A 121896-nucleotide genomic window follows, 5' to 3' on the forward strand; every position below is an offset into this window, starting at 1 on the left:
GGGATCAAGACCATTCCCAAGAAAAAGGAATGCAAAAAGGCAAAATGGTTGTCTGAGGAGGCCTTACAAATAGCTGTGAAAAGAAGAGAAGTGAATGGCAAAGGAGAAAAGGAAAGATATACCTATTTGAATGCAGAGTTCCAAAGAATAGCAAGAAGAGATAAGAAAGCCTTCCTCAGCGATCAATGCAAAGAAATAGAGGAAAACAACAGAATGGGAAAGACTAGAAATTTCTTCAAGAAAATGAGAGATACCAAGGGAACATTTCATGCAAAGATGGGCACAATAAAGGACAGAAATGGTATGGACCTAACAGAAGCAGAAGATATTAAGAGGTGGCAAGAATACACAGAAGAGCTAGATCTTCACGACCCAGATAATCACAATGGTGTGACCACTCATGTAGAGCCAGACATCCTGAAATGTGAAGTCCAGTGGGCCTTAGGAAGCATCACTACGAACAAAGCTAGTGAAGGTGATGGAATTCCACTTGAACTATTTCAAATCCTAAAAGATGATGCTGTGAAAGTGCTGCACTCAACATACCAGCAAATTTGGAAAACTCAGCAGTGGCCTCAGGACTAGAAAAGGTCAGTTTTCATTCCAGTCCCAAAGAAAGGCAATGCCAAAGAATGCTCAAAGTACCTCACAGTTGCACTCATCTCACAAGCTAGTAAAGAATTGATCAAAATTCTCCAAGCCAGGCTTCAACAACATGTGAACTGTGAACTTCCAGATGTCCAAGCTGAATTTAGAAAAGGCAGAGGAACCAGAGATCAAATTGCCAAAATCTGTTGGATCATCAAAAAAGCTAGAGAGTTCCAGAAAAACATCTACTTCTGTTTTATTGACTATGCCAAAGCCTTTGACTGTATGGATCACAACAAACTGTGGAAAATTCTGAACGAGATGGGAATAACAGACCACCTGACCTGCCTCCTGAGAAATCTGTATACAGGTCATGAAGCAACAATTAGAACTGGACATGGAACAACAGACTGGTTCCAAATCAGGAAAGAAGTACGTTGCTTATTTAACTTAAATGCAGAGTACATCATGAGAAATGCTGGGCTGGATGAAGCACAAGCTGGAATCAAGATTGCCAGGAGAAATATCAATAACCTCAGATATGCAGATGACACCACCCTTATGGCAGAAAGCAAAGAAGAACTAAAGAGCCTCTTGATGAAAGTGAAAAAGGAGAGTCAAAAACTTGGCTTAAAACTCAACATTCAGAAAACTAAGATCATGGCATCTGGTCCCATCACTTTGTGGCAAATAGATGGGGAAACTATGGAAACAATTACAGACTTTATTTTGTGGGGGGGGGGGTCCAAAATCACTGCAGATGGTGACTGCAGCATGAAATTAAGAGACACTTGCTACTTGGAAGAAAAGTTATGACAACCTAGACAGCATATTAACAAGCAGAGACATTTCTTTGCTAACAAAAGTCCTTCTAGTCTAAGTTATGGTTTTTCCAGTAGTCATGTATAGATGTGAGAGTTGCACTATAAAGAAAGCTGAGCACTGAAGAATTGATGCTTTTGAACTGTGGTGTTGGAGAAGACTCTTGAGAGTCCCTTGGACTGCAAGGAGATCCAACCAGTCCATTCTGAAGGAGATCAGCCCTGGGATTTCTTTGGAAGGAATGATGCTAAAGCTGAAACTGCAGTACTTTGACCACCTCATGCAAAGAGTTGACTCATTGGAAAAGACTCTGATGCTGGGAGGGATTGGGGGCAGGAGGAGAAGGGGAAGACAGAGGATGAGATGGCTGGATGGCATCACTGACTCGATGGATGTGAGTCTGAGTGAACTCTGGGAGTTGGTGATGGACAGGGAGGCCTGGCGTGCTGCGATTCATGGGGTCGCAAAGAGTCGGACAGGACTGAGCGACTGAACTGATCTGATCAGTTCCCCCACCCGCCGAGCGCAGGTCCAATCCTACTAACACTCCTGTTTTCCCCCCTAGTTTCTTCTTCTTACCGAGTTTTTGTGGTTCTATACATTCTTTTCCTCTGGCCAGGCATTCCTGTCTGCTCTCAGCTGGTGTTGTGCATGCACTTCTGTGTCTGAAAGTGTATCCCTGATGTTTCTGTGGAGAGAGACGTACTCCATGTCCACTTAATCCTCTGCCATCCTGTTCTCGAGTTGTATTTTCTTAGTTTAAACAGATGAGTAGATAAGACTGCTTAACATAAAGTTTATTGACACAGTGATATTTCATAGAAAACCATTCCCTAAGTGGTTGGTGAACACTAAGTTGCTGATGAATCGTTAACTCACATAAACCTCCACTGGCTACGATGGACTAGCATGTCCCCCATCCAGTACTAACTAGGAAAGTTGGATAAAGATTTTATTTTTAAAATTATTTATTTAAGGTTTTTTTTTTATTTTCTAATGTGGGACATTTAAAAAATTCTTTATTGAATTTGTTACAATATTGCTTCTGTTTTCTGTTTTGTTTTTTTGGCCATGAGGCATGTAGAATTTTATCTCCCCAACCAGGGATTGAACCTCACTCCCTACATTGGAAGGCAAAGTCTTAACCACTGGACTACCAGGGAAGCCCCAAGCATTTTAAAAAGGCATTTAGTTGAAGGTATGTATTTAAAGCATTTATTTATACAAAAACATTTGTTTGAAGTGGGTTACACCCCAGGAATAAAGACAGACTGACAGTAAACAGGATTTGAATCAGCTCAATCCTGGGATAATTTAGAGTAATTGGCCTTACCCTGTCAGTCAAAATCAAAAGTAAATTGCCTCTGGAGGAAGATACCTTGCATGCATGTGTGCTCAGTCATGTTGGACTCTTTGTGACCCCGTGGACTGTATGCCCTGAGGCTTCTCAGTCCATGGGATTTTCCAGGCAGGAATACTGGAGTGGGTTGCCATCTCCTTCTCCAGCGAATCTTTCTGACCCAGGGATCAAAACCGGGTCTCCTGCATTGGCAGGTGGATTCTTTACCGCTGTGCCACCTGGGAAGCCCAAAGATGTCCTACAGAGCTTTAAAGTATCTCTACACTTTTTCATGCATACTGACTAGTACATAATAAAGGAGTACTTGGCAAGACCAAATAATTGAAAAATCTGTGAGAAAAACTCATAGACAATGGAAAGAGAGCACCAGGAGATCCGGACACTGAAGTTATCTGACAAGGATGTGATATATATATTTTTAAAACCTGATGAATATATTCAAGAAAATAAATGGCAAAATAGAGAATTTCATCAAAGGGTTGGAACCTATGAGAAAGGATCACATGAAATTGTAAACCCCAAAAATATGAGTATAATAACTGGGAGTCAGGGCCAGATTCCTATCTTGTGCTAATTTATGGATTTTCTCTAGTAGAAAGTAGGATGTGAATCTCAGCTCCAAAGTGAATTTGAGATATTCAGTTTAGGGACTATGTGGAAACAAATAAAAACACCCAACTCACAACCAAAGTTCTTTTCATTAAAGTGTCAGCAAGTCTTCAAAGCTGATGTCTCCTGTTTCATATAAATGAAAAGAAAATCAGATGACACGAAGCCAGGAAAATAAACAACATGTTTATAATTAGAAGCTCTTCTAGAGATCTGGTCACGTCTCTGTGTGACACGAGCTAGTCTAAGCTTTTCATGAGGCATCAGGAGGCAAAAAAAGAAAAAAAAAATCCTCTCTTCAAGGAAAATATTGTGTATGTGTAAGAAGGGTACCCACATGATCAGGCCACCCTACTACGCAACTGTGCTGCCATGGGTCTCCTGGGGTGCCAGGGAGGAAGGCTGGGAACATTTGCCCTGCTCCCTTCTCCCAGTTCGCAAAAGTATATCCCTTTCTATTTAGCTAATAAGAGACTCATTTAGGATTATCAAGATATCTATTTTTTTCCCTTTGTCCCAGTAAGGGTAAGCCTATTATATTATTTATGCACTTATTCTTGTTTACTTAAATTAGGTTTTATGCAATTCGATCATCTCAAAGCAAAGATTTAGATCAGAACCAAAGTCAGCTGATCCTTTTTACCGACTTGAGCTGGCTGGTAGGATGGAAGGAGGGGCAGTGGTGCCATTGGTATTGTCACAATGTCTAGTTTTAGAACAAAGAGACAGACAAGAATGCTAACTGGCATAAGGTGGCATACTTAGACTACTGAGGAATTTGACAGTGGAGAGAAGATATGTGAAGGGGAAAAATGTGTATTTTTATCAGGGGCCCTACCTCCATAGCTGGAACTCTGCAGTGGATAGACTACCTGCTGTGCTGTGCTTAGCCGCTCAGGTGTGTCTGATACTTTGCGACGCCATGGACTGCAGCCCACCAGGCTCCTCTGTCCATGGGGATTCTCCAGGCAAGAACTGGAGTGGGTTGCCATGACCTCCTTCAGGGGATCTTCCCAACCCAGGGGTCGAACCCAGGTCTTCCGCATTGTAGGCAGATTCTTTACTGACTGAGCCAGCAGGGAAGCTCAAGAAACTGGAGTGGGTAGCTATTCCTTCTCCAGGGGTTATTCCTGACCCAGGAATCAAACTGGGGTCTCCTGCATTGCAGGCAGATTCTTTACCAGCTGATCTACCACGGAAGCCCGGATAGACCATACCTCCTAAAATTCACTTGGGAAAGTACAAGACACAATCCCAAGGACATTGTTCAGACAATCAGCATAGAATGGAGAAAGAGGTTACTACAGGCTGGAGTAATCCAAGAAGACTTCCTGGAGGAGGTAGTATTTGGTCTTAAGTTTCGAGTAGAGTTGACCAAGAGGACAGGAAAAGGAATAGCATCCCAAACAAGAGGCACGGAAAAACCAAAGCCATAGAAGTGGAAGAGTTCAAGACATTTTCAATGGAAACTAAGAAAAATGACCTGACTGAAGCAGAGATGTTGGTGGATATAGTTTATTAAATGCATTTGACAGTTTAAATAAAAAAGAGAGGTGCATTCTTATGACATGATTCTTTCTCAGACACTTGTTTTTTAACTAAAAGTAGTGATAATATCAGAAGCACAAGGATAAACGTAAGTCACAGAAAAGATTGGTTTGGGTGCAAACATAATAAGAATTAAACACATATCCAGGGGATTGATGAAAAGCCCCCAGCCCAGATGAACCTGCCAGGCACTTTCTCTAGGCTTATACCCTAGCAGGTGAAAACTTACCAGGACCTTTCACCCCATAGAGCAGCAGCTGCCCAGTAATCTTTATATGTTTCTCTAGTCAGTTTATGGTGTTATTCTCCACATTAGTTCACTCTTTTTCATGCTTGTCAAAGCTTCAGTGAATTCCCACTTTTAAGATAGACCTCTGAAAAGGGCTTTTAGAAGTGAGGCTATTGATGAATCCCAGTCACTACCGGGAGTTTGAAATGAGGGTCCCCTAGTAGCATCATTTTCTAGGATTTCGCTTGTCTTCTTCGCTGAATTTCTCCCTCCACACTTTACACATACTGACTCTTGGGCTTTCTCTCTTCCCACCTGTACTTTCCCACAGCCAAGTGCTGCTAAACTGGCTCTCTGAAAAAAATAAAGCCTGGATTTGTATTGTTTGTTGACTTCTGTGATATAAAGATTCCTGCCACATCTGATTTCAAGCTACCACCAGCTTGAAATATTTGACAGCCACCGAGAACCTGGGAATCCCGTCTGGCTCTCTGGATCTCCTGCATCGCACCAAGCTCCCTTCTCATTCCTCAGACCACTCTTCTCAGGGGCCTTGACTCTCTGGACTTTGTAGGGGTTTTGTGCCTGATAATAGAGTTACAGCAACTAGGATCAGCTGACTGAAGCATTCTGAACTTACTGACTTAGACCTGTAGGAGGCCAAACCACATCTTCTACTGCTCCAAGGGGTGAGGGCTCACCTTTTATCTCTCAAGAAGTTCAATATTCTTGCAGGACCAGGGAAGCATTAAATAATAAGAAGCATTAAAAAGCCACATCCCTCTTCCAGGAAATGATCATTTCTTAGCATTCTGGACCTAGTTCTTTTCAACAATGACAAGAGGCAAGGACTCTTAATCCCTTATGCACTCTCTTTCAGTGCTTGTTAAACTTCAGTGTGCATACAATTACTGGAGGGTCTTGTTAAAATGTAGATCCTAATTCAGGAGTGGGGAGGGTGCTGAGAGTTTGCATGTTAAATAAGCTCTGTGTGTGTGTTTGTTAGTCACTCAGTTGTGTCCAACTCTTTGTGACCCCATGGACTGTAGCTCTCCAAGCTCCTCTGTCCATGGGATTCTCCAGGCAAGAATACAGGAGGGGGTTGCCACTTCCTTCTCCAGAGGATCTTTCTGACCCAGGGATTGAACCCAGGTTTCCTGCATTGCTGGCAGATTCTTTACCATCTGAGCCACCAAGGCAGCCCAATAAGCTCTCCAGACCACCTTTGAGTAGCATCAGACCCCATGACCTCTAAGGTCCTATCCAGCTCTGGCTGGAGAACTTTGCTTGGCCTGTTGTGTAGGACTTTTCATTGACACTCAGCAGGTTTAAGAACTCTAGTGAGGTCTGCCAACCCTTCAACTCTGTGACCCCACTGCCCTCATCTTTTGTCACATTTTGGCTCAATTCTTGATGAGTACGTCCCATCCTGGCAAAGCCCACATCCTCTGCTCCTCACACGGTCACCTTCAAAGCATTTCTCCGGCCCACCCCTTCTTTCCCACCAACTCACCTCCATTCCAGCTCACAGTTGCTGCCCTGATTGACCCTCCCTGGCTCCAGATCCTTGTTCCAGTTTTAGCAGGGCCCCTAGCACATGTGTATTTTTAATTGGGTCTATTCACACAGTGTCATTTTTCCATTTGTGTCCTCATGTCCATAATATCTATTTACATCCTCTGTTCAGTCTTTAAGAACAGAAGTCATGACTTTTCTCCCTTTTGTCCTCTGCCCAAATACAGGTATGGAGTTCCATACAGGTTGTCCCAGGAAGACAACACAAATAAGCATCAACCAGTGTCTTCTGTTTTACTTTTGACCGCACAGCACAGCATGCAGTATCTTAGTTCCCCAACAAAGGACTGAACCTGTGCTCCCTGCAGTGGAAGTGCGTAGTCTTAACCACTGGCCCACCAGTAAAGTCCCTCAACCAGTGTCTTCTAGTGTCTCATCTCCCCATTCCTAAGTCCATTCTTGACTGACTCTCCTTTTTCTATGCTGCAGACATGAACTTCTTCCTTGGCAGTGTGGGATCACTGAGCAAGCCAGGGACTTGGGGTCACGGAGAACCACTTCCTTCCTGCTTCAGTTTGTGAAGCAGCTTTGTGTGAACAGTCCAGAATTGGGGTGAGAAGGTCCTGCCTGAGTTCAGGTCCCACTTGCACCTCTGATTAGGTGTGTATGACCAGGCAGGTGATTTTGTCTCTCCCCAATGGTTTTTTGTAAAATGGGCATTTTGTAAAATGCCAAACTCAAGTGGTTGTGACTGTTTGAAAAAATTATTCACAGAACATACTTAACACTGTGTCTAGCATACAGTGAAAAAATCTGTGAGCTTAAGCTCTCTCAGTCTTAGCTCCTTGTGAGCAAAATAAGAATGATAGGACCATTGTCCAGGGTGTTTGGGAGGATAAAATGAAGCAGTGTGTGTGGAGGGCACACCACCCACAGGTGGCCCCCTTGCTTCTTCTTTTCTGCTATGTGGGCAGACTCCTGAGGTCAGTCTTGATCTTGGTGTTTTCCTCTCCTCCCCCGGCTCCCATTCTCTCAGGCTTCCTTCCTTCTGTCTTTTCCCTTGATAAGTATTCATTGACTAGAGTGACAAGGTGAGTGGAATAATTTTTTAATTTAACTTTTATTGGAGTTTAGTTGCTTTATAATGTGGTGTCAGTTTCAACTGTACAATAAAAATGAATCAGACATACATATACTGAGTGGAAGAATATTGGTTTCTTTTAAAGGAGTGTAATGGGGAAAAATCATGAGCCCATAGGTGGTGGTGGTCATTTAGTCGCTAAATCGCGTCCGATACTTTTGGGACCCCATGGACTGTAGCCTGCCAATCTCCTCTGTCCATGAGATTCTCCAGGCAAGAATACTGGAGTAGGTTGCTCTTTTCTTCTCCAGGGATATTCCCGACCCAGGGATCAAACCCAAGTCTCCTTAGCAGGAGGATTCTTTGCCACTGAGCCACCAGGGAGGCCTGAGCCCATAGGTAGATAGGGATAAAATACAAAATAATGACTAATTCTACCTTAGCTCTTTATTCAGTCATTGCAAACCAAGTTCTGTGGGAAATGTCTCACTAATAAGACGTAATCCTTCTATCTAGATGCTTATAGCTCTACCTATATGAGTGAAAAAAACTCCACTTTACTTAGAATACAAAATTTGAAGGTGAAAAATTCACCTTCAAACAGAAATTCTATCACCTAAAAGTCAATGAGCCCAACTTAAGATTCCTAGCTGATTAAAATCAGTCTTTTTCTCTCCTGTTTCAATTTTTACTTTGATTATTGCTTAAAAGGAGAGACTACTAGTGAATTTTGTGCTGGTTTCTCTCATCTTACAGTAAATCCCAGAGGATATATTTTAAAGGGGAGGGTGGAGAATTAGAATATAGAAATGTTAACCCACTGGAAAAGAAGAAAACAATGAAACAAGTCCTTTGGAGAAGTGAGAGGAAAAATGGAAATTACAATCTTATTAGATTCTCAACCCTGTCTGCAAAGTAGAAACACTTGGGGAAATTTTTTTAAATTATTAAAATCCAGGTCTCATCCTAGACTGGTTAAATTAGAATTTCTGGGCATTAGTAGTTTTATAACTTCCTCCTCGTGATTCCAGTGTGCACCCTGGTTGGAGACACGCTCTTTTAGCTAATCAACAGTGAACACCACCTGTTAAGTAAAGGGAGATGAGTCCAGCTTCATCTGAAAGCATGCCTTTTCTCTTGTTCTGACCTCCAACCGAGGCCCTCTTTCATTCCTCCAAATGCATCAAACCTTCACAAAGGCTTTCTGCCTAGAAGGATCTTACTCCCTCTCCTTGTTCTTCCATCCCATTTGAGTTCATTCCCAGGGTTCTGCTCAATGATTTCTCAAGGAGGCCTTGGCTAACCTAGATTATAGTACCCTATACTTCTCCTTGGCATACATAGTAAGTAAAATATTGTGTAATTAACTGTTTTATTTTTATGCCTTGCTAGAGCAGGAGTTCGCAAAGTGTATGCTGTGGACTGATAGCATCACCTGGTAACTTGGTAGGAATGCAAATCATCCAGCCCCACTCCAGACCTACTGAGTCAGAAACTCTGTGGGTGGGGCCCAGAATTTCAGGTTTTAACCAGCCCCCAGGGTGATTCTGAAGTTTGAGAGCCAATGGAGAGAGTCTTAACTCCTTGAGGGGCAAGGATCACATCTGCTGTTTTTTTGTTTTGTTTTGTTGACTGCTCAGTGTCTGCATCAGTGCCCTGTGGCACGTATGACTTAAACACTTGTTGGATGAGTGTAATGCTCAAGAATCTGAGGTGAAGTCTGTACTTTGAGGTAGGGAGCATGTTCATTTAGGTTAAACTCTCTACTACATAGATCCACATGCCTTGTGGGAACTTATTCATCATGCTGTTGGCAAGGACCAGCTCACTTAGCACCTTCCATGGCCTTATTAAGGATATTGGTCTTTATCTTAAGAGAAATTGAAAGGTATCAAAAGGATTTAAACAGTGAAATGATAGACTTAGAGGCAGGAACAGGATACTATAGCTTCAAAGAAGGATGCTTCTTACAAAAGACAGCAACAGAGGTGACAGGTGGGAAAAGAGGACTTGGAGGAGCGTGAGAGGAGGGCTAGGGGCCCTTCTGATGAGCTGGTGGCCAAAGACCTCAGAGAGGAGCCAGAGGAGGTGGAAGGATGAGGTGTTTGAATGAGAGTTTTTTTTTTTCCTCACTGTGCAGCATGTGAAACTTACCTGATAAGGGACTAAAACCATGCCCCTGCAGTGGAAGCGCGGTCTTAACCACTGGACCGCCAGGGAAGTCCTGAATCAGAGGTCTGAGGGAACTGGGGATCTGGTGGGTGCTCTGGAGGCACAGGAATACTCTGGAAAGGAGGCAAGGAGAGAGGGTGTGTGCTCGGAGGAACAACATGAACAGTCCAGGCAACAGCCTGCTGCAGTCAGCTCGGCCCTGGGTTAAAGGAGACCCATGGCTTGTGATGTTGCCTGGAAGGCAGCTGCCATTTCACATAAAGTTGTCTGGGGCCCATTTAATTTCTAATCGTGAGCAATTTTGAGTAACTCAGCATCAAGCAGGACCTTATGTCCTTGTTCTATTAATAGTGCCTGGCTTCTGGCAGAGAACCTTATTTTCCAGATCTAGCACCATTTTTTCATCCTGGTAAGTTTCTGGATAAGGTTGTATCTTCTTCTCAGTCCTCCCTTCATTCATCTGCCTACAAGGGACCTGGTAGTACTCTAGAACCTAGGGCTTAAATCTTCCTCTGGAATCCTAGTCTTGTGTCTGAGTTCCCTCTTTCTACAGCCAGATTTCCTTGATGACAACTGTCAGGCAAGTGACACCCAGCATCACCTCAAGGGGAAGAGTCCCAGTCCACCAGGAGTGGCAGCCCTCAGATGTCAATCCACTCCTTGGTTCAAGGTCACCAAGAAGGATACAATGCACACAGGCACGGGATGGAAAAACATTTCACTCAAACAGAGATGAGACAGAGCAACATCAACTTCAGCGGTGGGTGTTGGTTCCCCCACAGCCAGTGGGTCTCACCCTGCAGCTGATGCAGGGTGATGGTCCGCACACATCCCTCTTGTACTGCAAGAGAGGGACCCGGTTCCCTCCTCCTCAGTAATGGATATAGTAGTGGGGCCAGCTGAGTGCCATATGACACACAGGCTTACACAGAACAGAAGGAGTACACTTGAGTCTAGAACAGGAAAAGATATTTAAACACAAGGCAATAAACCCAGCACAGGACATAAGGGCTCTTTATTTTCTTAAGGTTTCCAGGGCCAAGGCCCATTCTTATGTAGCAGAGCAGGAACTGAAAGACTGCATTTCTCAACAACGATCTCATAGAATCTTGAGATTCTTAGCATTAAAGGAAGTCTTTGGAGTCCTTACATGTGTTTCCCATCCATGCTATTTACCCATAGTCTGCTGTGTAGAATTTGGTTTGCCAGATGTGAGGATGCTTCCTTAGCTGTCCCAACTCCTAAGCCATGTCCAAGTGAACCCACCTCATATTTCCTTATTTTTTATGGCTGACTAGTATTCCTTTGTATACGTATACACCATTTCTTCTTGGTCTGTTCATGCACTGATAGACACTTCGGTAATTTCCATGTCTCGGTTACCAGCCATTCTTGGGTCTGATTCAAATAGTTACTAAGCCAAAACTCTGACACGTCAGAGAATGAGTATGTAAACAGACAACAGTAAAGTAAGACAGTATATATGACCATAAAACTCTGACCCACAGGTCTGTAGCAGCCAATCCAGGAAGCCAAACCTCAACCCCTGTAGCAACGAGCCTAGAATGGTTAAGAACTTGGATAATGACTGCCAGGTTTCCTATGTTTAATCCCTGCTTCCAATGCAGGACCAATCAGAGAAAGTCAAATATGCTCCCCAAACCAGTCCTGGGATATGCCCTGCTTCTAGTCAGCCTCCCTCCAGCTTCCTCAGGTCAACGGTCTTCAGTCAGGCCTTCTCCTTTCTGGATTATGAAACTTTTCCACTGCCTATCTGTTTTTGAGTCTGCTAAACACCAGTGAAGGTGGTGAGTCCCTTACTATAGACAGCTCTGAAAAAATAGCTACCGATCTCATTTGGGAGTTCTTTATATATTTCACACATCCATGGACAATAAATTAACTTGGAATTATCTCCTAGGTATCACGGACTTGGTGAAATAAAACTCATAATTAAGACACGTTGAAAATAATCTGAGGGGCATAGAATTGCATTTTTATGATTTTCTCAGTTTTACTGAGCTATAATTGATGTAAATATTTAATTAGTTTAAGGTACAACATAATTATTTAATTTTGTGAAATAATATTCAAGTTTATTTATATCCATCACCTCACATAGTTACAACATTTTTTCTTGTGATGAGAACTTTTAAGATCTGTTCTCTTAGCAATGTTCAAATGTATAATACAGAGTATTGTTAACTATAGTTGTATACAGTAGTATAGTTAAATACTGTATATTTCTAAGTAGTTTACATGCTGTATATCAATAGAAATTAATTATCATATAACTTGAAATTTATATCTTTTTATCACCTTCCCCCAATTTACCAACCCCCTGCCCCTTATCTCTGGTAATGACCGTTCTGTTTTCTGCTTCTATGAATTCATTTTCTCTTGGCTTTCATGTATAAATGATACCATGCATCATTTGTCTTTGTCTGGCACATTTCACTTAGCATAATACCCTCAAGGCACACCCATGTTGTTGCATATAGCAGGATTTCTGTATTTTTTATGGCTGAATAGTACTCCATATATGTATACACCACATCTTCTCGGTCCATTCATCCATTTCCATGTCTTGGTTATTGTAAATAATGCTGCCATGAACATGGGGGTGCAGATAGTTCTTCAAGATAGTGATTGTGATTTTGTTTCCTTCATATGTATTCCCAGAAGTGGAATTGATGGGTCATACAGTCATTCTATTTTTAATTTTTTGAGGAAACTCCATAATGTTTTCCATAGCCGCTATTCAAATTTACATTTCCACCAATGGTACACAAGGATTTCCTTTCCTCCACGTCTTTGCCAAAACTATTTCTTGTCTTTCTGATGACAGTTATCTTATCAGTTCTGAGATGATATCTCATTGTAGTTTTGATCTGCATTTCCTTGATGATTGGTGATGTTGAGTACCTTTACATACCTGTTGGCCATTTGTATGTCTTCTTTGGAAAATGTCTATTCAGTTCCTCTGCCCATTTTAAAATCAGATTTTTATTTTGCTATTACATTGTATAGAACTGTATCTTTAAACTGTATTTAAATTATATAGAAATCTTAAATTATATGGTCATGGATAGCCATAAGCAGAGGATACTTGGCTAGGCAAAAAAGAAGAGAAAGATATGCTGTTTCTACAGGATATGCTACAGACCATCAAGCCAGAATAAAGATAAAGGTAATGTTTTTCATGAAATGGACTATAAAACTGTCAAAAGAGAAAATTCTAGTAAAAGATGTGACTATGAAATGTTTGCTAAAAATCTAATTCTCTCCAAAACAGAGAATCAGATGCATTTCTGACTTGCTTTAATATTTCAGGAATAAAACAAAACCACAGACCCAAAAGATTATGTGGAAGTAGAGGAAGAATCAAAGCTAACAATCTAACCAGAAAGTTTTCAAAATATGGGAGGAACGGAATGAATTGAATTGAATTGAATATGAACTGGAGAATGCACAGCTTGGCACGCAACAGACTAGGAAAGATGGCTGGACCTTTATTCTCTTCAGCATTACAGCTAAAAGTCCCCACATTTACCTATAAAGCAATGAGGTCTGAAGTTATGTTATTTTAGCATATGGTCTTATTTCTGATGTGCTAATATTGGTAGATACTTTGGGCAGTTAGCACTAAAATTGAAATAAGAAAAGCCACCACCTAGACTCTACTACAGTTATATTTTCCACTTGGAGTTAGTGTTTTCATTTTAATTAACTTTTTATTTTTTATTTTAAATTTTATTTTATTTTTCAACTTTACAATATTGTATTAGTTTTGCCAAATATCGAAATGAATCCACCACAGGTATACATGTGTTCCCCATCCTGAACCCTCCTCCCTCCTCCCTCCCCATACCATCCCTCTGAGTCATCCCAGTGCATCAGCCCCAAGCAATACTTCATTCATTAATTAACTTTTTAATACTTCATTTTAATTAACTTTTATTTTCTATTGTTCTATTATTACTTTACGGAATCAACTTAGAAAGTTTGTATTAAAAACAATATTGCTCATGATTCCAACAGCTCAGTAGTCAGTCCTTCCTAACTAGAGTGAAAGAAATGAATCTCAAGATAAGGGGCCAAGTTTTAGGTCTTCCAAATGCACTTCTTAGCTTGCATGCATTCCAGAATTTTCAACTATATCTACATTTGAATGTAACAGCCAATAGTGTGAAGAGAAGATATTGAGAAAGAGCATCTCAGATCATATCTGCATCAAGCAAAGTATTAGCTTTCAGTTCAGTTCAGTTCAGTTCAGTCGCTCAGTCGTGTCCAACTCTTTGCGACCCCATGAATTGCAGCACACCAGGCCTCCCTGTCCATCACCAACTCCCGGAGTTCACTCAGACTCACGTCCATCGAGTCAGTGATGCCATCCAGCCATCTCATCCTCTGTCGTCCCCTTCTCCTCCTGCCCTCAATCCCTCCCAGCAGCAGAGTCTTTTCCAATGAGTCAACTCTTCACAGAAGTGGCCAAAGTACTGGAGTTTCAGCTTTAGCATCATTCCTTCCAAAGAAATCCCAGGGCTGATCTCCTTCAGAATGGACTGGTTGGATCTCCTTGCAGTCCAAGGGACTCTCAAGAGTCTTCTCCAACACCACAGTTCAAAAGCATCAATTCTTCGGTGCTCAGCTTTCTTCACAGTCCAACTCTCATATCCATACATGACCACTGGAAAAACCATAGCCTTGACTAGACAGACCTTTGTTGGCAAAGTAATGTCTCTGCTTTTGAATATGCTATCTAGGTTGGTATTAGCATTGCAGACTGATTATTTTTCATTGAAAGATTGAAAGTATTCTTTTTTGACAGGTAGATATAATTCACTAAATAAATATTTACAATCATTAAATAAACACTTGCCAGACACTGTGCTTGCTACTATCAAACAGGCCAAAATGTGGAAGATTTATTCTCCAAGTTTCTTAAGTTTTAAAGTTTTAAAATGTATTTCCTTATTTCTACCTATCAATGTTTCTCCTGGTGGCATCCAGTCTATATATCTTCAGTTCAATTCAGTTCAGTCACTCAGTTGTGTCTGACTCTGCAACCCCATGAATTGCAGCATGCCAGGCCTCCCTGTCCATCACCAACTCCCGGAGTTCACTCAGACTCACGTCCATCGAGTCAGTGATGCCATCCAGCCATCTCATCCTCTGTCGTCCCCTTCTCCTCCTGCCCCCAATCCCTCCCAGCAGCAGAGTCTTTTCCAATGAGTCAACTCTTTGCATGAGGTGGTCAAAGTACTGGAGTTTCAGCTTTAGCATCATTCCTTCCAAAGAAATCCCAGGGCTGATCTCCTTCAGAATGGACTGGTTGGATCTCTTTGCAGTCCAAGGGACTCTCAAGAGTTTTCTCCAACACCACAGTTCAAAAGCATCAATTCGGGTTCAGGAGGGGGAGCACATGTATACCTGTGATGGATTCATTTTGATGTTTGGCAAAACTAATACAATTACGTAAAGTTTAAAAATAAAAAAATAAAAAAAAGCATCAATTCTTCGGCGCTCAGCCTTCTTCACAGTCCAACTCTCACATCCATACATGACCACAGGAAAAACCATAGCCTTGACTAGACAGACCTTTGTTGGCAAAGTAATGTCTCTGCTTTTGAATATGCTATCTAGGTTGGTCATAATTTTCCTTCCAAGGCGTAAGTGTCTTTTAATTTCGTGGCTGCAGTCACCATCTGCAGTGAATGCCATAAAAATGGTTACACATTTGTTCATTTAACCTAACTTCTTTGAAGAAATGTTGGTCAAACCAATTTTCCTTTAATTAAAATAAATATTTTTCAAATGTGGTATTTTGGGGGGCTTGAGTTATCTGAAAAGTATATTCAAAGTGTCCCCAGAAAGTACAACCTAACAAACAGAAAATGTTGATTCTGTGAAGTTCCCTACTGGTTTAGCAGGTATGAGCATCTGCATGCTGAGGAAATGCATGTTCGGATGCTACCCCTTCCACCAAAATTCTCAGTTCTCCATGGGTGCGTACAATATTCCCATGACTAGGAGGCTATTGACTGTAAGTGCACCATCAGTTCAACAACAGATGTTTGGGAAAAAAGAAGTCACTCTATAAAATGTATCAGATCAGGTCAGATCAGATCAGTCGCTCAGTCGTGTCCAACTCATCGTTATAAATGTTAAAGTAGAGAGAAAGGTACATCTTAGAATCTAGGTAATATATAACGTCGTTTTTTAAAGATTTTTTTATGTGGACATTTTTCATAGTCTTTATTGAATTTGTTACAATATTGCTTCTCTTTTGTATTTTTGGTATTTTGGCCATGAGGCGTGTGGGATTTTAGTTCCCTAACCAGGAATCAAGGCTGCATCCCCTGCTGGAAGGCGGAGTCTCAACCACTAGACTGCCAGAGAAGTCCCTTAATGTTTTTATAAGGACATACGTATATAATGTGTATTTTTTTCTCATAAGCATTTATTTTCAATATATAAAAACATATCTCTCAAACACACACACCATCATCATTATCTATGTGGGAAAACCTCCAACATCACAGTAAATCTATTTCAACCTCACGTCCTGATTAACACATGCCATCAGGAGAAGCACACTTCTCACATACGTGAGGCAGTTTTCACAGGTCGGGTGCCATTCTCCCTTCTTTAGATATTACAGTGAAAATGAGAATTTCAGTGTGATGATATCATGCTTAGCTTAAATTTACTGCAGTCAGGAAATTCCCAAATTAGATGAATAACTTCTAAACATCACATGTGAACATGGCTAAGTATAAACAGCAGTGGTGATCCCAACATTGATTTTCATTGTGTTCAGAGACATTTAAATCATATCACAAAGGGAAATAGATTATTTTTTATCTTGATTTTTATAATTCCAATTATTTAGGACCAATCACTTTCTAAAACTCAATAAAGAGGTTAGATGTGACATTTGTGGGGGAGGTTAAACATGGCTCCTAACCACAGGAGAAAACTATAAGGTAAATGAGAAAAGATAAACAAGAATAGAAGATGACATAGCCATCTGTCAGCTCCCAAAGGACCTCTTGGCTTTCATGATGGTGTTTTCTGTTTCCTTTTTCGATGTTTTATCCAGTAGCATGCTGCTTGGTGAGAGACATTCAGGTACAGGACTGAGAGCGATGCTACTGATAATAGGTAACTGCCTTTAGGTATTCCTGACATATAACCTGGCTTGTCCACTAGCAGATTTTGAACAATGGTTTTAAAGCATATGTTTTAATCCAATATAAGAATCTCAAAGCTATTAAAGAGAAGATAGACTTCTCTACATACGTGTATGAGTACATGTGTATATATACACACACAGAAAGAAATGTGTATATATTTATACATTTCAAAGGCAAGGCAAAATGTACTGCAAAGTTATTACAGAATGTGAAGGCTTCTGGTTTTAGCAGATAGTGAACCAGGATAATCTTTAGCCTAGGACAAACAACTAGAAATGCTGAGTAAAAAAATATTTTTATAAGTGTGTAGAAGTCTCTATAAAAAGAAACTCTCCAGATACTAGAAAGGAAGAGGGATTTGAGACCCTGCGAGGTAAGAATATGTTCCGATGAAAGGGCTATTCCAGAAAGTGCTATCCACGATAATAACCTAACGGCTTAGACAATTTTTTTTTTCTTTTAGGTTGACTTAAAATTCTATAAATTTTACCTTAGCATTGCAAACCTGATGTGCACATATCGAAGTGTGTAGCTTGATGAATTTAAAATATGTATACACCATGTGACCAACACCCCTCGTCAAGATGCAAAAGTTTTCTTAGGTCCCCTTCCAGTCGATCTCTATACTCACAAGCAATTATTGTTCTGATTCCTCTCACCATAGATTTCTGTGACCATGTTTTTGAATTTTATATAAATTGAATTATTTATGTATTCTTTTATGTAAGGCTTCTTTCAACAATGGGATAGGGAGATCTCGCTATCTACAAATAACTGTGCCCCAAAAGGTCATTTATCTCTGACAAAACAAGTAATGATGATGACAAGGGGGATTTTTTGAGAATTTCAACCCACACTCTAGTGTATTGTAAAGAGAATACAGAGGATTCTGGTATCAATATCATGAAGAAGCTGCTGGTAACCCTTAACCAGTGTGGATGGGGAATGTCATCTGTTTGGTCCCATCTTTATGGTGCAAATTATTTCTGTCACACAGGTATGGATGTGTGTGTGGAGTCTCACTTTTTCTTCAAGGATCATAGTTTCCAAATTTGGTCCTCGCAGGATGCACTTATTTACAGACTGTCTTCCAGCACTGAGTCGTTATTATTTTCTTAAGCTGAGTAGTTCTACAGTGTCACGTTTCTAACATGGGTTTGCGTGCATATGTGCACGCTGTCGTGTTTGACTCTGCGACCCCATGGACTGTGGCCTGCCAGACTCCTCTGTCCACGGGATTCTCCAGGCAAGAATACTGGAGTGGGTTGCCATTTCCTTCTCCAGGGGACCTTCCTGACCTAGGGATCAAACCCGCATCTCCTGCATTGGCTGGCAGATTCTTGACCACTGAGCCAACTGGAAAGCCCACAACATAGGCATGATGGGTCTTCAATTTCTCTGGAGCTGGGGACAAGGCAGGTTTCACCTGTTTTCCCGGGACAAAGATATGGGAAGGCCTTCATATCTAGTTTCCTCATAGAAGTCTCTTTCTGTTTGAAGAAACTTTTGTGTAACACCTTGATGCTTCCTCCAGTCAATAATCGATATCACAGAACTTCTATTTAATTTAGCTCTAAAATTGAATGGATTACATACACTGCAAGCAATTTGGGGTAGTGAGGGGCTGTGAAAAGGACGCTTGACTGGTTTCCTCTCACTGTAAGCTGGTGGTGACGATAGTGGTTGAGAAATATTATGGCATTTCTTTGGCTCTTCAGGTATGGGAATGAGTGGTTTTTTGTTTTTGTTTTTTTTTTTTTTTTAATACCTGGGGAGAAGCTAAGACACCCAGATGTAAATTCCACCAGTTCAAGATTTTGTAAGTATATCACTACATGCCACTGAGTGAGCATTTAGAGCTTTCTAGGTAATGATTTAGGGGGTTCCCAGATGGTGCTAGTGGTAAAGGACCCACCCGCCAATGCAAGAGATGTTAAGAGACTCAGGTTGGATCCCTGGGTTGGGAAAATCCCCTGGAGGAAGGCATGGCAACCCACTCCAGTATTCTTGCCTGGAGAATCCCATGGACAGAGGAGCCTGTTAGGCTACAGTCCGTGGGGTGCAAAGAGTCAGACACGACTGAAGCGACTGAGCACAGCACACACCGCAGGTAACAGTTGATGCTGACCCTGAGCAACTATAAAGCTGCAGCATGGCCAGCATCCTTCCAGAGCTCCAAACACACGGGCACATGAGCAGAAAACTGTTCCTGTTGAGTTGTTAAACGGGGCTGTGCTACCCTCTCAGGCTTGAAAAAAAATTCAGGCGACATCATCCTAGCAAAGTTCTGGCCACATGCTGAACACCTTAGCTGATGCGCTTTCTCCCAGCTCCTCTCCCCATGCGGACATCTCTGTATGCATGTGGACCACTTTCCCCCCAGTGGTCAAATGTTTGATGATTTAGTTTGTCTGTGATGGCAAAGGCCTTCTTTGTTTAAAGCTCTAGGCAGGGTTTAGCCAGAGTGGCTCATGGCTGGAATGGCCCTGAGGTCTTCTCAGAGCGTGGCTGCTGGGGTTAGGTGTGCACTTTGCATTGCTTCCATCTAAATGCTGTTGCACAGCTCATCTATCACAGCAAAGGAAGGAGGAAGAAAACATTTTGAAGGGGCAAGGTGGGAGTGGGAGGTAAAGGAGGTAAGCGATGCTCTGTGCCCTGAGCAGGAATGCAGGAGAGGACGCTCCAGTGGAGGTGAAAACGAGCCAGTGAGGACAGCCACTGGAATGGGTCTGGGGAGCGCAGTGAGGTGTTCAAGATCTCAGACACTGGGAGGTCATGGCACATGTTGATGAGGAGGAGCAGAAAGGGACCCAGGGAAGAGCCTGGGCTGTGAGCCAGAACAGAAGAGAAGTCTTTGAGCTGCCGTCCCTGACCACGCGCCACCTGGGCAGGACACAGCTTCTGCACTGATGTCCCAGGGCGCCACCCCGCCTCTGCCCTTGGCTGGGCAGTGGCAGCTGAATGGTGAGTCAGCACCCAGCAGTCATTCATCCTTTATTGAAGCCAAGTCTCTAGTCATTTCTGAAAAAAGAAAAATGATTGAGGAGGAGCTGATTTTTTCCCTTCAGAACGGATGTGAGCGAACCCGTTATGTGTTTTACTAATAAAAGCAGTCCCATCTTCAGAGCAGTGTGACATTCGGGAATGAATGCTCCTTGAACACATCCTGCCCATCAGTGATGCTTCTGCCCATGGTGCCAAGGGAAAGGTAGCGTGTGACCAGCAGCAACCCGCGAGGCTCTGTCCGTGGATCACCACCACCAGAAATTCACTCCAGAAAGCCAAGTAGCACTTACACTCATTTGAGAGGCCAGAGTGAGGCTGCTTGGCTTCCCTGGTAGCTCAGCTGGCTAAGAATCTGCCTGAAATATAGGAGACCCCAGTTTGATTTCTAGGTCGGGATGATCCCCTGGAGAAGGGATACACTACCCACTCCAGTATTCTTGGGCTTCCCTCGTGGCTCAGATGGTAGAGAATCTGCAATGTGGGAGACCTGGATTCAATCCCTGGGTTGGAAAGATCCCCTGGAGAAAAGAATGACTCCCTCTCCAGCATTCTTGCCTGGAGAATCCCCATGGACAGAGGAGCCTGGTGGGCTACAGTCCATGGGGTCACAAAGAGTCAGACACGACTGAGCGACTAAGCACAAGCACAGCCCAGCACAGAGTCTGCTCGCTTACTACACTTATTTCAGGAGCAGATGAAAATGGACTCTGTGCCCTCTTTGCCTCAGTTGGCCCCTCTCAACACTCCACCTTGTTTCCTGGTGGCATGAACACACACCTGCCACTCTCTCCCGCTTCCCAAAACCTGGGTCCACCCATCTGGGTAGCACCTCCACGCCTGAACCAGTCACAGGTACAGACCTGTACTCAAATTGTTATTGTTTTTCAGTCACTCAGTCGTATCCGACTCTTTGCGAACCCATGGACTGTAGCACGTCAGTCTTCCCTGTCCACACCAACTGCCAGAGCTCACTCAAACTCATGTCCCTTGAGTCAGTGATGCCATCCAACCATCTCATCCTCTGTTGCCCCCTGTACTCAAATTGTTGTTCAGTTGCTCAGTCATGTCTGATTCTTTACGACCCCATGGACTGCAGCCTGCCAGGCTGCACTCAAATATTCTAGTTCAGTAGTGGCTCTTCCACTACTGGCCGTGTAAACCTTGAATGGGAATCTTAATTTTGTTAGGCTTCGATGTCCTCATCTATAAAATAGGAAATCTATTACCCTAGGGTCGTTGTGAGAATCAAATGTAACCATCTGTGTAAAACACATACCACAGTATCTGAAGTATAAATGCTTAATTAACACCATCAACATCATCACTGCCATTGTCTCAGGTCTTTCCCCAACTCCGATTATGCCTTCTCTGTGTCAGAGCCAGACAACAGCCACAGCATCTCATAGGCCACCCGCTGACACTGTTCTGCTAAACCAAGGTATCACAGAGAAGGATTTGGACACTGTCAGGACTAAGAAGGAACCTTCTTGACTGGATCTTTGCAAATATTTAAAACCATGCAAAGCAGGTTTGGATGTATTAATACATGTTTGTCATACTATTGGTCTGTCTGATGGAAGGATGCTGCTACACAGTAAGAGTGCTCTAAACATTTTTAGCCAAACAAATGATTCCTGGAAAATTTTTTGTCTAGCAAACCAAGGCATATATTCCTTCTTTATATCAGGAGGCTTCTAACCCGCTTGAAACAGGAAAGCCACTCTGGAATCCAATCTAATGTGGGAGAGAAGATCCATAAGCTAGTAACTGTAGCATCAGGTGGTAACCCCACCATTCAGGGGTGTCAGCGGTCCCCAACATTTTTGGGACCAGGGACTGGTTTTGTGGTAGACAAGTTTTTCCATGGACCAGAGAGGGTGGGTGGCAATGGTTTGGGGATGATTCAAATATATACATTCATGGTGCACTTTATTTCTATTAGTATTACATTGTGATATATAATGAAATAATTATACAACTCACCGTAATGCAGAATCAGTGGGAGCCCTAAGCTTGTTTTCCTGGTTCAGATCCTGGCTCCACCACTTACTGGCTGTGAAAACCTTGAATGGGTTTCATAATTTCTTGCATGGGTTGCTTGTTTCCCTGAACCTGGACAGTCCCATCTGAATGGGATGGGAGACAGTGACACCCAAAGTGTGGGGAGCAGCTGTAAACACAGATGAAGCTTCACTCGCTTGCCCACCGTTCGCCTCCTGGGGTGCATCCCAGTTCTAATAGGCCATGGACCAGTAGATAATCATCATGGTGATGACAGCTAGCATTTGCAGAGTTTCTGCTGTGTCCGGCATTAAATTATTCAATCCCGTATCTCAAAATACTTGATTCTTATAACAACTCTTCAAGGAAGGTATTTCTACCCCAATTACACAGATGAGAAAACTAAAGCCATGTGATTCAGGGTTACCCAGTGAGCAAGCAGCAGAGCTCCTTTGGAGAGCTCTAATTTAGGTCCACTTGGCTCCAAAACGCACCACCTCATCTGTCTTAAACACTTCAGCCACGTCCTGGGTCAGGACCTTCCACTACTGTTCTGTCTGCAGTATTCTTCCTCTAGATATAAAATGTCTCTCTGCCTCACCTCCTTCCAGTGTTTTCTCAGTGGGGCTTTTCTTTACCATCATGAATGACTAGGAGACAGGGAGAGAGTGGATGTCACAAAACAGGGGTGAGAGTGTGGAAGCTCATGAGTCATTTGCATGTGAGTCTGAGGGGCCAACGAAATGTGAGCCACGTAGACAGGGATGAATATCCCTGAAGTGGGGCAGACTGTTGCCAAGAGGCCTGGCCCTGGGCAGCATTTGGAAACAGGTGAACTGCTCTCTAGCTCCAGGTACCAAAGGTCCTCAGGTGCTGCCCTGTACTGTGGTTAGTAACTCAGTCATGTAGGACTCTTTGCGATCCCATGGACTGCAGCCCACCAGGCTCCTCAGTCCGTGGGGATTCTCTAGGCAAGAATACTGGAGTGGGTTGCCATGCCCTCCTCCAGCCTCAGGTGCCCTACATATCTTTGAATCTTCTCTCAGGAAATCTTTCCTAATAAATGCATTGAGTCCTGAAACACTAATATGTGCAATGCTTTAGCCAACCCAAGCACTTTTTGTCTTAATATGGGAACAAGGTCCTAAGCCATAAAACTGAATCTCTAATGGTGGATTTTTAATGTGTCAAATGACAAATCTGGTGAGTGACACACTCCCTTACTCCTCCTGCCCCCAATACTTCACAGGTGGCTTTCTGATCGCCTTATGAGGTGACCAAAGCAATTTTTGAAAGACATTCAGCAAAGGACGGACAGAAAAATTCTTTGTGACTAAGTCCCCATTACTCAGAAAATATAAGTGGATCAAACGTCCCATCCCCCTCACCCTCTGAGCATGTTGGTAATCACGACGTTACTGTATAATGTGAAAATTTCCAAATAGAACTAAACTCAGGTCTATAAATATACATGATTAAGGCTTCAAATATAGCCCTGCTTTATTTTCATGGGGGCTATTTCTGTGTGGTGATTGCCTGGCTGATTCGCAATTTCAGAATACAAATGGCTTTTCTCTATATCTAATGGGAAACTTGGCAGGGTGCTGCACACCCAGGCCCTCTCTGAGAAAAAGTCTGTTAAACAGTGCTAAGTGCTCTTCTTCGGAATTACATAAGCAGAGCTGACAAAAGGCAGCAGTACAACTACAGATCCTGCCGGGATCAAACAGTGACTGTTTGGTTTCTCTTCTGGTCCCAGAGGAATATGGACTCTTCTTGTAATAACTAATGAAATGATCAAGAGTTTGTATCCCTATGATAATTTGCAACATTTTTCTTTATTTATGTTTCTTTTTGGCTGGGCTGGGTCTTCCTTGCTGTGTGGGTTTCTTCTTGTGGTGGCTTCTCTTGTTGCCGAGCACAGGCTCTAGGTGCGCGGGCTTCAGTAGTTGTAGCTTGCAGGCTCTGGAGCACAGGCTCAGGAGCTGTGATGCCCAGGCTTAGCTGCTTTGCGGCATGTGGGATCTTCCTGGACTAGGGATTAGACCCATGTCCCCTGCATTGGCAGGCGGATTCTTTACCATTGAGCTACCAGGGAAGCCCCTCCCTGCTGCTGCTGCTGCTAAGTCGCTTCAGTCGTGTCCAACTCTGTGCGACCCCATAGACCGGGTCCCACCAGGGATCCCCCATCCCTGGGATTCTCCAGGCAAGAATACTGGAGTGGGTTGCCATTTCCTTCTCCAATGCATGAAAGTGAAAAGTGAAAGTGAAGTCGCTCAGTCGTGTCTGACTCTTAGAGACCCCATGGACTGCAGCCTACCAGGCTCCTCCATCCATGGGATTTTCTAGGCAAGAGTACTGGAGTGGGGTGCCATTGCCTTCTCCGAAGCCCCTCCCTATGATACTTTAAATGCACTATGGTACAAACTAGGAATAAATTGCAATGGAGAGTTCTCTGACACTTGATTCACAAGAAACTAAAAAATGCTTAAATAAAAATGATGTAAATAAATTCATAACCATGGTGACTGAACCAAAGAGGACCTGCCTGAAGCAAATTCTGTGGCTGTTATAAGCAAAACATTATCACCTCCAGTTAATAAGAAAAGTAGATTTGTGACGCATCATGATCGCAACATCATAAAGCAACATTTCCAATGTCATCGCAGGCAATGTAACCCACCTACAGGCCAGGCTTCTGTAGCTAAATATAATGAAATGGTTATACTTTGAAGCAGTTTAGAGAAAGATAGACTTTGGAGTCAAAGTTCAAATCCTAGTTCTCTCACTTATACATTTGATTACTTTGGACAAATAAGGCTTAGAATTTTCTCATCTGTACAGCAGGGGTTTTAAAGTAATACCTAAGTCTCACGGTCACCGAGACGATTAAACGAGAGAAGGCAGGTAAAAGCACAGTATTTGACAAATAGTGTAGTCAGTAATGGCACCCCACTCCAGTACTCTTGCCTGGAAAATCCCATGGATGGAAGAGCCTGGAAGGCTGCAGTCCATGGGGTCGCTGAGGGTCAGACACGACTGAGCGACTTCACTTTCACTTTTCACTTTCATGCATTGGAGAAGGAGATGGCAACCCACTCCAGTGTTCTTGCCTGGAGAATCCCAGGGACAGGGGAGCCTGGTGGGCTGCCATCTATGGGGTCGCACAGAGTCGGACACGACTGAAGTGACTTAGCAGTAGTCAGTAAACATCTTTTGTCTCTCATCGATTCTGAGCTGCCTTCTCCTGACTCCATAGTCCTTCTTTCTGGAGGACCTTAGGACATTCTTTCCTGCCAGCCCTTTTTAGGGATACAGTTAGGCCAGGTACAGCATTAGAATCCAAAGCTTGTGTGAAGGAAACACTTCTAGAGGAGCTGCTCCTTAAAATAGGGGTTTAAAAAAGGTGGGGAAAGAAAGTTAGGACCAAAAATTTAAACCCATACCAGACACAGAGTTAGTATGAAGCTAATGAAAGTTGTTTCAAGACTCATGTATGACCTCTTCTAAAACCTTATACTTTATTTTGTGATCATAATTTTGAATCCTTTTTCTTAAACATGGCTCTTAAATTTGTATACACTTTGGGCCCACTGAAACCTGGAACTGCCTGTGTCTAATGAACATGCTCTGAGCCCATCTGATAGCAGGGGTGACCTGAAGCTGCAGATCACGGGGCTAGTTTGTGATGCATGCCTTCCTTTCACCTTTTCCCAGTGAGTCCCAGGATTGGTTAGAGGTCAGGGTTAAGGCTTGTTCCTTGGAAGAAAAGCTATGACAAACCTAGATAGCCTACTAAAAAGCAGACATTATCTTTGCCGACAAAGGTCAGTATAGTCAAAGCTATGGTTTTGTCAGTAGTCATGTATGGATGAGAGTTGGACCATAAAGAAGGCTGAGCACTGAAGAACTGAGGCTTTTGAACTGTGGTGTTGGAGAAGACTTTTGAGAGTGCCTTGGACTACAAGAAGATCAAACCAGTCAATCTTTAAGGAAATCAGTCCTGAATATTCATTGGAAGGACTGATGCTGAAGCTCCAATAGTTTGGCACTCTGATGCAAAGAGCTAATTCATTAGAAAAGACCCTGATCCTGGGAAAGATTGAAGCAGGAGGAGAAAGGGGTGACAGAAGATGAGATGGTTGGATGGCATCACTGTGAGTTTGAGCAAGCTCCAGGAGACGGTGATGGACAGGGAAGCCTGGTGTGCTACAGTCCACTGGGTTGCAAAGAGTTGGACACAACTGAGCAACTGAACAACAGGGTTAAAGCTAGGTTGAGACATTCCTTAATGAAAAGAAGAGCCAACCAGTCGTTTCAGGAACGTGGCCTATTCTGATCAAGCTGAGAATTAATGGTAATTCTGCAGAGACTTACGAGTTCAGTAAGGGAAATGAGACGTTATGAAATAGGTACACTAAGGCATTTAATCAGTGTTGTTCAAAGGTGGTCCAGTCCAGCTCTGATGGGATGGGCTGACCAACACTCATCAAGAACAACTGAAAAAGCTAGAAAAAAATAGAGGGGAAAAAAAAAATGCTTGAGGTACTAGAAACCTGCTGACATAGCCAGGACTTGAGAGAAAGGTACTTACTGAAGTGATTTCCAAGTTTCTGCACATTGCTCTGTGCCTAGGGATATGCAGTGAATGGGTAGTCTCTCCAAATTCTTAGGTTGAAATTCTAACTTGCACTGTGATGGTTATTTGGACGTGTGGCCTTTGGGAAATAATTAAATTATGAGGGTGGATCCTTTATGGATGGGATTTTTGTTGTTGTTTAGTTGCTTAGTCATGTTTGACTCTTGTGACTCCATGGATTGTAGCCTGCCAGGCTCCTCTGTCCATGGGATTTTCCAGGCAAGAAGACTGGAGTGGGTTGCCATTTCCTTTTCTAGGGGAACTTCCCGACCCAGGGATCGAACCTTTTTCCTGCAGTGGCAGACAGATTCTTGACCACTGAGCTACCTGGGAAACCCATGGATGGGATTACTGCCCTTTTAAAGGGGACCCCAGAGAATATTCTTACCCTCTTTCCAACATGTGAGGTCAGAGAAAAGATAGTCCTTTACAAACCAGGAAGTAGGCTCTCACCGACCTGAATCTGCCAGCTTCATCTTAGACTCCTCAGACTCAAGAACTGAGAACTGTTTGTTGCTTATGCCACCCAGTTTATGGTATTTTTGTTAAAGCAATCCAAATGGAAAAAGACATGGCATTCGGCAATTCTCAGTGCAGGGCAAACGGCTGAGAAGTCGGCAGTAATGTGATGGGGGTGGGAAGATAAAAATTGAAGTTTGAAGCTGCCCAGGTAATGGACATGCAGAATCAAGATCCCAGAGAAGTGGGGTGCAAAAGTGTGACCCCAACATCAACATGAGTGTTCTTCAAGTTATTTACTGATTAAGGTGTGTAGGCAAGAGGCTTAGAGCCAAATAGAAAGTGGGTGGAAAAGCAAAGCGGAATTTTTTGACCATTTCATAATGCTACGGAGACCAATACTGAATTCAGAACCTACCCAAAAGTACTGGTCCCCCAGAAAATCTCAGACTCCCAGCTGGAACCTCTACATGGCTATATCCTAGGAATGAGAGTAAGAGCTGACTTTCCCGAAGACGGCACACCAGTATGGGAGAGGTGTGGCCCTTCTGGATGGAGGCAATCTGCCTCCAGGCGGCCTGTGAGAGGAGAGGGGGAATCCTTTCTACAGGAAGAAAGCATCATCCAAGGCCTGTGGGATGTTTTACACAGTGTCAGACCATAAGAGAATGTATTCTTAACAAATTAATAGCAAGGGAAAAATTAAATAATAAAAAATACTTTATATACCCAAGGAAGGCAAGAAAGATGAAAAGTGAACTAAAAACACAGGAGAGTAAAATGGTTAAAATAAACCCCAATATACCATCAATTATAGAAAATTAAATAATTACATAGTTGCTTACAAAAGAAAAAACCAAAGACACAGATTGAGAAGGAGGATGGTTTTTAAAACGATATGGAGTGGAAAATCTAACCTGAGGTAAACTGGTGTTATTAATATGAGAAGGTAGCCTTTAGGGCAAGAAGCATTATTAAAGAAGGGCATGTTCTTATGATAAAACAGGGTTGATCAAGAAGGTATAAGATTTTTGACTGTTGTTGTTCAGTCATTCAGTCGTGTCTGACTCTGTGACCACACAGACTGCAGCACACCAGGTTCCTTCGTCCTCCACAGCTTTCCCTCCAAGGGGCAAGCATCTTTTTGCCCTTTCAAACTGTTCCCTGGATTCTTACAGCTATAATACTGGAGTGGGTTGTCGCTTCCTCTTCCAGTGGACCACATTTTGTCAGAACTCTTCACTGTGACCCATCCATCTTGGGTGGCCCTGAATGGCAAGGCTTCATTTGAGTTACGCAAGCCCCTTTGCCATGACAAGGCTGTGATCCACGAAGGGGACAATACATCAAGGAACAGCTGAAAGAATACAAGGAGAAATAAATAAGCTCAGAGTATCCCAGCCTGCTCTCAGGGGGTGTGTCAAGAATGCCAGGCTGCACTTCACTCAGGCCATTTCCCAAGAGGGTTGTGTGCAGCAAAAACACTCTGAGGGATGAGGACGTGTCTCCCTCTGGGACTACGAACAGGTTTGCTTTCTGCTTACTGTAGAAGTAGGGGGTTCCCCACTGTTCCTCTCCTATAACATGACCTGTGACTACGCAGGCACCCTTCGGGGCCTCCGGTCACCACTGTGGGACTTGGAGAGCAAGAGGATCTGATGCAAACAAACATGTCCATGTTGCTTGCTATTCTGTGCAAGATGCAGTCTTTGGCTTCTCACCCAGAACTTTTGTGTCTTCCACTTATTGTTTATAAATAGGTACAATCAAATCCTAAACCCAGCAATATATTGCTTACAACAGGAAACCCTAAATATAAAGGACCTAGAAAGTTTGAGTAAGAGAATGGAAAAAAATGCCATATAAAATGCAAACAAATGAAAGCTGGTATAACTATAATAAATGTTAGACAAGGTAGTCTTGAAGGCAAGAAGTATATTTAAAGAGAAAAATTTCTAAATAATTAAAAATCCACCCATCAAGAAGGTATGATAATTCTGTTTGTACGCTTTTAATAACAGGGTCTTAAAATACACAAAGCAAAACTTGAGAACTCAAAGAAGAAATAAACAAGTCTATAACACACTCAGATTTTTTTTTTAAACACACCTCTCAGTAACTGATAAAACAAGCAGACAAAAAAAAAAAAAAAAAAAAGTGAGAATATAAGGATGCAAACAAAACAATTAACAAACTTGACCTAAGGGAACCTAACTACTACAAAATGCACAATCTTTTCAAGGACATATGAAACATGTACCATAAAAGTCCTGACAATTTCAAGGGATTATTATCATACAACGTAGTTCTCTGAGCATGGTGGAACAAAGCTAGCAATAACAGAAAGATAAGAAAGATGCCCAAATGCTTAGAAATTAAGAGACTCACTTCTTAAAAGGTGTTGTTTTTTTTTTTTTTTAATTGAGGTGAAATTCATGTAACATAAAGTTAACCATCTTAAGGGGAACAATTAAGTAGTATTTAGTGCATTTACAATGTTGTGCAACTACCGTATCTATTAAGCTCCAAAACATTTTCAAAGAATATGAAAAAATGTGTTTAAAAAAGTCCCAGTGGAAATTAGAAAATATCTTGAAATGGATGTTAATGGAAACATATGGGATGTGTGCAATACAGCTAGAGCTGAGCTAAAAAATTGATAATAATCACTTTTGCCCACAAAAATTTGAAAATTCAGCTTAAATGGACAAATACCCATGGAAAAACAACTAACCAAAACCAACACACAACAAGAAGCAGAATAGTCCTATACCATTAAATAAATTAATCTGAAATTTAAAACCTTCTCATAAAGAAATCTCCAGGCTGAGGTGACATCACTGGTAAAATGTTCCAAATGCTAAAAAAAAAAATGACACCACTTTTACAAAATCACTTCCAGTGAAAGAAACAGAAAATTCAACTGAATTTATGAGGTCAAAGTAATCTTGATAATCTGATAAACTAATATCATCATCATCATAATTATAGAACCACCTCACATAAACACAGATGCAAGAATCCTAATAAAAGCATTAGTACACTTGATATAGCAATTATTTTTTAAATATTAGGAATATGTTCAGTTCAGTCGCTCAGTCATGTCTGACTCTTTGCATTCTCATGGACTGCAGCATGCTGGGCTTCCCTGTCCTTCACTGTCTCCCGGAGCTTGCTCAAACTCATGTCCATCGGGTCAGAGATGCCATCCAACCATCTCATCCTCTGTTCCTTTCTTGTCCCCTTCTCCTCTTGCCTTCAATCTTTCCCAGCATCAGGGTCTTTTCCATTGAGTCAGTTCTTCCCATTAGGAGGCCAAAGTATAGGAATATGAGGTCGCTTTAATATTTGAAAATCCAATCAATGTAAGAACCTCTGCTTTTGCTCATAGTAACTCATCATCTCACTATAATCAACTAGGAAACTGGACAAAATATACAAAGCAACTATTTTCAGACATTGAACAACAGGCAACAAAGATCTGTGATCTCTGAAGGAAATAAAATAAAGTGAGCTCTGTGATTGCCTTGGCTTTTTGCCAAAACAGGAACTTCCCAAACAGCAGCACACAGAAGGAGAACCTGAGTAGAAGCCCAGCAGCCTCAGTGACTTTAGGAACTGTAACCTGAGGAGGCTGAGCTGGGTGGACTTTGGGGGCAGAGTCTACGAAAGGAGAGAATTATGCGTAGAAAGAAGTCCAGAAGTTTGAACAGGGGTTCCCTCGAGTCTTTGGCTGAATACTCATCTGTACATATACAGGGTGAAACTCCATGAAGTCAATCAAAGAATCTGGGCACTATAAGCTAAATATTTCCCAGAGCTCACACGAAAATCAAGGTTTAAATTTCTACCAGCTCTAGTACAGACACCTCAGTTGAACACCTGGGGCAGTGACCACAGAAAGGTCACAATTTAGTGACAGACCTAAAAGTAGTCTATACCTGTGTGCTCTGCTGTGTTGCTCTGTCGTGTCTGACTCTTTGTGACCCGATGGACTGTACCCGCCAGGCTCCTCTGTCCTTGGAATTCTCTAGGCAAGAACACTGGAGTGGGTTGCCATGCCCTCCTCCAAGGAATCGTCCCAACCCAGGGATCATACATGAGTCTTCTGCATTGCAGGCAGATTCTTTACCGTTTGAGCCATCAGGGAAGCCCTACTATACTTGCGTAACAAAGTTTAAAAACAAATACAAAAAAGATCAACCTAGGGACCTTCCTGATGGACCAGTGGTTAAGACTCCACACTTCCACTGCTGGGGGTGAGGGTTCGATCCTTAGTCAAGTAACTAAGATCCTGCAGGACATGTATTGTGCCCCACCCCCCAAAACCAAACCAAAACAAAAAACACAAAAATCAACCTAATACCCACAATTAACTGCCTGCTAAAACAGACTTCAACAGTCTTTACAGGAAGACAATAAAATCTAAACATTAAAACACATAGCACTTGTAATTTCTAGTTTTCAACTAAAGTTATTAGGCACCTGAAGAATAATTTTGGCCCATGACCTGAAGAAAAAAAAAATCAATAGAAAAATAAACCAGTGCAATTCACCACATTAATCCAATAAAGGAGAAAAAGCATATAATCATGTTGATGGATACAGAAAAAGTATTTGTGAGATTTCAACAAAGTATTTGTGAGATTTCAACATCTATTCATGTTAAAAAGAAAAACACTTGACAAACTAGGGATAGAAGGAAACTCTTAAAATCTGGGTGTTACAAAGACCTATGGCAAACACTATACTTAATGGTTAAATACTGAAAGCTTTGTTTCTAAGACTGGGAGGAGACACAGATACTCACTTTGATTGCCTCCATTTAACAGTGTACTGGAAGTCTTCAATAGGTCAATAAGGCACAGAGATTAAAAGGGAAATAAGAAGTACAATGATTGAAGAAGAAATAAAACTACCATTATTTATATAGGCGACTTGATTATATATGTAGATAATTCAAAATAATCTACAAACTATAAGAAATAAGTGAATTCAGCAAGATTGTTACATATCACACAAGAAATAAACTGTATTTCTATATACCAGTAACAAACAATGACAAAACATAATGATTAAACATAGATTTTAAAGCACCATTTATAGTATAAAAAATCAAATATAAATAAATTTAACAAAAGATGGCCAGAACCTTAATCTAGAAAACTTACAAAACATTACTGAGATTAAAGAAGGCTTAAGTAAACGGAAAGAGATGACTCATTCCTAGATGATAAAGATGTCAGCTTTCCTCCAAATTGGTCTATAAAATCAATGCAATCCCAATAAAAATTCAAGCAAGTTTTTTTTTTTTTTTAATAGAATTGACAAGATGATTCTAAAGTGTATACAGAGATTAAGAGTGGTCAATAGCCTAAAAAAATTTTTTTTATTGGTGTATTATTGCTTTACAAAGTTGTGTTACTTTCTGCTGTACAGCTAAGTGAATCAGCCATATATATATATCCCTTCTTTTATGGATTTTCAATTGGGAGACTGGAATCGACATAAATATATATACTATCTATAAAACAGATAACTAAAGAGTGGCCAATATCTTGAAGAATATAGCTAAGGGAGAATACACAACCAGACGTCAAGATTTAATATAGAGCTGCAGTAATTAAACCAGTGAAATGCTGGCACCAGAAAAGAAAAATAGACCAATGAAACTATTTCAGAAACAGACCCACACATACACAATTATTTGATTTGTGACAAAGGCTATAGAACAGTGCACTGAAGATACTACTTTTTTATGGATCCTACTTTTTAACAATTGAAGGTTTGTGGCAACCTGGCGTCCATTAGTGTCACTTCTCCAACAGCATTTGCTCACTTTGTGTCTCTGTGCTACATTTTAGTAATTGTTATAATACTTCATACTGTTTTCATTATTGTTATATTTATTATGGTGATCTGTGATCCTGCATGTTATTACTACAAAAAGATTATGACTCGCTAAATGTTAAGATGATGGTTAGAGATTTTTTTTGTAATATTAAACGAAGGTGTGTACATCTTTTTAGACATAATGCTATTTAGCATACTTAATAGACTACATTTTAGTGTAAACAACTTTTATATGTACTAGGGAGCTGAAATATTGTGACTCATTTTATTGTAATATTCAATTTATTGTAGTGGTCTGGAAGACACACAGAGTATCTCTGAGGTATGCCTATAATAGTAATTCAAAGTGCAGGTCTTGGTACATTCTAACTTTTCCCTTACCATTTACTACAGTCTTTCAAAATTGCTATTTAACCTCTTTTGGCTTTGCTTAAAAATAAAAAATAGCTTTAGGATAATTAACTAGCATTTTGACAATTAAACATTACTTACTACAGTCCCTTCACATTATATGTTTCTCATACTCTTTTCAATCCAAAAGAAATATTAATTTGGCTTTCACCCTTAAGTATAAACACTGTAAACATCAAAGCGTATCTTTTTTTATAGACCTCTTATTCTCTATCCTGATTCTGGCAACCTAGTCTTCTCTTTGGTATTCTAAGCCTGGGAGGAATTCTTTTTTTTTTTTTCTGGCCACACTGCACAGCTTGTGGGATCTCAGCTCCCTGACCCGGCATTGAACTCTGGGACCGTGGCAGTGAAAATGTGGAGTCTTACCCCCTGGACCACCAGGGAATTCCCGCGAGAGGAACTCTTTGGTAGGTTTGCCTTACTCATCTGTGAGGTGAGGGATCTGCCTGCTTATCAGATGGTGGTTCTCGTCCCAGTTAAACTAACCATCGTGTCCGAGGCAAACCAGCCAATGCCTCGGTGCTTCTCCTCTATGAACTATGGCATTGTTGCCTGTCACACAGGAGAGACTCAGTCTAGGAATAGTCAAGAATTAGACCGTTTCAAAGATATCTTCCAACAGTTTATTATGTATAACTTAATTCACTTCTGTGACAAGCAGTCAACCAGCAAAGTAAAATGTAAATTAACCTCGTCTATTCTTGTTCCACTACTGTTCCTGGGGAAGTCTGGGGTTAGAAGAAACCAGCACTGGGAAGTGCTGCTAGAAGCAGAGGGGTGATAGAAACACAGTCATACAGAACCACGTTCATCGTGAACAGCTGAACTAAAAGCCAGAAGAAAACTCCCCTCAAAGTGAATGAATGCCTGGAGAAGAAAAAGATAACATTTTATATGACCACCTTCTATCAGGAACTCTTGACTTTTTTAAAAAACAGGTTGATAAAATCAGTTTCTCAAAATAGCTATTCATATTAAACCAGGCATCTCCCAAGGAGAAACAGCTACCATTGAAGTTCTTGCCCTTAGATTTACTGTGAGATGAGGTCTCAGGTGAATGTACCAAGTTAAGTCAAAGATGGAGAGAAAGAGAGAAGTGGGCAGTCATCTCTGGAGATCAACTAAGAGAGAATTCAACATGTCTGATGCAAGGTAAGTTTTGGGGTCTTCTCTCTTACATTTTTCTGAAAGGAAATTTTTTTCATGTTTTATATTTGTCTAAATTTTCTTCTATTATTTCTGGTGCACCCCGTTGCCCATGTTAAATCCTCTCCCTTTTTGAAACAAACTTTTAAAGAAAACACACATTTAGAGAACTGAGAAAACAACACACATTGGAAATACATAGACTGTTCTTTTACTGCAGAGTAAAAAAAATGAGAAAAAGTTGGTGTGAAATCTTGGAGCCTAAAATTAAAATGTAAACAGAAAATGCTCAGTGACCTTTTCTTCGAAGGCTCACATGAACAAATGTCATGGTACACTGATCAAATTTTTACTCATTTGCATTTTCAGGATGTTGCTATTAATACCACATGACACTCAACAAATTACACTATGACATTTTGTACAAATCACTTCACCTCTAGATTCTTCTGCTGTTACTTGAGCCTCTGATTACTTGTGGAAAAACAATGTATTAAAGTCTTATTTTTGTAGGGGAGAGAAAACTTTTCCTCTGCCTTCTTAGGTCTGTAACTGGGGCCTATGAATTAAGTTGATAAAAGACAAATTGATAGGAGAAACGGCATATAAATTTAATTGATGTTTTTTAACTTTACTTCCATGGAGTTGCACAGAAAAGAAGTAAAAATTCCACCCAGACTATTAGGCTTCTAAGCTTATATACTATTTTAACAAAAGATAATAAATTATGGAAAAGTAAATAAGGCAAAAAAAGGAGTTTGAGTTTTTAGGGGTTGTAAATTGTGGGAAAGTAAATATATGGGGAAATTAATGGAAGATAAGGGTGAGTTATTTTAGTAAGGTTTATGCAGACTCATTTCAGCATCATCTCTGTGTGTAGTAATAAGGGGTGTTTTCTTCCTAGTTCAGGAGAGAGGGGACATCTTTACAAAGGGAAATTCATGCCCTGCTTTCGGGCAGAAGCAAAAGGACTGAGAAAACTTCCTGTATCTGCGTCTTCTCAACTGCCTTCAGCTCAAAATATTCCTTTTGCCAAAGCAGCATTTTTGGGGCTTGTATATTCTTACCCCCCTAATTTTCTAAGGGGGAATCAAAGTTCATTTGCTAATGTAAAAATATCAAACCTCAGAACCAGTTCCCTGGAATGTCTTAATTTAAAGAAGAAAAAGAAAGAGTTCCAATGTCAAATAAGTTTGAGAAATGCTAGATTAAATAAAGTTAACTTGATTTTTTTCCAGCAGTAAATAACCTTTCATTAACTAACAATGCACTATTAGTCTACAAATGGGGAATAATAATTAATTATGTTCCTCAAACTTATTTGACCATGGAACGTGTTTTTTTCCAAGTATTCTTTCAGATGAATGGTTTTTGTAACATATGTTGAGAAATACTGGGATCAGCCATCTTTATATGTAAGTGTAAAAGTTTAAGTAGGCAGTGATGTTAAATGGAAACAAAAAGGCAGAGCCAGCAATAAAGCTGTCAGTCTGCACAGCAACTGTGCTGCATTCTGAGTCATGCTCCAGAAGGCTGAGCTGGGGTTTGTCTCTATGAAGGAAGACAAGAATGTCCAAAGCTTTTGGATACTTCTGAATTAGAACCCTTTCTTGGGCACTGAAGAGTAGCAATGGATAAAGAAAAAACAGTCTCACATGCTCATTTCCATTACTGGCTCAGTACAGCTCCAGTTGTTATCATTCTTAAACATCTATTAACATGACTGCTTCATAATTACAAAGGCTAACGGCCAAGCATTTTTCACAGGAAGCAAAGCACTGCCTGTTTTTAACAGCTTTTTTGGCGTGTGCAAAAAGGTCGTTTTTTTTTTTTTTCAATCTGTTTAATCTTATTTTAATTGAAGAAACATCTCTAAAACACTATATGAGTGACTGCAAGATGAAAAGGAAAAAGCATATTCAAGCTAGATAAGTACAATAATATAGATGATCTTGAGGTGGGTGATACAGGATACAGAACTGATGTTATCAGTACATCCCAAGCACAATGATACCTAGCGTCTTCATCTGCCAGATATTTTAATTTCAGCAGAGACCTTCCTCAATGTTGTTATGGGCTGATTTCAAGGTTCTGAATCAGTAAATTTGACCCTTGATCTCAAATGTCAACTGCCGCCACGTTTGGCCTTCTTCGTCGTCCTCCATACTCCCTGGGTGGGGGCATAGCTAAGTGCTCGAGTCAGAGAATTATTTGGTAATAAAAGATTTGGAGGAAAATGGAGGGCGGGGGTGGGGTGGGGTGGGGTGGGTACTGGTATTTACTGAGCAGCCAGGTGGCAGATATTTTCGTAAGAATTACCCTATTAACAAACAAACAGATCTTTCCCCCATTTTGTAGATAACAAAACTGGGACTTAGAGAGGTTATAATACTTGTCAAGGTCAAACCAAATACTGATGAGCAAATGAAGTAAAATTTAAGTCAGGACTGGATGAATCCAAAGTCTGTTTTACAATATCATGTTGTCTCCTGATCATAAAAAACTTCATTTTTTATAGGAGCACAAATGGTCCATCTGTACTATTTCTCTCGGTATCTAACAAAATATCTTTTATCATCACACTAACTTCAAGGGAACTGATAATATTTAGATCTTTCCACTCACTTGCCCAAATCAATACAGCTATTTATTCTCAACTGCTGGTAACGAACTTTCTTAACTCAGCATTTTGTGGGAAAAAGTCTAAATACTTGAATTGCTTCATTTCATGCTATTTCTCTTGGCATGTGTCTTTTTGGTTTGCTTTTAAAAATAAACTCCAAAATCATGACATATTCAAATACGAAAAACAGGATGCAGAGCAATGGGAACATTAATCTGAAATGGTCACCTGGCGAGAATACCTGTGTCTGTAGTAACTCCAAGTTAAATAGAAAATTTTTACATTTATGAAGCAAGTGCTCAAGTGTGGTTGACTTAAAAAAAAAAAGCAAAAACTGCCCTAGTCTATAAACTGGATTCTACCCCAGTCTCCCACAGTTGTGACCCTGGTTAAGAACCTCTGATTCAGTTTCCTCATTATTTAAAATAAGAAAAGCTCTCTTAAGTTCCTTTAAAAATTACACAATTTTATAGTCAACTGCAATTCACTGGCCTTTCTAGTGAATAAACAATTTAAAATAATTCAAGTCCCACTTTCATTATCCCTTTCTTAATTTGATGAAGGCAAAGAAATTATTTACCTTCCAGTTAAAATTTTCTTGTTAGTGATAAAAATCAGGTGGCCGATAAAAAAGTTCAGTCACCGAGTTAGACAGAGTGATATACAGTCTTAGGGAAATGATTTATTTAAGGAAAGACAGCACAACAGTTTGCTTATTTTGGTTTCAGGTACCATGATTCATATCCTCTAAAGGCTAGAGGGAAAAATCAATCTTTTCTAGGAAAGACAGTAATACGGTAAAGCTGCTTTCCCTCTTGCTTAGCCTGATACTATACATTCACAAATGAAAATAATTCTGAGAGTAGTCCTCACACTAGGTGAGGCCCACAACACCTGGTTTCAAATGCTTATACCCAGAGAAATTACGTAACAGACCGTTTGGTGCCATCCTGGCTCTGCTAACAAACAGAGGTGGGTTTCTGAGTTTAGTTTCCTTGGCATTTCACTCTCCTCATTATCCTATCACTTCATTTCCCCCTCCCCATCCAATCTTTACACAATTGTTGATGCTGCGGGAAGCATCAAGATGAGAGTCTAAATGACACCCACCATAGACTGGTAAAGTTAAGTAAACACTAGTTACTCAAAAATATCAGGGACTTGACTTTCTGGGTTTAATGTCCTGACAAATTCATCATTCCTTCGAAATGTTAAGACCAGAGAAGCATTTCACTGGCACTGTGCTAATTCTTGCTTAATTCTTCAAAACTTTGTTGGACATGGTCAGGCCTCAAGGTAGATGCACTGGAGGAGAACTTTGGGGAAATGTGCCCCTTAGCCACTCCAGCAGATGTGGAAAGCGGGAAGAGAGCCAGTGGGCAATCTCACCCTCCCCACATATACATATTCATCTCTTCTCTGGTCACCATGCCCAGGGACCTTGTCAGTAGAGGTTCATTGTCAGAAAACATAAGTCACACTCACTGTAAATTCTATCATCACAGAATCACTGTTCTACCTCTGGCTCATGTGAGGACAGCACAGTAATCTCAGTACAGTGCTTCTCAAACTACAAAGTGCAGATGAATCACCAAGGGACTTTGTGGTAATGTGGACTGAGATTTAGTAGACCTGGGCTACAGCCCAAACTTCTGCATTTCTAACAAATTTCAGCGCAACACTGATGCTGCTGATTTGCAAACCACACTTGAGTAGCAAGGTCCTAGTACAGTTGCTTTCCCAAATCTGAAGCACATTTTACCTTGAGGTCTCCTTGTAGTTGGCTATCTATCAGGAGAACTAAACAAGACAGAAAACTTAGAACCTCTGTGTTGGGAGAAATCCATCATGAATACAGGAATTAAATAAGTTCACTGATTTTCACTGCCTGGACCCTGGACCTTTGCTCCTGCCCAGATGGATTTGCCAGATTCTTCTTGTTTAGCTGAATGACGAATTTTGGCTCAGTCTTCACCAGACTAATCCAATGCCATTCAGTCAGCAATTCAAATGTTAATGGTGTAGCACCTGTAAACATAAAAATGCAGGCTCCTGGGCTCTAACCCTGAGACTCTGATTCATTAGTTCTGGAGCAGCCTCAAGAATAAATAGACATTCTAGGTGACTCTAACACACTCTGAGGTCTGGGGGAAGGAAATGCATGTCCTCTTCGATGGACTGGAGTAATCTATATCCTGTGGTGTTAATGCCTTTCCATCAAGGAAGACAGCAAAGAAATGAAGGACAGAAAGACACATGACCTGATCATCTCACACTATGATAGAAGAAATGATTTCCTCCCCAAGTTGGACACTTGCTTAATTAAGGTCATTTATGGTTAATTCCAGTACATTTTATCCTTTTTTTTAGAGAAGTTCACTAAAAATGTGAACTATTATTCCATACAAAATTCTTCTAATGTCGGTATGATTACAGACATAGTTAATGATCAAAATAGCAAAGGAATGGTTATTTATTCTTCTGATTGAACAAATAAAATTGGAGTTGTTCATACACATACATTCTTTTTTAATATATCCAAGACGACAAACACTGACAATCAGCTAACAAAAATAAGGACTGAATATTAATTAGTGCCATTATAATGGCAGAAGCATATATAAAATACAAGAAGTAACTTTACCTATGACTTTGTTAATGAAATGTTCTCTCTAAGAAGGGCTACAGCTTGGCTACTCGGTTTCTCCGGGAGTGGATGTGACATCATGAGGGGTGTTATTCTCCGATGGTACAGTTACCGGTCCTGTCCCAGTGATCTCAGACTCAGCAGGGATAGCCTCTGGACTGGAGCTGGCTCCTGTCTGGTTGGGGGTGGTTTCAGTCTCAGAGGCTGAGGTTTCCTGACTGGAGCTGGCATCTGTTGCTTCATCAGGTACAATGTCAGCTTGAGCAGACATGGCCTCTTCTTCTGTTTCCAATTCTGTTTCCTGACTTTGAACTTCCTCACTTTCTTCTACCATAGCAGGTGGTAGCTGTAATAAAGTCTGATGAAGAAAAAAAAAGAGGGAAAACATTAATGAATCAAAAAACAAAAAATCCACCTGGCTTATAAAGTTACGCTCCCGCATTATCTTCCTAATAGATACTGTCACCCTAGAAAGCTCCAAAACACTGAGGGCTGTTTTATATTGCAGAGGTAACAACTCTGATGATAATGACCTAGGTTTTGTCAATTCCATGGAATATGCTTACACAGATATCAGATAATAAGATGAGAATATATATTAAATCTTTGGGGAGAAAAACCAATATCAAAAGCTATTAAATTTTTTCATAAAGGAACTTATTATAAACACTGGAAAAGAGTGGCTGATTAGGACTGACTGGCACACCAACTCAAGAAAAGGCCCACTTCAATCAAGGAGCACTGTGAGGGGGAAGATGAACCAAGCCTTGAGACAAGGCAGGGAGAGAGCAGCAAGTACAGGGCTTCTGTCCCACTTAACCAGAGCACTGGAGCAGCCCTATATACTCGGCTTCCCTTTCTGGAGCTAAGGCTTGGCTTCTTTCTTTAGGAATTTTGTTTCTCTTGTTGGAAACTGAAAAAAATTTAAAGCAGTATTCACAATGGCAGCACAAAATGTGAAATACTTAGCGATAAAACTAACAACATATGTATGAAGGCTGTAGGCTGAAAGCTGCCAAACACTGATGAGAGAATTCAAAGACCTAAATATAGTGGAGAGGGATATCATACTCATGGAAAGAAGACTAACTATTGTTATGTTAATTTCTCCCAAATTGATCCTAAGCAATAACACTCAAAAATCCTAATCAAAACCTCAGCATGCTTTTGTCTAGGGATAGAAAGAGATAGGCTGATTCTAAAATGTAAAGAGAAAAGCAAAGGAACTAGAATAGGCAAAAACATTTTGAAAAAGAACAACAAAAATGAAGGAGTAACATTACTATTATTATCATTTTGGCCGTAATGTGCGGCATGCAATATCTTAGTTCCCTGACCAGCGATTGAGCCTGTGCCCTTGGCAGTGAAAGCGTGGGGTCCTTCCTAGCCACCGGACTACCAAGGGAATTTCCAGGACTCACATTATCTAATTTCAATATTTACTATAAAGAAATTCTAAGAAAGATAGTGTAATGGCAAAAGGAAAAGACACAAAGATCAACAGAGCAAGACAGAAAGCCCAAAAATAAGACTCTCACATATACAGTCAATGGATTTTTTTTTTTACTAAAACCACAAGATCTTAAAAATTCTCAACATTAGGAAAAAAAATGTGCAATTTTGTGTGGTGAAGGATATTAACTAGATTTATTGTGGTGATTGTTTTGCAATGTATAGAAATACCAAATCATTATTTTATACACCTGAAACTAACATAAAATTATGTGTCAATTAGATCTCAATTTGAAAAATTGCTTTTTTAATCTAAAAAAAAAAAAAAAAAAAGTCAGGTCAACAGAGGGGAAAAAACAGCCTCCTCAGGAAATGGTGTTGAAATAACTGGATGTTCACATGGAAATGAGCAAAATTCAACTCTTGCACCAAATAAATTAACTCACAATGTATCATACTTATAAATATAACAAAAAAACTATAAAACTTCTAGAATGAAACACTGGAATAAAACCATAACTTTGGGTAATGCTAAATGCTTTTAGGACACAAAAAGCATGAATCACAAAGAAACAACTTGATACACTGGGACTTGAAAGACATCTAAAAATGAAAAAAAAAAAAAAAAAAAGTCACAGACTAGGAAGTATTTGTAAAAACAAACATCTGATGAGGAACTTGTAGTCAGATTAAAATTTAAAACTCTCAAAACTCATTAATAATAAAACAACCCAAAAGAGTGAGAGATCTAAATAGACACATCCTCACATAAGATATACAGAAGGCAAATAACCACATGAAAAGATGTTCATCAATAGTTATTAGAGAAACACCAATTAAAACCACAATGAGACCACTACATACCTACTGGAATGCTAAAATAAAAAAGATCAAGAGTAAGTATGTGTGAGCACTCACACATTGCTGGTGCGAATATAAAATAGTACAATTTTGTAAGACTATGGTCAAAGCTATGGTTTTTCCAGTAGTCATGTACGGATGTGAGAGTTGGACCATAACGAAGGTTGAATGCCAAAGAATTGAATTGTGGTGCTACAGAAGATTCTTGAGAGGTCCCTTGGATAGCAAGGAGATCAAACTAGTCAATCCTAAAGGAAATCAACCCTGAATGTTCACTGGAAGTTCTGATGCCAAAGTTCTAATACTTTGGCCACCTGATGTGAAGAGCCACTCATTGGAAAAGACCTTGATGCTGGGGAAGACTTGAGGGCATGAGGAGAATAGGGTGACAGAGGATGAGATGGTTGCATGGCATCACTGACTCAACGGACATGAGTTTGAGCAAACTCCAGAAGACAGTGAAGGACAGGGAAGCCTGGCGAGCCGCAGTCCACAGTGCTGCAGAAACGGATATGACTTAGCAACTGACCAACGACAACTTTGTAAGACAGGTGGGCAGTTTCTTAAAAACAGTTGAATACATACTTCCCATACTACCCAACCATTCCACTCCTAGAAATTTACCAAAGAGAAGGTACAAGACTTGTAGGAGAATGTTCATAGTAGTTTCATTTGTAAGAGCCAATGTTGGAGGCAAACCCAAATGTCCATCAATTATGAATGGGTAAACTTAGCACATCTGTATAATGGATTGCTTATTCAACAATAAAAGGAAAAGGACTACTGATACATTCTGAAGTACAAATGAATATTAAAATAATGCTGAGCAATAACAGGTAGGGGAAAAAGAGTACATGTTGTTTGAGTCTATTTACATAAACATCTAAAATATGGTGACTAATTATTGTGACAGAAAGTAGATCCTCAGTTTCCTGGAGAAGGTGGAATAAGAACTGGTGAGGGATGAGAGGGATTATTCAGGTGTACATGGAAAACTTTGGAGGGGGGGAATAATGTATCTGTTCATAATCTCAATTTTAGTCATCAGATCAGATCAGATCAGTCGCTCAGTCATGTCCGACTCTGCGACCCCATGAATCGTAGCACGCCAGGCTGTCTCTGCTTTTGAATATGCTATCTAGGTTGGTCATAACTTTCCTTCCAAGGAGTAAGCGTCTTTTAATTTCATGGCTGCAGTCACCATCTGTAGTTATTTTGGAGCCCAGAAAAATAAAGTCTGACTCTGTTTCCACTGTTTCCCCATCTATTTCCCATGAAGTGATGGGACCAGATGCCACGATCTTTGTTTTCTGAATGCTGAGCTTTAAGCCAACTTTTTCACTCTCTTCTTTCACTTTCATCAAGAGGCTTTTTAGTTCCTCTTCACTTTCTGCCATAAGGGTGGTGTCATCTGCATATCTGAGGTTATTGATATTTCTCCCTGCAATCTTGATTCCAGCTTGTGTTTCTTCCAGTCCAGCGTTTCTCATGACGCACTCTGCATATAAGTTAAATAAACAGGGTGACAATATACAGCCTTGATGAACTCCTTTTCCTATTTGGAACCAGTCTGTTGTTCCATGTCCAGTTCTAACTGTTGCTTCCTGACCTACACACAAATTTCTCAAGAGGCAGATCAGGTGGTCTGGTATTCCCATCTCTTTCAGAATTTTCCACAGTTTATTGTGATCCACACAGTCAAAGGCTTTGGCACAGTCAAGAAAGCAGAAATAGATGTTTTTCTGGAACTCTCTTGCTTTTTCCATGATCCAGCGGATGTTGGCAATTTGATCTCTGGTTCCTCTGCCTTTTCTAAAACCAGCTTGAACATCAGGAAGTTCACGGTTCACATATTGCTGAAGCCCGGCTTGGAGAATTTTGAGCATTACTTTACTAGCATGTGAGATGAGTGCAATTGTGCGGTAGTTTGAGCATTCTTTGGCATTGCCTTTCTTTGGAATTGGAATGAAAACTGACCTTTTCCAGTCCTGTGGCCACTGCTGAGTTTTCCAAATTTGCTGGCATATTGAGTGCAGCACTTTCACAGCGTCATCTTCAGGATTTGAAAGAGCTCAACTGGAATTCCATCACCTCCACTAGCTTTGTTCGTAGTGATGCTTTCTAAAGCCCACTTGACTTCACATTCCAAGATATCAGGCTCTAGGTCAGTGATCACACCGTCGTGATTATCTGGGTCGTGAAGATCTTTTTGTACAGTTCTTCTGTGTATTCTTGCCATCTCTTCTCAATATCTTCTGCTTCTGTTAGGTCCATACCATTTCTGTCCTTTATAGAGCCCATCTTTGCATGAAATGTTCCTTTGGTATCTCTGATTTTCTTGAAGAGATCCCTAGTCTTTCCCATTCTGTTGTTTTCCTCTATTTCTTTGCATTGATTGCTGAAGAAGGCTTTCTTATCTCTTCTTGCTATTCTTTGGAACTCTGCATTCAGATGTTTACATCTTTCCTTTTCTCCTTTGCTTTTCATGGGTATATACAAATACCAGAACATATCACATTGTATACTTTAGATATGTGGAATTTATTATATACCAGATCGTATCTACAAAAGATGTTTTTAAAATATAGATGTTATATGAATAGCAATCTACTTTGGTTTAGCTGGTGTCTCACAAGGAATAATCAAGTACTTTAAAGATTTATTTGCCAACAGAGAAGATTCTACAGCAAGAACAATAGTAAGTCAATTCCGAGAAAACTTACCTGATGATAATGATGTGTGGTCTGTATCAAATGCATATACATATTATATACAAAGTTTGCCATCTGGGGCATATTCTTTATTATCTGTACTTCATGGGATGGTCTCTCTCCATTCTAGAAGAAGGCAAAAAGAAAAGTTAAGTACAATCACTTATATGTGGAATCTAAAATACGACACATATGAACGTATCTATGAAAGAACAGACAGACACACTTGTGGTTGCCAAGGGAGTGGGTGAGGGAGGTATGGACTGGGAGTTTGGGATTAGCAGATGCAAACTATTATATATTGAATGGATAAACAATATACTGTGTAGCACAGGGAGCTATATTTAATATCCCATGATAAACCACAATGGAAAAAAGTATGAAGAAGAATGTATATATATGTATAACTCAATCACTTTGCTGTATACCAGAAACTAGCACAACACTGTAAATCAACTATACTTCAGTAATAAATTTTAAAAAACAGAAAAAGAAAGTTAAGTATATAGTGAAAAACACTGAAAGATAACACTTCAATAGAAGTTTATGTCTCCAACTTAAGTATGAACACTGTTAGGGTTTGGAGGACGTAAGAACAGTAAGAGGACATTAAGCTGTAAGTGTTAGAATCCAGTAAGGATTTCCTTACTATGATAGCTGGTATTATTTTTACATAGAAGATCTAATTCAGTTCCTTAGTGTAAGGAGCACTCTAAACCAGTGATCAGATGACCTATGTGGTGCTCTCAAACAATGCAGTCACCTAAATAAATGTTGCCCCACACAATGAAGAAAGAAGTCTTACCTTTCTACTGGTTGGGAAAGGTTCTGTTGGAATTATATGCAAATGAAGTGGGCGGGCTGTGAGCTGGCTGAAAGCTGGAGTTAGTTCAAAACAGTTCTGGAAGAGGGATACTCTGGCGAAGATATAGAGTCCAAGTCTGGCTCTAGACATGGCAACCACTAAGCGACGGACATCCCTTTGAGAAACAAACAAAATTAATTAAAATATATCACGATTAAAAATATATCACGATTAAAAATATATTTATGTAGCCTTTTATTTTGTAAACATTCTACTAAATATTACTGCTAAGCTGTGGCAATAAAGAGTTGCTGCTGCTACTGCTGCTGAGTCACTTCAGTCGTGTCCGACTCTGTGTGACCCCATAGATGGCAGCCCACCAGGCTCCCCTGTCCCTGGGATTCTCCAGGCAAGAGTACTGGAGTGGGTTGCCATTTCCTTCTCCAAATAAAGAGTTAGGTTAGGTTTCTTAAAAACTTACAGGATAAGCATTAAGTTAATGGGTGCTATGTAACTAGTTAACCAAGTAAGAAGTTAATGCTTTATTACCAACTTCTAAGTGTTTCTGAGTGGAGAGAGTAGGGGGAAATCACAAAATAACCAATACACTGATTTAAAAGGTTTAAATACAAAGTTATGTGGCAGCCTGGAAGGGAGGGGAGTTTGGGGAAGAATGCATACATGTATATGGATGGCTGAGTTCCTTTGCTGTCCACCTGAAACTATCATAACACTGTTAATTGACTATACTCCAATATAAAATAAGTTAAAAAAAGGTTTAAGTAGCAATAATAGTTCAGTTGTTAGTTACCAATTTACTGTGTCACCACCATTAAGTCAATCCAAACCAGCCCTTCCTCTACTTCACCCACCAAATTCCCATGCTCTGTCAAGGTTAATAGGTCAAATTTTACTTCTTGGATAACTCTAATCACACTGCTTTATACATATTTATAATAATAATTACAATACAAACATAAATACAAAATGATGATATGATATAATAATATCGTGTCTTATTCATGCATTTACTCTAGTACCTACGCCCAATCCCTGGCTTATAATAGGTCTCAGTGTTCACATAAACAGTGATAAAAATGCCAAAATGCATGCTTCAGCTACCCAGGTAGCTGGCCAAATGATGAATGATGGCAGTTTCCTTTATCTTTTAGGAAGAATATGTTCTTAAAATTTTACTGAATTTACCTGAATCAAATGAACTTATTTACAAAACAGAAACAGAAACAGATTATGAACTCATGGTTACCTGGGGAAAAGGGTGGTGGGGAGGGACAGACTGGGAGTTTAGGATTGATAAGTATAGACTGCTATATTTAAACAGATAAACAACAAGGATCTACTGTAAAAAGAAAAAAAACAATAAAAGAGTAGCTATGCAAGCCTGATTTCACTTCATTATTTCACATTAGTTACAATGTGTTTTAGTAAGAAAACATGGCTTTCGTTTTCAATATGGAGGACAGTTTGTTTTCCTAAGATGCTGTTAGATGGCTATTTAATTTTTGAGTATTCTACGAAAGAGATGATGTTTATGAATAATAACAAAATCTGGTATAAGCATCCCTAATACCTGAAAAAAAGTGTTAAAGAGTGTTATAGGGACCAAATGTTACAAAGATCATATAATAACCAGACAGAGAATTGGGAATTGAAATATTTATCAAATGGCTTTTTGTCTCTGCATAATGTGAGATATTTGGGGAATATCTCTATTCAGTCTCATTTTCTGTTGTTTAATGGTCTTGATAAGGATCTAGTTTCCCTTATCAGAAGGAACTGTACAATATCAATATATAATAGCAGTTATGTTGAGGGGTGTACAATCCCTATACCCCACCAACACGAACTAAGAGAAATTCATTTAGGTGGAAGGAGAAAGCATACCCTTTTACAGAAGTTCTCATGAATTTCTACATTTGTGACACACTGGATTCTTGAAAGAAATGTTATCTTTAGGTTACTGCAAGTCAAATTGTTTTTCACTTCCTCCACCTTCCTTAGAAGCCCAAGGGGTCATGCCATAGGTGGGTGGTTCCAAAACTAGTAATAGAGGTACAATGCTAGAAATACTTAGCATGAGCTCTCACACAAGTATTAAAACTTTATTCAGTTCTCCTCCTCTCATCCTTCTAGAAGGCTCTGTCTCTAGGCGGAGCACAGCCACAGCGCTACTGCAGGGGCAGCAGGGCAGCACACTTGCTCCTCTGAGGAACTCTGCCCTCTAGTCCCCCGTACGGCAGTGCAGTTAAGTGGCTCTACTACGCTCATCTCCACTGTACAGACTAAAATCTTCTGCAGAATCAAATGCAGCTATTTCCCAAAGACATGTTTAATGTCTCCCCCACTGGATTCTAAGCTTCATGGGGGGAGAGATAATGAATGTTAGATTTACCATTATATATCATGAACCTAGCATACGGCCAAATAACAGAAGGATCTGAGAATATCTGTTAAATGAATGATCAAACACCACAAACATATCAAACTACTAGGCAAAAAAAGTACAGGGTGGCAGCAAGAAGAGATCGGGTTCCTTGGAGCTGTAACTTGAAACTGGGGCAATGGGAACTGCTACCTTCTTTCATGATCTCCAGAGGATGGCTGGGGACAGTTTCACTGACTTGCTCTGAACGAGTCACAAGCATTTCTATTTGTAGCTGGACTATTCAAGTCAGTAGGGACAAGAACAATGAATGCTGGAAAAGGGACCAGAAATGTCTCACTGTTCTAGCTTCTGAACAGCTCCACAGTGTCCCAAAACAGGTCTCTGGAACCAAAGCTGAATAGTCTAGCTTCTACACAACCACCTGCTTAGTCTATCTGGATGGGTAAAAGAAATATGGCAGGCACTAACTTAAAGGGTTAGACAGTTACCACAAGACCCAGCAATTCTACTCCTAGGTATACACGCAAGAGAAAGGAAAACATAGTTTCACACAAAAACTTGTACATGAATGTTCACAGCAGTCCAAATAGTCACAAAGTGGAAACAATCCTGGCGTCCATCAGCTGATGAATGGGTACATAAAATGTAAAATATTCACAAAACAAAATGTTATTTAGCAATTAAAAGGAATGAAGTATCAACACATGCTACAACATGGATGAATCCTGAATACACTATGCCAAGTAATTTCATTTACATGAAGTGTCCAGAACAGGCAAATCTATAGACAAAGTGGAACAGTGGTTGCCAAGGACTTGACGGGGAGAGGAAGGGAGTAACCGCTGATAGGTATAGGGTCTCTTGCTATTTTAGAAAATGTTCTAAAATTGTGAATATAGTTGTATAACTCTATGAACATACTAAAAAATCACTGAACTGTACACTTAAAATACAGTTTATTTATACACAAAAAATCATTGAATTATACACTTAAAAATAGTTTATTTACACACTGAATTGTACAGCATGTGTATTATATCTCAATAAAAATGCTACTAAGAAGAAAATATGGAAGATGGAAGGTTTCCTTGGTATCCTGAAATTTGAAAGACAAAATATTTTACTGCTTCTTAAAAACAACAAAGACATAAAAGACTGCATCTACAAACCAAAAATTCTATGAGGAGCTTGATAAAATTCTCACTAAGATACCTAAACTATCTGGATAGCTGAATTACAGGTAATTGGCAAATTAAGTTTTCCCCCCTCTGTGCTTCAATAAAACTACCATCACTATCACCAGCAGCCACCGAAGAAGCTGAACTTCCAAAACAAAAGTTTGGCAGATATAAAGAGGATTAATTTATTTGGATAAAGAAAAGCTGGATATGTGAGACAATAATGAAATCAGGTTCTTTTTTAAGTCTTCATTTATAAGCATTTTATTATCATCATCTTTCTCTTTATTTAGTTGAGTTTTTGGAAAAGTCAGGTAAAGAACAGCATAGAGATAAAGTCATGGGAATGTGGAAAAGACAAAAGTACTACAGAGTTAGAGAAAAGGTGGGGAGAGGAGGAAGCAGTATTCTTGTCTTCATACTGTGAGCCTGGATAAAGAGATTTTAACTAGGTAAATCATAATGATGCCCTATTTAGCAGCAGCTATAAATTTCAATGTGGAAAGGGAACTGCTTTTTAGAAAAGTTAGTTTCCAAAAACATGTTTGACACTTAAGTAAAAATAAACTGTATTTTAGAATGTTATAGTCTTGAAATTATTTCTTGAAACATTACATCTTTTGTTTACTCCTACATAAAAGTTATTGGCTTAGTGGAACATGAGCACTCTGGGTTAAATATCAAATAGATCTTGACTTAATGACAACATTAAGAGAGCATACAGAATTTTCTTTATATATCCATTAAATAAAATAATAAAATGAACTCTCCTTACATTTTTGCTAGTAAGTCATATGAGATGAAGGTTTATATAAAACTAAATGGCTGCTTTGTAATAAGGAGATATTATTCCCACAAAATCTCCAGCACATAAATACATCACAATAAATGATAAAAATAGGTTACTGTTTGTTTTGACAATTCTTAATCCTGAGAGAACAAATGGTTCCTTTATCCTCTCTAACACTGAGCTAAAAGACTGTGCCGGGTAAAGTCAGAAATCCTGTGCAATGAAAAATTTACTTGAGACTTTTTACCACTTTACCTCCTTTAATTTCTTACATTAAATTTCAAACAGATATAGGATACATATATATAAATATATGTGTGTATGTATAATATTTTATGATCAAATGCTATCTCTGAATGCTCCTGAAGAGAAAAAAAGTTAAAATGACTAAAATATTTAAGATTCAAAAAATTCAGAAGCACTGGCAATGATTACACAAAGAATATGATACTGTTACATTCCAACAAAAAGCACCAAAAATTGCCATAACAATTAACTATAACAATTAAACCTGAAAACTACTTAGCTATGAAAGCTCAAAACTGAAGCAGATAGTAAGATTCAACACTATTATAAAAATGCTTGCTTACATACCTCAGATGGCCCACTGCCCTGGTTCGTACTAGAGACAGAAGAATGTAGTCATTCTGTTGACCTTGAAATCTGTCAACAGTTGTCACCTGGGAGGAAAAAAAGGGGAATGTGGTAGATTTTCAAAAGCAAAAACTCGTGAGAGATCATTAAAATAATATGCTAGAAATAAAAATCTTATCCTTAAAATAATCAATCCCCAAAGAACATAACTATATAGTTGGAACTGAAGGAACAAGTAAATGAACCCTATGAAATAAACCATGGTAACTAGATTAGGCTATGTCCCTATGTCACACTTAGAGCACTCATCTTTAACTCTGGATAAGGAAGTAACTATTTGTGGTTTTAATAGTCTTCCCTCTACTAGACTACTCAGCCCATGAAAGCAGGGACCATCTTTGTTCATTATATACCTAGTATCCCTTTTATCTTCTTGATACAAGAGAGAGTAACTTTCCTTATTAAGTTTCTTTTGTTACTTATAAGTAAAAGAACAGAGATAGAGATTCTTATATTTCTAAACTTTCTATATTTCAAAGTTATTAGTTTTTCATTTTCACTCTCTATATCCCTTATGGAATGTTCCACAGTATCTGTTCCTCCCCATTCCTTTTGTCTCCAGCTCTGATTTTATTTTACTTTCTGCTAGTTTCCATTTTATCTCTTCCTGGGTTCTTCAATTTCTTTGTTTTGTAGCCTTCCCTTACAGAAGTGGCTACTTCATTAAGCATTTTAAAATTCATACCCAAGTATGCATTCAACATTTTCATCTGTTCTAGGCCAACATGCTTTCTGGAGTATGTTATCTTATCAACTAGTGTGTTTATAAATTGAGCTTGTGCTAGTTTCCTTTTCCCCTCTATTTCACCACTGATTAAGTGGGTTTCTTAGATTAACTATGTATTAATAAAGAAGATAGGCTGGGGTGAGCACAACTGTTTCCTAAAGGCTCAGTGATTTTCACAACAGATGGTCCTCTTTTTCACTGTTACTACAGACAGTCTTTTTTTCCCAAATATTTTTCACCTATAGTTTCCTCTGAACCAATCTGGGACCTGAAAGGCTTCTGCTCACCCCAATACCCACATCCACTGTTGAGTAGGAATGTGGCTCTTACACTTCAAAGTATGCCACTCACTTTCAGAAAGTGTGTTTTTGCTGTCCCTTTCAAGACTGATCCCCTCGATTCTCTTCCCCTACATTTTCTTCCCGATCTTGAGTTACACGCCGTCTCACTAAAAGTGTCATTTGTTTTCTCCCCCTCCCATTTTCCTCTTACTTGTGGATGATTTCCAAGAAAAGACGAAAGAGCTTTATACAGCTACGTTCACAACCAAAGTCCTAATTTCTTCATTACTAATACTATATTTACATTTTGTTATTCTAATTTTTCTAACTTTTATTGATAAAATCAGGGATCTTCATTTTTATTTGATATCACTCTGTCATATAACATAAGAAACAAAAAAAATAATAAAAAAAATCCTGAGGTCTGACTATACTTGATTTTCCTTTATCCCCAAGAAAAACACTTTCTTATGCGTGTATACATGCACACAGAGACACACACACACTAAGAAGCAGTATGAATTATACCTTTGTAAAATAAGATAAAAAAATGCTACAATTCCTATTTCTATTGTAAAGGACATATATAATTAGATATCATTTACCAACAAAAAGTTTTAGAAACAGTTATTTCTGGTTACTATCAACAAAAATCTTCCATGTGATAGGTGAGACAGACATTCACAGTAAATCAACAACACTGTCAGAAGTGTCAGAGAATAACTTACAGAGTTCTTATTATTTCATTTTATCACATATTTTAAAAGGAGATAGCAAAGTAGAACAACATAAATAACTCAAATATAAATCTTTCTATATTGCCAGCAACATGAATGACAGAACATATTATAAAATTACCTTATTCGGTCTTCCAATCAATGGATTGCTCCCGCATCGTCTGTTGATGATGTCACGAATAAGATGCTTTTGCCCATTATACGTTGTCAGAATGCTGATCTTGTCAGCAGGGTAGCCAAGTAAGCACATGTACATAAAAAGTGCCACTACGTATTCTGCCTCTCCAAGATTCTGTAACGAAAACATTAATCAGATTGTGCATTTATTTCCCTTTATAGACAAAAATCAGGGCTTTCCAGGCTAGTGGTAAGGAATCTGCTTGCCAATGCAGGAGACCTAAGAGACGCGGGTTTGATCCCTGGGTTGGGCAGATTGCCTGGAAGAGGGCAGGGCAACCCATGTCAGTATTCTTGCCTAAAGAATCCCATGGACAGAGGAGCCTGGCAGTCCATATCATAAAGAGCTGCACACGACTGAAGTGACTTAAGCATGCAGCACATATAGAGAAAAGTTAACTAGTACAATTTGCTCGTTCATCACACCTCAAGAAGTGACAAGTTACTATCTTGGACAAGTGAATATCTCTCATAAAACTGAGCAATTAACTTATCCTAAATTAACAATGATACATGAAAATACCATATGTGGTAATTATCTGTCCGTATTTCTATATGTATGTCTTGTTTTTAAAAAACAAAGTGGGATACTATAGATACACTTTGCAACCTGATTTTTTCATTAATATAGCATAAAAATCACTGCAGATGGTGACTGCAGCCATGAAATTAAAAGACGCTTACTCCTTGGAAGGAAAGTTATGACCAACCTAGACAGCATCTTAAAAAGCAAAGACATTACTTTGCCAACAAAGGTCCGTCTAGCCAAGGCTATGGTTTTTCCAGTGGTCATGTATGGATGTGAGAGATGGACTATAAAGAAAACTGAGCATCGAAGATTTGATGCTTTTGAACTGTGGTGTTGGAGAAGACTCTTGAGAGTCCCTTGGAATGCAAGGAGATACAACCAGTCCATCCTAAAGGAGATCAGTCCTTGGTGTTCATTGGAAGGACTGATGTTGAAGCTGAAACTCCAATACTTTGGCCACCTGATGCGAAAAGCTGACTCATTTGAAAAGACCCTGATGTTGGGAAAGATTGAAGGCAGGAGGAGAAAGGGACGACAGAGGATGAGATAGTTGGATGGCATCACTGACTCGATGGACATGGGTTTGGGTGGACTCCGGGAATTGGTGATGGACAGGGAGGCCTGGAGTGCTGTGGTTCATGGGGTCGCAAAGAATTGGACACAACTGAGCGACTGAACTGACCTGATAGCATAAAAATTCTCCTTGTCAGTAAACCAAGTTATAATATTATTCTTAGTGGCTATTCAGTATTATATGGAATAGCTAAAGGTGTAATTAATTCCTATTGATAACATTTAGGTTGTTTTTCTTTTCCAAAATAATTTGAAGTAAAGGAAGATGTGTTGAACATTTTACCATATAAGTCTTTGCAAGTTTGTCTATTTTTTAAAGGATAAATTCATAGAAGTAAGAATATTGCTTTTAATAAGTACTAAGAATATGTCCACCACATAACTTTCCTACTAGCATTGCATGAGTATAGAATTTCCCAAACCTAACCCAACAGAGGTGAAAATATGCTCCAGTGATTTATACTTGCTATACATGTATCTTTGTGAACTGTATATTCTTGTCCTTATTATATTTTTCTATTGGCTGTTAATTGTTTGTTAAATGATGAAAATAAATTCTGTTCTAAATCAGTATTTTTCTTTGATTTTGGATTTTGTAAGCTTAAAAAACCTTTCTCATCCCAACATTATATATTTATCAATATTTTCTTCTTTCTAGTATGTTTACTGTTTCTTTTCTTTGGTTTATATATTTTTAATCCATTTGAAACAGAAAAGTGTGTGTTGTCTGTGAAGTGGAAATCTAACTTTCCTTTATTCAGTGGTTGGCTAAATGGTTCAGTAATACTAATTCAGATAGTAAGCCAGGAAAATACAAAATAAACGTAAAAGTTTCTTGTTTTTTCTTACCTGATAAAAGTAAGGATTAGGCTCAGATTCTCCAACTCCCTGAAAATCTTCAACATTAATGAGCTGGAAGTCATAGAGCAAGCCAGCATTGGCTGTACTGAACTCCGGCAAGAGCTGCACATGGGGTAAGTTTCCTAGATTCTTATACCGCCAGTTGTAGAGGTTGCACAAGCTTTCAAAGACAAATCCCCCCAACAGGAAACATTAGCAGTGTGCATTCCCTTTTAATACGCCTAAGGGGGTTTCTAAGGAACTGGGTTCTTCCTGTTAATTTCCATATTACCTACTTTGTGCTCATTGTTTTAGCAATAATGTTTTCGGAACCTTTGTCTCCCTACCATCAAGCAAATCAGGAGACTGTATATTACAGAAATGATAACTCTATTATGTTTTCTAAGGTAAATGCTATCTTTATTCCTTAAATAAGAAAATCAACTACAAGTACTACAAGTAACTCTGAGAGGGAACCTATATATTTTATGAATAAGAATTAGTGTGTTCTCTTCTTGTTCATCTCTAGCTTTAGATTTCAAAGTGATATTAATCATATGTCTTTTGGGGCCATGCAGAAAAAGGAGGTAACAGTGAAAGGAAGCCCTTAGTTTATAAGTCACTTAAATTAATCTCAACGAATAAAATGAAGGAACTCATTTGTTCAATTCACAACCCACGCTGAAGGCAATAAAGGTATTTTCCAATTTGTAGATGTGTATCCAGGCAAGTTCCTAGATAGCAGAGAGTGCTAAGAGTCTATACAGAAGATGCTATTGAATAGTTGGATCATGGAACTGATGTCCTTAAACAGGAGTAGTATCCCTAACATCCAGTCCCCTGCTCCCGTCTCCCATTGCCCAGTCTCCTTTACCTTGCTCTGGCCCTCCCCTGGGCATCAAGGTCTACAGTAGGAACTCCAACCCTGACAAAGCGAGTGAAGAGGGACTGCTCCATGTTTGAATACTTCTGAAAGGCCATGTTCTTAATGACTGGAGGTAACTGGTGATGATCACCAATCATAATCCAGCGTTTTAGTCGGCTAAAACCATCCTGAGGATTCTAGGAATAAAAAGTGGGGAAATGGCAAAATAATTAATGTAGTACCCTGTTAATCTCTAATTCATGGCACAAGATTGTTGCTATTCACATGGGCTTTAACTGTTTACTAATTCTTGCCATTCACCAGTTCCACAGAGAAGAATCTGGCAAATTTACAGAATGACTTGTATGGGTACCACCCACTGACAGTGTGTGAGGGAGGCTGGAAGGATTGAGAAGGCAGGCATGGACTCACCCTACACAGGGTAACCCAAAGAGGTCTGGGAGGCTTAGGTCCTAATCAGGCAAAGGGTGCACAGAAACAGATGCCCAAGCAGGGAAATAGAAAGATGTCAAATTGTATCACAATTACAGGCAGCAGAAACTATACCTTCTATAATTTCCTACTCTATTACTTCAATTTCCTACTCTACATGTCTCCTTGTTTCTTGAAACATATTTTGATAAAATAAAAATACCAGATAACTTGGCTTTATAAAACAACTTTTGGAACCCAATTATCTATAAATTAGAGGAGCCTCTGTTCTTCAATCATGAATTCCACATTTTTTTTTTTAACACTTCCATAGTAAAGACTATTGTACAATAAAAGAAAACATCCTTAAACATCATCATTTAACTAAAACATTTCAGGTATAAAATAAAGAAAAATAATGTACCCAGGGATCAAAAATAATTCCAGAAACAACTCTAAAAGAAATGAAAAAAAAGCTCGTCTTCCCTCCAAACTGCATAAAAATGTAATTTTTTTGAGAAAAATTGCTGTCTTTTCAAAACTTAGAGACAAACTATGAATTTTTATATAGTACTCCCAATAATACAAACTACTCAATAACCAGTGAATAGATTAAAGGAAGTTTATATGCTTAAAATAGAATACTAAACATCACGAAGTTAAGGAGAATACATAATCATAGCAATCAGCACCTCCAAACTCTAGTTTTCTGATTCCACCCTCCAGAATTCTTAAACCTCTACTTTGTCTCAATTTCAGTATCTTACCTGTAGAAGAAGAGGTATAAAAGTTTCTATCTCCAGAATCTGAGCAGCTTCCTCCATTAAAATGTTGTCATACTGAGAAATGGAGAAAAAGAAAGCTTGTGAAACAGACAGTTTGAAACCCAAACAGCTACCACCATGACTGTAATAAGCATCCCCAAACCTCTCAAATAATTCAGATAAAAATAACATACAAATTATTCAAACAGAAAGTTCATGATCTTCTTTACCACTGTGCTTGAATACTCATTTCCAGGAATGTTAGGCACTGTGTATCTATAAAATAATGAAAAATCAAGTCTTGCTCCAAACGAAGGAAATTTCATTCTTTGTGAATCTTCTATCTGCTCAATTTCTTCTAGATTTATTCTCCTCAGGTTTTATCTTTCCCTTCCTCTTCTAATTCTGATTGCTATTTATAGTATGATATCCTATTCCTCATAAAATACCTTCTTTGAGACTCTAAGCACAAAGTAGACTTCCTTTGTTTTCTATTTTCAAAGTTTTCTCCCCTGATTTTTTTTCAAGGAAGTGGATGGTAGGGGGAGTATATTTACTCTTAATGCTTAATTAACTTTTTTTCTTTTAAGTTAATTGTTTATATATCCTCTGGTTTCTGTGCTGGAGAAGGAAATGGCAACCCACTCCAGTATTCTTGCCTGGAGAATCCCAGGGACAGAGGAGCCTGGTGGGCTGCTGTCTATGGGGTCGCAGAGTCAGAGACGACTGAGGTGACTTAGCAGCAGCAGTTTTTGTGCTACTCATTTTTACCAAAATATGCTTGTATTTGTTCAAGACTGGTAGCTGGATTTCTATTGGACATGATGAAATTTAAGGCTCAATTCTGTACTGTTTTCTAGTGAAATTACCTTAAGTTTTAGGCATGTGGGTAGGTATCTTCTCTAGCTCTATCTGATGCTAAATTTCCCTATTACAATGATTAGTTAGGTCATCCTGGTGGAAACCTAGGAGGAGGGGGTTCAAAGAGTCATATTTTCTCAGAAGTTCCCACGTGGGGTCTCAAGGTGATAGACACAATATGGAGAACAGAATGGGAAAAGCTCAAAGATGACAGCTTAAAGAGACTCCTTCCTGAGAAACCACTCTGAAAATCTAAAGTGATTTAACTTATAAAAATATATCTATAGCTCCTGTTAAAAAGGAGATTTTAATTGCAAAGCAAAATTATGATACAACTATACTGGGTATATTAAGGAAGGAAAAGAGTACACAAAAATGCTTGCATGTCTCCTTGGAGACAACACAGAATCAAAAGACAATGCCTAAAATGGAAATTTAGCATTTTTTATTGATATAAATGAAAAGGACAAAGGAAATATTAAAAGAGTTGAAAGACTAGATAATTGGGGAGTGGGGAGTAATGTTAAGGGATACCCTCAGCACTCACAGTATCTATCTTACTAGCACAGTGTAAGAAAATGATTAATGAAAATGTGATAAGCTACAAGTAATGTTTTGTAGATTAGGCAAGTGAACAGGTGCATGAGAGCATAAAATGCTCAGTTTAGACTGTATCATTTCCCTGTGTTGTGAAAAGTAATATGCTTTAATAGCAAATCCAAAGTATATTTTATGTGTCAGCCCAAAGCAAGAACAAAATATTTAGGTGCAGAATTTTCACTAATTTGCAAAAGGTAAGTTCACACCACTAGGTTAAGTTCACACTACCTTTTAATAAATTATCATATTTGTCCTACCTTCTAGCTGAGGAAACTTTAATCCAAGATTGCAACAATTCTATCACCTTGAATTTATTTAGCACTTATCTTCCAGTGACCTCATAAACTTAAAAAGTCAGCTATATTCATCCATAACAAGTGTTTTGCTAACTTTGAATTCAAACCAGTATACAAAACACTAATAACATCAGATAAACCAGCTGGAGGGAAGTTAAATGATTTGCATTAAAATCAGAGCTTAGTCAGTACCACTAGCAAAGTCACAAAGTGTCTGCAAACTCAAATTTACTGATCAATTATTACGTTACATTTCAACTGAGCGACAAGTAACAGGCTGTCTTTACCCTTGGCTCTCCAGTCCTTATCCTGAGATGGAGTCATTTAAATATCTTGGTTGACAGTCTAAACAAGTGTTTCCATCTCCTCATACAGAACACTTTTCATTTACTGAATGAACAAATAACTGCAGTGGATGAGTGCTTAAAAGGTAAATAAGGCAAGCATACAGATTTCTAATAGGTGAAAAACACTGTCGAATGTTTTTATCAAGTTTTTAGTTCTGTTTGGAGATTCTTTTAACACAGTAAAAGTAAGTTAATTTACCTTAAAAAGTATTAGAAGTTATTTAGATAGTCATATGGCTATAATGTTACTTTAAAGACATATTAATGCATCTAATAACTAAATTTAGAAAAATTAGATTTATGACAGTTTACTAATCGTATAAACATGGGAGACTATTATCACTTTAGAAACATTTTAAAGTAATTATACATGCAAACTTCAGTAAGAAGCAAACATTCAAGGGAAAGGGCCAAGTACTAAGGAGAGAAGAGAAAAGAAAGGAACTAACAGCTGCAAAGATGAATTAAGAAACTAAAATACAAGTCTTTACCTTGAAACCTAACTTGACCAAATCATGTCGTTTTAAGGCAGCATGAGTACAGGTCATAGCAATGATTTTGGCTTCTTTCACCAAAAGGTATTTAGATCTGTCTAGTCCACTTCGAAGCAGTTCAGAGGCTCTGAATTCCTATGGGAGTGGGGAAACAATGAGATACTTGTTTTAGGAAAATCATGTATACGTTCAATAATCCAGTTTATGAGACTTTATGTACAACCTTAATATAAATATCTCGGTGGTGCCAGTAGTAAAGAACCCACCTGCCAATGCAGGTAAGACGTGAGATGTTTGATCCCCGGGTTGAAAAGATCCCCTGGAGGAGGACATGGCAACCCACTTCAGTATTCTTGCCTGGAGAATCTCATGGACAGAGGAGCCTAGTGGGTTGCAGTCCATAGGCTTAGAGAGTCAGACACAACTTAGCTGCAGCAGCATAAACTAGGCCTATCATCCAACTCGATGAACATGAACTTGAGCAAGCTCTGGAAGTTGGTGAAGGACAGGGAAGCCTGGCGTGCTGCAGTCCATGGGGTCACAAAGAGTCGGACCCGACTGAGTGACTGAACTGAACTGACAGAACAATTCTGTCCACGATTAATAAGTTACTAATTAAGTTCAAATAATAACTGATATTAAAGCTACAATTTGGACTGATTTTTTTGTATAAGGTAAAATATTTACTGTATCAACAAGAATACTGAATATCAATCACCCTTGTACCTACAGGAAAACAGACACTATGTCAAGCATTCATAATGAAAGGAATTTACTGCAAGGAACCCATTATGCAGGTGATGGAGGAGTAGAAAAGCCAACCAGCAAATGGTGAAGTAACCCAGAGATTGGCAACAGCAGAATATTATGACCATCTGTAGGCTGCTGCCGCTAAGTCGCTTCAGTCGTGTCAGACTCTGTGCGATCCCATAAACGGAAGCCCACAGACAGAAGCCCACCAGGCTCCCCCGTCCCTGGGATTCTCCAGGCAAGAACACTGGAGTGGGTTGCCATTTCCCTCTCCAATGCATGAAAGAGAAAAGTGAAAGTGAAGTCGCTCAGTCGTGTCTGACTCTTAGCGACCCCATGGACTGCAGCCTACCAGGCTCCTCCGTCCATGGGATTTTCCAGGCAAGAGTATTGGAGTGGGGTGCCATTGCCTTCTCCGGTAGGCTAGGAAGGATAAAGAGGAGGAAGTGTTATCTAAGCCCAGAACCTGAGGTATCATTATAAGCTGGAACAGCAGTGGACCAGGTCAGCAGAAACTGAAGTCATGTAAGGGATGAAACCCCAGGCCAGAGAGCTGGTGGTGAAAAATCCTGGCTTCCTTCTTTCCTCTATTTTTGTCACATTTCTCATTGGCTAAACCCAGCCAGAAGTCAGCTGACATGAGAGGCTGGGAAATCAAAACTCCAAGGACCAGTCTCAGTCCAGACCATGGCAGAGGATCCCAGAGCAGAGTAGGGGAATTGACAATAGATGGATGTAAGGAGTAAACGAGCCATGCAGAGTACCTAATATCAAGTTTTATCAAGTCTGAACATTATGTCACACTTATGTCAGACTTTTAAACATTTGTTTTGGTTTATTTATTTTTAAATAAAGCATCACAGGCACAGGTGGAGGTACCCTATATTTCCTTCTTCCCACTCTCTCCCCGGACAGCTATTATTATAAATTATATGTTTTTATCCTTTTATATTCTATTTATGTAATCATAAGCATACCACAACACAGTTTTCCAGGTTTTACAATTTTATTTATCATTATCATACTACATATGTATATAATTATATATTTATTATTCTGTACTAACCATTCATCCATTTCTATCCACCTACTCACACCATGTGTCAATGTTTACTGAATATTTACTATCTGCCAGATATCGTTGTAGGAAGTAGGGATAAAATCATATCTAAAAGGTACAAAGACTTTTAAGAAGAGATGATCTTTGCCCTTTTAATCTGAAGTAATCCTAAACCTTCTAACTGAGAGGAACGTGAGTCTGAAATGTGGTCCTTTTATAGTATTGCTTTTACAGTCTTCCGGGGATGTTTCCAATAAGGAATGAGAAAACTAGGAAGCATCCCAGGGCCCTGGGTCCCAAACATTTTTCTCTGTCCCCTGTGTATAGCCGTGATTCTTATTTCACCTTAATAATCAGGAACATCTTGGATAATACAGCAACCTCACTTTTTGCCCACTAGTCAAAAGCATAAAGAATTTAGAATGGCCAAATTCCCAATCAAGGAACTACTGTCAAATCTCCTTAAAAAAAGCATTCCTTTCTTAAATATGAATACTTTCAAACCAGGAAAAAAAAAAAAGGGAGATTCAATTCATACCATAATTTTTACTTATTTCTTCAACATGCTTCTAATAATTCCACTTAAAAGTAATAATCTTGTTTGCTAGATTTGAATAATCTACTTACTTAAAAAAAAAAGAAAACCAGCTAACCTTAACACCTTTAAAAGAAAGTAAAAAGAACTTGAGAATCCTTACCTCAAGCTGAGTAAAGATTTTCTTAATATGCCTGAAACAGCCTTCAGCAATTTCCATGTCTTCTTCATAAGATCGGCCTTTAAAAATGGGTTGAGGGGCATTTGCAAAGTACTCATGAAAAGGGAAGAAAGCGGAGACTTCAGTAATATCTGGCATTGTGTTACTTTTGTTTTTCACTTTGCTGATATACTCTTCCCAACGAGACATTACCTGTAAGAAAAAGAGACCTGAGGTTAAATTGGCCAGCCCTTATGTTTTAGATGGACTTCCCTAGTGGCTCAGTGGGAGAGAATCTGCCTGCCAGTGCACGAGACTTGGATTGATCCCTAAATTGGGAGGATCCCTTGGAGAAGGAAATGACAACCCACTCCAGTATTCTTGCCTGGAAAATCCCATGGACAGAGGAGCCTGGTAGGCTACCGTCCATGGGATTGCAAAGAGTTGGTGTCCAAATGACTGAGTGACTAAACAACAACGTTTTAAATAATAAAATAACAAAAATTCGCTTAGTCTGGTCTTCTCTGGAGGTCCAGTAGGAAAAGGAAAAGAAAAGCAATCTTTGACCCAACCAGACTATTTCTTATCCAAGTCACTGACAAACTGCTCTTCTTTTATAAAAGTAAACTTCAAGACTGTAGGGTAAAAAACCCTTAAAACATGTACAGATGGGAAAGAACCCTAGAATCATCTCATGGGACTTTTTATCTCAGATGTTTCAGACTTCCCATGCATATTCAAAACAGTTTATGATCGATGATCCAAAAAGCCCTCTTTGAACAAAGAAATTGCTTATTTTTTCACTATCTCAGTTTCTTTCCATATATGGTTAAGTCCAGCTCTAGTAGCTTTTTAATCAATTTAGCACTTGTCAACTCTTCTCCTAGATCTTCAAAATTTTTTGAATTCTCTTTAGTATACATATAAAAAACTTCTGGTTAAGCTGCCTATGTATTTGAAAGCTCATTTTATGACTTTTCGGGTATAGATAGTTTAAATATATGCTGGTGTAAATGTTACCTATGACCCCATTCAGTTCCTACTTAATTTTTGTAATTCTCTCAGTTTTTCCGTTATTACTTCAGTGTTTGTCAAACTGTGGTCCTTAGGCAGAATGTCTGAGAAGCTAAATAAAAATGTAGATTCCTGGATATCACACTGTATTAAAAGAAAGTCTCTGTGGACAGAGCTTGAGAATTTTCCTTTTCAACGATTTTCCTAATGTGATTATTGTGTGTTGAAAATTGTTGATGTACACTGTGAGGCCTCCAGTTCATATTTCTCAAATTTATTAGTTAGGCCTCAATAATTTCTGTCATTTCTACTACTCTTAAAAGTAGTTTTCACTGAGAGCCTGGTGATTTTTATCTTGTGACAAACACGCACCTAAGCATGATCATTACTCCATTATCCAAAGTTCTGAAGAGGCCAAAATGAAGATAACTTTGCAATACCATGTATCTGTCCCGTGTTCCATAGGAACCATGAAATATACTCATTTTGAATGAACTCAACTGGTTTATCAGCTTATAATGAGCATAAACTTTTTTTCATATACATTTAAAAATTTCAACACTGTGATTTATACCTAAAATATGCAAATAGCATTAGTACAAAGAGAACAAATAGAGTTACAAAAATCTTCATTATTTTATGTTCAGTCCATTTAAAATTACTAGTAAACCAAGTAAGTATTAAAATTTTATGTTTATTCATTTTATTTGGCTGTCTATTTCTCATTAATTTTCACACTCCCAAAATTAACTCTAACAAAAGCAAAAACATACCTCCAAATTGAAGTCAAAGAATTTTTAACTTAAACTCCTACTTTGAAATCAATTCTATAACAAAATGTATTTTTGGAAATTTAAACAGAAAATATGCTTTTCTTTATTCCTTGATTAATATGCATATTAAAAGTAAGTTAAAAACTGCATCTGTTACCACTGGGTAGCTAGACTATTTAGTTATATTTCTATAGTAATGAAAAAAAAATGAAAAAATAAAAAAGAGAGACTAGAAACTTTGTCAATAACAAAAAAGGACAAGAAAAAAATTTAAAAGTAGCAACACTGGCCTTTCACTGAATGAGTCATCAAGTTATTTAGCAAAGAAAATTGAAGACAATAGGAGACAAAACATTTAACATCCACAAATATAGCTTTGGCAACAGCATATATTTTAATCTACTCGAAAAAATAATTTTCAAGAAAGGATCTCCAGAACCCGTCCCAGTTTCTAAATAAAGAGTATATTCCAATAAGGTATGATTTAAATATCTTTAATCTCTTATACCTGATACAAGAAGAAATAGCCCGCAGTTTCACAAGTGTATGAAGCATCTCCTGGAACCCCTAGACTCTTCTGCAATCGTTTGACTTCTTCTAAAAGTTCTATTCTTCGAGCTAGGACATAATTAACTCTTCCATACCTAAAAATTTCAATTAAGTAAAAAAGCAAAATTATATTATGAAGACACTTTCAAGGAAACTGTCAGCAAAATATTTAAGAAAATCATAACAGAAATAATAAATGGGCAAAGAAAATAAAAGGTAGAAAACATAGCTTACATTTACTAGGTAGCATTGGTATAAAATAACTCAAGTGGTATTTCTTTAGTTATTTTGTACCAAAGCTACTTAAAATCTACTGCTGGATCAAGGATGTTGTGCAAATGTGTTGGTGGTCTGTGAGAAAGGAAAATTAACTATATTATTAAACACCTTTAGTTCAGCTATCTTTTCTTTTTTCTTCATAAAAAGACCGTTGCAAAGAAGAAAACACCATAGTACATTCAAGTGCTAGTTCATCTCATAACAAACCAGAATATAGTTTACAAACTGGCTACTCTGAATACCACTATCATAAAAGGAGGTTAGCTCTAAAACTTTTGAAATGTAATTTCAAAATTTATTTGCTTATTCTTTGGCATTGAACACAGCTTGGCATCTGGACCAAATAGGTTCATAAATATTTGCTGAATGTGTAAGAAAACTGAAATTTGGAGAGTACCTGGCCCAAAGCTAGGTAGTTAAGGAAAAAAAGGGGAACCAGAACTGGATCCCAAAGCCTGTGCAAATTCTTCCCACCATAACAAAGCGCCTGCTACAATTTCTCACCACCAAAAAGCAGCAGCAGCAGCAGTATACAATGGAATCCTATGTAACATTTGCTCAAGTATTCTGTAAATCTAAAACTATATTAAAAAGTCTCAATTAATTTTAAAACGGGAAAGCAATGTACAGGAATACTTCATTTTATTGGGCTTCACTTTACTGTACTTTGCAGATACTGCATTTTTTACAAATTGAAGGTTTGTGCCAACACTGCATTTAACAAGTCTACCACTGTCATTTTTCTCCAACAGCATTTGCTGTCTGTATCAAATTTTGGAGATTCTTGAACTATTTCAAACATTTTCATTATTATTATGTTTGTTATCTGTGTTCTGTGATCTCTGACATTATCACTGTAACCACTTTGGGGTGCCATGAACCATGCCCATGTAAGATGGCAAACTTAACTGATGAATGAGCATGCTCTGACTACGTGTTATGCTCCATCAATTGGTTATTCCCTCATCTTTTTAATTATGACAAAGAGAAAAATGAAATAATTGCACAATCAAATAAACACACACATTACTAATAAGGCCTGGAGCTTGACTTACCCATCAGAAAGCAAAAAGAGTTTTTCCCCAAGAAAATTGGTAGTACCAGAAATCACTTTAAAAATTCTACTTCTTTTCTATTGCAATATTCTCTAAAAACTATAAATTATATTGCAATACACTTATAGTTACAGTACTTAGCATTTCATCAGCCTGAATACATTCACTGAAATCTGGATTAGCAGATTTTTAGAGTTGAGTCCACTTAATAAGTTAGGTTCAACAAGAAGAAATACCCATGGGAAGAATTCAGAAGCATTACCAGCTGTTCAAAAATTAAGAATCCAGAGCCCTAAGTAACTTAAGGTGTGTTGATCTTGCCCTCTGACTTTTTAGAAGCTAAAAAATATTTGGTGAGCTCTTTAATATAAGAACTCTAAATAAATGCAACGTAGTAATTTAATACTCTTTTAAGTTCTTTTGATGTCTATAATCAATTTAGTAATGATTACAAAAGTAATGTTCAATAGTCAAAGGCTGTATTAATTATGTACAGCTGTTAATTATGTCTATGTCAGAAATCAAGCTTTAAAAACTAGTTTAATTATAAATGAAACGAGCTGTTTTTTATACAGCAACTTTGAAGGAAAAACCAAAATACTAATAGCAGAAGAAATCTGACTTGTAAAATTTTAGTCACTTTATGTCATATTAACATAAAGTCCAGCTAAACTGGCAATAAATTCCTGAAATAATACTTGCAACCCCAAAGTTTATACAATTACTAATCTCCAATTGCATTTTGTTAACTGAATCTACCTAATTGGGCCCAGATTAAATGAAATTAAATGTCTAGATGAAATGTAAAAAGCAATTGTGTAAAGTTGTATAGTTTGGGTTTGGCAATGTTGACTTTAGTAAACAGAAAGCAAATGGAAATCTGCAATTTAAAAAAGATGAACAAGATAACTCTTGTTCTGAAATAACCATGTGTTTGAGGGGAAAAATGACATAAACATGTAGAACTCGAGCAGAGGGAAATCATGACCAGACTTTGGGGTCAACCTAGTATACCTATGTAGGTTATGCTAAAACCCTTCAGAATTCAGTTGGATTATTCACTGCTCTCTTTCCTGTTGTTTTTTTCTTTATTAAAGAAAAAGAGGAGAAGGTTAAAAATTCTTCGTATACTATTTCAAAACTCATCCCTGTTTGCTCACCTGCTGAAATCTTTCTCTGTCTCCAGCTCTTCTTCTCCATGACCAAGACGCAGGAGGTGGCGCTCGTCAATGTCTAAAGCCATGATTTTCTCAAACAACTGGTTCAGGGCCTGAAGAACAAAAAAAAGAACGAGTGAGTTTTAAAGAATCAGTAGGCTCCTTTAAAAGTAACAAAAACTAATGATCACAAGGGTAGAAATGAATGAGTATTGCCCAGTGAGATCAGAAGGAAACATATTAGGTCATTTATAATTTAAACGAAATAGTGTTTTTATTGATTTGTGATAATGCAGTATATGTATGTGTAGTCAAATAATAACTGGAAATCATAAAAAGTCATCTGTCTATTACATCTCTGATAATTTATGAAAACATAGGCTCTGGCTCAGTTTCTATTTCCCTCAAGTAGTAATAATTACTAAAATAATTAACAATCACATCAAATTTCACTTTACTCAACAAAATTTCTATGAGCTGCAGAAAACTGGAAGGGTTTTGTGGCTGGAGAAGGCCTCCCAGGAGGTGTGCTGGTAGAAGGCATCAAGAGGACCTCGGAGAGGAACCCAAAGTGCAGCACTCAGATCTTAGGCTGAGAGTCTAAATCAGCTCTTGACACAATAAGGAGCAGAGCACTAATTGTAAACTGTTCTGATGAAAGACATTTACCCATGAAATGTTCATCTTTGGGGCTTCCTGAAATCCTAGCACTTAATATCTGAACATCCATAGTCACAAGGTTTTGTAGAAAGGCAAACATTTCATTGCATTTAAAGATACACTAATAAAAATGACATTTAAAAATCAGCCCCCATTCAAATATTTCTCTGAATTTACCACTAGTCTAGCCCTGACCATGAAGTCAATAGCCAGTCTTGTAAACATCCAAGCTATAAAGTATCCAGCCATCTTTTACTACCAAAATTCTAGCAATTAGAGCTCAGAAACTGATGAGATAAAACAAAATTTTCTGAAAAAATAATTCACACTATCCAAACTCTTAATATTCTCCATCTAAAACTTGAGATACAATAGATCAGACCACATGGCATTACTCACTATTTAAACCTTCCCTATCTAAACTTATGAACCACATAGATTTAGAGGGCAAAAAATACTCGCACATGGCAATCTCAGAAAAAACTGTAAGATTTCATCATGAATTAAAGTGATGTTGGAGAATGGCTTGAATCACATATTCAAACCAAGATCTGGTATACAAACTCTGAAAAATAAACAATTTGTATTAAAGAGGATGATTTGATTATCAGAGGATCAAAGACATCTTTGGCTATTTTTGCAAAATAACATCATCTCTAAAACAGTGCTACACAAGTCAGTCATAAGTAGAGGATACTACAGAAAGTCATTATCGAGTTATGACAAAATTTGTTTTTTAAAAAAAAAAAACCAGTGTGTTAAAACAATACACGAATAATATCTTACTCATTCTAAGAAGTTGAAAATAGGTAAAATTATTACAGACTAAATTTCATTAAACAGAAGAAAGAAAAAATACACAGTTTGCTTCTTTTATCAAGATAAAGTCTCAATTATCCTCTCCCCTGCACAATTTTAGTATACCATGCCAGTTACTTACAAACATTAAAGATAAGAAAACAGAGTGAATGAATTGGATGGACAGTTAATAGTTTTAACATTCTGGGATTAAAAGTTGATGAATAACAGAATAAATAACATTGAGCATTCTAAAAACCCAGTGCTTCTTCACAGACCAGTTTAAAAAAAAAAAAAAACTAGTGAACCGAAAGCACTATTTTTAATATGTATTCAGAGAAAACAAGTACCTTTGGCACAGACTACTGTGCAAGTTTCACAACATGTTTCAGAAGATTCTGAGAGCTGCCTGTCACATTTACATGAGAATTAATAAATATTACTTGTTCTTCCTTATTTCTATGACAGCTTTAGAATAAATACCCTGGCACACATATAAAGATCATTTTTCATCCATTATTTACAAGAAAGGAGTTTGTTTTTCTTGTTTTAGTTATTTATAAAGTGTCAGTTGCTCAGTCGTGTCCAACTCTGCGACTCCATGGACAGTAGCCTGCCAGGCTTGTCTGTCCGTGGGATTCTCCAGGCAAGCATACCGGAGTGGGTTGCCATTCCTTTCTCCAGGGGATCTTCCTGACCCAGAGATTGAACCTGGGTCTCCCACATTGCAGGCAAATTCTTTACCAGCTCAGATTCTTTACCATCTGAGCCACAAGGAAGCCCCAGCTATTTATACACGCTTTATGTATTGGACCAGCAACCTCAAACAGTCCACCCATGTAATACACATATTCATATGTATACTTCATAGGAACTTAAAATTCAACCCAGGGTCAGTATGATACAGGTTCAGTCTTTTAGGAATATCCATTCTAGTAGCAGAAAAATACTACTAGCAAGGGGTAACGCTTTTAAAGAAAAAGGTCTAGCTAAGAATGGAAGATGGGGGGAAAAAGTCAATTTCCACGTATCCAAATATTCCTCTCAGCTTTTCCACATGTGGACTGCCTCTATTAGAACGGTCTGGTCATAATCAGTGATAATCCAAGATTAATTCAACAACAAACACTATGGCCATCAGCCTTTGCTGGTATGCTGTGTGCCCATAATCAGGTTATCATATACGCAGAAATCTACACTGTGCTTCCATGCATCTCCTGTTCCATACATGCACATCCACTTCATACTAGCATGTGCACACATGAGCACACATGTACACACACATTCCCTTTTTCTTACCTGATTGGAATGAGTAACAATCAGAGTCCTCTGCTCTGGGAAATTGTGGTAGATGTTGGATATAATTTGAACTGCCACATCTGTTTTTCCTGTACCTGGTGGGCCCACAACCTAAAAAGCAGATGAACACATAGCAAACTACTGAATTACCACAATGTTAGAAAAAGAACATTTTAAACCTGAAAGATGAAACAAGTTAAAAAATTTGCTGGGTAAATTCAATGCAACACGGAGAAGGTAAGAGTTAGTGCACTTGAAGATGAATCAATAGAAATCAGCCATCCTGAATAAAAAGCAGAAAAAAAGATTCATGCCTTCATGAATCTATGGGGCAATATTAAAAGGTCTGATATCCTTGAAGTTCTAGAGAGGGGGAAAAGTATACAGTGTAGAAAAGTATTTAAAGAAATAATGGCTGGAAATTTCTCAAATCTGGCAAAAGACATAAATCAACAGATTCAAGAAGCTCACTGAAGCATAAACAGAATAATACCAAAGAAATCTAAGACCAGACATATAATAATTAAATGGTTGGAATCTAAAGACAAAAATAATCTTAATAGTAACTAGAGAAAAATGATATATTACATATAGCAAAAAGACATTTCAGATAACTGTGCACTTCTCATCAGTACCATGGAAACCAAAAGGAAGTGGAATCACATTTTTAAAGGGCTAAAGAGAGAAAACTATCAATGAAAATTCTATGTCCAGTGAAAAATATTTTAAAGAACGAAAATGAATTAGAGATACTCTTAGATGAAGGAATACAAAGGTAATTCATTGTTAGCTGATCTGTTCTTCAAATTGGTAAAAGAAATTCTTCAGACAAGGGAAACGACACCAGGGAATTCCATGGTGGTCCAGTGTTTAGGACTCTGCGTTTCTACTACTGGGAGCCTGGGTTCAATCCCTGGTCAGGGAAGTAAGATCCCACATGCTGCACAGCAAAAAAAAAAAAAAAAAAAGGAAATGATACCAGAGGATACTTAAGATATCAGGAATAAAGGATAAATGGTAAATGTAATAGACTATTCTCCTCTGGAGTTCTTTAAAATATGTTTGATGTCTGTAATAAAAAATTTTAATATTGTGTGATAGTATTTTCAATGGATTTACAGGTAAAATATATGGCAACTACAACATAAAATGGGAAGGTAAAGGGACTTACACGGAAGCAAGGATCCTCCATTCAATTTAAGAGACAAAATATTGATTCTAAGTAGGCTGTGAAAACATATATGTATATTATAATTCTCTAGAGTAGCCATCAAGAAAAATTATACAAGAGATATAAACAAAATAGATAAGTAGAAATGAAACACTTAAAACTACTGAAATAACTCAGAAAAGGGCAGGAAAAGGGAAATAGGAGCACACAAAAAGGGAACAATCATAAAAAAGAAATAATAAAACAGGAGGCTTAAATCCAAACACATCAATAAGAACATTAAATGTAAATGGACTGAACACACCAATTGAAAGCAGAGACTTCAGAATAGAGGGAAAATGAAATGCCCATACATATGCTGTCTACAAGAAACTCACTTTAAATATAACAGGTAGGTTAGAAGTGAAAGGACAGTAAAAGATTTGTCATGTAAACACTAATCAAAGAAAGTTGCATTGGCTATATTAATATCAAAGTAGGCTTTAGAGCAAAGAAAGTTACCAGTGATGAAGACAGACATTATACATGACAGAAGCATCGATTAACCAATAAGACACAACGACCCTGAAAGGGTACATACATCTCCATAAAGCTTTAAAACACATGAAGCAAAAACTGACAGAACTCAAAGGAGAAGCAAATTCACAACTGCAGTTGGAGACTTCAGGAGTACTGAGCAGCAGCAACAACCAAATGGCATACAGAGGACACTCCACTCAAGACAACAGAGCACATATTCAAGTGCACATGGAATAGTCACCAACAGATCATGTTCTGGGCCATAAAACAAACCTTACTAAATTAAAAAAATGAAAATTACAGAAAGTATTCAATATGCTCTCTGACCATAATGGATATAGACCAGGAAACCAGTAACTGGAAGACAACAAGAAAACCTCCCAATACCTAGAAATTAAACACACTTCTAAATCAGTGTCAACAGAACTTTTCTGCAAAGAGCCAGCAAATAAACCCTTTATGCATTGTGGCAGCATAAAAAGGCTATAGGTAGTACATAAACAAATGGCCATAGCTCAGTTCTAATGTAACATTTTTTATGAACATTGAAATGAGTAGTGTCCAATGACATAAGATGCCACAATTACTTATAAATACTTAATTCAATTGGGTTTCTGTGCTTAAAAATGGAATATAGTCTGAAAATCTGATGCTTACTTCTAGTCTGAATCCATTTAAGAACTAGTAGAACAGTAATTCTCTTACCATAGTTAGCCCAGGCTGCATTCCAGCACGGATGGCCTCTATCTGTGTATGAGTGAACTGAATTGTATTACTGCAAATGAGAGTGGATAAGAAATTGGTTAAACATGAAGATGGATGATGTTAATAAGAATTTAGACAAGGAGAGGTCTGGACATGTGCTCTGTATTTGTCCCTGGTCTCCCAATCTCTTCTCCTCCCACCCGAGCCCTTTCTGTGCTGTGCGTGTGCAGCAAAAAGTACATAAAGACATACTCTTAACAAATTTTAAATGCACAGAACAGTATTGTTAACTATAAGCACAATGCTGCACAGCAGATCACGTGACTGACCCAGTCTTTCTGAATGACTTTCTTTACCTCTGCCCCTCCACAGACCAATTAAAACTGAATCAATCTTGTGGAAAGAAAAGACGACAGATATTTTTCAATATGGTTAGCCCAGATCTTAACTGGAGTGTCAAAGTACTGGTTCCCCATCTAACACCAAACACAGTGCCACGTTATTACTCATGGCACACATGCACCAGGGTAGCTGCTAAATGCACGACATGGTCGTGAAGTGAGAACCTGGGTCACACTCAGGCAGATGCTAACATTTCTTGTTCATAGCACCTGAAAATGTTTCTTTTTGAAATATTACAGAATGGTCAAAAATGTCTGAACTATTGAGTCAACTAACAGAAGAAAAGTAAAGAGGGTCCGGAAACAGAAGTTTCTTAAAATTTTCAAAGAATCAGAAAAACTTTTAAATATTACTAACCCATGTGAAATAGCAAACTATTATCTATTACTAGAATTAGCAGAGGCAGTGAAATTACCGTTTGGGTTGGTTGTAAGGATAAGGACCTCTATTAGGAATAACATGAGGTTCGACAATTAAAGTTTTTGCCTCCTCAGTGTCTTCATCTTCCCCGTCTACATCTTTCCGCTTCTTCCCCTTTCCACTTCTTACTGGAAAAGTTATCCTACAAGACCAAAACCTTTGTTTATTTTCACAATTAACAATAATTTGCCAAGTAACTGTCTCATGCATGACATTGTACAGAGGACAATAATGAGCAAGAATCATTTATGGTTTAAAGGAATTTACTCTCTGCATATAAATTTCAAAAAAGTAGATTTAAAAGCACTGAAATGTGGTTACAGGTATTTAGATTAAGAAAAAGGCCACCTGATTAAGGGAGAATCAAAGAAGAAACATTTATCTAATTTTTTTTCCTATGGGAAATAACTTTTTTTTAACTGGGATAATATTCCTATAAAAGTCACCATTTTAAAAGGTTCAATTCAATCGGTTTTAGTACATTCACAAGGTTGTATAGTCATCACTACTCTAAAGCCAGAATATTTTCATCACTCCAAAGGAAACTCCATGTCAATCAAGCAGTCGCTCCGTATTCCAACTCAAACCTAGCCTCTGGCAATCAGTCTACTTTCTGTTTTTATATCAGACTATTCTGGTCATTTTGTGTAAACTGAATCATATAGTATTTGTTCTCTTCTGTCTAGCTTCTTTCACTTAGCATAATGTTTACAAAAGACAATTTACATACTTACAGCATATTCACTGTAAAGTGCTTTACACATTGTCCTTCATTTAATCAGAAAAGGCTTTATGGGAAAGATAGTATCTAAAATGAATTTCAAAAGACATTCCAGGAAGAAACAAACAGCCAGTTCTAGAGAAGTTTAGGATACAGTAGAGAAAACTAGAGAGGCTAGACTGGCACCTGGTTATGACACCTCTGGAATATCAAGCCTTTAAGGCAGAAGTTCTTAGCCTGGGGTCAGGGATACCCCAGGAAGCAACTCCCCATAGGTACCTGGTGGAGAGTCAATGAAAACTCTTAAGATTAAACTAAAAAGTTAATTCTCTATTTGTACTTTTTCCAGTCTTTGTTCACATTCTGAAAAAAAAAAACAGATTAAAAAAAAAGCTAAGAACCAAAGAAACTAACAGGTCAGTTTTCATCAGACAGTGGAATGACTCTAGCAGTAGGCATCATGTAATGGATTTAAGAAAGGAGACAAGGGGCAGGAAAGACACTACCATTACAAAGACTGAAAGTGCTGAGGGTTTAGAGAGGGAGCCATCAGGACTGACATTTGAAAAAAAAAATGTATCCTTAAGGCAGAATCTGTAAGACACAGCAGGAGTGATGGGAATAGAAAGGTTAAAAAATAATGCTGAGATTTCAGTTGATTTTGCCATTAACAAGATAAGAGACGTATGGAGGAAGACTAGGTTTGAGAATTAAAAAGGGTACATGTTTTTAATATGTATAATTATTATATTTATATTTAATGGTTAATTAAAAGCTATATGTTCTAATTTGCAACTAAGAAAGTAATTAAATCCTTTGCTAACATCCCAAGTTTACCTAGTGCTTTGCCACTAATTCATATGATGGAATTCACGAAGCATTCAGTACTTCAGGTACTCTGTTCCTTTTTTTTACTAAAACTAATCCAAAGCTCCTTTAATTTTGAGTATAACAATATTATTAATATTTAAAATTGTGAAAGCAAATAGGGTTAAAAGAAGAATTTTTCCCTAAAAAGCAAGAGTTCAAAATCACGTGGCTCTTTATATTAATTAGGACTTATTTCTTCAGTCAAAGGCCACAAATATATCTATATAATACTCTTCAAACTGATTCCTTGTAAGACAAAGGCTACTTTTACTGTGGTCTTAAAATAGCTACTACACAAAGAATTAGAAATAGAGTCTAATAAAATAAATTTATCCCAGTGATTTTATGGGGAAGGTGAAAACTACCCAAACAAAATCTAGATATGATACTTAAAACTTACTTTAGCTACAGTCCTGATGGCCTCATTCAGAATGACTACAGAAAGCTTGGAAAGGAGTATATCCAGTTTTGACTTTACCTGAAAGGGGGTATCTGTAGAGCTGGGTCATCCACAGTTACTTTAACATTATGACCAGGAAAGCTGGCTTTTAAGTGTTCAATGGAGAGAAATGTATCATTGAAATCAAGGGTGGCAATCTGATTGGGCATTTTGGAATAATGTGCACTACTTGGATCCCCATAACCTAAAATGATGTCATGCAGCCAGTCAGGTACCACACAATCAGTATTCATCAGGTTCCGGATAGTTTCCAGCACAGCCTGTCAGTAAGACGACAAAAACTGAATTGTAAGGAAGACATCTCAAACATTTGCACTTCAGTGGAATGTAGAGCTGGCTGCACTAATCCAGAATTCCCAAGTGTTTCAAGGCAAGAAGCTATTTTCTGCTGACAGGTGCTTGGCTAGACTGAATCAACAGCTATATTTCCAGCTGATACCATACACTGAGTTAAACAAAAGACCAAACTTAGCAAGAACAGTTTATCCATTAGGAGATCATTTAGACAGAATGTCATAGATGAGTTTACCACTTGACTTCTGTTGAGTAGGATGAAAATCTGATCAGGTCTACACAATAGCAAGAAAACATTACAGAACAAACCCTTGAAAAAAATGTTTCCTCTTAGAAATTATTGCAGTTTCCTCCACCTTATAGCCCATAGTTCCTCATTACTGAGACATATACAACCAGAAGCACATTAATGTATGCCTTGATTGTGAAACACACCACAATTTAGAAATACTAAAATTAGCACTGCTAGAGATAAGAAATTAAAATAAATGAACAATGATAAAAATGAAATGTCTAAATTTCAGAATGAAAGAATTAGGACTACAATAAGAGGTCCCCATAATAGTTAATATATACATTGTCAAAAGTAATTACTAGAAGCCAAGGCAGATTCTTAAGACTTTCCAATAATTATTTCAACAAAGTGATCTATGCAACATACGAAAATCAGGTTAGGCAATTAATTTCAAAGAATAACAAAATCAGGCATTTTTATATTATAAATGCTATACATCCAACAAGATAATGAAATAACAAGATAGTGTATGTTAATCACACTTATCTTATTTTCTTGAACTAATCTTTAAACCTAAAATTCTCTTAGTCTCATCAAAAGACAAAGTAAGATTTAGCAAATAAATATATTTTATATTTAATCTATAAGTTAAGAATTTAAGAGATTTGTTTAAAATCAAAACAAAAGCAGTGATCACTATTTTAAATCTTTTTAAACCTAGTATCTATGTAGTTATGCCTTAAAAGTTATTCAAATGAAGATACAGTACTTTTAATTGTATAGCCCAGAAATTACCTTAAAGTTATTTTCCTTTGGTTTTCTTCTCATTATTACATTGAAAGTTTCATACACATCTTCTGCTCCATTTTGTATAGTATTGGTCATATCTTGTTGATACTGATTTGGATCCAAAAACACTCTAAAAGTCCTTGATTCTCCTCTAAGACTGGGTCTGGGTTCAGGTCCTAGACATTTTTTTTAAAGTTTGTTAAATGAAATATATATGTTTCAAATATCAAAGTAAGTTAGCAGTATTCCCTTTCTAGAAATGATGAGTAAACTATTCAGACTTAACTGCAAGCCATTCCTCCAACTAGAATGACTTTCACTCATCCATTTCCAATTCCAAGCTGAAAAGATTTTCTCCCTTCTCTAAATTGTTACTATTTCTTCCCAGAACAATCGTGTGATGTTTATGGTATAATGCCATGAACTGCAGTTATTTGTGTACGCCCTCAACTGGAAGAGGCGCCTTACAAATCAAAGAGCTTTACTTGTGTCAGTTACTCATAGCTCCTTCTGTGTGTGTGTGCTATGTTAGTTGTTCAGTTGTGTCCAACTCGTCTTGCGACCCCATGGACTGTAGCCCACGAAGCTCCTCTTGCAGGCAAGAATACGGGAGTGGGTTGCCATTTCCTTCTCCAGGGGATCTCCCTGACCCAGTGATTGAACCTGGGTTTTCTCCCCTGCAGGCCACCAAGGAAGCCCCAAGGAGATGCTTCTAAATAGGGTTATGCTGGCATCTTGGGCAAGATAAATCCTTTTAGAAGACAGTTCTGCTGAGGTACTTAACATTCCTGGCCCCACCCATCAAACATTAATAGCTGACCATCCCTTCCCTACGCCAGTTATATGACATCATAGATACCACCATGCATTTTAAATCACAGGAGTTTGGTTTCCATTTATGAGCCACTGCTATCATGAATCAGATCAGTGAAACTTAAAAAGGAGAAATTAGGAAGATATATCAGGGAACAACTGTAGGAGGTATTAAGATGTTTTTAAAAGCAATAAAGTATCATAAAAGGAAGAGTTTTAAATATAGGCAATTTCAAAAGAGCCTGTCCAAAATATAATACAGAAGTCCAGAAACCACATTATTTATCTCTAAAACTGGGTGGTAGGTACCCTACACACTTCTATATATATAATCCTTTGTGCTGATTTAGTATATAAAACAACTAAAACATTACCTAGTACACAAAAAGGCAAAGAAATTTTTCATTATGTACACAGTCTTTCAAAAATAAAGATCATCATACCGTCTTCAATGACACGCCCTTTATCATCTAGCATGCCCTGGATTTCACAGCCTCTGACATAAACTAGGCCAACCTGCTCAATAAAAGGTCTTCTTCGGTCAAACTTGGTACCATAAGGTTTTGTGGGACGCACAGTAATTAAAAAGCATACATCATGCTTCCGAAGGCCTAGTAAAACATAAAACACATTTTCACTTATTAGAATGCTGCTGCTTTCTGTCTTCCATTGGTAAATTCTCTTCCTTTTATCTTTGGAAAAGATATAAAAAATATTTAAAACATCAGAGATGATCAATGATTATATTTACTTTGTAATACAATTATAGATTTCCTATACCTTTAATACTCAATGTTTGAAGCAATAATTAAAAATTTCTCTTTATATTCAAATAAGGAAATTTATGCCATATATACATTACTGAATAAATCCTCTAGATCATGTTACAACTCCAAAATTAGATGCTTGTCATCTTTCTTATTTTTAACATTCTTAATAAGTAACCAAAAATATGGCTGGCATCTGTATCATATTTAGCAGGTTTCTAACATCAGTTTAAACTATCCATCAGTGTCATTTCAACAATAGCCTAACTGCATTTCACCAGAACAGGTCAACTCTAGAATAATTCATCAAGGCACGAAAACGTTGTTTACAGACAGCATCTTGAGGAGACAGCCAAATAGACGTTGCTTCAGTTGGCAAATACTGAAATTTTCATAAGCAAATGTCAAGAAACAGGATACTTGTGCCAAAGTCCGTAGTTTCCCATTCATTAGCTCAAATAGTGGATTAAATAAGATTCCCAGCTCTATTAAAAGCAGACATACTGGAAGATGAGGGATTTTTATTTAGACCACACAGCATGTAATGTTATACATCATTTTTTCTCATTCATTTTTGGTTAGTTATTGTATAGTATGAATGCAAATTTGAACATTTTGCTTACTTATAACCTTGGTAACAAGATAAACAACTCAATCAAATCAGTAAATGTGAGTGTGGCTAGTATTAGCACCATTCTGGTGGTTTCAATATGGAATATGGTTCAAGTGTGCTAGAAATAATAACTGACTCATAATAATGATTTGATTGCTTATTTCCCAACAAATTCTAGGCAATAAAGCAGGAGAACAATGAAAATGAAGGGGAAATGATCTACTATGTGAGTGGCACTGCCTATATAGCTTCTGATGCACACAACTCATTGAAACCTCCAAGTCTTACAGTCAAAGAATTGGGCCTGAGAAGTAATTTTGTCCCTACCAATGTCACTTTTTGGCATCACAGAGGGATACTGTGGGATGTCTCAGTCCACATTAAAAATACTTGTATTACAATAATCTCAACTCTTTCAACCATTTGCATTTACTCCATCCTGGCTCTGTCTTCTAGATATTTCAGTTTCATTAATTCTGTTTCTATAATTTTAAATGGGGTAATGGAGAAGATAATGACTTGAGCTTCATACTTTCTTGAAGAGACAACGATCTTTTATAGTATTTAGTTTCATTTCCGCAAAACTTTTGTTTTTTACAGGACAATGCTCATTACTGTTTATAGAACTTCTCTCTCATTTTTTATCTTGTTGCTCTATCTGGAACCAATAAAGGGCCTGCATTTTGGCTCTGGCTTCCCAGAAAATACTCTTCTACCCACCATGCCCCTGACTGGGTCCCAACTTCCAGGCCACAGACACATACCACCTGAGCTGCGCCTCCTGCCAGATCAGCATTAGACTCTCGTAGGAGCGTGAACCTCACTATGGTGCATGCTCCTTATGACAATCTAATGCCTGATGATCTGATTCTGCATTATGCTGAGTCATATAATTATTTCACTATATATCAGAGTGTAATAATAATAGAAATAAAGTACACAATAAATGTTGTGCATTTGAATCATCCCAAAACCATTCCCCTACTCCCATTCATGGAAAACTGTCTTCCACGAAACCTGTCTCTGGTGTCAAAAAGACTGGGGACCACTGCCCCAAATAAATCTCTCATCCCACAATACCCTATTGTTTCCTATCTTGCCCATCAAAATTTATCCATTGTATTTCTCATCTGCCAGAGGTCCATTAAAATAAAAAAATAAGATGACTTGATGGGCTTCTGATTAGCTGTCTCCAAAGTAATGGAAGTAAGGAGTTCCCAAGGGGTTTGGGGTAAAGAACCTCTTTCCCCCCTTAACATCATAAAGACAGCTTGTCTATGTATCTCTACAAAGGGTCTTTGCTTCTCCCCAAGTTTTATTTCCAGGCATCACTAGAACTTCTAGGGGTGGCCAATAAGTTACTTCAGTTCATTACCCACTATGTAAAACAGTATTTACTTAATACCTCCTCAAGCTCTAAGGAGCAGTCAACGTTAAGACCTTCCTCAGCAACTGAATGCCTCTCTCACAATTCAGCAATAACGAAAGTATACATTATTTTAGACGTATAATATGCCAGACTGGAACAGTTTTAAGGGATACAGGAGTCGTAAAAACAATCTGTCACAAACGCTACCCACTACAGTGGCCATTTGTTAAACATCTGGCCAGCTTTGTTACTGGATTCCTTCAAAATTATTTAACGAATGTATCATACAGTCCCTGAGGTTATAAACAGCTATATTGAGAGCAGTAATTTCTGAAAACTGATCCGTTAAGGGACCATGCCTTCCTTCTGGCACGCCACAAAGGTAGAAGGAAATAAAGCCCGCCAGCGCCCGTTTCTCCTAACAAGGTAGTAAGAGCTGTCATAGGCAGCTGGGAAGAGAAAAGTGCCAATTTAAATCCATTTACGAGCCATTTCTGACACATTTTAACATGTAAAATGCTCTCCTCTCAGCTCTGCCAACTGCAATTTTAAAAACACTCTGATATACATGCTATTTTATGCTTTTTAGTAAAGTATTAAGGTATTTAATTATTATTCTGTATGATCCTTGGTTTTTACTCTTAATAATTATAAATCAATTGTCATTTTTTAAGCCAAACTTTTTAAAGATAAAATTTAGTACACTTAAAAGGGCAATATTTAGTATATGTGTTTTTGTTAATGCTGTAAGCAAAAGTCTGTAAAGTAAAAGACAAAAGGTAACCACTTCTTGAAATACAAAATTACCTTCCCACTCATCTTTGATGTGATCTCTGACGTTCAGATTGATGGTAACGTCCGCACGGACTCGGGTTGGCCAGTTCTCACCTATGTTGGGTTTGGCAACTTCAACCACGGTGAATGCCACAATGGGTTGGGCCATTCGTGCCCAACCACCAAACACCACACCGCCATACTCTGATTGCCTAAAGAGCAGGAGCAGACGATTACTCACACAAAACATAACTTTGCTCAACTTTTAGACAAGTTAAACTGGTAACTAAATACACATGTTTAGCTAGTATTTAAGTCCTAACAATAATATGGAAATCTTATTCCTAAACTAAAGAAAAACATATAATTTATATATGTAAGAGCTGAGCCATTTTGTCAAAGAATAAAATTATCCAGCATTCAGTTTTATATTTTTGCCCTTTCTCCCTCTTCAGATAGTTGCTCAGTTGTATCCAACTCTTTGTGAGCCTATGGACTGTAGTCTGCCAGGCTCCTCTGTCCGTGGAATTCTCCAGGCAAGAGTACTGAAATGGGTAGCCATTTCCTTCTCTAAGCGATCTTCCTGATCCAGGGATTAAACCCAGGTCTCCTGCACTGCAGGCAGATTCTTTACCATCTGAGCCATCAGGGAATATTTCTAAAAGTTGTTTCAAAAATGTTTTAGAACAAATTAGACTTAAAAAAACTAAAGATAAGCAAATGATATCTACGCAAATGCTTTCTTTAGGGGACAATATTTAAGATATTGAAAAGATATTGCCATGAATGGGAGTAATCAAGGTAGGTCTAATAACGAGAACCACTAACATGCAAATACTCATTATTGCTTCTTATACTAGTGCTTTAGCTTTTACATTAAATAGCGTATTTGGGAAATGTGTAATATTAAAAACTGCAGCAACACTCCAATATTGGAAAGTACTACCTAAAATCACATGCTTACCAAGATAAAGAAAATCAATATCCTAAGGCTTTTGTAAATAACAAAAAATTGTAAAACTACATGACATTAAAGAGTGAAACTAATTAAAAATAAAGTTTGCTATTCCAAAGACTTGGTTAGTACTGAAACAGTTTCTAAAAGGCAATGTGTGTGTGTGTGTGTTAGTTGTTCAGGCATGTTCGACTTGGCGATCTCATGGACTCGCCCTCCAGGCTCCTGTCTGTGGAATTCTCTAGGCAAGAATATCGGAGTGGACTGCCATTCCCTTCTCCAGGGGATCTTCCAGACTCAGGAACTGAACCTGGGTCTCCTGCATTTCAAGCAGATTCTTTACCATCTGAGCCACCAAGGAAGCCCCTTAAAAAGGCATTACCTTGAGCATAAAAGCTTCTGTAATAATTTTCTATCACCTTCTCCATTCTTTACAACTTTAATATAGTTGATAGACCATAAAATTCATTCATTGTAAATGTGTAATTCCGTAATTTTCAGTAGATTTATAAAGTTGTTCATTCATCACCACAATCCAATTACAGAATATTTTCATCATGCTTTAAAAGATCCCCCTCATCCACTTTAGTCAATCCTGTTCCTACTCCTAAGCAACCACTAGTCTACTCTCTCCAATTCCTTCCCTCTTTATAAAATCTACCTGCAACACGAGGTATTAAAAGTATAGATTTCTGACCCTCATAAGCACATCCTCTTATACTGCTCATAGCCTGAAAGTATGATTAGAACTGTGTAATGAGTAACAATGCCTCTACTACTTTTCCTCCTTCAAGACATGAAACAGAAAGAAGACCCACCCTTTTAGATCTCATTATTTTTAACAGTTTTCAATGATGGGCAGAAAAATAAAATTTTCAAAATTTAGAAAAACTTATTATCAGAAGTTATCTCCAAAAAGACATATGTTCTACTCATAGAAAATAATGTAAGCTAAAAAAATTACTTTATTAATAAACCATAAGAACTGTAAGTATTTATTGCTTTATTTGGCATTTAAGTATAAGTGCATTCTACTTGATGAACTGCTAGCTATAAAGTCCCTACTTTGCAAAATGATCAAAATTTGGTCCAGAATCTGAACATATAAGTGTAAGGTAACCATAAATTGTAAGGCAGCTTTCTGATCAAGCACTCCCCCGGGGTCCAAACAATGGGCAGTGATTTCAGCAAAGCTGTGGGCAGAGATGATCAGCCAGAGAGTATACAAATCTCACAGTGCTGGCCTGCCCACTGACTCAACTGATTATTAAGTCAAAAATACTTTATGCTGTGTTTTACAATCTCACCCAGAATAACTTTCCACATAATGATTAATTAAAAAATAGAACTGTGTATGAAATAAAATATGGAAATGAAAAAAAAAGGATCATAATCACAGTGTCCATGCAGCTCTCTGTAATTAGTCAGGAGAGAAGCCTGGAAGATACCTGAATCAGTTCACATTTAAAACACATTAAGCTTTTCACAAAGAATGCAGTATAATTATATATATATATGTCTGCATGGGATGACACTCATGTGATGAAAAATTCATTTTATAGAATTCTTTTACTCGTTTTCAGTCATTTGTGATATGTAACTTATTGCCGGTAACAATTTCATACTTCAAATGAAACAGTGAATGAAGGGCATTTACCCAAAGTCAGTCATGTCTGAAAAGCAAAACTAACCATCACAAATCTTATAATGCAGAACTGCCTATAACAGAATGAAAGGCTTTTCCTAGCTAAAGGAGTTCCAGATGTAAGCCAGCAGGTGGAAAGTTGAGTTTGGGCCAGAAAAGTTCCTCAAATAATGGAACCTACTCAACAGGCCCTAAAAGTGAGGGCTGACGATTCCGTCTCTTCAAGGCAACCTATGGAGGGAGGGCCAGGGAAGATTTTCCAACAGTCTGCTCTGTGCAATGTTCAGCTATGCCCCTCATCTCCTGCCAGGTCCTTTAGAGAGGCTGACCGAGACTAGTGGTGACAGCCGCAAGAGCAGTTGGGGTAACAGAATACCCCTTTATCATAAGCTTCTTCCAGGACTTAAACTGCCCTGCCTAGTACACGCCTGCTGGCCAGCCCGTCCCCTCCCCTCTTTACCCTTTTACTATCGCCTGACTTACTCCCACTCCCACCCCACCTCCCAGAGCAGTGATCTCTCCTCCCTTTCCCTCAGTCTCACTCCCAAGTACCCAGAAACATATTTTCTATTTTAGTATTTTGGATATATCTAATTCACATTAAATAATTTCTCAAAGAATAAATATTTCATATTTTAAAGTGCATCTTCACCAGATGTATTATTTCCAAATACATGTGTGAGGTTTCTGACAGAAGTATGTCAGCCACTGTTTGCATCTCTTTGTTGCAAGTGGAACCAATTTACTAACCATGGCTTCATTCTGCTGACACTATCCTCGATGTCTTGCCTAATTTCATAAGTTGATTCTAAGCGGAAGAGATTGAAGTTCCTTAGGAGGTAATCGTGAAGGGTCAAAAACTGCAAATTCAACTTGGGAAGAGCAAGACAACCTGAAAAGGAAAATAACATACATATTGAATTTTTCTTTTTTTTAACACTATTAAATTAGGTTCTTAACAAATTTAATAATATTTAAAATAGAGCATATTTGAAAAGGTCTTATTTTTGTTTCCATCAGAAACTGAAACCAAGTTAATGAATGCCATATATTAAGATTGGGAATAAGGATGAATTTCATTAATATATGTAGTCTGTACATCTCTGACTCATATGCAAACAGTACTTCTAAACAGTGTTTAAAGATACTTAAAAGAACTGACACAAGTGGTCTAAAAAATTCTTTCCTTACCACCTAATTTACATTTGGCAAATCTCAAAGGAAATAATGCTACCATAAACACAGCCCATGACCAAATTTACCAAGGAAACTGAATTAGCATATTATATTACACAACTCTATCTTCAGTGATCACCACTGTGTTCTGAACCTTTGCCTTTCTGATAGACTTTAAGGATAAGGCACTGACTTTATGTTATTCCTGGAATTCCTTTCCTTCTCTGACAATATTAATGAATACAATTTTTTCCATTACCCTCATGTAACACTATTTACCTTGGATAATAAATAACCAAGCACTCAGCACTTACATCAAAAGGTCAAAAAAGAACCCCAAAATACATTTACAGTGACATAACTAAAGTTACACTTATAGCATTATTCGGTCTCCTTAAAACACAGCTTTATGGGCACATTTTATACAGCATGATGCACACACACACACACACACACACACACACACATACCACTATTCATTAGGGAATGCTTAAGTTTAATAAATTCTTAATGCTAAGCATTCAAAACACTGAATAGTTTCTAGCTTCTACAGTTGCACTTGAGGGTACCAGAAAATTACCCTAATGTATGAAGAGTACATCATGAGAAATGCTGGGCTGGATGAAGCACAAGTTGGAATCAAGATTGCTGGGAGACATATCAATAACCTCAGATATGTAGATGACACCACCCTTATGGCAGAAAGCGAAAAAGTACTAAAGAACCTCTTGATGAAAGTGAAAGAGGAGAGTCAAAAAGTTGGCTTAAAACTCAACATTCAGAAAACGAAGATCATGGCATCTGGTTCTGTCACTTTATGGCAAATAGCTGGGGAAACAATGGAAACAGTGACAGACTTTATTCTTTTGAGCTCCAAAATCACTCCAGATGGTGACTGCAGCCCCGAAATTAAAAGATGCTTGTTCTTTGGAAAAAAAATTATGACCAACCAAGACAGCATATTAAAATGCAGAGACATTACTTTGCCAATAAAGGGCTGTCTAGTCAAAGCTATGGTTTTTCCAGTAGTCTTGTATGGATGTGAGAGTTGGACTATAAAGAAAGCAGAGCACCAAAGAGTTGATGCTTTTGAACTGTGGTGTTGGATAAGACTCTTGAGGGTCCCTTGGACTGCAAGGAGTTCCAACCAGTCCATCCTAAAGGAAATCAGTCCTGAATATTCATTGGAAGGACTGATGCTGAAGCTGAAACTCCAATACTTTGGTCATCTAATGTGAAGAACTGACTCATTTGAAAAGACCCTGATGCTGGGAAAAATTGAAGGCAGGAGAAGGGGACGACAGAGGATGAGATGGTTGGATGGCATCACCGACTCAATGGACATGCATTTGAGTAAACTCTGGGAGATGGCAATGGACAGGGAGGCCTGGAGTGCTGCAGTCCATGGGGTAGCGAAGAGTCGGACTCAACTGAGAGACTGAACTGAACTGACTGAGATAGCAAATAGAAGTATGTTCAGGTAGATATGATGACTTCTACACTAACTTTCATGTTACATCTGAATGCTGTACTTCATTACCATACCTTCCCCAGAATAGTATTCAGTTGGGACAATATTTTCATCCCATATGATCTTCTCAGTTGGATACAAAGGCATCTGGTTCAACTGCTGAATCTGAGAAATTCGACGCTCATGACGAGACACCTAAAAGAAACAAGTTTAGGAAGAAAGTCAGAAACATCTTTCTTTAATCAAAATAACTTATTAAAAAATTCTCCATGAAGTATGGAATGAGACATTTCATATTTTTCATAAAACTTAACAAGAGATGCTTTTTCCTTTTTCCACGTTCTCCATAAATCAAATACGAAAGAGGTACTGATTGTGATGAACTTTGGAATTTGGCAGATCTGAGTTTAACTCCCAGCACCTCTACTTACGGGCTCTGTGGATGCTGGGCAAGTTACTGCAAACTCCCTGATTTTAATTTCCTTTTCAGTAAAACAGATTAACTCCCCTCTTAGGTTTCCTATAAAAATGAAATGGAATCCTGTAAAATAGTGTCAGAGAGCTCGGCACATGCCGAGACCTTAAAAAAGATAATGCTATAGCACACGGCACTCATTAATGGAAGAACAAAATGGGGGCCCTAAGTCCTAGTTATGGTTTTCATTCTTGTACTAACTGGTTAAACAATCTGGGTAAGTTTAGTAATAACTTGGCTTCAGTAGTCTTTGTAAAATGAGAATGAGAGAGCTGGACTTAATGATCTCTATGTACCCCTCCACTGTTAATATTTTAGAGATCTATCTCAAATATAGAAATAAATGTGTTACCTAGTTAAGAGATACTAAAATAATATTTGAAAAATGTGTCACATTCTTTTCAGTAAAGATAGTATTGTTTTAGAAAAGAAGACACTGTACTATCATGTAAAGAATATGCATATTCTAACTTTTTAATCATAATTTGGTTGGCTATTAGTAGAATTCAAAGCCTGTGAAAATCTTTTAAGAGAGGGAGAAAATGAAAGATAATGATATCGCACTATAAATTTTTAAAACTGTTTTCTTTTCACATAACTATTTACATTTTAAGGATGAAATTTTAGCTGTAAGACCCTAAAAGGCATAGACAGGATCAATTTTATACTCAAACCTATTTTCCATTAGAAAGGTTCCTGGAAAAATCTTCATTTCTTTCTATAGTAAGGATTTATTATTAATCTCCAAAACCTGACTTACCAGAGAAGATTTTACATTGTCAGAAAATAGGACAAGGAATTTTTAGAAAGCACTTCCAGTCAGAGACAATGAAAAGTGATTTGTAAGAAGGCAGGCAAAGAAGTGACCCAAGACACACAATTCATCCAAGTGAGTATATGGATAAAAAGTAGTTTCCATACTTGGTTAATTTAAAACCCTTCCCAAGAATTTCTCTCCAAATGGCATTAAACACCTGTCACCAGGCTTAAAACACCTGCTACCAATAGTTTCCTGTTACTACCCAAAACCAAGCATATCATCTTCCTCTTTACAGTAAGGAACTGTGTTTTAAACCTTATATTAGCTTGAAATATATCTCAAAACCATTTGCCTATTATTATGTATAAAAAAAGATATATACAACACACCTCCATGCAGTGAAAGTTTATATAGGTATAAAAATATGTTTGAAACATACAAAAGACAACTCATTCTTATAGTAATCAGGAAACAGAGAATTAAAATAAGCTTTTTAAAAATAAAAAACAAAAACCATGAGACTCCATTCAGGAGCCGCTTTAGGCATTACTGATGCATGAGACTGGCAAAACTGGGCAACTCATAATGTCCAATGCTGAAAAGAGCTTAAGGAGACAGACTCTGACACACTGTTGATGGGAACACACAGCTTCTGAAGGACAGTTAGACTACATCTTTTATCTTTTAAATAAGCACATGCTTCAGTCAAATAATTTCACTTCTAGGCACCTCTCCTAAAGGCCCACATCTGAGCACAAAGGGGCCTATATCAAGACTGCATCATTATTTGTAAGGGTGAACACTGCAAACAGCCTAGATCCTCATGGTAGGGTACAGTTAAATAATCATCCTCTTTAGGAAATATTTCATGGAAGTTTAAAACATAAGGTATATCCATTTCCCTCAAGTTTGCTATGAATCTAAAACTGCACTAAAAAAAATAAAACTTTACAAAAGGCTTGCGTTAATGCTCAAACTAATACTCATTTCCCAAAATGACTGAGGAAGTGATAATTTTCTCTATTTCTAAACATTCATGAATTCTCTAGTGATAAAGGTATGGTTTAATATTTGAGGTGCTATATTTAAGTAATAATGTTAAAAATAAACAGATAAATGATATGAATACATATATTATCCATGTATGTGTGTTTGTGTAAATGTAAACTGTGATCACTTAAAGGCAGAAATGCTGTCGGTCATCTCTGTATCCCCAAGGTCTTTAATCCAGTGCTTGACATAGATGTTGCTCATAAATGTCTGCATGGAATGAATCCACACCAGAAATCAGTTTTAAGAGGTAAGAGACTTGAAAAAAGTAATCTAAGAGATGAAAAAGAAATCTGACAAAGTCAAATGCTGATATCATCCAAACCAGGTAAAAGAATCAACCAATTTTTTAGCCCAGAAAAAAAATCTCTACCAACCTACATCTTTAAGAATGATTCAAAAAGGTAGGAAAAACACGCATAATTCAAGGAACACTAATATTTACCAACAATTCTAGAAGAAACCCTTTATCGAAAGTCGTGTCTTCAGTTTTAGGAAGGGTTGGTAACAAGCAGAGGTATGATGCCACCTGGTGGAGGGTATTGGAACTGCAGAATAAAAATATTGAGATCAGAATATTGTCTTATAACTTCACTTTTGAAAAGTAATTTTACAGGCTGCTTGAAAAGTTTTACCTAGAAAATATAATCCTATGACACAGCAACAAATATATGAAATCATATATGAATATTAAACCTCTAATACAGACTTCTCAAAGTCTTCTGCAAACCTCTCATAGTCCCTAGATCTTTTCAGGGAGGTTTCAAGGACATTTTTTCATATCAATACCAAGACATTATTCGGGCTTTTTCTCACTGTCTTTACATGTATAGTGACAGTGCAAATGTGACGGTGGGTAAAACTGGCGGCCTGGATCAAGGAAGTGGCACCATCCAGTGCTGTAAGAAGTGATCATGGCATTCCTGCTGCCATAGTCATTTTTTTTAAAAAGTGAAAGTGAAGTTGCTCAGTCGTGTCCGACTCTTTGCGACCCCGTGGACTATAACCCACCAGGCTCCTCCGTCCATGGGATTCTCCAGGCAAGAATACTGGAGTGGGTTGCCATTTCCTTCTCCAGAGGATCTTCCTGACCCAGGGATCAAACCCAGGTCTCCCACATTATGGGCAGATGCTTTAACCTCTGAGCCACCACTCTGGCTCTTTTTAAAAAAGTCAATTTTAAAAATGTCCATGATGAAACAGCAAAGATTTATTAATGTTATTAAATGTGGACTTAAGTATCTGTTTTTTAGAAATTCTGTGCAACAGAACAGGAAGTACATACTTTGTACACGCTTTTTACTTGAAAGAATGACTGACAACTATGGTTATTCAGATCTGAATAAGGGCAAAAAATCTGACTTCCCTGGTGGCTCAGATGGTAAAGCGTCTGTCTACAATGCGGGAGACCTGGGTTTGATCCCTGGGTCGGGAAGATTCCCTGGAGAAAGAAATGGCAACCCACTCCAGTACTCTTGCCTAGAAAATCCCATGGACGGAGGAGCCTGCTGCAGGCTACTGCCCATGGGGTCGCAAAGAGTCGGACACGACTGAGCGACTTCACTTTCACTTTCTTTCACTTTCAGAAAATCTGAACAATAATAAACCTGACACTTCAATGAAAATAACAGTTTTGACAACTATGAATAAAGCTACTATATAAGTCTCTGGACAGATTTTTCTGTAAATCTAAGTTTCCATTTCTCTTGGGTATGTCTGAGAACACTAGATCACACAGTAAGTGCATGCTAAACTGTGTAAGCAACTATCAAATTTTTCCCAAAGTGGCACAACCACTTTGAATTCTCGTCAGCAATATATAAGAACTGCAATTGTTCCACATCTTTGTTAAGACTCAGTACCTTGTTGCTTTTATAAACGATTCTAATAGGTCTGTAATGGTATCTCATTTTGGTTTAAGTTTGCTTTTCCCTAATAACTAATAATGCCAAATGATACTAGTATCTTTCTATAGACTCACTGAAATCTACATATCTTCTTTGGTGAAGTACCTGCTCAAATCTACAGCCATTAAAAGTTGTCTTCTTGTTACTAAGACATCTGGATACTAGTCCATTATCAGATATGAATTTAGCCAGTATTTTCTCCCAGTATGGGGCTTCTCTTTTCATCCTCTTAACAATGTCTTTCAAATGGAAATTTCAAATTTTGACCAAGTCCAGTTATCAATCTTTTCCCTTTATGGACTGTGCTTTGGTATCTATGGAAAACTTTGTACAAAGCACAATGACAAAGATTTTCTCCTATACTTCTTGTTAAGTTTTAATTGTGATATTTAAGTCTATGATTTATTTTGAGTTAATCTGTGTATATGATATGAGGAATTGGTCAAGTTTCATAGTTTGCATATGGATGTCCAATTGTTCTGGCACCACTGCTGAAATTAGCCTTTTCCCATTGAGTTGACTTGTCACCTGAGTCAAAAACCAATTAATCATATATTTGTGGTCTGTTTCACTCGACTCTGTTTCAGTGATCCACGTCTACCTTGTTTTCAATACCACAATGTCTTGATTACTGTGAATTTATAGTAAGTTTTGAAGTTAGGTAGTAGAAATCCTCTAACTTTGTTTTTTTAAAAATGGTTTTGACTATCTTAGTTCCTTTGCCTTTCCATATTCGTTTTAGAGAAAGCTTGGCAATTTCTATAAAATTTCCTGCTGAGATTTTGACTGGAACACACTTATATCTATAGATGAATTTGGGTAGAATTCGTATCTTAGCTGAGTCCTCATTACAAGACCAAAAAAGTTCTACATGCATGAAGATGAATGCTATCTACACTTGAAGTGATCAATTTCATAATAAATATAAATATTAAATCATTACATTATATATATGAAACTAATATAATGTTTTATGTCAATTACTCCTCAAAAAAAAAAAATTAGGGCTCAGAAATCAGACAACCAACTACTTAGGTTCAAACCCGATGACCTAGGAAAACTGTATAAGTTATAAAAAATATAAAAAAGAAAGATATGACAAAGAAGAAAAATTTTTTAAGACAAAAATATAAATTTTACAAAAAAGAGAGATGTATAATTATATTTAAGTGACCCAAAGATAAGAAAAGCTAGAGAGAAGCTAGTTTTAACTGTCAATAAATGGTAGTGCAACAAATAATATCACCTAAAGCAGTGCAAAAATAACTAAAAGCAAATAAAGAAAATTAAAATCCAGTCGTCCTTTCATACTGCCTTACCTAAGAGGTCCAAAAAACTTCACCAAGGATTCCCGAGTATCTACTTCTGCCACATTTGAGAGAGCAAAATCATAGAGTTCAGGGAAATGTGCAAAAGCAGCTCTCTAGAAAAGAACAGGAAAAAAAAAATTAATGCCTACATATAACAACTTACTGCACAACAGAAAAAATATTTTAAAAAAATATTAATGCACTTCTCTTTCTTATATGCTTCTCAAATGTGACCTCTGCCTTGTTCAAAAGCACTAAATACAATGGGAAAAGAAAACAGAATTGTTCCAGCAAGAGTGTAAAACCAGAGTCAATGTTCAGTTTTTGATTTCTAAAGTCACATTTTGAATATACATGATAAGACCCAGGAAGGCCAGCTTCACTGACAGGAAACGACAAAAAACAGAACAAAACACTTCATTATTAAGAACTGGCTTAAAAAAATAAATAAAATAAAGAACTGGCTTAACAAAACTAAAAGGAAGTCTCAAGGGCAACTCCCAATGAAGAGGTATCTGAGGGAGGGGCCTACAGCTTAGTGTGCATGCACCCTGCTTGACTTTGGAACTCAGGAAAGAGAGTCCCTCCCAGGGTAACACTTCCAATCAACATGGGGTAAGCTGCAAGAAAACAGAAAGAGCAGCATTATGCTGATTTGATTAAGTGTGTGAGAGGTAACATCTCTAGTCCTCCTTAATGCCAAGGTAAAAGTTCCATAAGTTTTTAAGTCCCCTGTAGAGGATTGCACAAAAGCTTGCCAAGGTTATGGATAACGGCCTGCCATGAGATTACCATAGACAATGGCAAAATGACCCTGCACCAAGCCTGCAAGTGAGTTCCCCAAGCTAGAAGATGAAGCAGTCAGCTCCCAGGAGGACTCCGGCACCATCAAGATCAAGCACTGGGACCCTGTCAGTAGGCTGACAAACAGCCTCCAAGAGACCAATCATTGAGCCTTGCCGGTGCCAAGAGAACAGCACACACCACACCAGCCATGGTCACTTCTAGGGCAGAGGCAGAGGAACAAAAACACTAGTCCTCTGAGAAAAGCAGGAAAAGATATCTGAGTTGGGACTGTGTGCAGGAAGAGCAATGACCTTGAGAGACAGTGGACCTGATGGTGAAAGATAATCTGAACTTAAGTTTGGCTGTGTCTGTACAGGTTCCCTGCTCTCCTCCCCGCAAAAGACTCTTTAAAAGGTTAGGATCTCAATTACTTTAAATTGAGAAATAAAAGTCTCTTTCTGCCACCAGAGGAAATGGAGTTCAAGAGCAAAATGAGCTCAGTAATAAAAACAAAGGTACTTTTAGGGCATATCTGAGCTGCATTGGTAAATTTCAGTACCATTACATGCCTTTATCTTTAAAATGTATGAAGTATGCACATCTACTTTGTCAAGTTGAAATACTCTTTCATAAAATAAAGTTGATATTTAAATGTACCAAGTTTGCCCAATAACTAATATTTTTTGACTGTCAAATATCAATATACTGATTCTCAAGACTGAGGACTATAAAAGAAAACTTTCTTTTTCATAAATCCATCAGAATTAGCAATATTTTAAAAATTCAAGATGAGCATACTATTAAATAAGTACCTTTCCTATTTGCACTATAAAGCTAAAAAGCTAAGTCACTTCAGTCGTGTCCGATTCTGTGTGACCCCACAGACTGCAGCCCACCAGGCTCCTCTGTCCCTGGGATTCTCCAGGCAAGAACACTGGAGTGGGTTGCCATTTCCTTCTCCAGTGCATGAAAGTGAAAAGTGAAAGTGAAGTCGCTCAGTCGTGTCTGAATCTTCGAGACCGCATGGATTGCAGCCAACCAGGCTCCTCCGTCCATGGGGTTTTCCAGGCAAGAGTACTGGAGTGGGGTGCCATTGCCTTCTCCATTTGTACTATATAAAACCTAAATTATTTATGACACAACTTCATGGAACAGATGCAAAGGCTATAATGCATTTCACTTACCTGGAGAGAAGTGATTCTATCATAGTGAATAGTTGTCATCTCATTCTCTGTCAGAGCGTTTCCAGTCTGGTCGTTAATCTCAAAACCAGTATAGAACTTAAGCATGTCCAAGAGCTGAAAGGAGACACTTAAATTAACAAACTGTGCAAACATGAGAGCAAGAAGGCCGAAACAGACACTATTAAAAATAATAAATAAGTCCACATACCTTCTTAGAGGTACCAAAAAGCTTTGGAATGTAAACACTACAGCAAACATTTCAGAACGTGTACAAATGTTTTATTTAGGTGAGAATAAAGTACACACAGTGAATAAATTGTTAAGTCTATCTCATATACTTGGTCTACGTCTACAGGGAAGAACTTAAAACTGCAATCCCAATACTAAAGAAACATTAAGGAACTAATCAAAGGAAGTCAATCATTTTAATGGAAAAAAAAAACCTCTCTACATCACTGTAAATATATAGACCCATACAATTAGCAGGAACTCCTGAGGGTTTATGCCACTCAGAATTTTCTGATGAGAATTTTGCAATTCACAATTAGTGATACTCTTCTCTATATTGAAAAAAAATAGCAAGGTAGAAGGAAAAGCTAAGTTATTCGTTCCTCTCTTCAGTCTCCATGGCCATCAAGCCCTTTCTTTGGCTTAGTTCCTGCGACTGCTGAAGGCCTCCTTTCCCCCTGTGATGGCAGCATCAACAGAATTTGGGGCTGCATCTGCCCCCCATTTTTATTATTCTTAATTCTAACCTACAGCAAATCAGATATTAGGATTTTTTTAAATCAAAGTTTTATCGGAGTATGGTTGATTTACAATGTTGTGTTAGTTTTGGCTATCCAGCAAAGTGAATCAGTTATACATGCACATACATTCACTCTTTTTAGATTCTTTTCCCAAATAGGTCATAACTGAGTACCAAGTAGAGTGTTCTGTGCTGTATAGTAAGTTCTTATCAGTTATACACAGTAGTGTATATATGGCAGTCCCATCTCCCAATTTATTCCCCCTCCCCGATATTAGGATTACTTAATGTATTTTAATACATGCAACCAATCACTGGGTAAAATTTAGTATGAGAATAGGAAAAGAAGGAATGCTCACAGACACCAGATAAGAGTTTTAGGAGAGTATGTAAATATATACAACAATTTTATCTCCAGCTGTGACCACACCAAAGGCAAGTGTTAGAAGTTTGTTGGAAGACTTTTCTTCTGGATGACATTATAGGAAATGGGAAACCCTACTACTCTGTCTTCCTACACAAAGCAGTAAACCAAACGCACTTGCCTTTCAACCCAAGGCAGCAGACGAAGCATATGCACACTTCCACTTTACCAACCGCCCCGTCACCATCACCTCATGGAAAGAGAGCCATGACATTAGGCTCTTTGCTAATATTTAATGACATTAAATCACTTCGCTTGAAATTAATGCTTATCATCTATTTATAGTCCACAGTAGTCACTGACACAGAATCAAAATATATGAGCATGTAGAACTATATCATGCATAATTTAGCCCAATGATAACATCACATATTAACAAAAGTTTTATTTGAATTAACGATCCCCCTCAAACTTAATAATGCTTAATTGTTTTACTGTTTAATTAATAAAATGAGTATTTGGAAGAGAAAAAAAAAAATGATGATATAACATTAGTAGAGGTCACCTACACGAGAAGGCTTCCACTTTGTATATTAAGACTTGGTTTCACTTTAAAATGACTAATTTGGAATTTACATCATTCAACTAAATATTTAGCAAAAATTTACTTTGTGCCATGCCCTGCTACTCCCGGTTGCATGGCAAAGGAAGAAAAAAATCAACTTAGAAATGAAAACAGTAAGTATATTCAGATACACCAATGATTACCTGGGAAAAAAGATGGCCATCCTCTTCTCTACGAACAAGATTGGAAAGGTAACAGTGAACCAAAACGTGGGAGTCATCCAGGATGGTATTAAACCAGCGTCTTGTGGGGAGTAGGGCCTAGACAAAATAATCACCAGAGCAGTAAGTCTGCATGCTCTCCCAGCAGGAGGTGAAGTCCACTGACACTCAGTGCAGGAGTGTTAATCACATTCAGAGTACCCTCAGCCCCTCAAAAGACACTGCACAAGGCAAAGGGTCTAGTCCATGCTGCAAATGAACTCAGTGGTCATGTTACTAAACAAAGTACAGCACTGGAAAAAAATCTCAGATTCTATCTTGGCCAGTAGTTTTGAAACAAAATCCTATGTGAAATCCCAATATATACTGTGTGTAGATTTCGAAATGGGGGAAAGGGAGTGAAAATCCCTAGCTGGAGATTCCTTTCTCAGTGTCTCCTTCCCACATCGTCCTGTGATAGTCAGCAGGATAATACTGAGAAATTATGACAAACATAGTTCAGAAACCACTAATCTGGTCAAATACCCTCATGTTAAAGGGGAGGTTATTGAGATCCTCAGAGATTGTAATTTCTAGCAGAACTTGAATCTGAATGAAGATCTCATGAATGACAGCTAGTCCAGTACTCTAATCTTCATGTCTAGAAACCACCCTAGCTCTCCCAATAAGAAATGAAGAAAAACGATTTTCTTTCAACTTCCTGCATTAAAAAGGGAGAGGAAATGAAAGGAAATGAATCCAGTTTTACACGAGCTCTGCATCTGAACTTTGCATCAAAATCTTGCACCTAGTAGCATGAAATTTTTATTTTAAGAATCTTAATTTTAAAAATTGACAATAGCAAGCAGCTATATCTTTCTTCATCAACAATAGCAGGCACAGTTAGAAAAGTAAGATGATTTAAAAGATGGCCATAAACCTATGACTTCAGCTTTTTAAAACTCTATGAAAGGGTAATTAACTGTGACAGAAAATAACTTGCCCTTGCTGGACTCATGTTGATTTACTAAATGAGGTTTTTAATACAAACACAGCCCTTTGACAGTCATCTGAAACTTCAAGAGTCAATCACTTTAGACTTTCTTCTCTATAAGACACTTAAAATAGGTACAAACAAACTAAGGCCGGTTTGAGGTGATAAATATTTCATAAATAGTCATGGGTTTAATCTTACATATATAATCATTAGCTTCCTTAATGATTATGTAACAGAAAAATCACTGCACACTTCTTACCTCTAGATCAATCATAAGTTCAATAAATCTTTCACAGTAATGAACTTTGTCCATAGTGACAGGATCTAAACATAAGAGAGAAAACATGTTAAAACTTTCTTACTTAGGTCATTCTATGGTACTATATCTTAAAACTGGCAGTTATTTAGTTATTTAAACAAGGTTATTCATCTCATTCATCAGAATTGGACTATGATTCAGAGTACAGACCTCACATATTTTCAAAAAGGGCAGGCCTTACCCTTACATTAAGCTCTGTAAGTAGGAGAAAATGAAAAACATAGCTTGCATCAGAGACACATTTTAAAAATCAGACCTGCAAACATATTTCTAAAGTGTTTATTTTTAAGAACATTTTCATTTTTAAAATAAGTACAACTTTGTGACATGATATACTTTCAGAGTACAAATCTCCTTTTTTTCCTAATGTCAGAAAATGTTCTGCTATTTTACCAGCTGAAACCATCCTGCCAAGATTGTTTCAATTAAAAAGGAGAAAAATTTAGGGTCCCTAGTCTAAGGACTCCCAGCAGTGAATAATCCAGTGCTAGACCTACAGAAGGTGTCCTACAAATGCTGTATTCGAATTTATTTAAATCTACTTATTTATTTGTTGTACATAGGCAAATAGAAGGCTTTATGTGAAGGAAGAATATGGATACTTTTGTAAGTAACATATGCCCATAATTCAAACCCTAAAATAACATAACTATAGAATTTTACAGCTAGAAAAGATCTCAGACAACATCTTACTCGCTCTTCATCTTATAGGTGAGAAACTAAGGACCAGAGGAAAACGACTTGATTTTTGGCTGGTTAGAAGTGGAATCCAGTTTTCTGAGACGCAGCCTAGGGTCATACAGTTGCTAAAACTAAAGAATTTAAATGAGTGATTTTTAAATCAAATCCATTCAAACTGGTCCTCTGTTGTATCTTCTGTTCTTATTACTGGCAAAGGAAAATAATTTTGTCCAAAATTTAAAAATGAGCAAAATCTGTATTCCATATTTTTATTTATAGCTTGAGAAAATTACTGGAAATGGCCTATTTAAAATTAGAACATGATGCTTGGCACTCAATTTCTGAGTTCTGGTGGATAAAGCTGCATATTTTTATACTAATTGGCCCTACGAGGCATGCTGTTCAGAGCTGAAGCCCTGTTATTCCAATTTTGGACACCAATAAATTCTTATCACTTGCTTTTTATGTGTTCTGTGTTTTTTCCTTCTTTTGATAGCAGCCCTGACATTTCAAATCATCCTACACAGATTTCCTTTATAACAACTGATGTGGACAGTTGTTTGCAATAACCTTGCAAAATGGAACTACACACAATCTTTTAAAAATTAGTTTTCTGTTTTCTAACTATATAATCCATCTGGTTTTATGCTCTTTCTAAACTGGCACACTATTTTCATCTCTGCTGCTTCCTTTGCCAGCAAGTTAATAAATTTTGATTAAAGCTCAAGATCAATCTAAGAAATTTTGTTTTCTGACAATATATTATGATGATGGCAACATTTAGTGCTTTGTGAGTCATTAAAATTTCTGCAGGCCCTATATTGTTATATTTACTTGACTTTCAAACCTTTCTAGATGCCATCAGTCTTTTGAGGGTGCGAGGTGGTGGGGTGCTGCCACAGTGCATGGCTTGTAGGGTCTTGGTTCCCTGACCAGAGGCTGAACCTGAGCCCAGGGTAGTGCAAGTGCCAAGACCCACCTGCACTGTGGACCAAGGGATTCCCAACCTGACACTAACTGTTATACATCACTGCTTCTCATTATTATCATTTGGTCAAGGAAACCCAATCTAAGTCCTCTTTCCAGGTTCATGGTGCTTAACTGAAAGATTTAAATATATAAAAATTAGGTGACAGATTATAAGCATATGACAATTTTTTCTTTATACTAATACTGGTAGTAATAATATACCCCAAATCTGGTACCATAAATTGGCATCTGTAGCATTATTATCTATTCCTCACTGAATTACAGGTGTGACTTCCAGCTGTAAACTATTACTTGGGGAAAGTCAACATTTATAAGTACACATTGTTGTATTTTAGTTTAAACAAAGCTACAATCTCTGATTCATATGTATGGTATAATCTCTGGTGCATATAAATGTGGTACACCTTTTGAATGTTCTTAGATTATATTTCAGTTAGAAAATAAAATATTAACAACCAATGATATATCATACATAGCATACACATACTTTTATTAAGTAAACAATACCCTATTTGCACTCACTAGATGCTTATGTCAATCTTGCCAACCCAGCAAAATGTAGTTAGATCCTCTTGGTACATCGAGCTCATACTCATATACACACATATATGTATCTATATACAGTGGATAATCATAATATATTTTGAAGTTTATACTCCACACAGTATATACTTCTATTTGTTTCATAATAAATGGGGACCACAATGGAGGAAAATACTTCCCATTTCATCTTGTAGCTTATATCTCAAAATAATCCTCCTTTTCTGCTCCTAAACAGTATTTGATATGGCTTGAAAACATTATTCAGTACCAAATTATAAATGCCACGTGGATAGGGTCTGTGCCTATCTTGTTCACCATGTCCTGGAAACCGTGTTCAAAACCTGTGTGTTATAAGGAAGCTCCAAAAATAATTGCTATATAAATGAACATTTCAATCACCATGCTGGTGCCCTTAACTGATATGAATTTCTAAGGCAGTCACAATACTCAGACGGGTAGCATACTTGAAAAGGGAAGGACATAACTCCTTGTCAATATAATTTAAAATCATTTGGAGAGCAGTTTTTAGACTAAATATAAATACCAGATGGGCATCTGAATGGTAACTTCACAAATGAGCTGAGAAAAGGAAGATAGTTACCAGAAAGTGGGACTGATTTCAGCACAGAGATAAACTTCTGGATGAGTTGTGAAAGAAATCTTCTTTCTTGATAGGCTCTAAAATCAGAGAGATAACAAACAGGGAGCAAATTATTTTTGAGAAATAATTATTTCAAAAGTAAAACTTAAATGCTGAACAGCCTTTCTTACACTGCTCAAATTGTTTCATTTCTCTCTGAAATCAGGACCATAACTTAAACAGCTTCTTCCTTGAGAGAAATACAGCATTACATGAAGAAAACAGGAGCCTCATTACTGGCCTAATAACCAGTGAAGAAAGTATCTCTGTCTTATAAAAGTTTTCACTTGTGATTTAAAGGTCAGGCCTAGAAAGGAGTTTTCAAAATTTCATTTATAGTCTGCCTTCAACATTAAAAATCTAATACTTAAGTATGTAGTTGAAATGAGCAATTTCATACTTGAATATGCTTAAATTATTAAATAGAGTATTATAATGTATAAAAATTAACTGTTAGTTTAAAAAACAACTTTTTACTCATTACTAATTTAAGATGCATCATGTACCAACTATTCAAAAACCGGTCATCACATATTGGCCAGCTACAAATGATTATGCCAGCCCTGCTGGAAATAACAAGGAGGGAAATGGCTAAAATATACTTAAAATGACGACAAGTCATAAAATATAATCAGTAACACAAGCCAACATTAATTAGTAAAACTGCCCGACATTAACTGAGCACCTACTGTGCTAGGATCTGAGCTGTGCTAAGGACATCATACAAGATAGTCTAATGCTGACAGCAGTCCTACGAAACAGGTACTATACTGTCCTGACTGCACACTGCGGCTCAAAGAGGCACAGTAACTTGCCCAAACTTACACAGCAGGTGGGTATGAAAACTACAGAAGTCTGATCATAGAACTTACACTCTAAACAACTATACACAGTCTAACCATTACAAAAAGAGCTGATGTTTCAATGAAAAACACTGTGTGTTTTAGTTCGGAAGAAAGCACTGCAGGCTTAGTACTTGGTCTGGAAGACTGCTTAAAAGGTTAGCCTCAATTAAGTGAAGCAGAGGGGCAAAGGTGGTTAGGAAAGGAATGTTTAAGAAATGATGAACAGTCTATTGATTTGGAATTAAATCATACTGAGGTAATGGGAAGAGAGGGTTTAAATTTTTAAAAAGTAGTCAAATAATGCAAAGATATCATGTAAGTAGCCCCACTAAGACGTTACTGATTAGAAAGATATCATGGAAGAGATGAGACTGGAGGCTGAAGTTAAAGAAAGGATATTCCTATTCTGACCCTATTCTCTTGTCCTTACACTTCTCATTTCCTTACTCCCAAACTCGTTTCTCTGACATCCAGCTTTTTTCAGTTTCTCTCGTATTCAGTGATCACCAGCACAACTCCACGCTTCACTTTTGTCCTCAACCCTCTTTTCACAGTTTATATACCTCATTAGATAATCTTACTCATACCTATGACTTCAGCTGCTATCTATGGGTGAACAGAGTATTATCCTTAAGTGGACAAAAAGCGAGAGTCAGAAGAAGTTATTGTAGGCTCAAGAAGTGAGTCCCAAGCATATATACATAAGCAGAGGGAGGAAAAAAATGAGTGGAAAGAACACTTGAAGATGAAGAAAGAAAAAAGGATCATTGCAAGAAGAGTCACGGAATAAATAAAGCAAGAGCACAGGTAGACCAGTTAGCTTCAAAGACAGAGCAGAACAAACCTCTTGGAGCAGGGGTCCCCAACCCTGTGAGGAACTGGGCTGCACAGCAAGTGAAGCCTTATCTGTATTTACAGCCACTCCCCATCACTTGCCTGAGCTGTCTCCTGTCAGATCAGCAGCAGCATTAGATTCTCATGGAAGCACAGACCTTGTGATCTAGGTTGTACATTCCTTATGAGAATCATCCCTGAAACCATTCCCACTCCCTGCCCCGGTCTGTGGAAAAACTGTCTTCCATGAACCGGTCCATGATGCTAAAATGGTTGAGGACTGCTGTCTTAAGAGTATACAGATTCTTCTCTTCCTTCCTACTAACAGAACTTGACATAAATGCTTGCTACCAGACTTTTATCCAATTGATAATCATTACTATTAAAACAACCTGCAACCCTCATCTGCTTCCTTACTCGTTATATACTTCATTTATCTTTCTCCTTAGCATGAACCACTGGATAATATACCATAAAATCCATCTGTTATTAGCTGCTTTCCCCAACTAGAACGTAAACTCCACAAGAGCAGGAATTACTTTCTATTGTGTTCTATGCCATTTCGCCTACACCTACAATAGTACCCAATAAAATAATAAACACTTAAATTTATTGAATGAATGAAGCGTATAAAGTGTAGTGCGTAAGTCATTGTTAAGAGTGGGGGAATAGGAAAAAGAAAGAAACTTGGACTGACAGCCTAAAGACTGTGGAGAAAATTGAGACCCATCCATGATGAACAAACTATGATGGACAACAGGCAAAGGGAAGACCACTGATAACACTTGCGACGGGGGCAGAGATAAGGGAAAGGAGAAATGAGGATGTGTGGCATCTCCACTGAAACTGTGTAAAAAATATTTCTATGATGGTCTAAGCAAAAGCACTTCTTACTCGTTTAATTGGTTCAGCACTACGTAAAGGGAAGAACAAAACAAGTCAGCAGCATCTAAGACTCACAACTCAGTATAACAAACCAACATGGAACAAAGCTCTGGCAACATACTGTTCTCTTGCTTCTGGATCCATCTTTTCATCATTCTTTTTAATCAAGTTCCAGAATTTTCTTAGCTTAGGTGTCTTTTTTAATTCTAATTCCAATCGTGCCTGAAAGAATGATGTGGCATTAAATCAGCCATAACCCCAATGTAAAATATAATATAGAGCAATGGGATAAAACCAGATAGAAACGTGACAAAAGCTGGAACCTAAGAAACTAATACCTATACTTTAAAAAACTAGTTCAATTCCAATATCTGTCAATAGAAAAAAAAAAATAAGACAAAAGAAATTTCTCGTTAAGATTTTAAGCTCAGTAATAAATTTTCTTTCTTATTTCTAAATTTTCTTTCTTATTTCTAAAATTCAGGACTTCAGTTTGAAAAATATGGGCATTAACATTTAAAGTTCAAAAGTCAGTCTGAAACAATGCATATAAAACAGCTATCATAATAAGGAAAGGTCCATACCACCACTCTTTCTCATGGCATTTATCGGTTTTTAACTTGGTAGTAATTATTTATAGGTGCCTGTTTTAACCTTCATCAACTGGTACCTATGAATAAGCTTGCATATCTGAATGTCTGCAAAACCACCCACGTGCAGGAAATAAAATTCTGAATACAGTATTATATAGATTTTAACTTTACTCCCTAAAATCTGTTAATTTGGCTTTGATACTTGACCACATTATCCAATAAGACTTTGACAGAAAAAATGAAGTTCTTAAACATAATTCAGATGTTCTCCTATAGCTGTATGTACATTCCATTCAAGGAAAATTAAAAATTCAAGTCTGTATTTAGTCTCATCCAGAGACATATCTATGAATAATAATATTTTACTAAATTAACTCCCTTTATGAGCTCAATAGATATTACCTTATTTCACCTTAAAATAATGACATTAGGAGAAACATTTATTGGCTTACACACAAAAGCTTTAAAACTGAAAAAAACTACACCTATGATTAGTTAATGCGTAGTAAATTAGAAAAATTTGGTGGGGGATTTTTAACTGTCATTTTAATCCATATCAAAGCTACACCATCTAAAATCACATGTTCCACTTACAAATACATGGAAGTTTCTGAACTGAGATACTTACAGGCTGTAAGCCCATCCACATCGGGAGAGAGATAAGCTGCTGTACTTGACTCCGTATCAAGTCTACTTCCTGTTTAAAACAGTCATGAGGGGAAAATATGCCATCAATTCTTCCAAATTAATGATTTTTTTATTATTAAGAAGTTCAATCCATTTTTTAAAGAGATAAAGCTAAGCCTCATGATTTTCAAATTCCATATTTGTGATTTCATCAACCTGCAGAATGTATTTGCAGCCCTCAGTTCAATACTCCCAATGCTTTCACTGTCATTCAGTGATAGCACAGAGCAGAGCCAAGTGTGAACTGCCCAACACACACATTTTGAGCTGAGGTCAGACAAGGTGGGCTCTGCCTTCTTGCTTCAGCTCTCTTACACTCACATCTCTTTTTGGTCTATTTAGTGCTGCTGCTGCTGCTAAGTCACTTCAGTCGTGTCCGACTCTGTGCGACCCCATAGACGGCAGCCCAGCAGGCGCCGCCATCCCTGGGATTCTCCAGGCAAGAACACTGGAGTGCTACTTTCTCACAATATTGTGAGTTTTGTTGGTGATTTTGCTATTGAAAATGGCCCTAAGCACAGGGCTTCAGTGCTGTTCAGTGTTCCCAGGTGAAAGAATGCTGTGATGCGCCTTAAAGAGAAAATACTGTGTGTTAGGGAAGTTTGTTCAGACATAAGTTAAAGCACTGTTGGTCACAAGTTCAACGTTAACAAATCAACAATATATATAAAGTGACTTTAAACAGAAACACATAAAACAAGGCTATATATCGATCGCCTGATGAAAATGTGACCAGAGGCTTGCATGAAACTATTTCTTTATTTTCCCTAAGAGCAGTGGTTCAGTTTTAGCTAATTCTGTGTTCACAGCTATTTTTTAGAGCGTAACGACCTCAAATAATGAATACTGGTGGTAAACTGAAAAAAAAGTACCAATAATAAGCTAGCTTTTAAGTTAATTCAACTAGCACCAAACTACCAATACTAATTAAATCTTGGTTTTGTACCATTTCTGACAAGGAATCACATCTATTTATATTTGCTTTGTTTAATTTAATAAATGTTAAAGAGACCCATGTGAAGTACTACATGGAAACATACATCTATCAACACTGTTTTCAGGGTAAGAAAGAACCTCATGCATTCTCCTGCATGGGTCTAAATGCACTATCAATTCAGGAGCACCTCTATATATATATATATATATATATATATATATATATATACACACACATACACATACAGGTATATACCTATTTATTTAAAGATAAATACCTTCAGATAACCACAGGAGAGAAGTACACATGAAATATTAATTACTATAAATGTTTATTTTTTAGAGCATAATCTTACGAAGAATTAAAAATGTATCATACGCAACCCAAGAGATTTTGAAAGATCATCCATAATCACCCCTAAACAGTCAACTCAAAACAAGACCTGCTGGGCTACGTATGAGGTGTGACTGAGAAGTAATGAAGCCATGTCCCTGTGTATAGTTTATGATACTGATCTCATTACTTAATGTTCATGTTAGCAGACTCTTTGCTGCTCTATATTTGGAGAATTTCAATTCTTATTATTTTACTTAGAAGCTAGATAGAAAAAAGAAGGGATCAAGTCCAAATCTATTAAAAAGCCAACAGATCCTACAGGATGATTTTCCCAAGAAGGGGCTGAAATGTTAGCATTGTCCTCATTCTCCACTACTATGAGGAGTTGGCTCTAGAGCTCATCTCATTTACAGTCAACTTAAAAGAATAAGAAAATTTGAACATTCTCCCCAAAGGCAAAGTAAAATTACCAAACTATTGAAGCAGTGGTCAAGAAAAAGCAGTAAGACTGTCTGTTCATGGAGTGAAAATTCACCATCAGTTTCAGCTAATGCTGCTTTCAAGATGCACTTGAAAAAGAATGGGAAGTGATCTGGCTTCTTCTTAAAAGTCTGAAAAGAGAAAGAATAAAAATTCATTTTGAAATGGCTTGCTCACCTCTTTTTCTCCTGTAAGCAAACACTGGCAGACTTTTTAGGAGTCTATTAACCAAACATAGTAATTACAAAAAGATTACTTGCTTACTTAAAATTCACTGTAGCAAGTCAAATATAGATTTCTGGTAGGACAATGTGAGAGTTGCAGAAATTTTCAGCTAATAAAATAATTGCTTTGATTCCTTCATTTTTTATTCAAGTATTAAGCTGGTAATTAGCTTAGGATTTGTTTTTTTTTATTAAAGATCTAAAGTGTTTTAATTCTTTTAATTTAAACAAAGAAACATCTTTAGCAAAAACGGAAGTCTTCCTATTCTATTTAATCTCAAAGACACCCTTTCCTTTATATTATCTCTTTACTCTTAATATACAAATAATGTTTTAAAAAGAAAAGGTAAATAATGTAAACATATTTAAGCTTCTCTGTGATCTACCTCCCCACCTTTCTGTTAGCTCTCTTTTCTTTCATAGGCAAGTGCTCCAAATATATGACCTACACTAGCTGTTTTCACTTACTTCTCTAAAACAAGTTTCCATGTACAGCACTCCCCTGAAGCTGTTACAGCTGTCAAGTCCTAAGGACGCTTACCAACCCTCAACTCCTTTTTGATGCGAAGGTTTCTCTTGTCACTTTACAAGGCAGTATCCCTGGGGATCTAGCCTCAATCTTCTTCTCCCTCTCCCATTACTTCAACTACCATATGCTAATGATTCTAAAGACACATCATCAGTCCAGATTTCTTCAGTCCTTAGATTGCTTTGTCTACTACAATTACATCTAGATATTCCAAAAGCAACTTAAACTCAGAAAGTCCAAAACTCAATTCAACAATTTTGTACCCGCCAAAGTATTCCTCAACCCTCTTCTACCTATCTTGGTAAGAGGCACCTCTCATCTTTTACATTCAGTTGCCCAAACCTGGAAGGTTACTGAAAATAATATCCCCTCCCTCAAGCTACTTCAATTATCAAATCCAATCAATTTTACTTTCCAAATCTGTGTGTAAGCTCTTCTCTGTATCTGTATCAACTCTAATCACCAAAGTGATCTTTACAACATGAAAACTGATGAAGTCATTCTCTGGTGTCCCTCTCCCTTCCTCTGGCGGTTGAAAGCAACTTTAAGAAACGTCTAAGATTTCTCAATAAGACACAAGGCCCTTATACGATGGTACTGAGACCATCCCCTCAAAAGAGATGGCAAGTATACATGGCTTTCCTTCACTTAAAGAAGTATGATTGAGGGCAAGAAACTCTTTTGATGAGCTGACCATTTCATAATGGCCAAAGAAAACCTAGATTTTGGACCTCTGTTAGCTGATCAAGGCTCTGTTATAGTAGCCAAAGAGAAAATGTCAATTATAAATTTCAAAAGAGAAAACAGATCCCAAATCAGATAAAGAGAAGACTGAAATTAGAATATAAGCACCTGTCTTGACTTTAGACATACTACTTTACTCTGGAAAAACTATAAACACATACTCTCTGTTGTGAAACAAGGCACTGAAAAATATTATCTCATTGAACATTATGTATTTGAGCTCAGTTCAGTTGCTCAGTCATGTCCGACTCTTTGAGCTACTTAATATAAAATATACTTTATCTGATGTAAAAGTCTTTATAAAAGTCTTTATAATACATGCCATTCTTTGTTTTAAGCACAAAGGAGAAAAAAAATTTCACATTCATAATTTTTCAATTCACAGCATATTAAAGAAAGAACTGAAACCAAAAAAAATATCATTGAGTGGCCGAAAAGTTTGTTTGGCTTTTTCCATACCGTCTTAGGGAAAACCTGAACAAGCTTTTTGGCCAACCCAGCATTTTTCATACATCCGTTCTTCTTCTCAATATTTACTTTATTTTTGGATAAACTTCTGTTCTAAAACTATCATCAGTAAAAAAGTTACTTTGTAACAGCTTAAGTGAGCAAAGTAAGAAAGCTATGAAGTAATTTAAATCTGTTACCTCCCATGCAGGGACATTTTCTCTGAATTTTTCATTCACCATACAGCAGATTGACATTAAATAGGCTTTGCTGGACACTTCTGGAGAATAATTCATCCAGAGGTAATTTTCAAGATACTGGCTACGAAGAATAAAAAGGCATAGAATATTTCATTAGTTACTACCATCTCATTATATCACTCCCCTGAAAAAGTCTAATTACTTACAACTTTTTGAAAATCTGTATTGATAGTCTGAGAGCCCTTCACAAATTAATCTATAATGTAGGTCAGTCCTACTATTGCAAACATATGTAGCAAATATGGCTCTGGAGAAGAGAGTTTTATACTTTCAAAGTAGGAAAACATCAAAGATTACTGACATATATAATTATCACCATTAGAGCACTGGATATTTCCTTATCTAAGGTGCTTCACAGAGTAAAAAACAAAAATATCTGACAAATATCAGCTCTAAAATCATATGATAGACAGCTTCACAGACAAAAGTAACTGAGAAATTAACACAAACACATATCAGGACCAAATGATTTCTGAAAACTAAGAAAAAGACTTACTCAAAAAGAGGATTTGTTACTTAATTTACAAGGCATTTAACATACGTCCGTTTTCAAGGTAACTGGCATTTTCTCTTCAAAATGCCAAAATTCTTATTTAAGACTGGTGAAAACATTCCTAAACTAAGTAATTCTGATTTTCAAAACAAAACTTAACCATTTCTTGTTCAGAGTAGTTATAAACATCAATCACTGTTGTGGGCTGTAAAATCCTCTCGAGCACTAATGTAGAACACAGAACTAGTTTCTCTTTTGAACCACTCCACATGTATAACTTTTCAGTGTAACTTTCACTTACGTCTTCATGTACACATGCGTGCAGGCACAGGTGCACACACAGAGTTGTGCATTTCGGATGGCGCTGTAACACAGAATTTTTCTACTTCCTCTTAAGAGTCAAAGGTCTCCTCATGTTGATATTTCCATGGGTCTACCTTTAGGAATCATTCTTACTTAGTTTGCAAGAGCCTAGGAAACTGGTAAATAATATTTTATCCTAAATAACTGCCAAAAGGCTCCAAGTTATAACTACTCTTTCATATAGGAAATGCATGAAACTTCATAAAATTACGCCCTTCAGAACTTCTGCTAGCAAGTCTGTTAGTATGAATCTGTCTGAAATCTGTTTATTTCATGCAGTTTAGCTGGTGATAGAATTCTTTCTTGGTCGATAGTTCTATTTTTCTATTTACTAGACTCATTCTACTATCTTTTCTATTACTGCAATTGTGAAGTCTACAATCAATTTGTTCTTCTTCCTCTGAGTAATCGTTTTTCCTCTAGTAGATTTTAAGATTTTTGTCACTGTTGCTCTGTTCACAGCTTGCTAAATATACTTTCTGAATCTTACAGACTCATATCTTAACTGTAGAAAATTCTTAAGCATCACCTCTTCTAAATTGCCACTCCCTCATTTCCCCTAAATCTCTTCTAATGGACCTTCTCATTCTACACTCTATATCTCTTAACTGCCTTGTATGCTTCTATTATTTGTTAATTTTCTCAGCTCTAAATCCCCATTCACTAATTCCTTCTTTAGCTGTGTCTAATCTATTCAACTTAACCACTGAGTTTTTTAATTTCAATGACTTTTATTTTCATTTTCCCCCAAACCTGTCCATTTTTAGTGTCTTGTTTCTATTCACATATTCTATTTCTTCTTTTATACTCATAATAATTTTAAACATGATTTGACAGTATATATATTATTTAATTACCAGTGGTTTTCTGAGGAGTTTTCTAATTCTGTTCTTTGTTGTTTCAACTAAATCTTGCTGTAATGTGCCCTGTAATTTGAGAGTCTGGACTCACATTCATCAAGGTTTTAGCTGTAGGATTTTTTTTTGGCAGTCTAGATGAAATACATATCATTTCAGAGTATCTTTATGTTTGATTCTACCAGATGCCCCACAGATATCATTGGCTTGCCACAGTTTTTAACAGTAATATCATGGGTATTATCTGATTACATAGTGAACTCCAAACCTATTCTTTACATTTTTTAGATAAGGAATTTGAGAATATGAGAGTCAATGATCTGCCCAAGATGATGGACTTATCTCTGTGATATATAGATGATACTGACCACACTCCAAACTATATCTCTTTAAACCAAATTTAAGGACTGTTCACTAATTCCCTGATTCTATTTTGGCAATTGCAGCAAATGTAATCTATATAATAACATGCCCCTCTGATGAGTTTTCTCAAGATTCAGGTCACTCTCCTATACCTAGACACCTTCTCCATGCCAACTCACTTTCCACTCTAGCAAGAGACCATCAATTATCTCTACTACAAACTTGAGAATTATTGTGTCTGGGGGCTGGCACAGAGAAAATGGCATTTTCACCCAGAAATTACATAAAAGTTCCTGGAAGGTAACGACCCACTTTATCAGTTATTAAAAATCTTTCACTGTCATTGGTGCCTTAAATATGTTCTGCTGCTTTCTCCTTTAGTTCTTGCAATTCTCTTGGTATCTGATATTTGCCAGGACCATAGAACTCTGGTTTTATCCTAACTGTATAACAGCATCCACTTGATTTTTATTGTTCTTCTTGAAAGATGAAGAAAAAGTGTGATGAAAAAGTGTATTAATCTAAGGGTCATATGGATCCAATTTCTAGCCTAAGTGCTCTCTATAAAATAAGGAAAATCTTACTGGAATTATTATGAGGATTAAATGAGATCAAGTATTTAATAATAATACAGTTCTTAAGATATAGCAGGCACTTCACTTACTAGTTAATTCATAGCTACAAACTTCAATTTTTCTCTGTAATAATAAGAACACCTCAGCTCAGTTCAGCTCAGTTCAGTCGCTTAGTCATGTCAGACTCTTTACGACCCCATGGAGTGCAGCATGCCAGACCTCCCTCTCTATCACCAACTCCTGGAGTTTACCCAAACTTATGTCCATTGAGTTGGTGATGCCATCCAACCATCTCATCCTTTGTTGTCCCCTTCTCCTCCCACTTTCAATCTTTCTCAGCATCAGGGCCTTTTCAAATAAGTCAGTTCTTTGCATCAGGTGGCCAAATATTGGAGTTTTAGCTTCAGCATCAGTCCTTCCAATGAATATTCAGGACTGATCTCCTTTAGGATGAACTGGTTGGATCTCCTTGCAGTCCAGGGGACTCTCAAGAGTCCTCTCCAACACCACAGTTCAAAAACATCAATTCTTCGGCGCTCAGCTTTCTTCACAGTACAACTCTCACATCCATACATGACTACAAAACCATAACCTTGACTAGATGGACCTTTGTTGGCAAAGTAATGTTTCTGCTTTTTAATATGCTGTCTAGGCTGGTCATAACTTTTCTCCCAAGGAGTAAGTGTCTTTTAATTTCATTGCTGCAGTCACCATCTGCAGTGATTCTGGAGCCCCCCAAAATAAAGTCACTTACTATTTCTACTGTTTCCCCATCTATTTGCCATGAAGCGATGGGACAGGATGCCATGATCTTAGTTTTCTGAATGTTGAACTTTAAGCCAACTTTTTCACTCTTCTCTTTCACTTTCATCAAGAGGCTCTTTAGTTCTTTTTCACTTTCTGCCATAAGAGTGGTGTCATCTGCATATCTGAGGTTGATATTTCTCCCAGAAATCTTTTTGATTCTAGCTTGTGCTTCATCCAGTCCAGCAGTTCTCATGATGTACTCTGCATATAAGTTAAATAAGCAGGGTGACAAAATACAGCCTTGACGTACTTCTTTCCCGATTTGGAACCAGTCTGTTGTTCCATGTCCAGTTCTAACTGTTGCTTCCTGACCTGCATACAGAGTTCTCAGGAGGCAGGTCAGGTGGTCTGGTATTCCTGTCTCTTGAAGACTTTTCCACAGTTTGTTGTGATCTACACAGTCAAAGGCTTTCACACAGTCAATAAAGTGGAAGTAGATGTTTTTCTGGAACTCTCTTGCTTTTTCGATGATCCAACAGATGTTGGCAATTTGATCTCTGGCTCCTCTGCCTTTTCTAAATTCCACTTGAACATCTGGAAGTTCACGGTTCATGTACTGTTGAAGCCTGGCTTGGAGAATTTTGAGCACTCCTTTACTAGCTTACTTTACTCATCTTAATTTTGAGGTGAGTGCAATTGTGTGGTAGTTTAAGCATTCTTTGGCATTGCCTTTCTTTGGCATTGGAATGAAAACTGACCTTTTCCAGTCCTGTGGCCACTGCTGAGTTTTCCAAATTTGCTGGCATATTGAGTGCAGCACTTTCACAGCATCATCTTTCAGGATTTGAAATACCTCAACTGGAATTCCATCACCTCCACTAGCTTTGTTCCTAGTGATGCTTCCTAAGGCCCACTTGACTTCACATTCCAGGATGTCTGGCTCTAGGTGAGTGAACATACCATCATGATATCTGGGTTGTGAAGACCTGTTTTGTATAGTTCTTTTGTGTATTCTCGTCACCTCTTCTTAATATCTTCTGCTTCTGTTAGGCCCATACCGTTTCTGTCCTTTATTGTTTCCATCTTTGCATGAAATGTTCCCTTGGTATCTCTAATTTTCTTGAAGTGATTGCTAGTCTTATGCCATTTTTGTGAGGATCAAATCAGTTTATGAAGGGAGCTGCTATTGTTTTTCAGTCTCTAAATAATGTCTGACTCTGCAACCCCTGGACTATAGCACATCAGGCTTCCCTGTCTTTCACTGTCTCCTGGAGTTACAGTCATTAAAACAGAGACTGACTTCTGATGCAGACTATACCTCAAGGGAGTGTGGAGAAGTGGAAAAACCATGAGCTTTGGCATAAGACACTGGCATCCTAGCTCCACCAATTACTTAAATGCATTATCTTGAACAAATTACTTAACTGCTCTGATCTCAGTTTTTTTCCTTCACTATATGGAAAGTATAGTGACTTCTTGCAGGATTGCTATGATTGCTCTCTATATAAAATGTTTAACATTATGTCTAGCACAAGGTTCAATAAATGACAAATACTACTATCATCAACAACAATCTTGGCTTTTACTTCCAGTCTACTGGCCATACCTAGCTGTAATATAATCTAAATTATAATCTAAAAATTGCATATCCTCTTCTGCCTGAAATATCTTTAAGTGGTTTAGGTCAGGACAAGGTTGGTTTGGTCATAATAAATAAGCTTGGAAGGAAAAAAAATGGCTATAGAATGCATTCCAGTTTACTTCCATTGTAACTAGAGGAACCAAGTAAGAGTTCAGAAATTGCTCAGCACACAGTATCTTAATTAGTGAGAAACAATTCAAAATTCAGTTACACTAACAATGGAACAACATCCTTGAAAATAAAAGACATCATACACATATTCCAAAATAAGCCAAACACAAAAATATAAACCTTGAAAAGTCTATAGTAATTATTTTCTTACCAACTCACAGAAGTGTACAGTAAACCTAGTTAAAAGTTAAGTCATGTTGTCATCTTTAACTTCATCAAAGTAAAGTCTTTTAACTCACCTAAATTCCAAGAGCATTATCTTTCTGATAGCAAACCTAAAAACATAAAAGTCAATAGTAAAAATATTTAAATAGGGAATATAACATTTCTGAGTTACTAATACAGATGTATTCTGGAATCTTGTTTTAATACTGACTTATACAGCAGAATAATTATATCCAATAAAACACTGAAGAAAGCAAATTTTGCTTTTATATATTTTTTATTTTGTTCAGTTTATTTATTTTTAAAAACTATCTAAGAAGAATTATATCCTATTCATATAACAAACACAATTAGCACCATGACATACAAGGATATAACACACAAACTAATAAGCCAAGTAGATTTAATCAAAACACAAGTGCTCATCAATATTCATAATATTGGATCACCAATATTATTGGATCACCATTGCCAAAAGCTAGTCTGCCTCAATTTCTTAAGCACTAATCTTCTTTCATTTAATAATAATCAAATGGAAACATTCTGCTGAAGTCATGCATGCCTTCCTATATAAGGGACACATATTTGTATTACAGGCATGTCATGTAGTCTTGATATTAAATCTAAAATATTAGAAAATTGTAGAGACAGTATCAGGTATTTCTGTATATACTTTAAGAAACAGAAGTGTTTGTTTTATATGGATAAATGATCCTGTAGTTAGGGTATCTCTGCAAAGGTAGGTTCAAATGTCCACTAATTTAGCTTTATCATTTTGTATATTAGAAATAAAGGAACGAGACCAGAACCATGCCACTGGATATAAGCTTCCAGTTTTGCAAATTAAACTTGCTGAGACAGGTAAAGAGCTTAACTAATGCTATATATATGTAAGATATAAAAACGGGTCTAGAGACTAGACATGCCAGAAAATCTTTAAAGGACGAAAAGTTACAAGTAATAATAACAAATATTACTTATACAAAGTTTGTTAAAAGGCTGACAAGGACTTGACATAAATTTCTGAGCTATCTACTCCAGACTTGATTGTTACACAGATTAAAAAATCAAATAACATCTGTGAACGAAGGAAGCCAGCACAAAAGAGTACATATTATGTGGTTCCATTTTTTTTAAAGTTTAAAACCAAGCAAAATTAAACTATGGTATTCATGTTTGCATACTTCCATATTTAAATGGTAAAGCAAAGGGCCATACAAGGGTTTCTAGGATGCTGACAATGTTGGTGTTGGTTTTTTTCCAACATTGGTGGTGGTAAAATTCAGAAGGCTATACATTTCTGTACATTTTATGCAGTATCTGTTAATTTCATTGTAAAGAGGATTAAACATTTTTAATGAAAAGAAATCTAAACACTGGCAAAAGTAAACTGCTCTGTAAGTTATCCTTTTTTCTTCAGTATAAAAATCACTTGGATGGATTCATAATTGGATTAACAATTAATCACAGTGTATGGGTTAAGAGAGTCCTAAAGAGCAACTGGACCCTGTCCTATTTAAGAACAGAGTATTGGATAAGAGCCAGAGAACAAGGATTTAATAACTGGAGCAGCCTCTTCATCTACCTATGGTAAAATACATCGGGCTAGTTACTTCTCTGTACCTCAGTTTTCTCATCCATAAAAGGAAGATAATAGTTAACGTGCTGGCTCACATGTGATACACCTTAAGGGAGGACTGCCCGATCATTCAACCTAAAGTAGCAGTCTTTGTCGCTGTACCCTAATCCCACTTTAACTTATAGCACTCACGACCTGCCGATGCTACATTTGCATGTGTTATCTGTCTAAGTAAGAATTAGAACATAAGCGCCACGAGTTAACAGGAGACTTTACCTGCCATGTTCACTGATGCACCCCTAGCACTAGAATGGTGGTTGGTGCTCAAAGTAGGCTCAACCAAGTCCTCTATTCATAACTCTACACCTAGATACCTAACTGCTTATACTACATCTATAAGGCTCTTTAGTAGCTAGAATTCAACATTTCTATACCCAATCCAATCACCAACAACAGCAAAAGTCAGGAATGGCACCTAATCACCTGACTACCTTGGCCAAAAACTTTGTGGAGTCATCCTTGATTTCTCCCTTCCCACACTCATCACATCCAGCCACCAACCATCTCTTCACTTCCCTCTCTCTCAAACTGGTAACTCCTCTGTATCTCAACTTCCCATGCTAACCCATGCCATTATGATCTTTAACCAGACTACAACAATATTCACCTAGCTAACTACCTGCCTCTTGCCCCCTCCAACGGGGGCATTTTTAAAATACCACCATCAGGCTTCGCTGGTTTCCTACTGCTCTTCAAATTTAAAACAAAAAAACCTTAGCATGGTCTTTCGTCCTGTTAGGACCAAAGGCTCTAGAATCAATCAGGCTCAAGAATCAATCATTAAAACAAAACAACTAACCTCTTATTTTGACACTGTGTTTATAATATTTAGCAAAATTCACCTCCTAATTTCATGGAACACATGAAAAAAATAAAATCTGCCATTTTATAATTTCTATGACATTCATAACATGAATGTTTCCATTTCATACTAAAACGGTTAGTCAATTACCTTTTAAAATACTGATTGGGCATATATGTCTACATGTGCAAATATGGAAAAATGTCCAAGACGCAGTTTTTAAAAAATCACAGGAGTAGGGAACTGGAACAGGTGTATACATAAATAAAGACACTGAGGGTTAAGGGCCAGGGAAGAAGATTTACTGAAACTTATCCCCTTCTGTGTATTGTTCAAAATAATTTTTTATTACATATATAGCTTGTACAAAATACTTCTTTGTTTGGTATTTAATTATCATGTATGTTTACTTTTCCAATTTTTAAATAATCCTTTAAAAAGATTTATCAGAAAATGGTAAGAAAATTAGTATTAACTGAACTGAAATTTTAAAATCTCTTATGTTCAGTCTTCCTCACATTCCTTCAAAAAGAAAATAAACCCTAAATCTCTCTAATCTGAGTCAAAAATTACAAGGCAAAGAAATATCTTATGACTCTTCAGCAGCTAGATGTAATTTTTCTAGCTACCATCTCCTTGATGACCAAATCAAGAAAGAAAAGAAAGTTCCAAGTTTATAATTACATTTAGTTTAGACGCTCAGATGAGATCCAAGTTAGAAACATCTAATTCCTATGTATAAAAATTAAACTCATTCCTACCTTGATTTGACAATTTCTTTCTCATATATATCTTCAATCACCTGTTGTTAAAAATATAAAAATGTTTAATATCTCAAATAATTTTTTTCAGACTCTGAGAGTTTTTAGTTACTGAGATTACACAAAACAAGTTATTTAGGAAAGCTATCAAATATTACTGCTAGTGAAATAATACTTCAGAGATTTTTTTTATAACCCCATTATATTCCTCAAAATGTAAAATAACAAGAAAGCAAAGTAGTAGAAAAAATAAATATGTCTACATAAAAATAATTATAGAAATAATTATTAAAATGATGTATTTATTTCATTTCTAGGGAAAACAAAAATTCACAAGATCAGGATAATTTTTAAAACATAGTTTTAACAAGGTATACTAAATGTTAGTGGGCTTCACCTAAGAGTTTTAACAATGTGTTTTCAAAAATCAGAAAGCAAACTGAAAGTGCAAAGAAATAACAGAAACAAATGCCATTCTGCTATCCGAATGCATGATGAAACCTCAGGTTTCCATTTACTTGGGTTGGTGGGGGATAAAATGGTATAATACCTAAGAATTCAGGTTCTGGAGTTGGAAGCCTGATTCAAACCAGTCACCTTCACTGCTGATGGCTATAACCTGTGCAAGTGCCTGATTGCTCTAAGGCTGTTTCCCAGTATACAAAAAGGATCTAATTATACTATTAAGAGCCCCATGGGTTTGCTAAAAGACAACACACATAAAGAATTCAGCCCAGGGCCTTGCATATGGTGAGCCTTAAATAATAGTTAACAGTAGCAGAAATAATAGTAGTACTAGTGATAAGAGTAGTTTTTAAAAAAAAGTTAAAATTATAAAGTGCTTTAACACGGTATAATATAATTTTATGGTAACTATGATATCTTTTAATTGCTCAGAGTATATCCGTCAAATAAATGTTTGTGGGTGGTAAAGGCATTTTATTATTTTTTAATAATTTAGATTTTGATAAAAAGAAAGCAGAAAAAAACAGAAATTTCATATAAATTCAAGATTTGCTTGCCTCATTATCTTCCTGCCTTTACCACAAGATCAGGATAATTTTTAAAACATAGTTTTAACAAGGTATACTAAATGTTAGCGGGCTTCACCTAAGCGTTTTAACAATGTGTTTTCAAAAATCAGAAAGCAAACTGAAAGCACAAAGAAATAACAGAAACAAACGCCATTCTGTTATCCGAATGCATGATAAAACCTCAGGTTTCCATTTACTTGGGTTGGGGGGCTTGAATGGTATAATCCCTAAGAATTCAGGTTTTGGAGTTGGAAGTATATAATGGCAAAGCTTTATATCTGTCTTTACTACACATTAAGTGGCATGCAATATGTCAGCTCTATTTCATGTAAGGACCTCTTTTTAAGAACCTATTTCAGTAAGAATTAATCTTAGGTTTAGGCTTTTTTCTTTTCAATTATTCTAAACTGTGTCACATGAATCCTAAGTTCACTCTCTAACTGAATATGACTGGCCCCACGCATCTGATCCTCTACACTAAACAAGTCGCCCCTCTTCCACCATTACTACATATCTTTATTGAAGTTCATCAACCAGAAAACAATAGATTCTATCCTAGGTGAACTGTCAAAAAAACTGCAGGAAAACTGCTGTATATTTACAACATTACATGGTCACCGAATAATGATAAATCAAAAACAATCTAAGAATCTCTGAACAGGAAAATCCACACGCACTTTTTAAAAAGCTTAAAGGAAATACAACATATGATAGTAGAGGTTATCACTGAGAAATGACCTTTTATTCTCTTATGTGTAGCCTCTGTATTTTTCAAATTTTCTCTTATGAGCAATCATTAGTTTAGAAAACCATTCATTTTAACTTAAAAAAAAAGTGAAAACCTTTTGATGAATCAGCTCTTGAAAAAGAGATACAAAGAGCATACTTATTCATAAAGGATACTGCAAATCAAAAATACTTACCTTTATATCAAAGGGTGACTTTTTCTTGATATGGGGTGCCCAATATTTACATGCTAACTGCAAAAGTAAACAGTATAAACAGTAAGTCATATATTCATACGGCTGTAGAGCTAAGAGACCAAGATCATTCAGTAACAAGCACTTCTGGCACAGAGCCACGTTAGATAAGAGTCATTTACCTACTAAGGGGACTACATGGGCTTGTAAATCAGTTAGCATCTTTGGCTACAATCCGCTGAATGTCAGTAATGCCCTGCATGGCAACCTGCTACTGTGATTTTAAAAACAAAACAAAACATACTTTTCTAATTACTCCTAGGGGAAAGTTAATAACCACAGTCAAACATCTTCAGCATAGAGCTAAGGAAACCCAGGTTTAGAAAAATTAAATGAGCTGCCCACAATAAAATGTTAACAAGTGAGCCAGTACTAAACTCAGATTCAAAGTCCTCAGGAATGTTGATCTGCAAAATAATAAATCTTTAAGTGATTAGCACACTCAGGAGGGCTTCCTTGGTGGCTCAGTGGTAAAGAATCTGCCTGCCAATGCAGAAGTCAGTCAGTTTAGTCACTCGGTCATGTCCGATTCTTTGCAAATCCATGGACTGCAGCACACCAGGCCTCCCTGTCCATCACCAACTCCCGGAGCTTGCGCAAACCCATGTCCATCAAGTCAGTGATGCCATCCAACCATCTCATCCTCTGTCGTCCTTTCTCCTCCTGCCCCCAACCCCTCCCAGCATCAGAATCTTTTCTAATAAGTCAGTTCTTCAAATCAGATGGCCAAAGGATCCAATGCAGGAGACTAGGTTTCAATCCTTGTGTCAGGAAGATCCCCTGAAGAAGCAAATAGCAACCCACTCCAGTATTCTTGCCTGGGAAATCCCATGGACAGAGGAGCCTGGCCGGCTCAGTCCATGGGGTCACAAAAGAATCAGACATGACTTAGAGACTAAACAACAATAACAGTAGTCTATTAAGTGACAGCACTATGTCTCAAAAGAAACAATGTATATTCTTTAAGAATACTTTATTGCTAAAAAGTGCTTATCATTAAAAAAGTGAGATCACAGAATTCAGATATCTGATCTTCTTTATAACTAAATTTCAACCTCTACAACTCATTCACTCAATAATCATTAGAAAGCACCTTCTCTGATCAGGTGCACCAGGTGCTCATAAATAATGGAGGAGGAGGGGCAGGGAAATGGTACTATCCCTACATACTCTCTGTCCCGTCTTTACCATCCTTCCTTTCACAAGTTCGCTCTCCTGGCTTCTTTACATACACATCATAAGGCATCTGCACTGCGTCTCCCAAGACTCCCTGCTCTTCCCCAACTGGCTCCTTTTTTGGCATTCAGGTCTTAGGTCAAAACCACCCCCGAGAGGACTTTCCCGACTGCTCTTATACACTTCACCTGCTCTGTCACAATGCCGTTTCATTCTCCTGATAGCAATGATAACTGTCTGAAACTACACTGTTCATTTACTGACTCTAAACTGTAAGCTCCCTGAGGGGAGGGAACTAATAACTTCTACCCAAAATTTCAAGTATATGGGAAAAGAGAATTCTGATCTAGTCTGGAGCTATGACAAACCTAAACAGCACATTAAAAAGCAGAGACATCACTTTGCTGACAAAGGTCCGTATAGTCAAAGCTATGGTTTTTCCAGCAGTCATGTATAGAAGTGAGAGTTGGACCATAAAGAACGCTGAGAGCCTAAGAACTGTTGCTTTTGAACTGCGGTCCTGGAGAAGACTCTTGAGATCCCTTGGACAGCAAGGAGATCCAACCAGTCAATCCTAAAGGAAATCAATCTTGAATATTCACTAGAAGGACTGATGCTAAAGCTGAAACTCCAATACTCTGGCCACCTGATGTGAGGGGCCTACTCACTGGAAGACTCTAATGCTGGCAAAGACTGAAGGCACGGGGAGAAGGGGATGACAGAGGATGAGATGGTTGGATGGCATCAGTGACTCACTGGACATGAGTTCAAGCAAAGGGAGAGAGTGAAGGACAGGAAAGCCTGGTGTGCTGCAGTTCATGGGGTTGCAAAGAGTTGGACAGAACTTAGCGACTGAACAACCATAACAATCTAGTCTTAAGTTATCTGCAAAAACCTCTCCAAATTAATGTAGATTGATGACAACGAATTAACCATATAAGAAAAGGGTGGGAGGAGCAGAGAGGATTAGGAATCTAAGTAGAGGGAACAATGTTGAAAGGCCAGGAGGTGAAAGATAGCACAGCACAATTAAGTGCAGTTCAGTATGGCTAAAACACAATTAGAAAAGGGGAAATAACAGACAAAACTGGATATAAGCACAGGCTAGACTATAAAATGCGTTGGATGATTCCAGTCATTATCCTAAGGGCAATTAGAACTCATTAGAAATTGTAAGAAGATAAGTGAGGAGATCAGATTTGTACTTGGGTAATCACTCTGACAACAATGTGAAAAATGAGCTCGAGGAAAGCAAGTGGAAAGACAGGAACACAGGTTAGGATACCTAGGTTCAGGAAGAAAACCATGGAAACTTGGCTTAGGGCACAGAAAGCACACAGATTTAAGAGACATTTAGAATGTAGCAAAGTGCAGGCTAGGAAAAGAAGGACTCAAAGTGACTCCTATGCTTCTGCCTTGGCAAATCTGCTGAGACAGGGCACAGAGAAGAAGTTGGTGAGTAGCAAGTTCTACCTTGAGTTACTTGCACTGTTAGTCAATACCCCAAACAACAAATAAGGATAGGAATGTTGCTAAGAGCTACCGGGGATTGTATTTCCCTGTTCAAAGCCAACCGCGGTTCACAATAAAACACAGTAACGGGTTCTAGAGGAACACTCACGCATTAGCGTCGGAGACTGCTCTTTCTAGACGCATTTATTTGGAGCAAGTCTCTTGTCTGACTCTCATCGCTCCGCTCAAAGATCGAGGTTACTCTAAGGATAAGAATAAGCCTATTCCTTCTTCAACACTCAGTTCAACATCACCTCTGCTACGAAATCTTGCCAGTCTCAGGTAGACTGGGGTGTTCCTTCTGCGACTTCATCGCTCGAGCGACAAACTCTAACATAAAAGCTTTCTTTTCATGTATCTGTATCCCCCGGAATGTGAACTCCTCAGGGCAGAGTCTCTTTAACCATGGTTTCCCCAAGAGCTAGTGCGGTGGCTGGCACACAGCACATACACTTCAGTAAAAAGACTTGAGTTAATGAATCGATGAACAAATGCCTCCTGGGTGCTCCCTTCCCGAAGAAAATTCCACCCCCTGGCCTCAGAGTCCTCATCCCTTCATACACACCAGACTCGCCCTAGCCCACCTGGGTCACGAACTCTGCGTTGATCTGGGACACCGTAGGGGCCACGATTTTCTTGGGCTGAGCAGGGGCCGTCATGGCAGCACTCTCTCCGCTCCAATGGAAAAGAAAGGACCGCTCCGAGCAGCGGTGAATCTGATGAACTTCCCCTAAGAGGCGATTGCGGCTGCTTGATTCTGAGATGCAAAAATTCGGCGGGGCAGAATATCCTCAAGGTTTACAGTCTCACTAGGAAGGCGTACCGCAGCTTGTACATTCTTCGGAAAGCGGAACACAACAAGGCCGGAAGTGCATGCAAGGTGTCGGCTCTGAGCTAGAGAAGCAAGAGCGTCGCCCTCTCCCGCTTCTGCCCCCTAGTGGGAAACCGGCAGAAAAACACCAGCGAGACCGGATTGCTGTCTCAGTGGCCTGATAGATGGTGTTGGTGGAGGTTATGTTGTTAGCGTTGGGGAGGAAGAGGGAGACTTGGGATTTCTTTCAACCCTAAAAAAAAAAAAAAAAGTAGTAGTGAAAAAAAAAAAAATTAGACGGGGAGGCAAGGCTTGATTTTAACTTTAAACCGATTCACGGAAATATAAATTAGTCTATAATGAACTGCACATATTTTGTGTGAAATTTGATTTTTTTTTCATAGGCACACATCTGTAAAGCCATTACCAAAGTCATAATAATAAGCATATCCAGTGTCCCTAAAAGTTTCCTACTACTCCTGTGCGATCCATTCGTATCCACTGGGTAGAAGTGATCTTTTTGTTACTATGAGTGCCAAGCCGCATCAGTCGTGTCCAACTCTTTGCGACCTCATGGACTGCAGCCCACCAGGCTCCTCTGTCCATGGGATTTCCCAGGCAAGAATACTGCCGTGAGTTGCCATTTCCTTCTCCAGGGGATCTTCCTGACCCAGAGAGCAAACCTGTGTCTTAACATCTCCTGCACTGGCAGGTAGATCCTTTACCACTGAGCAACCTGGAAAGCCTCTCTGTCACTACAGAAAAAGATATATATTATATTATTTCATTTTTGTAAAATCCTATTAAAACTGTATTAACCTACAGATTAATATATAATGTATATTAATCTATAGTCTATTAATCTAAAGTATATTAATCTGTAGATTAACATATTTTTAATCAGATTTTACAAATATGAAATAATATAGTATGTA

The 121896-nt window shown here is 37.8% G+C and overlaps 1 protein-coding gene across 1 annotated transcript; it reads right to left on the minus strand.

The window, feature by feature from the left end:
• Nucleotides 1–34095: 34095 nt before the first annotated feature.
• On the minus strand, nt 34096–121025 carry AQR (aquarius intron-binding spliceosomal factor). The gene is made up of 35 exons (XM_027553475.1): nt 120735–121025; nt 117406–117462; nt 115449–115489; nt 112321–112356; nt 106811–106931; nt 104657–104797; nt 102855–102923; nt 101755–101855; nt 99031–99107; nt 96156–96220; nt 94903–95019; nt 93023–93136; nt 91062–91165; nt 88281–88383; nt 85625–85745; nt 83654–83795; nt 80337–80515; nt 77224–77391; nt 75974–76143; nt 74668–74909; nt 72594–72740; nt 71777–71846; nt 69382–69492; nt 66628–66737; nt 64093–64228; nt 61801–62010; nt 59290–59427; nt 56698–56769; nt 55508–55695; nt 54643–54814; nt 52636–52806; nt 50710–50795; nt 45741–45915; nt 44948–45061; nt 34096–40269 (listed from the first exon to the last, which is right to left on the minus strand). Exons 1-35 carry the CDS (start codon nt 120807–120809, stop codon nt 39958–39960), a joined length of 4455 nt encoding a protein of 1484 aa, XP_027409276.1. The 5' UTR covers nt 120810–121025; the 3' UTR covers nt 34096–39957.
• Between the last annotated feature and the right edge of the window lie 871 nt (nt 121026–121896).

Source organism: Bos indicus x Bos taurus, chromosome 10 (genome assembly GCF_003369695.1).
Source record: "Bos indicus x Bos taurus breed Angus x Brahman F1 hybrid chromosome 10, Bos_hybrid_MaternalHap_v2.0, whole genome shotgun sequence".
Lineage (NCBI taxonomy): Eukaryota > Metazoa > Chordata > Mammalia > Artiodactyla > Bovidae > Bos > Bos indicus x Bos taurus.

Coding starts and splice junctions, on each gene's coding strand:
- AQR (XM_027553475.1), bottom strand. CDS start 120,809: ATGACGGCCCCTGCTCAGCCCAAGAAAATCGTGGCCCCTACGGTGTCC. Junction 115,490..117,405: donor AGTCACCCTTTGATATAAAG/GTAAGTATTTTT, acceptor TTTTAACAACAG/GTGATTGAAGATATATATGA. Junction 99,108..101,754: donor GATCCAGAAGCAAGAGAACA/GTATGTTGCCAG, acceptor CTCTGATTTTAG/AGCCTATCAAGAAAGAAGAT.